Source organism: Gossypium hirsutum, chromosome A11 (assembly GCF_007990345.1).
Source record: "Gossypium hirsutum isolate 1008001.06 chromosome A11, Gossypium_hirsutum_v2.1, whole genome shotgun sequence".
Taxonomy (NCBI): Eukaryota; Viridiplantae; Streptophyta; class Magnoliopsida; order Malvales; family Malvaceae; genus Gossypium; species Gossypium hirsutum.
The window spans coordinates 20,234,236-20,378,414 of NC_053434.1; the positions used below are offsets into that span (position 1 = coordinate 20,234,236).

The window sequence follows — 144,179 nt, forward strand, 5'->3', positions numbered from 1 at the left end:
CACACGGGCATGTGACCTTTATAACTTTGAAAAATGTTTAAGTTTCGAAAAAAATTTGTATGAGCTAGGTTTAGTCTCGACCCTTTTCTAAAGCATGTTTAAGGTCTCGTTGACCTTCATAAGGGACTCTATATTGATGTGTGACTTTGATGCTATGACGTTGTGAAATGAATGCGAAATGTTTAGAAGTGTCCGGTAATGCCTCTTTACCCTAATCCGGCAACGGATACTAGTTAGGGGTGTTACAAAAACTCTTCTTGATCAACCTTCATACAAAACCCGAAACCAAAATGCAAATTGTACTTACCCTTTTCCTTTGGTCCCTGAATTACACGATATTAGACATCGGACCATACGTATTGAGGGATAGGTAGAGACATAATGGTGGTGTTGAAAAATCAGAGCGAAATAGGAAAAAAATAGTGTGATCTAGTGATATAGGTTAACTTAAAAATGTGCAAACAAAAGAAAAATTTAGAAAAAGTGAAAATGAGTGGAAAAAGTACTAAAAAAATGAAAAAGCATTGTGAGTGAAAAAGTATTGAAAAAGTCAAAAGTGACCCAAAAATGAGGTCGCAAAACTAGAAAACTCAGACATTAGTGCATAAAAACTCATAAGCTAACCATAGTTACTAATATTACATTGTGACTTCCTAGATGGAGAAATAAGAAAGGTGAGAGATGGAGAGATAAGGCGGTGAGCGGGAAAGGGTTATTAAAGGGGGTGAATAGGGACAATACGATGTGCTAAACTAATTTTGTGCTTAAAACTGTTTTGATGCTCCTTGTTCTTGAATTCCATACCAACCTTAAGCCTCAAAACATTACAAGTCGAAAAGTCCTATGTGACCTCAGTAAATCTATTTATGAATAGACATTGTATTGAGTGATTGCAATAATAATTGTTTGTATTATGCTAGGATAATCAAATTACCTGTATAATTTCTTGAAGGATAAATATATTTAAGGACTTATTACTTATATAATTTGTAATATACTGAACTTAAGTGTTTGAAGTTGAGAGGGGTAAGTCGTTTACATATCATGCCAGAATTATGTGTACTTAAGATCCCTCCAAAACTCATATTTGTATCATACTTGCTCAAGGATTGTCTTTTATATTTTCCATTTTTATGTTTTCTTGCTTGAAGACAAACAATGACTTAAGTATGGGGGAGTTTGATCAGCCGCAATTTGTTGTAGCAGATTAAACCATTTTTTGTACTTAATGAGCTCGTATAAAAGTAATTTAGCTATGTTTTTATTTAGTTTTCATTATTAGCTCATAGATAATAAAAAGTGTAATGTAAGCCATTTATATGACCTTAAGGGCCGAAATAGACCTAAAGGTAGGCTAACATATTTAGTGAGTATGCAGGACACTATTTAGAGGCATAGGAACACGAGACTGGCTACAATGTTGCAACACGGAATTTCGATGTCACAACATAGTGAACAAAGCACTCAAAAGGAGCAAACGGCCTTTAGTGTTGTAACACAGCCCTATAATCCAACCTTAGCTTGTAAACTGCCATTAGTTTCGTGACACAGGCCAGAGGGTATCACAACACCGACGTGATGAGGAGAAATAATGAACCAAAGGCACTTTTGTAACACCCCTTACCCGAGACCGTCACCGGAGTCGAGTACGAGGCGTTACCAGACTTAACTTACTAATTCGGGGCATAAAAATTTGCTTTTAAATTTAATATAGTTTCATTCATTCATTATGTCCCTCGAGACCCTAAAACATGAAATTAAAACGGTTCGAGAACAAACCAAAATCAATAAAAAAATTTTGATCACTTAAACAAATCAAAACAATTTATTTCATCTTTCATAAATAAACTTTCCATCTGCGTCATAGTCACTAAATAAATCATAACTCGAGTCACGAAACTCTAAATTAAAATCTGTAAATTTATCTGAAACTAGACTCGTATATCTTCTTAATAATTTTTTTCAATTTTTTTTTGTCTAGCCAATTAGTACAGTTTATTAGTTAAAGTTTCCCCTATTTCAGTGTTCGGCTTGACCTCTGTTCACTACGAATTAATCTTCTCCCTATACAGAATTAAAATAACCATGCCATTTATTTCTCTTAAAAGTATACTCAATAAGGAATCTATACATATAAATTATAACTCCTAATTATTTTTGTACAATTTTTAGTGAATTTATAAAGTCAGAACAGGGGATTCAGAAATCACTCTGACCCTATCTCACCAAAATTTAAATATATCATAAAATAGAACTCCTTTATTTACTCTGTTTCTTTCATATGAAAATTGACTCAATAAGCTTTAATTCTATATCTCATTCACTATCTAAATGCATTTCTACTATTTTTAGTGATTTTTCAAGGTCACGTCACTGCTGCTATTTCAATACTGTTTTAATGCTAATTTCACTTTTTCATGATTTCTTTGTACTAACTACCATTTAGGCATACATAACACCAAAACATGTTCTTCATTAGCCATTTTAATAGCTAATCATTATCAAATATTTACATACCATTATTTAGCCATATCATAAGGACATACACACAAAATGGCTAAGTCCCTATACATGTCATAAAGTGTCACAAGCATAATTGAAAACTCATCAATTATTTAATACTTGATAATCTCAATTACTTACAATCTCAATATTAAATAAGCCTTAAATGCATACTTGTGCTCTTTCTTCATGTTCTCACCTTGTCGTTTCTTCGACTTACTCTTTGGATTACTTGGGAACCTTTTCCTTTCTGAACTTACCATTGCCATGTCTTGACATGGTCTTATGTGGTATCCTTGCCTTATGAACTCACCAATGCCATGCCTTGGCATGGTCTTACATGGGACCTTTCCCTTATAGTAACTCATCAATGCCATGTCTTGACATGTTCTTACATGATTTCCTTGCCTTATAGAACTTATCAATGCCATGCCTTGGCATGGTCTTACATGATATCCTTATCTTACCAAATGCCATGTTCCAAACATGGTCTTACATGGTATCCTTGTCTTAGTGCCAATGCCACATCTTGATATGGTCTTACATGGAGTCCTTAATCAATGCCGATGACATGTCTTGAATGGTCTTACACGGGATCCTTGCCTTACCAATGCCATGTCTTGACATGGTCTTACATGGTATCCTTAACAGTCAATTCCTCTTTAAATGCCATGTTATGAACATGGACTTTTCCATCAATTCTTCCTTAATTGTCATGGTACAACCATGGACTTTGAGATATCAATGCCTTGTCAAGTCATAGCGGAAACATACTTGCTCAAATTCTCAAGGTTAGTCGCATAACTCAATAATAACAATACTAATAACAATAATTGCATAATAATAAAATGCTATTCAACTTACATACTTACATTCTCAATCTCATCATATCATCAACTTAACTTATTCTCATCAAAATATGCAAGTCAATACTTTCTTATTATCATACAAAGCCATAATACAAAATATGGTCTTACATATAAATTATACAAGTTCTCTTTCCAATATCGAATTATTATCGAACATTAATCATTATATCTGAAACTCAATACTAAAGTATTTATGGCCAAAATATCAATTTATCATTCAAATATGCATAATTAAATGCTTATTAAACATATGAACTTATCTCGATACCAAAACGACCATTTTACTAACTTTCTCGATTTTCAGTTTTTTTCTCGTTCTAGGTCCAAATCTCACTTTTCGGGATTATTGAGCTTGGAAAGCTTGGGAACCCTAACCATGGCTTCCCCCATGCTATATTCGGCCTCCATGAAGAAGATGGACCAATTTTGGCTTTATTTTCCCTTTTTAATTCTTTTAATTACTAAATGACCAAAATACCCTTAAAAGCTTTTCTTTCAAATTTGCCCTATTCTTGCCCATTTTTGTCTAAACTTAAATATAATGGTCTAATTGCTAAATAAAGACCTCCACTTTAAGAACCCATTTCAATTAAATCCCTTTATCATCTAGAACACACATTTTCCTAATTTTACAATTTAGTCCTAATTATCAAATTAGGCACTTATACATAAAATTTCTTCACGAAATTTTCACAAAATTATTCAATCAATGAATAAACCTTAAAACTTAATCGAAATAAATTTTTTTGACCTCGAATTCATGGTTTCGCAACCACTATTCTGTTTAGGCCCTATTTCGGGATGTTACAGCTTTGGTCCACACAACAAACTTTAATGCAAAAATGTCACCCAAATTAGGTCATTGGATGACAGTCAACCCTAAGCTTATAAATAGACAGGTAAAAACATGTCATAAATAGTTTTCATTCAAGTTTTAGTTTACAACTTTCATTTAGTTTTTATTTCCGATTTCTCTTTAGTTTGCTTTGTACTTAGGTTTCATTTCTTATTGTAATTTTACTTTCATGGAACAATCAACTCTTTGTGGATTGTTGTTCGTGCTATTATCAATGTATCAATATTCTTCCTAAACTCTTTGCTTGATATATTACTTTTGTTTTGTTTTTTTAATCAAGTTTATGATGTTTATAAGATCCATGGGGTACTAATCCATTAATGGGAGATTAACAAGTGAACGTGGGAGTAATTAACTTCTATGTAGGGTTTCTTAGTGGATCATCTCGTTAGGATAGAAAGAACTTAAAATCTTAGGCATGACAACTCTAGGAAGTCATATAAGCAGGAATGAACCCAAAATTGGTATTGTCTGTCTGTGAACACCTTACCCCAATCTGGTCTGGACTATGAGGTTGAGAGATAAGTAGTTCTTATCAACTTATTAATTTAGTGGAAGATCAAGAGATCCTGCTAGGTTAATGACTAGTTGATTGGTTAGAACACGAAATATGATTTAGTTATGACCACCAAAGCGAGTTAGTCTTCTATCATTAGAATTAATAAAGTCTGTAAATTGTTTTCCCTTCTTTATTTTTATGATTTTTAATTATTTTATAAAATATGATTTTTTGTCACTTTATGATTCGTCATAACATTGTTTAATTAAATTACTAATTAGATCAATTAACGCAGAAATTAGAATTAGTTTTGTCTCGCCTCCCTTGGGTATGATCCTCGGAGTATACTTTGTTGTATAAATCTATATTACAACCTTACCCGTATACTTGCAGAAACCACCTAACAATTATATTTGGTTGTAGGATTTACACTCTAGACGTTGGTACATCCGGAGGCGGTCATCTCGCCAATTACTCAAGCCCAATTTGTGTATCAACACTTATTTTCTTTATTAAATTATGAAAAAGTAAATTCTAATATTAATAACTATAATTATAAAAAAGAGTTTAAAGTAAATAATTAAATTACTAATTAATTTAAATATTTTAAAGTAGTTGTTTTTATTGACTAATGAATCGAAATTCTGTAGGTTTTGAATACATAAAAATATGAAGATAATATATTCCAGTCTTATTTTAAAGAGAAATAAAGAATATTTATTTATTATATAATTATATAATAAATAAATATAATATAAAATTTGAAATGAATTTTTTTCTGTACATTGGAACGTCGATAATGGCAATATAGAATGATCACAAAGTAATAAGAAAGAAAAATAAAACACACAGATTTTACGTAGAAACCCTTTCGAGAAAAAACCACGGGCAGAAGAGAAGAAAATTCACTAGTGTTGAAAATTGAATGGTACAAGAGGAGTTTTGATTACATCTATTTAAAAGTTGAAAAATATTATTCTAATCAAAGTCAAATAGAAGCAGTGTAGTAAGGTTGAAACACCTTATTCTAATCAATATCAAATCGATCTCATATTTTAATTATCTTTTTGTCATAAGTATATAGGATTTTCCAATATCTTATGATTTAATTATAAAATAATAATTATTAAAAGTGTTAGAGATGTGAACCAAATTCATGATAAAATAAAATTACTAGTAGTAAAATACAAGTGTGCAAGAGAAACTCTAATAGAAGTATACTTCCTCTGTTTATTGTTGATTTGAATAAGTTGTTTTAACCTTACTACATTACTTCTATTTTATTTTGATTAGAATATGGTTTTACAAACCTATAAGTATACATAGTCTACTCCTATTGTAATCATTCGAATTCAATATAGTGAATTATCTTTTCCTCTGCCCATGTTTTTCCCAAAAGAGTTTCCACGTAAAAATCTGTGTGTTCTTTATTTTTTCTTTGCAATGCGTTATCATTATCAACATTCTACTTTTCACAAATTGGTATCAGAGCTTTCCGGGTTGTTTATCTTGATCATGGTAATGGCATCGCTGAAGTATGAAATTTCACTATTGGATCGCAACACCAGATTCGCATTGTGGCAAATTAAGATGCAGGCAATTCTTGCGTAGATGGATCTAGAGGATGCCCTATTAAGGATAAACAAGATGCATTCGACATTGACGAATGAAGAGAAGAAGCATAAGGATTGAAATGCTTTAATTCAATTACATCGACATTTGTCTAACGAAATTTTGCAGGATGTAATGAAGTAGAAAACTGTCGTTGCATTATGGAAGACGATAGAGCAGCTATGTATGTTGAAAAATCTAACCAGAAAGCTGCATATGAAGCAGCGTTTTTATGCTCATCATTTTGAGCAAGGTATGTCTGTGCTCGAACACTTTACAGTGTTTAAAGAAATTCTCTCAAACCTTGAGGCCATAGAGGTTTAGTATGATAAAGAAGATCTAAGGTTGATTTTGCTTTGTTCGTTGCCCCTGTCTTATTCAACCTTTAGAGGCATGATTTTGTATAACCGTGAGTCTCTCACAGTTGATGAGGTTTATGATTCTTTGACCTCGTATGATAAGATGAAGCATCTTGTAGTTAAGCCCGACTCTCAGGGAGAGGGTTTCATTGTTCGTCGAAGATAAGATCAGAATGTTAATGATGATCGTAGAGGGACACAATAAAGGAATCCTCACGGTATATCTAAAGAAAGATCGAAGTCTTCAAACAGAGGTAAAACTTGTAACTTCTGTAAGAAGAAGAGGCACATTAAATCTGAGTGTTTTAAGTTGCAAAACAAGATAAAAAAAAGAGGCTATGAATCAAAAGAGCAAACAATCAGAAAAATCCTGTGAAGCTGATGTTGTAGAAAACTACAACGACGGTGAACTTCTAGTCACTTCTGTCAACAATTCTAAAGTAAGCAAGGAATGGATCCTTGATTCGAGCTGCACCTTCCACACAAGTCTTAATTGGGATTGGTTTACAACTTACGAAACAGTGTCTGAAGGTGTTGTTTTGATAGGAAATAATGCTTCGAGTAAAATCGCAGGTGTTGGAACAATTAAAGTTAAGATGTTTGACGGAGTTGTCAGAACACTTAAGGCTAGTTTAGCATTGCTTTTGAGAAGTTCTATGGAAAAGTGATTTTGAGAAGTACTTTTGAAAAGTTTGGTTTAAGATTCAACTGTTTAGTATTGCTGTCAAAAAGTGTTTTTGATAAATAAAATGTTCATTTTAGACATTGTGTTATAAAGTAATAAATATACATTTAAATAATGTTTAAATTAGTTAATATTATAATATCTTAGTAAGAATATAAAAAATAATTTATTATAATTTTTTTAATACTTCAATATATGAAATATAAATTTTAAATTTTTTTAAGCAATTAATATTAATTATTTATAAAATTTAATTCAAATATATAAACTATATTTTAAATAATAAAATATGACCAATAAAAATTTAAATATATAATATTATATATATAATAAGTTTTAATAAGAAAATAATTACATACACCATATAAATATTATATAAAATACATTATAAGGGTTAAAATTGACATTTATTCCTAAAAGCACTTTTGCCAAAAGCAAAAGCTAAAGCTAAAAAAATTGGTTTTACTTTTGGGTTGAAAAGTACTTTTTAAAAGCACTTTTGACTTAAAAATTAGTGACGTACGACATGTTTTAGAATTGAAGATAAATTTGATTTCGTTGAGTACTTTTGATTCAAAATGGTACAAATACACAGCTGAAAGTGGGGTTTTGAAGATTTCTAAAGGTTCCCTCGTTATGATAAAAGGGTAGAGAAAGACTGCCAAGTTATATGTTTTGCAAGGTTTTACGGTTACTAGGGATACAGTTATCGCTTCCTCTTCCTTGTCAGATGATGATATTACTAGACTTTGGCATATAATCTTAGGGCATATGACTGAGAATGGCATGGCAGTATTGAGCAAAAGAAGACTTCTTGATGGGCAAGGAATTTGCAAACTGAAGTTCTGTGAGCACTGCGTTTTGGGGAAGCAAAAGAGAGTTCGATTCACTAAAGGAATCCATAACATGAAGGGAACATTGGAGTACATTTATTCTAACCTGTGGACACCATCCAAAGTGCCTTCGAGAGGTGGATCTAATTATATGCTAACACTTATTAATGATTTTTTTAAAAAAGTTTGGGGATTTTTCCTGAAACAAAAAAATGATGTGTTTTCCACATTTAAGTCCTGGAAAAGTATATTGAAAAACAGAAAGAAAAAAAATAAAATACCTCTGCACAGACAATAGCTTAGAGTTCTGTTCTAATGATTTTAATGAACTATCTAAGTTAGAAGGGATAATGAGACACTTGACAGTTCGTCACGCTCCATAGCACAACGGTGTTGCAGAACGAATTAACAGAACGATCATGGAGAAGGTTCGATGTATGTTGTTGAATGCCAACTTATCAAAGTCGTTTTGGGCTGAAGCAGCCTTTACTGCATGTTTTTTGATCAACTGATCTCCACCCGTTGCCATTGAGAAAAAGACTTCACAAGAGGTATGGTCTGGTAATCCTACTAATTATTCTAATTTAAAGATCTTTAGGTGTTCTGCATATGCTCATGTTGATAATGGAAAATTGGAACCGAGATTCATTAAATGTGTTTTATTTGGTTATATAGCTGGTGTAAAAAGGTATAAGTTGTGGTGTCTTGAAAATATAAAATTTGTGATTAACAAAGATGTTTTTTATGAAATTGCTATGCTACCTAACTTATCTCTTAAAGACTCTTCCAATAAAGAACAGCAAAAGTAGGTGGAGCATTAGATTAATTCAAAATCCACAACAAAGTCGACTCCTTAAACCAGCACAAATATTCAGAATAGAGTTGCTTCTTCACTACAATACTCTATCACCAAAAACAAAACTAGAAGAGAAATTAAACCTCCAAAGAGGTATGCCGAGGTTGATCTAGTTGATTATGCTTTAAATATGGCTAAAGATATAGATGCAAACCAAGAGCCATCTACTTATTCAGAGACAGTTAGCTGTGAAGACTCAGAAAAGTGGATGTTTGTTATGCAAGAGTAGATGAAATCACTCCACAAAAATAGAACATGGGATCTTGTGAAACTTCCTAAAGTCAAAAAGACTGTTCGTTGTAAATGGGTGTTTAAAAAGAAAGAAGGGACTCTAGGAGTTGAATGACTCATATATAAAGCAAGGCTTATTGCAAAGAGTTACAGTCAAATTCCAAGAGTGGACTTTATAGATGTTTTATCCCTAATTGTGAAGCATGGTTCGATTTGAGCTTTTCTTAGTATTGTGACTATGCATGATTTGAAGCTTAAGTTGTTAGATGTAAAAACTGCATTTTTGCATAGAGAACTTGAGGAGGATATTTACATGCGACAACCAAAGGGTTTTACAGTCTCAAAAAAAGAGAACTATGTTTGCTTACTGAAAAAGTCTCTTTACGATTTGAAACAGTCACCAAGTCAATGGTACGAGAGGTTTGATTCCTTTATGACTTATCATGATTTCAAAAGAAGTAGCTTTGATAGTTGTGTTTACTTTAAGAAACACAGTGATAGTTCTTTTGTGTATCTACTCCTCTATGTTAATGACATGTTGATAGTAGCGAAAGATAAATGAGAGATAAGAAAGGTCAAAACACAGCTTAGTGAAGAATTTGAGATGAAAGATTTGGGACCAACAAAGAAGATATTTGGTATGGAGATTCTTAGAGATAGAAAAGCAAGTAAATTGTATCTAAGTTAATAGGGGTACATTGAGAAAGTTCTTTACAGTTTCAATATGCAGAATGTTAAGCCTATTAGTACTTATTTAGCAGCCCATTTCAAACTTTCATTGTTTTGTCTCCACAATCAAATGATGAAATTAAGTACATTTCACATGTTCCATATTCGAGTGCAGTGGGATCTCTCATGTACGCTATGGTTTGTTCACGTCCAGATTTATCATATGCAGTTACTGCAGTTAGCAGATACATGGTGAATCCTGGTTAAGAACTTTGGAAAGCAGTTCAGTGGATTTTAAGATACTTATTAGGTACTATTGATGTTTGCTTACAGTTTAGAAATACTAGAGATGGAGTCATTGGGTATGTTGATGCTGATTTTGCTAGAGACCTTGATAAAAGAAAATCTCTCATAGGTTATGTTTTTACAATCGAAAGTTGTACAATCAGTTGGAAAGCCACTTTGTAAACTACAATTGCTTTGTCTACCACTGAAGCTGAGTACATGGCGATTACTAAGGCTTTAAAGAAGCCATTTAGTTGAAGGGACTCTTTAGTGAACTCAATAAAGACCTTCAAATCAGTACAGTATTTTGTGACAGTCAAAGTGCCATCTTCCTTACAAAAGATCAAATGTTTCAAGAGAGAACAAAGCACATTGATGTTCGGTATCATTTTGTTCGTGATATTATTGCTCGTGGTGATATTGTTGTGAGCAAAATTAATACTTATGAAAATCCTGCAAATATAATGACTAAGTCACTTCCCATAAACAAGTTTGAGCACTACTTAGACTTGGTTGGTGTTCATTGTTAAAGTTAAAACCTTAAGGGGTTTTATGGAAGAGGTGGAGTACTTCTTCGTTGAGAGTTCGCGATGAATAATTTGTTTGTTGAAGAATTCGTGTCAAGGTGGAGATTGTTAGAGATGTGACCCAAATTCATAATAAAATAAAATTCAAGTGGTAAAATACAAGTGTGCAAGAGAAGTTCCTATAGAAGTATACTTCCTCTATTTAATGTTGGTTTGAATAAGGTGTTTTAACCTTACTACATTACTTCTATTTTATATTGATTAGAATATGGTTTTATATACATAGTCTACTCCTATTGTAATCATTTGAATTCAACATAGTGAATTATCTTTTTCTCTGCCCGTGGTTTTTTCCCGAAAGAGTTTCCACGTAAAAATTTGTGTGTTCTTTATTCTTTCTTTCTTTTTCTTTGCGATACATTGACATTATCAACGTTCTATTTTTCACTAAAAGAATTATAAAACGCAAACCTTTAAGTTTGATATTGTTGGGAGGAACAATGTCGAACCCCAAAAATGCACCATGAAATGAACAAGAAAGAAAAATACAATCTATCATTTAAGTGCAAAGCTAGTAATGAAATTAGAACAAATTTATTGACTAGATTTTTTAATATAACACCCCTAAAAAAACCTTATTTATCAACATGTTAAAATATGCCATAAGTCTCTGTACTCTTCACAAATTTAGAATTTAGTCATTATACTTTTATTTCTATGAATTTAGTCTCTACTTTTCAGATTTCAATTGTATTAATTGTTGGACCTGAATTTTGAAATCTGAAAAGTAAAAACTAAATTCATAAAAATAGAAGTATAGAGACTAAATTCTAAATTTGTGAAGAGTACAAAAACTTATGACATATTTTAAAATGTTGATAAATAAGATTTTTTTAGGAGGTGTTATATTAAAAAATCAAGTCAATGTAATTGTACTAATTTCTTGACCAGCTTTGCACTTAAAATTAGATGATAGATTGTATTTTTTTTGTTCTTCATGTTCATTTTATTATCTATTTTTGGGATTCGTAATTGTTCCTCCTAACTATATCAATTTAAAGGTTAGAGTTGACAACTAAACCTAAATTTTGAAATTTGAAAAGTAGAGACTAGATTCATAAAATAAGTATAGGGACTAAATTTCAAATTTGTGAAGGGTACAAAAATTTATGGCATATTTTAGCAAGTTGATAAATAAGGTTTTTATTTTTTTATTTTTTAAAGGGTGTTATTTTAAAAAATCACTATTCTAATTTCATGACCAGTTTTGCACTTAATATTAGATGATAGATTGTATTTTTTTTTTTATTCTTCAACTTAAAGGTTAGAGTTAACAAATGGACTTAGATTTTGAAATCTGAAAAGTAAAAACTAAATTCATAAAAATAAAAATATAGAAACTAAATTCTAAATTTACGAATAGCCTAAATTAGAATTGTATTTTTTTAATGGAGTGGCATGATTTCTTAAATATAATTTAATATAATTTTAATAGTAAAAAGGTTATTAATATGTATAATAATTTTAAAAAAGAAACAATTATATTAATTTAAAAAATAAAAAAGCAATACTTCCAAATATCTTGGAAGTGATAAATAATATAACGATATAAACTAGATGTAGTTAGGCATTGTTACAGTAGTGGTGCTTTGGTGGCATAATACTAGTATTTGGTCGTCTTTTCAAGGGTGGAACTCCCTTTTCTATTGCCGGGTCCGTTGCACCGTTCAAAGACTTCTCTCTCTCTTGATTTATGGCCAAACCCCAGTGGATTCTCCATTGATTTAGATCCCCTCCTTCACGATCCATCTGTCCCCATTGCTTTCCTGACTCAATCTCAACTCACTACTAAACCCCACCACAACTGCGCCCTTTTTCTTGTTAATGCCATGGATGTTACAACTCCGCCTACCATTCAGTTCCCTGTTAACTTCAACTGTTGCCATGATCAAGACCCTTCCTTTTTACAATCTGATGATGATGTTGTTGTCGGTAATGATGATGATAAACGGAAGGTCGTCGGTGAAATGGATTTTTTCGCTCAAAGGAGTAATAAGCTTGTTGATGATATCGATGATGAGGAGGTGGAGGAGGAGGACGACGACGACGACGACGATGATGGTAATCTCATCCACACCTCCGATTCCGACATCAAAGACTCTGCCGATCGGACTAAGCTTCAGCTTAACGTCAACGTCAGTCAACCCTTCCATTCCATTTCTTTGTTGCTAGCGCTGCAGCTTTGTTTTTATTGATGAAATGATGAATTACAAATAAATTGGTTCTTGATTTTCAGACTGGTTTAAATCTGTTAACTACGAATACTAGTAGCGATATATCCAATGATGGTATACATTGTAACACGGAGGATAAACGAGCAAAAGACGAGGTGAGTCAAGTGATGATTTATTTTAAGGATAGGGAAATTTTGTTCTGTTAAAAGAAACATTATTGGGGGTTTTGTTTAGGTAGCTGTTTTACAAGCTGAAGTGGAACGAATGAACACCGAGAACCAAAGGTTACGCGAGATGTTGAGCCAGGTAACAAGCAATTACAACACGGTGCAGATGCATCTGGTCACCCTCATGCAACAACCACCCGATGCAAAAGCCGAAGAACAAGATCAAATAAAACAAATTAAGAAATCAAATGGAGGATTGATGGTGCCAAGCCCAAGACAATTTATGGACCTTCGTCTACCCGCAGTCGATATCGACGAACCTTCGTTGTCTTCGTCAGACCATTCGGGATCGGATTTAGCCTCCAAGGGATTTGGACTGAGAAAGCGTGACAGTAGCGAAGACAGCCCGGATCAAGGGTCCCAAGGCCAAGGTTGGGTTGCTAATAAGGTCCCCAGGTTTAATTCTTCCAAAAACGTTGATCAAACTGAGGCTACCATGAGAAAAGCAAGAGTTTCAGTTAGAGCTAGATCGGAGGCAACCATGGTACGTATGTGGCTCCAAATTCATGATTTTGGTTTTATATATGTAATGTATGGTGTTAGAGTTGGATTTTTATGTATTTATTGAAATCTATAAAAGATCACGGATGGATGTCAGTGGAGAAAGTATGGACAGAAAATGGCCAAAGGAAATCCATGTCCTCGAGCATATTACCGCTGTACCATGGCCGCTGGTTGTCCCGTTAGAAAACAGGTATAGTTTTGAAGAACAATGATGGCGATGGGGAATAATATATAATTAATGAATGAATGTTGAATATTGTGGACAGGTTCAGAGATGCGCAGAAGATCGAACAATCCTTATTACAACATATGAAGGAAATCACAACCACCCTTTGCCTCCAGCTGCAATGGCGATGGCTTCCACGACTTCATCCGCGGCACGAATGCTGCTATCGGGTTCGATGTCGAGTGCCGATGGACTAATGAACTCCAATGTTCTTACAAGAACTATCCTGCCTTGTTCCTCCAGCATGGCTACTATATCAGCTTCAGCCCCATTCCCCACTGTTACCTTGGACCTAACCCAGACCCCAAACCCTTTTCAGTCCCCCAGGCTGACCCCAGGCCGGTTCCAGGTCCCATTTCCCAATCCACCCCAAAATCTTGCCAATTCCCCTGCAGCTGCGTTACTGCCACAAATTTTTGGTCAAGCACTTCACACCCAATCCAAGTTCTCCGGTCTGCAAATGTCTGGAGTTGTGGGTCATCAGCAACTGCAAATTTCACTTGCTGAAACTGTAAACGCTGCCACTGCTGCCATTGCGGCGGATCCTAACTTCACCGCTGCGTTAGCCGCAGCTATCACTTCTATTATTGGGAGTTCTCAACCCAACAACGCCGCCATCCCTAATGACAATGCTGCCACTGCCAACCTCACGTCTGTCACTAACAGCAGAGCCAACAATGCCACTACTACCAGCAACAGCAACAATAAAATCACCAATAATTCCAGTTTCACTGCAAATTAGAAGAAACCAAGATGATCATCTTCCATTCTTTTATATATTTATATATGTTTATTTAGAAAGAAGGGCATGCCCTTTAGTTTTTTTTTTTTTTCCCTTTCCTTTCGTTAAAGAACAAACTTCAAAAATCAAATTATACGTATCTCTAGCCAGTTTGCTTTTTCCTTCGATTGCTATAAACATTAGAGTAAATTGCACCTGTACCCACCCAAATTTGTCCAATGTTTCGTTTTGGTTAGTTAACTAGGGTTACAATTTCATCGTTAACGTCATTAAAATTGTTTTTTAAGTGTGTGACACTAGTATAATAATAAATTGATTAATATATGTAAAAAGTTGTTGTATTTTTTAAGATTTTAAAATTTAATCATTATACTTTAATTTTTATTAATTGAATTCATTTACTTTTCAGATTTTAAAATTTAAGTTCAACTACTAATATTGTTAAATTTGTTGGTATGATATTTTGAAGTATAAAATACTCACTTAATAACTATGTAATTAAAAAAATAATTTAATGAACTTGAACTTAATAAAAAAAATTAACCATATTAACAATTAATCCTAAATTTTGAAATTTGAAAACTAAAAGAATTAAATTCTTAAAAATGAAAGTACAAAGACTAAATTTCAATCTCCAAGTTTTTGGACGAAGTTCGAATCCTAAAATCATTATTATTGGGAAGATTTTACTTGAATATCATCTTAGTCTGAATAGGATTTGACTCAAACTATAAAACGGACGATGACACAAAAAAATATTTTAACTTAATATATCTAGTTCTTGAACTTTTATACTTTCTACCAATTTTGACGATGATTGTATATAAAAAATGATAAAAATCATAAATCATTTAAAAGAAATTAAATTCTTAAAACTACATAGAAAATTATAAAAAGAAGATATAAGTAGATATATCAAAATATACATGAGTTAATTTAATTGCTTAAACAAACCCCATTTATCTCCAAAACTTAGAAGTACCTCAGCTGTTGTGGCTGTTACATACAACTTGCGTCCAGCGAAGATCAAACTCAACTCCCACTCCCTCGTGTTATTGCTGTAACTTGGGAGCTATTATAGGTTGGGTTGGGGTAAGGGATGGGAGGATTGGAGTTCGGGTAATGGGGATTGTGGTGAGACAATGGTTTTGTGAAGTCGAAATTGACGAGATTTCGCTCATTGCCAACAACCTCCGCACCCACTGCCGCCTCTTCCTCTCCCCATTTCTCCATCTCCTCAACCGGTCATGCCTTCTGTGTGTGCGTGTGTGTTTTTTTAATGTTATTTATATTTATAAAACAAAAGAAATTATCTCAATTTATGTATTTATGTTTATATATTAATTTTTTGTGTATTTTAATTTCTTATGTATATTTGGAAAAAAATCCTACATATATATTAAAGTTTCTTTATATTTTTAAAAATATATAATTTTCTATATCTTTTAGAATTTTTATTTTTTTAAAATAATTTTGATTTCTAATAATGATTATATAAAATAATACTAAATTGAAAGAAAGTATAAAAATTGAAGACTATCTTTATTATTAAAAAAGTGTAACTTGATGTTTTCATTAGTCAATTAATGGTTTAAGTGACAAAAAAAACAATTTAAAAAGTTAAACGATTAAAACAAAATTTTATACATAATTCGGTAAATGTTGATATAATTTACCTTAAACCAAAAAAAAATATATATATATATATATTAACATCAAAAATTAAAATTTTCATAATTTCTTTATATGAAAAGATTGAAAAGGAAATTTTTAATTCAAACCTTTTTTTTTTGTCGATAAAGTGGCTTAAGAGAGGCTAGACTATAGGACCACACTATCATTCACTATAAGATGGGATATCAAATTTTCTTTATCCAGCTAAACAAAATTAGTAGCCAAAGTAAGAGGACTATCGAAGAGGATCAAATCCAGTCTCAGCGATCTCCTTGTTTTCACCATAGAATCAAAAACTCGATTATGTTGTTGATTTGCATGACAAAAAAAACTAGTTGCCATGAATATGTAGCCAGCTCCCGAATGTGTCTACACCGTTGCTGGCCGCATGCTCACTGAAGACAACTTCGATCAGCAAAGCATTATAGCTTTCAACTTCAACCATTCTAAAACCTTTCGCCCAAGCTACTTGAAGTCCTTCCAAAAGAGCCTTCGCTTCCGCTTCAAAAACTGAAGTAACATCGAGTTTCTTAGCATATCCTAGTATCCAATCATAGTTAGCATCCCTCAGCACCCCTCAAATGGCTGAGATACCGAAATTTATATTTGCTGCCCCCATCAGAGTTGAGTTTAACCCATCCCGCTCTAGGTTACCGCCACTGGCACGCTAAACCCGAGATAGCAACACCATGATAATGGATGGCATGCATTCGAAAGAGCCAAACACTTTAACTAGGACAAAGCTCGTCATAATCACTTCTTTACAACTGATGTTTGAATCTTAAAACACAAACGCATTGCAACATTTCCAAATGAACCAACATATAATGGGAAAGAGAGTGTACCGACCTTTCTAGTGTGGTGAGGATTATTTTAATAATTTGTTCGACAGAGGGGTTGAAAACTATGTGCTGGTTAGTAGAAGCTAGGGTCACAAAAGCGCATAATAATATTGTGATGGCACCCTTTGTGGCAGATGAACTTAGACAAGCCATATTTTTTATGCCTTCAATGGTCCGGATGGTCTGAATCCTACTTTTTCCCTGAAAATTGAAATTTAATTGGTGACGATGTTGTAGCTGCTTGCACAGGAAGGTTGCAATCAAGTAAATTTCCTACGTCAGTAACAAACACTCTTATGGTCCTTATTCCTAACGTAAGCAAGCTGAATTCTCTCAAATACCTTAGACCAATATCTCTCTATGACATGATGTATAAACTTGTGGCAAAGGTGCTGGCTAACTAGTGAAGATCTTGCTATCTACTATTTTTTAGAATCAATCTATGTCAGTTCCAGGAATATTTATAACTATAGCACCCCTATCCTGTTTCAGTCACCGGATTAGGGTTATGAAACATTATCGGACAAATCAGAACAATTAATTTCAAAACAAATTAATAGTCATTTAATATTAATTACCAAAAGCTCATTACAAACCTAGCAAACATATCCATTTGGGCTTTAAATCGAGCCTTCGAGACCCTAGAAATAGTTCGAGAACAATTCGAGACTAATATAAAACAAATCAGAAAATTTAGGAAAAAGTTGAAAATTTTAGAAACTAGGGTCACACGGCTGTCTGGCCAGGCCATGTAACATAGTCTAGACCGTGTTGACATTCGAAGTAGGGCCACATGGCCGTGTCCCAGTATGTGTGTCCGCCTGTGTGTGTATTCAAAATAGGGTCACACGGCCATGTCGCAGCCCATGTGTGTATCCGATGTTGGGTCACACGACCGTAGGCCGTGTGCTAGACCGTGCTTAAAACTGTTTTGGGAGACGCAGCTATATGGTAGACTGTGTCTTAGACCATGTATAAATTGCACCTAAAAACTTTAAGACATACGGCCGTGTGTGGCACATGGTCGTGTGACAGCTCGTGTGTTCCATAATTAACCCTTAAAACAAGACATTACAAAGCCAAACCTTGCCCAACAAGCTACTCTATTTGTACATACAATCAATGGACCTAAACACCTTCAAACATTCATAAACATACCAATTCAATCAACCTAAATCTTCTAACCAATATGCCATTCAGAGGCACCTTATTTCATACCAAAATAAAATCAATTAAGAACAAAGTTATAATACTATTTCTTAATTACAAAACTTAGATAAAATAGCTACTTAATGTCAACCATTATCAACTCATTTCACAATTACCAAAATGACCATTTTCATATAGTTTTTATCATGTACAAACCAACCATACCATATATGCATATAACCATTCACAAAAGTAACCAAAACGCAACAAAAGTATAAATGACATTAAACCCTATACATACCATTTATAACCATAGTTCAAATTAACCAAAACTACCAAAGTGTTCACGGGATAGTATGATAGGTCTCTGACTAAATTCCAACCGTTCGAGCTTCCTATGATCTATAAAATAAAGAAAAATAACTACATAAGCAACGAATGTTTAGTAAGTTCGTATAAACTTAAACATAAACTTACCTTTTTAAACTCAATTTATAAATTATGCATAACATCATTAACATACTAATAAGCTTAATGAACTCCTATTACACCACCAAACTCACAAGTTAGTAAGTTCATACATAATTCTTATAACTTCAACCATATCATAGAACATATCGTGAATGAATTTCCATATACATACTATTCATCACATATTTATTTAGTTCCCTTTTCAATCTATTTATATTCACCAAATTTACCTTTTCATAAGACTATAAACAATCATCAATTTGTATACATGCCTTTCTATTAACCTTTACTTACCCGTTGAACCATCTAGAATTTCATCGGATACTCGGGAATGCTCACAGATAGTGTGTCTTTTCATTTAATTATAACATTTCCTTTTCATTAATGCTCACAGGAGCTATGAATTAGACCTACTCACACGAGCTATGGATTGGAATGTTAGCTACACAAAAAGCTTTGTCTTACTTAATTTTGTCCAATATAAAGGAATTTTACATTTCCGACCATACAAGGCTTCATACGGTGCCATTTTAATACTCAAATGGTAACTATTGTTATATGCAAATTCAACTAACGAAAGAAATTTTTCCCAGCTACCTTTAAACTCTAAAATGCAACAGCAGAGTATATCCTCGAGTATTTGAATTACATACTCAGATTGACCATCTGTTTATGGATGAAATGCAATACTAAAATGTAGTCGAGTACCCAAAGCTTCGTGAAATTTACTCCAAAATCTAGAAGTAAACCATGAATTTCCATCGGAGATAATAGACTCTAGCACACCATGCAGTTTAAAAATTCTCATAAACATATAATTCTGCCAACTTTTCAAGTGAGTAATCTTTACGTACTGGAATGAAATAAGCGGACCTAGTCAGACGATCAATAATAACCCATATAGCATCATTCTTCCACAGAGACAATGGTAACCCTGACACAAAATCTATAGTAACTCGTTTTCATTTCCATTTTGGAATCATAATAGGTTGTAGCAGTCCAGAAGGCACTTGATACTCAACTTTGACTTGCTGGCAAATCAAACAATAGACACAAATTCTGAAATATCATGTTTCATACCTGGCCACCAATACATTTGTTTCAAATTACCGTACATTTTGTTACTACAAGGGTGTATCGAGTAATTATTGCTGTGAACTTTTTGTAAAATGTTCTGTTTAATATCATAATTTCTCGGAACACAAATTTTGTTTCAGAAATATAAATTACCATCATAACTAATACGAAATTATGAATCAGATGTCTTTTCAATTTGTTCCCATTTAACAATCAACTCGAGATCTTTTTTTTGAACTTCATAAATCTGCTATAAAAATGTCGATTTAGCTTTTGATTAAGTTAAAATAGAACTGTTAGAATTAAGTGACCCGAATCCTTATTTAAATAAAATACAGTAGTAAAATAAAATAAAAGAAGAATCCATATAGAATTAAACTTCTTTTATTTTATTTTAGAATAAGGTTTTTTAAACCTTATTAAATTCTATCTATTTGATATTGATTAGAATAAGGTGTTTAGTCTTACTATAATATGGCTTTACAAGCCTATAAATAGACATAGTCTATTCCTCTTGTAATTAATTCGAATTCGACATAGTGAATTTTCTTCTTCTCTGCCCGTGGTTATTTCTTGAAAGGGTTTTCACGTAAAAATCTGTGTGTTTTTTTATTTTATTTTTCACAAGAACCATCACCAATTAATGTCAATCGAGTATTCAAAGCTCGCAAAACAAATAAGGATTGTCTACTCAAAGCATCCGCAATAATATTAACTTTACCCGGGTGATAATCAATGGTCAAATCATAATCTTTAAGCAGTTCCACAAATTTATGTTGTCGCAAATTTAATTCTTTTTGGGACATCAGATACTTCAGGCTTTTGTGATATGTGAAAATGTGATATTTTTTCCCGTATAAATAAAGTTGCCAAATCTTTAAAGCAAACACAATAGTTGCAAGCTCTAAATCATGTGTAGAATAATTTTTCTCGTGCAATTTCAACTGCTCATAAGCTACAATTTTACCTTCCTGTATCAAAACGCAACTCAAACCATTAAGTGAAGCATCACTGTAAATCACAATTTTTTTACCAGACTCTGGCTATATCTTTTGACTTAATAATTATATTAATATTGAGTAATTGTTAATAAACATGAATTTATAAAGCATACAAAATTATGCTTTATTACATGATTATTGTGCATAAATTATATTATTTTCATGTTAATTATTAATATGTTAATTATTATTATGTAGTGGGTTCATGAAAGATGATATTATCATAATGTTGCTTGGACATGAACACATCCACCTTTACTTGGACGGCAAAACCATGCAAACTTTGGTCATAAGAATGTTAATTTTACCAGGTGAAGTGTTGTTACAAAGTGGACATGTCTAGTTATTTATTGGATCATGAATGTAACGACCCGATAGTCAAGGGTGTCGGAAAGTATATTTTCGGGACTTCATTTTCGTAAATCAAACTCGTAAATGTTTTTAATAAATATTTACGAAGTTAGTTGTGTAGTTAATTAGGTTTTGGTTAAGTGAATTTGCATGAATTAAGAGTAATTAGGTATAAGGACTATATTGCATATAGGGCGAAAGTTGAATTATAGATTAAAGAATAATTAAAGGGACTAAAGAAGCAATTATGCCATTTTTCTTTAATGAGGGGGCATTAGGTAAGATATTTGTAAATTTAATATATATTATAATATAAAATCTTAAGTATTAAGTATATATATTATATAATTATAATAAAAACAAGTAATAAAAAAAAAGAAAGAAAAAAACGAAACATAAAGAAAGAAAAAGAAAAAAGGGAAAGAAATAAGAAACGTAAGGCTTAGGGGTTTTAAAGTTTCCAAGTTCAATTGGTTAGTCAATTTAGTCCCTTTTTCTTGTAATTTTTATGTTTTTAGAATCCCGGTGTTAAGTAATACCCGACCTATGTCGAAATTTTAGAAATTATTGAGTTTTTAAGTATTGTTAATGTTGAATAATTTTAGTATTAGGGATTAAATTGATAATTTTTTAAGTTAGAAATGAAAAAAGGATTAAATTGTAGAATGAATTGTAAATTTTGAGTAATAGGGACTAAATTGTGAAAAATTCAAAATTTAGGGATTTAAGTGAAAATAGGGAGTTAAATTTAGTTTAAAGTGAAAATTGTATGAAAATATAGAATTAATTGTGAAGAACAAAAATTAGTCTCAGTTTAGGGACTAAATTGGAATTTAGGTAAATATTGAATAAAAATTGAAATATTCAATATGAAATTGAATTATGTAGTATTGATGAATTTTAATTGTTTTAATTCCGTAGCTAACGTCTTTCTAGAATCCTCAACTAAAAAGCAAAAGATAAAGTTGGCGTGGAATAGCTTCGAATTTCTGGTTTGTATTTCTAGAATCCGAAACTAGTTATTAATTATTGTATTTTTTATTTAATGCATATGGTAAGTATTGAGGTGAGTATTTAGCACTTTGACATTGAACTGAATTAAAAGTTGATTAAATTGATATATATATATTATGAATATATTAATTATTTGAATTGAAATGAATATATATGTGCAAATATGATAATTGAATATTTGTTGTATTTTGAAAGTGAAATTAAACCATATTAACTGTATCGGGTTGAGTCGGATATAGATGTCATGCCATAGGATTGGAAGAGTTCAGGAATTTCTTCAACTTTGAGTCGATGAGGCACTAGGTGCTAATTTACTTCGGTTTAACCGATGAGACGCTGGGTGTCAAATTTATATAGCGCTGACTGCAATTATTACTTCGAATTTATTCAATGAGGCACTAGGCACCAAACTGATGTGTTGGTTGGATCCGTGTATCCGTCCGAGTCCGAGTCGTTTTAATAGGGGTAATTAAATAAAATAGCACTATGATTGATATTGGATGATATTGTATGTGAATGAAAATGGGATAGTGAATTGAAACATGAAAATGAGACACATGAATTATGTATTCATGAGTTGGATATGGATTGAATAATATTATTGTTTAAATGATATATCTATTAAATTGTGAAAAGCTATTATATAGCAAGTGATGAGATTTGAGAATGATATGAAATGATGTATTTATGAATTGAATATTGTATGAATAAATGTGGTCTTAAATATTCAAATATGCTTATAATTAAAATATGCATATTGTATTATATTGTCTTTAAATATTCAGATTATAGAAATACCACTGATTTTTACTCAGTGTACGGTTTTGTTTTCCGTTAGCATATCAGGTACTTTAATTTTGATTGCCGATTCAGCATCTAACAACGCTCCCGAAATCAAACGTGGTGATGATTACTCTTTTGTGTCGGCATGAACCTAGGGTGTCTAAATAATAGTTATTTTGTGGATTGAATGTAAATGAGATTATAAGTTTAATACTGGTTGGTTTTATAAATATAAATATGTGTTTGTTTTTTAAGCCATATTATGGCATGGTAAATTGAACTAAATCTAGATCGGTGTATGTGAATTTAATTCTATGTTTAAGTGCTCATGAACTAGGCAAATTGATTTGGATCTGGCATATTTATAATTTGGATTAAAATGATGCTTTGATGACTTGTTTTGATGATATGAAATGTTTGAGAGTTCTGACTGTTTGATTGATAAACTTCGGTAATGCTTCGAAACCTTATTCTGGTGAGGGATTTGGGTTAGTGGTGTTATAATGAAACTGTCCAACAAGGGAAAGTCAAGCCCAAATTCGGCAAAAGCATATAGCTGCCTAAAAATCAACTTTAGGATATTTTATTAGAGGTCCCTAGAGTTGTAATATAATCAAAAAAGAGCCTTGGAAGATTGTCTTTGAAATCGTCCACTCTATGCTTAATTATAGCATGATTTTGTGCTCAAAATAAACAACCAAATCATCTCCCTTTCCACATATTGTGGCCGGCCAAACAATGGAGAAGATGGAGGGATTCTAATCCCTATTTTTAGTAAACTTCACCCTCAACCTCACCTATAAATACCACAGTACTCTCACCTCTCAAAACACCCCTCACATCTCTCATCCTTCATTTTCACAAACATCATTCATTCTCCCATTCCCTATCTTGCTCTCTTCTTCCTATTTATGGCCCTTCCATTTTAGCCAACAAGAGCCTTGAAAAGATCACCTCTTGGCCGACCACCTTGAGGAACTATTAGCAAAAAAGCAATGGGTGGATCAGTGGAACACTTTCAATCCATATCCAAAAGGTTGCTGAATTGAAATAGAGTTTACTCTTTCCTTACTAGTTGTTTAATTTAATTATGTTTGTGATGTGTTTTATGATTTTTTTCAACAACAATGATAGCTTAATTCTGTTTAGGAAGGATGATTGCGTTAATTCAATAATATTTGTTTAAATCATGTTTAAAGTGTTTGTGCCTCAGTTGATTATGTTTTCAATTAAAATCAAGATGTATTTCATGCATATTTGATTGGATGCATTCAGATTAGCTAACCGATCCTAACCAAACGACTGTTAGTAGACGCAATAATTGAAAAGTGCATACTTAATTTACATAATTAAACCCGACTAAATTGAAGGTTCATAATAACTTTAATTAGCTCTATTATCTTGCATAGTTTTTAGGTTTATGTGATTAAACTGTTTCAAACTTAATTTGTCACTGTTACCTCACATAAATACTAAGAAACCCTTAGTTTAATATGGTCAATAAAATGCATATTTCACTAAGTAAAAGATTCTGAAATGACTTAATTTGATTTCCAAACTCATGAAAGATCAAGTTACCGTGGAATGTTTTCCGAACACTGTTAAGAATGATGGAAATGAATTGATTTGATTAATGTAATTATCCTAGCCTATACATGTTATTGATTATTGAAGTTGTGTTTCTATTGCTAAAATTCATTCATACATTTAGATAATTTTGAATACTTAGTTTAAAATTGCATTAGGGATCAATCTTATATTTAGTTAAATTAATCTAGTTTAATCATCATCACTCAAATTATTGTGTTTTTATCACCAAGTTGTTAACTTATAATTTTGGAAATAATTGAGTAATGTACACAGTCCCTGTACAGACGATAACTCGTTTTACTTACTTATTACTTGAATGACTGTGTACGCTTGCACAAAAATCTTGTTACAAGTTTTTGGCGCCGTTGTCGAGGACTATTGCCTTAATCATTCTTTGTGAAATTATTTTTTTGCAGTTTGGTTTTTATTTAATTTCTAACATTACTAATTTATTCTTAATTTGTAATTTATTTATCAGTTGTTTATGAGCAAAAATCGAATCATCGATATATTACCTATAGACCCTGAAATTGAGTGGACATTTAAACAAAGAAGACGTGAGAAAGTAGCTCAAAAACAAACCGAGATGGACCTTGTAAATCAAAATGATGGACAAGGTAATAGAGTCAATCATGTGCACCTTATTGTTGATGATAGTGATCGTGCCAGTAGACAATACGTTGTGCCACTCTTCAATGAGTTAAATCCAGGAATTAAGAGGCCGGATATCGAGGCACCCCAATTTGAATTGAAACCAGTGATGTTTCAAATGCTCCAAATGGTGGGCCAGTTCAGTGGTATGCCCACAGAAAATTCACATATTCACCTTCGATTATTCATGAAAGTGAGTGATTCGTTTAAGATAGTTGGAGTGACTGAAGATGCATTAAGGTTGAAACTGTTTCCACACTCGTTGTTGGATCAAGCACAAGTATGGCTGAATTCATTGCCACCAATTTCAATTTCTACATGGCAAGAATTAGCAGAAAGGTTTTTTTATAAAGGATTTTCCACCAAGCAAGAACGCAAAATTGCAAAATACTTTCCAACAATTGGATGACACGTATTTGTACGAGGCATGGGAAAGATTCAAAGAATTGATTCTCTCCATCGCTTGCTTACCTCAGTAAGGCAATAGGAAAATTTTTGCATACTTAGGTGCTCACGCCACGGGAACAATGTTTGTGTTTCACCACCAGTAGACATAAATCCCATTGAACCTGTAGGAGGACCATGATCAACAATCAAACCAAGAGTATCTCCTATAAGCGGTCTTGGTGGAGGTAGAGATCTAGGAGGAGAACCAGGGGGAGAAGGAACCATAGCAAGGATTGTAACAATATTGGCCATATCACCAGATGTTGCAGCATGATCTTTCCTTTTCTTTCGACAAAGTTCCCTTACAAAGTTATCCTCATATTCGCTGCTTAGAACAATGACATATATACTAAAAATGTAAATGTGTTTTTTTTAAAAAAAACTTATAAAATTTAGTTTATAGAATTTTTTAGGAACGTTTTCAATTTAATGTAATTAATTGTGATTAAAATATGGTAGTATTATCATTAAAAAAGTTCTATAAAGTATGCTAGACACGATACCTTTAAATAACATTCTTTTTGGTTGGTATTGAATTAAATTATTTAAAATTTTTACAATTACAAATGAGTGTAATAACTATAACTTTTAACGTGAATATATACATATCTGGTATATATTAGTATTAATTTATATAGAATTACATTTAAAATCTGATACTTAATTTTTTTTTTGTTAAACTAATATCATACATATAAAAGTTATGATATATGATTTTATAATAAACGAAGACTAAAAAATTAAGCAGTCAAATTTACATAATTTTTATTTTTAATCATTTTATTAGTGAAAGTCGCGAATTTTGAAAATTATTTTTTAATTAATACACATACAAGATAAGAAACTAATTAAAGTATAAAGAAAATAAAAAGATAGTATAAAAACTTAAGTTTAATTGATAATAAAAAAGAATATTCAAATATGGATTTTTTTTGTTAATTTAATAAATTGGTTAATTTTATTAATGGATGATCAAAATAACCGGTTACCCGAATAATTAAATTTCGTTGGCTTAATCTAAATCGATGGTGTTTTCAGCCTAGAAACTTCTACTTTAGAAAATGCTTAGATATTGAATATTTGGACATGCAAGAGTTTTTTGGATTTCTACATGGGGCCCAATGTATGGCACGTCAATATTAACAACTAGGTGAGTCCCTTAAGAATTTGAATTTTACTTTATTAATCTTTTAAATTACTCATAATTGGATTTATTATTACATAAACTTACATTTTTAATTGTTAAAAAATATTTACAAATTTATTACTTAATTTTTAATCATTTTGTATATTGCACAAGTCTAAATATATAGGTATTTTCTTCTTCTTTTCTCAAAAGATACCACAAGAAATGTAAATTTTTTTTATTAATCTTTTTTTTATCTAAATTCATTTTTTAATTTAATATTTTTACTTAAATTTTATAGATCTTCGTGCATGAACAGGCCATGAACATGTATAATTATTGATTATAGATATGCTTTATATTTTATGAATAAATCTAAAAATTATAAATAAATTTTGGTCTAATGAATAATTATATATATGAAGTTTGAATTTATGTAATTTTATATACGAAATTTTGATTTGATTCAATTCTCATAATTTATTGATATAATATTATTTTATGTTTATATATTGTATATAGAAATAATTATATTTATTTAATATAAAATAAATTAATATATTTATTTCAATATATATAAATAAATCAAAGTTAAAATTTGATGTATACATTTAAGACACCACTAAAATTGTTAATGATAATTTTGATATTTATTCCTATATTTTACTATAATAATTAATTAATTAATAATAATAATTAAATCTCGCAAAACGAGATCATATTCCGACTTACAAATAAAACCTACTTTATATTATATTTTAGTTAATTTTTTTGGGCTATGTTATGATAAGTTGCTAGGTCTGCTTCACGTTGATATTGCTTCGCTTGCTTCTGCAAAGGGGATTTTCATCCATTTCCGTATTATATATACACTTGGAAGGGATAAAATTACAGAGCTTTGCTTCGTTTAGACCTATCGAAAGGTAATGATTTCTCTCTAAGCTCTCTCTCGTTTTACATAATCTAATTATTTTCTTTCCTTCTTTCTTTCTTTCTTTTCTTTTAAATCTTCTGTTATAATTAACCTGTAATTTGTTTCAATTCATGGAATAAAAAATTGGGTTTATACTTTTTTCATCCTTGATCTCTTGTCTAAGACATGTCTGACCTTTTCTTCTCGTACCCAACTGTGTCGGATACATTTCTTGGGGTTTCTATAATGTTTTGGGGATATTGGCCCTGTCCATGCTTCGTAGTGAACTAATTTCTTGAAATATTTAGGATGAAATGAAAATGTTAGCTTTTTTTTAGCTACTGCTGGTAGAAAATAGACATGTTTACGCTGTAGATGGAGACGTATGCAGCATATTTATGCATAAGCGTTAAGTTGTCGTTCCTATAATCCTATTGCGAATGGTATATTTAAAATTGGGAACCTGGGTGATCCTTATATTGCTTTAATAATGTGGATTTTGTATTGATGACGTTTTGTGCAAACAGGGTATTCAGTGATGGCCACTGAAATCATGAATAATGAAGTTCGTGTGGGAGAAAATGAGGAGTCGGAGGCTTCAAATGGCATTGAGAAATTAGAGATTTCGAATGGCACTGATGAGGTCTCCGAAAACTCTTCATATATGCAAAAAGATGAAGATGGGGTGACAGGTGATTATTGTTTGGTCAATAGTTCTTTAGATTGTCATATAATTTGCATGCTGCTGCTTGTCCTGTAATCTGCACTTCATAGTTTTGAGATCCCTAGAAGTTTGCAGCAAATGTTTAATAACCAAAGGTGCTTTCAATTTTAAGAAATTGAATCAAAGCAAAAGAATTTGAAGACAATTAAAGGTAGATTATGCCAAGAACCCCTAAACTGCATATTTTTAAGTTCATCAACTATAAATACTTTTTGCTTGCTTATTGTATACTTGATTATTTACCTTAGCACATCATGTCGTTCAGCCGAGTGTCTTACACCTCAAGCATTTTTTTTCCTTGTAGAGGTGGCAAAACTGTATTTGAATATTTTTATCTCACTTGAACCTAAATCCATTTGACTTGAAGCTATAGGACACTAGGCAATGGCCCAGATCTTATCCTAACTAGAAATAACTCAAACTTGAACATGATCATTATTCCCATACAATGTAAAATGTGGCAAAAGTTGACCCGAACCTAGAAACCTGCACAAACCACCCCAATACTCACCCAAATTAACCTAAAATGAAACAAGCGAACCAGAATCCAACCATGAGATGGAGTTGGAATGATTCAAACATGAAAATGACTTGAAAATTAGAAGTCTAAATCTCATCCAAAACTAAAACACCCCAACCTGAATTGGATGCCAAATTGCCGCCTCTAGGTTGAATGCTAAGTAGTTTTTAAGATTCCTATTAGTGTTGGGGTGTTTATATTTATTGTAAGTTTTCTTTTACCTTTTGTCTTGGTGCTTTTGTAGTTACGTTTTTTTCCTTTTATAGTGGATTTTTGTTTACTCTCTTTAATAATCAGTGCCCAACTTTCTCCATCCTTTCTATCATGCATTTTTAACTTTGTGTGTGATATTAGTTTGCCAGTGGTTTTCCTAACCATGCTAAGAGCCTAAGGTTCTTTTTTGCGTTGTAAGTATGATACCTCGTTTTCTTTGTAAATATGCTGCTCCTGTATGTTCTTCCCTAACTTGTACTCATCCTGTTCTCATCTCGTAACAAGTCATTGGTATAGAACTTTTCTTAATCTAATATACAATACTTCTGCAATGTACATTACCAATTGCGCTATCTGCACATGCATTGGACTAGGAGAGTGAGGGAAACTTCTGTCTAATTTTATTTTGCTTGTTAAGAGTGCAAGCTTGAAAGAGGATTGTTTCTATTTTGCAATATAGGTTTGTAGTCTAGGAACTTAGCTTTAATATAGAATACTTCTGCAATGTACATTACCAATTGCGCTATCTGCACATGCATTGGACTAGGAGAGTGAGGGAAACTTCTGTCTAATTTTATTTTGCTTGTTAAGAGTGCAAGCTTGAAAGAGGATTGTTTCTATTTTGCAATATAGGTTTGTAGTCTAGGAACTTAGCTTTAATTACTCTTCTAAATGTTGTTTGTATTTGCCTCACCCAATAGACATATGTAAGTCATTTTGTACATTGTAAGATTATCATGCGGCTGATAATGTTAGATGTCCACTTTGTGGTCGTTGCTTCTATCTCTATCCAACTTTCAACTCCAAATCCGTTTAGTTTTGCTTTGAGATACTGTTTTTCATTAAGATGATAGTGCTCATCTTGAAGGCTTCTTATTTCGATGGTCCTGATTGTGGTCTTGCTAATATATGCACTTTTCTGCATTTTTAAATTGTTTACTAGCAGAAGTTGCCAAAAAGAAAAAGAAGAAAAATAAAAGCAAGTGAGTACTTGTTTCTAGCTTGGTTAGTTGTTTTCTTATTGAAGATGTTTAGTTGAGAGTTTGATGATATCATGTTCTTTAACCACAGAAAAAAGAAGGAGCCCTTGAAGCAGACTGATCCTCCATCTATTCCCGTTGTTGAGCTTTTTCCGTCCAGGGAGTTTCCTGAGGGTGAAATTCAACAGTACAAGGATGAGTGAGTCAGGCCATATTCTTGAAACTATGTTTAGATGCAAGTATATATTTCGTTATTTCCTAAAGCTTATGAGATCTCTTAAGTGCATGTCCTTGTTCTTTTGCAATCAAAATAAAAATAAGAGTGGCTTGTAACAAGATATTCCTGGGAGGTCATTCATGTCTCCCATTGCCTTTGATGATTGCTTTTTGTTGTAGTTTCATTTATGTGTAAAAAATAGAAAATCTCTAAGTTGTCTTAAGTTGTGAAAGTAAAATATGTTGTGATGTATTTTAACTTGGAAGGTAACTATGTCTGGATATTATTGAGAAAGAAAATACTTTTTCTTGCTTTAGAATATAAATAGCACATGAATGTATATAATGTTTCCTTATTTTATGCTACATTGTTTGTCTACATTTTCATTTTATGATTGCCTGTAATAGATTTGTTCCAGTTTGAGGTACATATTCTTATATTTGTCCATGTAAAGCTTGAACCTTTATTGTTTTTATTGCTTTGTAGTAATTTGTGGAGGATTACCTCTGAGGAGAAGAGAGACTTGGAGCGATTTGAAAAGCCAAGATATAATGCAGTGCGACAAGCAGCTGAAGTCCATCGTCAGGTTCGTATTGTCTTGTATCCACATAAGTTGATGCTGTATGGCATAAATATGACTATTATTCAAAATGGTGAGTTTGGCTTTGGGGACTTTTGTTACTGGTTTTCTGTAATCGCTACTATTCATCCTCAGGTTCGGAAATACATCAGAAGTATCTTGAAACCTGGAATGTTAATGACTGATCTATGTGAGACCTTGGAGAACACAGTTCGCAAGCTCATTTCAGAGAATGGTTTGCAAGCAGGGATTGCATTTCCTACTGGATGCTCACTGAATTGGTTAGTTTTTTCTTTGACATTTGATGAATCTACTTATCTGTAATTGATTGTATCCGTGTTCAACCTTTTCCCCTGTTAGGGTCGCTGCTCACTGGACTCCTAATTCTGGAGACAAGACTGTGCTCGAGTATGATGATGTGATGAAGTTAGATTTTGGAACTCATATTGATGGTAATATCATTGTTGCTCTATCTTGTACACTTTTTGGTCCACTCTATTTCGGTATAGATGTATAATTTCAACATGTGTTACGATATAACTAGCTTTTGAGCTGGAGATGTTTTCAAACGTGAGTTCTTGGCTTTGCAGGGAATATAGTTGATTGTGCCTTTACAGTGGCGTTTAATCCTATGTATGATCCACTTCTTGAAGCTTCTCGTGAAGCAACCAATACAGGCATCAAGGTACTGGATCCTATTAAATATGCATATTTGATGAGAGAACAGATTTCCCTTGTCTTTTTTACTTTCTTGCTATTACAGTCTTTATATAAATGTTCTTGTGTGTTTTTCTAGTCATAATGTCCAGACGTGGTTCTGTTAGGGGAGAACCAGTAATAAGGGGAAAGCCATGCTAGAACAATTTTGTGATTTTGTCTGATATAGTCCGGTAGGATTCTAAGAGGACTACAAGGACAAGATTGATGTTGGTGCACTTGAACCTTTCTCTCAAATATGTACATAAAAATATGCCAATTGAAAATGTAGATGAAAGGATCTTCTTGTTATATATGTCACTTGGACTTTAGGTACAGTGCCTGACAAAGGTATGTTCAATATTTTAATAAATCTTTTCTATATATAATATGTAGATTGTTGTTGGAGGGTTATATCCTCGTACTTCTCTCCAAACATGCACCGCATATTTGTGCTAGGCACAGGTACCTAAAGAAAAATGAAGTTGAAGCAACATACCTTGTTGTACTTGGTGCTTTCTTTTCTTCTCTTTCTTGTAGTTAGTGGAAGACAGCCAATTGTGGTGTACCTTTTCCCTCAGACATCTTTCTTTCCTTGGAGTTCATCAATCTCAAAACAAAAGTGTTCTTGTTTGTTTTAGATTCCACATTTAAATTATTATCTACTTTTTGTTCTTGTTGAATTTGTTGGATGGGTATTTAATATGGTTGGAATCTTGTTGCCTTTTGAGGTTCTTCTCTTTAAAATTAGATTCACTAATTTCACTAAAATCTTTATTATATCTTTGATGGTTATTTAATTGTTCAGGAAGCTGGTATCGATGTCCGTCTTTGTGATATTGGTGCTGCAATTCAAGAGGTGATGGAATCATATGAGGTTGAAATAAATGGGAAGGTGTTTCAAGGTAAGAAATTCAGGAGAACATATGTATTTTTAAATAAGAATTATTATGGGAAAAATGCTGCTACAGTGCTAATTGTATTTACTCCTGTGCTTCTGATAACTGACCAGTAAGGTAGTTTATTCTTATTGAAAGAATGTAGGTTTGTTTTATCACCTCTGCAAAAAATTAATTTTTGCGTTTTTGGTTATTTGATATTTATATCTGTCAATTTTAACAAGTGGGCCCCTATTTAGAGCAGTCGTCAAAGCAAATGTCCGCAAGACAAAATTTGCAAAAATTGTAGTTTTCTTGGATATGTAATCTTTTGAGTAAATTTAAAATAATATTTGATATTATTCCTTTTTCATTAAGTTGACATCAAAAGACTTAATGATTATGTATGTGGTGGACATTCATTAACTAGAATCGGTAGTTTCATTTGATTGGTATGATTTGATACAGTTTTCAACAAGCATTTCTTCTTCTGGACTCCCAATGGCAAGTAACAGCATTATTTTTAATCCTTCTCCTCTGAGAACTGCATATAGTTGAAATTGCCGAAATTCTTTCAAAAGATACGGGTCTAATAGAGAAATGAAAATCGTTTACCCATACGCTGTGCAGACAGAAGTCCATATTTAGTCAATAGTATGTCCTTATACGCATCTTTATATGACCTTTTCTTAAGGGATTTTAATGTCTTTGGCAGTGAAAAGTATACGGAACTTGAATGGGCACAGCATTGGGCCCTATCAGATACATGCTGGAAAATCAGTTCCTATTGTGAAAGGAGGGGAACAAACAAAAATGGAAGAGGGTGAATTTTATGCCATTGAAACTTTTGCTTCTACTGGTAATATATCTCATCTTCAACATATAAGAAACTGAACCTTTTTACATATTAGATGGTAGATTGTGTGGATTACCTACATTGATCTAACCAGCCTTTGTTTTTTTGGGTGCAGGGAAAGGGTATGTCAGAGAAGATCTAGAGTGCAGCCATTATATGAAAAACTTTGATGCGGGACACATTCCACTGAGGTTGCCTAGAGCCAAGCAACTACTAGCTACAATAAACAAGAATTTTTCAACATTGGCCTTCTGTAGACGGTATTTAGATCGTTTGGGAGAGACTAAATATCTAATGGCATTGAAGAATTTATGTGATGTTGGCATTGTTCAGGTATCTTCTTGCTATTGTTATCAACTGTGTTTTTTTTTTAAAATAAATTTCTGGTTTTGCACTCTTGTTTCAAGTCCTTACCGAAAACATCTTGATAGAGGCCATGCTAATATGGTAGGCCATTATAAAACTTTCTGAATGTGATTCTGACCTTTTTGAGGCGTTGAATAGCGGTTGTCAGTTAAGCTAATAATAGTAATAGTAATAGTAATTGAATTGGGGTGGACATCTGGTATAAATGGCATAACAAATCAGTCCAAATACATTCCTTTTATATTGGTATATACCCAAAATGTAAAACTTGTAATTTTCTATGAAGATTCAGCCGATATCTATAATCATCCTTTTCTGTTGTTGCAGCCGTATCCTCCTCTCTGCGACATCAAGGGCAGCTATGTTTCTCAGTTTGAACACACCATCCTACTGCGGCCAACCTGCAAAGAAGTTATATCGAGAGGTGATGACTATTAAGGTGGAAGACCAAAAAAGTTTAGTTGGTACTCATCTCCTCAGATATTTTGCGAATAATTTTAGTTGTGTACTTTGTGTTTTTTAACATAAGGAAGGTCCCTAAATAGCGGATGATACCCATGTTTGTCACTTGTTTGTACTTTTGCTTTGCCGTGTTTGATGATAGATGGTGTGATTGAGACTTGAATCAGGCAATACATGGTGATAGGAAGACTAGAATTTTCCATTGCAGTCAAAGTTATGTCTTACAACTACAAAACATGAATGATGTTTTACTTATTTGGGTAAACATTTTAAATGTTAAAGGTGGATAAAGTTTTTTCTTTTTTTAAAAAAATGGTTTTCGAATAAGTATTAGAGTTGGATCGAAATCCTTCTCTAGACAAAGATTCAAACTTAACTAGGTTTGATGAAAATAATTTGGTTGGCATTTACCAATTATCTCAATTTAAATGATTCAAGGCTTAATCGAAAAAGTTAAACGTTTGGGTATATTTATGGTGTTGGAGGAAAAAGGATAGCGAAAATTTGGTGAGGAAGTCAACATCCATAAATCTTGGAGTCAAAACTGATCTATACGAGATTCAAGATATCCATATCAAGGTAATGCCATATCATGTATGTATGATGATATGAATCATGTTACATTATGAATCTATTAATAGAGAAAAAAAGTTAAAACTCTAAGCTCTCCTGAGATTCATCTAAAAGTATTAATGTCCACCCCATCAAAACCATGTAATACTAAAATAGCACTGTTTAAGAATTCATTTTGAAATATCCTTATTTTTTAAAGAAAAAAGCGATAATGGAATGAAAAAAAAATTCATCTCATGTTTGGTTTGTAATAGAATTTTTTTTAATTCGAAATAAATCAAAGAATTCGTATTCCAATTCTTGGATACATGTGTTATCACAGAATTCTATATTTCAAATTTGATGAAGCAATGTAGAGATAGATTTTATGAAATTTAATTCAATGTGAGATAGATTTTATGAATGTTGGGATAGAATTTATGAAATCCAGTCTAATTTGAGAACTTGTAGAACCCATAAAATCCTTAAGGATTGAAAGAACAAAGTGATGGTTTTATCACAAACTTTATACATAAACAAGATATTGTAATATTTTGTTATAGCTGATTCAAAGAAAGGTACACAACCTTTTGTATTAGCTTCCATCTTTTTTTAGAGAACTGTCCCAAAACAAAAGAAAGTTAGCATATGAGAAAGGATTTCTATTCTTTGGTAGTAGGAAGTCTCATGTATGCAATTTTATGCATGCCTCCAAATATTCCCTAGTCTAAAATACCTACAATTTGTTAAGCACATACTCAAATATTTACGGAGAATGAGAGATTATACGTTAATATACTCTGGAGGGGACTTAACTCTCATTGGATATACAAGCTTTGACTTCCAAATGTATCTGGATTCGTGGAAATTGACGTCGTGTTGTGTTTTTGTCGTAGACAATAGATCCATGGCATGACGAAGTGTCGAGCAAAGTTGTATTGTTGGCTCCACTACGGAGGTCAAATATGTGGTTGATTTTGAAGTAACAAAAGAAACAATTTGACTTCGGAAGTTCCTTACGGATCTCGAAGTCATTTCTGGTATGGAGAAAATTATTACATTGTATTGCGATGACAATGTGACAATAACTAATACTAAGAAAATGAGAAATCATAAACGAACAAAACACATTGATCAAAAATAGGAATGGATCCAAGATTTTAGTCCAAGGGGGGTGAAACTTCTAAATTCAAACGACCTTTTTTTTTTAACATAAAAAAAGTCACTAACCTAATATGTCCGGGTATGGGCCAAATTAATTAATTATGTAATTTGGCTTTGAAGTCTATATTAGGCCTCTAAGCTTAGTCTTTCAAGATCCATCATACATTAATATTTTATTACTATTCAAGTTATATAATTAAAAATTGAAAAATACTTTGTTAATATAAAATATAACTTTATGGCTTAAGTAGGGGTGTTCAATCGGTTAACCAACCTTAACTACCATTAACTGAATTAACTGACACTTTTAAATCCTTAACCATTAATCGAACTGAAATTTAAAAAAAAAATTAACTGAACCAAACTATTTCAGTTAATTTAGTCGGTTATCCAAATTAACCGAAATTTATATGTTTTTTTTTGTTTTTTTGGTTAAAACATATAAAAAATTAACCAAATTAACCGAATTTAATATATGTAAAATGTATATAAAAAATATAAATTTTCGGTTAATTAATCGATTTTGAACCAAATTAACCATTAACCGAACTTCTAAAAAATTATTAACCGACCCCAACCGAATTAATTTGGTTAACCAATCAATTAACCAAATTTGGTCAGTTAACCGATGGATTAACCGAATTCGATCTATTAACCAAATTAATTCGGTTTTACACGAAATTTGCACACCCCTAGGCTTAAGGGGGTGAATTATATGCAATACAATTTGGCCAAGGGGGCGAATGTTATACAATGTGAAATTAATTGCTGAATTAATTGCTTATTAAGGTATAAGGACTAAATTGTAAAATTCTTATCGCTATAAGTTTTTAATTAGCCAAAGACTTAGGGAATTAAAGTGAAATTATTCAAAGGTCCAAAATGGTAATTAAACCATTTTTTATCATGAATTAATGCTTGATGATGAATGATTCCACTTATAATTGTTAATGATGGATTAAGTTAATTGAATTAGGTGATTACGATTTTAATTAAAGTATATATAAAAAATTTAAGTGGAGATGTTCATCTTTTTCTTCTCCAACCATCCAACCTAAGAAAATAGACAGGGATAAAAAGAAAATAAAAAGGGACAAAAGGGTTTCAAAGCTTTAAACTTTTGGTCCTCAATTTTAAGGTATTTTCAAGTATTTTTCTTGTAATTTTTATGTTTTTGAGGTCACGGGAGCTTGATTTAGTTAGCTCATGTACCAATTTGCAAAATTTTTAAAGTTTTAATTGTTTATTTCTTGAAGAAATTGGTGTTAAATTGATAGATTTTAAGTTTAGATTATGAAAAATGACTAGATTGTAACATTTACTTGATAGTTTTGTACATAAGGACTAAAGTGAATAAAATCTAAATTTTTTATGAAATTTTGGTATAAATAGATAGTAGAGGGTTTTTAAATGATGTAATTGAAGTTGGTTTTTAAATCGAGACTCAAAATTAAAAGATATGGTTATTTTGATGTCAGAGACTAAATTGAATAAAATGTAAAACTTTAAGGGTATCAAAAATAAGATTATATAGGTTCATACATGTCATTACATAATGTATAAATGTTTCATATTGATAAATTGAATGGAATAATTGTGTAGATCAAGAATTGGATCAAATCGAAGATAATCAAGGAAAAGCTAAAATTGTTGATTAGTCTTTGAAGATTCAACTTGTTTGTTGTTTTGATGAGGTAAGTTCATATGATATTTTTTTATATAGGTTGTTGTATATTTTATTTGTAATTATATATGTGTTTGGTTGTGAATTGGTTCAAAAGGCTAGAATTAAACTAAATTGAAAAGAATTAAAGATGTCCATATGAACTTAGTAAATGTTAGAATACAATTGGCATGCTAAAAGGGTCTTGTGCATGCTTATACGGGATTGATTACAGATATTACTAAGATCCAACATTTGTTGCGGACTTATAAATACATGTGACATAGGTTTAGCTCAGACGAGTAACTTGATGTCGTCTTAAAAGTTTAGGCCGGACGGGTAACCTAACATGTATATATATTTAGATCAGATGAGTAACTGGTGTGGTGTAGATGTAACACCCCTAACCCGTATCCGCTGCCAGAACAGGGTTCCAGAGCATTACTACCATTTGCAGATCACTTAAAAAAAATTCACTTAAATACTTACTGATTCAATGCATCAATAAATATATTACCATTTAATCAATAGCTTGGCACTTGCCTAAGCATCAACAACAACACTTGTTAGTGTACTTACACATAATTCTTATAAATTCTTACTTTCTCAATATGTCATATTTGAATTTAATACTCATCTTAACTTACATATTTTCCTTATATTAACATATAAAAGATAATCTCATATGTACATGTCATGATACATATCATTCTCTTACCGTTTCTTTAATAACATATATCATTCATTTCATTATATCAACATTTCATGTACCATATACTTTCCACACCATGTGTCCATATAATATGTACAAATCATAATATAAATTCAATACAAAGATAAATGATTGATGAGCTCATTAATTCCATAATTTTCATGTTCTTCCATTTCTCATATTTATCTCGTTGAATTTCTCGGAATTTCAATGGATTTTCAGAGGTACACTTTTAGTGTACAATTTCGGGTCCGTCAATTCGTACACATATGGATATAGAGCACACTCCCGCGAACCTCATCCTTACAGTGGGATTATCAGTCCAGACTAAATCCCCTGTAATATAAACTCATAGAGTATTGCCGGGATTACCAGTCCAGGCTAAATCCCCTGCAACGACAATTACTCTAATGAGCTTGGATCTGAATTACCAGTCCAGGCTAAATTCAGACCCTAATTTGGATTTACCCGTCTGGGCTAAATCCATTTTCAACATATTCTTTGGGAGGGCTATATCAGGATAGGATTACCCGTCCAGGCTAGATCATTTTTACCGTCTCGAGCTATTTAACGGGAAGCTCATAAAGAGCAATATTGGGAAGCTAATCCGGGCTATAACGGGAAGCTCAATAGAGCCGAAATCAGGTATTTCACAAAGAACCATATCGGGAAGCTCATGAAGAGCCTATCGGGAAGCTCTGGATAGCCATATATCGGGAAGTTCAAGCGAGCACTATCGGGAGGCTCACAAAGAGCCTATCGGGAAGCTCACAAAGAGCCATATATTGGGACGCTCTTAAAAGCTATGGTGTGTCCACAACACATGCGGATCACAATCTATCGGGACGCTCCGAAGAGCTATAACGGGAAGCTCCAAGAACCATATAACAAGAAGCTCGAGAGGGCTAATATCGGGACTCTCTTTCGAGCTATGGTGTGTCTGCAACATATGCAAAACCGCAACCAATTCGGGAAACTTACATCCATCGATTTTCCTTTGTTCAACGGGATTTATCATTTTATCGGGCATTATCAAATATATCCATATCAATTTTATATGCATGACAAAAATACAATTCACAAGTATAATCATGAATTCCATTCCATTCAACCAGGATTTATTTTCAATTTATATCGAGTATTATCAATATTTCATCAATTATCATGAATTGAACATTCAAATCATATTTTAATCACATAACCACATATTTCAAGTGTTAAAAATACAATTCAAGTTACACAAACTTACCTCATTGATTGTTTGTGTTTATAATTTCATTAATCCGGTATCTTTTCTTTTCCACGATCAAGTCTCGTATTTGTGACGTCCGGATCTTTATAAATAAATTTGATCATCATTTTCATTCATTTCGTATTCTAATGCATTTAATTAATGCTCTAGGTAAAATTACCATTTTGTCCCTAAACTTTTAATTAATGATGATTTCATCCTTAGGGTCAGGAAAATAAAATTCTTGCAATTTAATTCTTATTTCCAGCTATTATTATCATACATATCGATACCAGTCCATGAATTCTATAAAATATCAGAATTTTTCCATAATTTCAACACTTTTCAATTTAATCCCTAAAACATGTTTTCCCCTGATCTTAAACTAAATTAATAATTTCATTAAATTTTGTAATTTAAATAATAAAATAATCCATTTCATGCAATTTGGTCATTTCTGACATTTTTACAAAATTTCCCATAAAGTTTTACTTTTATTCAATTTAGTCCCTGAGTCTAAAATATGCAAATTAGCCATGCTAGATGAATATTCATACATATTTTTCCTCCTCCTCCTCTCCATTCCACATCCTTAATGTAAATAACACACTTGTAAGTAACCTTATCCATAATTTTCACTAATTACTTATGTGAATATTCAAGTTATCCACCCGTATCATAGTCACTAAATTATTTATATATGAAGCTAAGGAACTCCAAATTAAGATCTGCTAATTTTACCTGAAACTAGACTCACATATCTTCTTACCATAAAAATTTTATAACTTTTGGTTGGGCCAATTAATACATTTTATTCGTTGAAGTCTCCCTTGTTCTGCTGTCTGCCAGTTCCGACCCTTCTTCACTAAAAATTAATTATATCCTCGTACAGGATCCAAATGATGGTCTTGTTTGCTTCTCTTGAAAATAGACTCATTCAAAATTATAAACATATAAATTTAAGCCCATAATTATTTTTATCCAATTTTTTATGATTTTACAAAGTTAGAATAGGGGAACCTGAAATCATTCTGACCTTGTCTCACAAAATTCATCATATCTCATGATTTACAATTCCATTGCTTACATCATTTCTTCGAGAAGAAACTAGACTTAATAATATTTAATTTAATATTTTATTCATCCTATAATTATATTTATAGAATTTTTTATGATTTTTCAAATTTAGACTACTGCTGCTGTCCAAAACTATTTTAGTGCAAGATATTAATTACCATGTTATAACATCCTTATTTTCTTTTTCTACACCATTTTTTCATTACTTTCTCTTATTTTCTCTTCACTAACATGAGAAGAACATAAGACCATTTATAAGAAAACTCTATTATAACATTATTTCCATGCTTTGTCAATAATAACAAACTTAAAAACATATTGAAATCTTGATGTACTTACCTTGTTCTATTGATACCAATCTTTAACTTGATTTTCTCTCTCCTCAAGCTTCTATTTCTTGAATCCAACTTGATATTATAACTCCTCATGGTCTTCTTAACATTTTTCTCTCTTAGTAGCTATGGAAATTCTTTTGATTTCTAGGTGAAAATGGTGAATTTTTGGTGGAAGGACCAAATTGTAAAGAAAAAAAAATTTCTTTCTTTTCCTTCTCTTCTAACGTTGGTTGCATGCATGGAAAGAAGATGAAAATTCTTCATCTTTCCTTCCTTTTATACTAAATAATTAATAATAAAATAATAATGAAATAATAATAAAATAATAAAATATCTAATTAAAATAATATATATCTAATTAAATAATCATAAAATATCATCAACATCATCATTACTTTATAGATTTCTCTCTCTTCCAATTGACCATTTTGCCCTTCATTATCTTTTAAAATTCCATCCTTGAGTCATCATTTAATTTGGTAAAATTACAATTTAATCCCTCATAGTTTTTCACCTATTCAATTTGGTCCTAATTCATCCGTTTTCCTTAGTTTCTAGATCATTCCACTCTTAAAAAATATTTACACTTTTGGTCCTTCAACTTTTTCATATTTACACTTTAACCCCTCAAATTTTGAGTATTTATTCTTGTGCAACAAAACTTTTCTCACTTTTACAATTTAGTCCTTTCTTGAATTAATATATCATAATATACTTCTCAATATTGACATAACTCAAAATTTCCCTTTTTGTCACTTTATTTTCTTATTTTACTATATCAATGATAATATCTTACTATAAAAATTTTCGGGGTATTACAATAGATACATGTGTATCCGAGCCCGTTTACTAGAGTTTATCGGGCGAAACAATTAAGGTGGAAATGAGAAATTGAAATGAAATGGAATGAACTTGTTAAAAAGATAAATGTTGAATTGATCATGAAAAATGTAATTGAAATAATGTTTTAGACATGTATGTGATTATATTTAGGGGTGTGCAAAATTCGGGTAAAATTATATTATATTGTCTCTTGATTTAATGCGCTTGAAATTGTTATCTAATGTGTCATGAATTGGCATACTGAACACTTGTGGTTTTATATGTGGATTCATTTTAAACTAATGCTCATCTTGTTGATATTGTGATTTGCCATGTCTAGCCAAACTATGCCGAAATTATGGTAGCTTATTACATTTAATTGAAAGATAAGGTAAGTTTTGTTTAATGCCTATGAACTTACTAAGCATTTTATATGTTTACCTAGTTTGTTTTCCCTTTTTCCTTATATATTGTCACATTGCAGAACATGTCAAGTCGGGTAGTCTCAGAGTTCACACTATTACTGAGTTGGTAGCTATTTCGTCTTTTTGAGTCTGGGATTTTGGCATGTATATATATACATATAATATCTTTATGTTACTCTAATGTATGCAAGTTATGGTGAATTAAAAGGTTTGGGATGATTATGGAAAATGTTGATTTTTGAATGTTAAGCAAAGTATATGAACTAGTAATGCATACCTAAGCAATGTTTGATGTCTTTGGAAATGAGGATCGTGAATTTTTTGAACTTGGTATATTGAAGGTGGTGAAATGAGGTAAGTAGAATAGCTAAAATGATGCTTAGTTGAAATGGTATGTTTGACTGATATGCTTGAGATATGTATTTTTGAATGGTTGATTTGGTTCGTGTTGATAAAATGAACATAAATGTATGAAGATAAGGTGAAATGGTATTTTTCAAATTGGTATGGCATAGGTAAAGTTTGGAATTTGGATATCTTGGTTGATATGTATTCCATGACATTGAATTGTTAAGTTTAATTGATGAATAGGTGTGGAATGTTTGATATGAAGTTGAAATTGTATGTTTGAACTTATTTGGTATGTTTTGATTCAAATGAAATTGGTATGTGGTATATATGTTAAATGGTTGTTGTTGGAAACTTGGAATAGGTACCAAATGGTTCATTTTTACTAAAAACAGAGACCTTGTCCCGACGAGTATCTTTGCTCGTCGCAATGTCAACCGACAATATGTAAGCCGTGACGTCAAGTGGCCTGAGGTTGCGACGTGAAAAATTGTTTGACGACATCACGATGTGGAAGGGATGGCATCACGAAGTCAACACTGAACTTTTAAAACTTTGTAATTTGGTCTTATTTCGAGTTCGGGTTGACAAAAGAGCTTTCGTAAACTCGATTAAGACATAGAATTGATTATTTATTATAAATTGATTGTGATTGATGTTTAACTGCATGTGTGAAATATTATTTACTGTGTTTTTTTATCTAGTTGATTCGAAAACAAATTTAGCATTCCATAACTCGGACCCGACGATAAGGTCGGGTGAGGGGTGTTACAATATATTCATTTACTTCACTAGAGTAAGTGGGAGATCATTGTGATCTAGTGATATTGATACTTGACTCTATACCGCCTACGAACTTACTTTAAACTTTAGGCGAAATACTATACTTTACTATACGATCACTGAAAAAGAAGCATTTTATATAGCTGTGAAATCTTGCAAGTCACTTTCTGCCCAGGACCAAGCGCCCAATTCCACTTTTTGCATCTCATATAGCTGTCAAATCTTACTTTTCTGTTTTCCTTCCTAGCCGATGAATTGAATGAGATTTTTTCATACTTATATAGACGCAAAAGCTTACTTTGCTCCACTGGCACCGAAGCAAGGGAATGGACCTGAAAGCAGTGTCCCTCATTGAACTAATAAAAGGAATAAAACCACCATAGAGAGTTTGCTTAGCTTGTAATAAAGCAAACCTAGTTCCGCTGATGAAAACAAGAGGAAAAGTTCTGGGTAATTAGTCTAAGCCAGGCTAGAATCCATATTCCATTATTTAATTAGCGAGTTCTTTTTGTAGTAAAATCCTTCTATCTGCCTATCTGCCATACTCGATAGGAGCTCCTGTAGTTCACTCTGCTTCCCTAGACAAAGGGAGTAGGTCGAGGTAGAGCAAGCTCTAAGTTTAAGTAAGTTCTTTGACTGCGAGTGCGGGTATGGACCAGGAAATAAGGATGATTTTTCAATCCAGCAGAAGGAAAGAAAGAAGTTTTTCTTCATATGCCCTTGCAATTTTTCGAACAGATTAGTTTAATAAAATTCCAACATTTACATTATTATTGTTTGTATTTGTCCTTAATGGTTTTTACACGCAAAGAAAAATAAACAAGCAAATATTGACTCATTGATTACTTAATGTTTAACTTATATTAAGTTGCATTATGTGGTCGGATCATAATGCGAGAAGACTACTTATATTAGTAGTTAATTTAAATAGTCCATAGTCTAAATAATCGAAATTGAGCACATTGATTCAAAGGTTATTATGTCGTCTGTTAAATTATATTGAGAAGATACATTGTCTTGGGTGTCAAAATGGATGACTCTTAGAAGATAGAGACATAGATGTGATTCTCTGGAGTGACAATACATTAGATAGGACACAAGTTGAATTAAGTCCTAGATTTTTATAGATTTATTCACTTGTGACATTCATAGTGTGGCTTACCCAAATCCTGAGCAAGTGATTGACTATGCGTGCACATACTTGACTCAAATACTTTGATGTACTAAAACCCTGAGTTCAATTGATATTAGAGTTGGAAGTTGGTACGTTGGGTATATGACTTTTACATGGCATAGCTTCATTTACAAGTGGAATTCATAGCACAATAAATGGTAAATGATATCGTGTAACATCCCAATTTTCAGTGGTACTGAAAAAGGCGATTTTGAAACCCTATTTCCGTAAACTAGATCCGTAAATATTAAATAGAAATATTTATAGAGTTAGCATAATAGTTTATTAAAGTTTGGTTCGGTAATTTGTTAAATTAATTGCTTAATTAGGGTACAGGGACTAAATTGTAAAAAACTTATCGCTATAGATTTTTAATTGACCAAAAACTTAGGGATTTAAATTGCAATTAACCAAAGGTTCAAAATGGAAATTAAACCATGTTGAAATATATGTTAGTGCTTGATGATGGAAGATTCCACTTGTATTAAGTTAATGATGGTTTAAGTTAATTAAGTTTACTTAATTTTAATTAAACCAAATTAAGTAATTACTAATTCTAATATGTAAGTTAAAATAATGAAAAGATGTCATCTTGAATATTTTCTTGGAATTTTTTACATTATTACTCGCCGATGAGACACTTAGGTGATGAGTTTATTTTTTTTTCTACCTCAATGAAGATCAAGATTAAGCTCAATATTTGGTTAAGTAATTAGTGCTATTGAATCCGCCTACCATATAGGTTTTTACCATGTGTTTGTTTAATTATATTAGATTCTATATAATTTGTTTGTTTAATTTTATGATTTTTATTTTATTCAATATGATGTATCAAATATGAGAAAATATTGCTAAAAAATAAATTAAAATTATTTATTTACTTTTTTTAAGGAAAATTCAAAAGAAAGTTAATATAGCATTTAAATTACATTACATTTTATAAACACTAAATCATAACATCAACATCCTAATCAATACACAAATCAACTGACTAACACTTTCTATACCATCATTTAGATTAACCCTAAATAGTTTTTTTAATAAAATTGCATTAACCTTATTTACCATTAGTGTAGAGGGTTTTTTTTTTTTAAAATGCTTAAACACTTACAAAAGACAATGCTCACTGAAAGCATCTAAATCAAAAGAGTTAACTTGATTTCGATTAAATTTAGAGTGAAGCCAAAATCTTCAGCTAACAAAGGATTCAAACTTGATGAGGTTTAACGAAATAATTTGATAGGCATTTGAATTTAAAATGTTTAAAATGCATTTATAGAGGAAGGTGTAGCGGAAATCCGACAGTAACCTCCACACTTATAGTGTCGAGGTCAATCTTAAGTCCTATAAAGAAAAAGACATCCACATCCATTAGGCTTGAGATCAAGATAATATCTCAATAGTGGAAATCATGTTACGTCACGAATCTTTCGGAAACAAATATACATTCAATACCTAATGATGTGGGGGTTGAGGCAAAAGTATCCAAATCCTAAGTATTGAGATGGTTTAATATATAAAACACTTAAATTATATATTTTCTTTTTATTTTGGTATCTAATTTTTTTGTCACAAGTAATATCTAACCTATCTTTTTTTTCCAAGTTGCTACTTTGGTGACAAATTGTTTTCTCTTTATTATTATTTTTATTTTCCCTTCTTCTTTTCTTTTATAATGTCTAGCAATATTAACAATACTCAAAATTTACTCTTGACGCTAGCAATTAATTCTGTTGTTGTACTTAATTGTCTACTTGCTCTACTTGATGGGATAGAAAAAGTTAATACCAATGTTTTCAAAACTAGACCTATTGGATCAGGAACTAATGGAGTATTAGTAAGAAGGTGAAGGTTGAATCGATTGACTCGCGAATCGATATATACCGATTGAACCAAGTTAAAAAAACAATTAAAGCAATTTTCTCTATTTTAATATATATATATTTATTTTAAAATTATTTAAGTATGAAAATGAGAAAAAAAAATTTTAAGCACCAATTTATAGGTTAAGACCCTTTTAAAAACTTAACAATTTGACTAAAAATGTAACAATTTGACTAACTGGTGTATTAACTTGAAAAAAAAATAGTTTAAGTACCCGTAATAAAAAAATTACCCAAATAAAAAAATTTTAAATACCAATTTATAGAAAAAAAACAATTGTGAGAATTAAATTTGAAAAACGAAAATGCAATAATAGAATAAAAATAAGTTATTAAACAAAAAAAAAAGGTTTAAAATATAATATAAAATAAATTATTAAGTAAGAAGTTTAGATGGTTATACAAGAAAGAGAGAGATGAGTTAAGCGTTGCCAAATTTGGCGGAAAATGAAATCCAATGGATAGTTTGTTTGTTTGGGGAGGGTGGTGGGTTTTGACTAAATTAGTAGAGTAACTCTAAAATACCAATGGCGGAACCATTCGCACACTGTGGGCCGACTCCTACGCTTTTCCCTTTTCATATGATCTCTCTCTCATTCTAAATCCAACTCATTTTTGTTCCCAATTCATCCTTAAGTGTTCTTTTTTAAGTTTTTGTTTGCGTTTTTGGCGTTTTCATCCTTTGCAATGCCGCCACCTCCCACAGCCGCTCTCTCTTCTTCTTCTTCCCTATGTCTCTTCCCACTTTCTTCTTACTCTTCTCCCAAGAAAACCCAATTAGGCTTCTGCCCGTCCTTCCCCTTCACCAGGCTTACAAATTTCACTCCCGCCCGCAGACTCATGACATGCTCCGCTGTTTCCATCGAGAAAGAAACTCTCATCTCCCACCGACCCCACACTTTCCTCCGTGAAACCGACGGCCTAGATGACGGTTCCGTCAGGTCCCGCTTCCAGCGCATGATAATGGAGGTGCAGGACATCGTCTGCGGCGCCCTCGAGGCTGTCGATGGAGCGGGGAAGTTCAAGGAGGACGCGTGGACGAGGCCCGGAGGCGGTGGAGGAATTAGTCGAGTGTTGCAAGACGGTGACGTTTTCGAAAAGGCTGGTGTCAATATCTCTGTTGTTTACGGAGTTATGCCCCCTGAAGCTTATCGAGCTGCCAAGGCTAATGTCACTGATCAGATGCCCGGTCCCGTTCCCTTTTTCGCTGCTGGGATCAGCTCGGTATTTAGTAACTTTTTGAATTTCTTTTCTTTGCCTCAATGTTTTGGTGCAATTCCATAACAAAAAGAAATTGCTGATAATTATAACATTCTGGTTTTCTCCCCTTTTCAGGTTTTGCATCCCAAGAACCCCTTTGCTCCTACGCTGCATTTTAACTACAGATATTTCGAAACAGATGCTCCCAAAGGTACTTTATCCATAGTTATTGTTAAAGTTGTTGATTTGGGAATGCTAAAATGGTAGTTTAAATGTTGGAAACATGAAAATATCAAAATCTATATAATAAAAATTATTAGCTTGTCAAAAAGTGATATAAATCTAAACTGCTTTGAACATTATGACACTGAGAAAATCTACTAGCATGACACAAATATTTGAATTCTCAACTGATATATTGTATCCTCATTTATCAACAAAGTGATAGGAGGATCTTTATAATGACTTCTCTGAGTTCATCAGAGTTTGGCCAGTTTATGTTGTAATCTGATTCCTGGAAATGGCTCCCAATAATCCCATAAGCTTAGACTTGAGTTACCATCAGCATATTAATCAAGCAAAAATTTTATTCTCTACTTGTTTGCTATTCGGTAGTGATGAATATTTTGCTTTGTGGTTTGGTTTGGTACTTGTTTTCATAAACAAAAATGAGGTAGGTCCCCAATATCCCCTCCCCCCCCCCCCAAAAAAAAAAAAAAGAGTTCCTTGATTAAAAAAATTTCAAATTGCCTTGATTTTCTTTAGTTGCATTCCCGATACGTTGTGATTATTCTCTACATTAGTCTCTTTCGTGCTTCAAAGATAAGTGGTTTAAGTTTAGTCAGTGACTTGAAAATTTGCAGATGCTCCTGGAGCTCCAAGGCAATGGTGGTTTGGGGGTGGAACTGATTTGACTCCATCCTACATCTTTGAGGAGGATGTCAAGCACTTCCATTCAGTGAGTTGAATTGCAATTCTTTATTTCTTATGTCTTTTTCTTTTCAAAAGAAAAAAAAATCATGAGTTTCTTGTTCTCGTGGCAAAAGTTTTCTCTATTTTACCAACCAGTAAAGCTTCAGACTTCTGCATTTGGCACTATTAAGATATGGAGGAGCTCAAGCAATTAAATTAGTTCTAATTCTAGTTGTCTCACTTTGAGAAAGTAAAGTATTGATTTTATTAAAGAAGGGATTTGAGAAGAACCTTCTTATTTCAAGATTTCTCTAAATTTAATATATATGGATTTACCTTAAAGCACATGGATTTGATATATATATATATGGGTTATAGATTGATAGGTAGACCAGAGACAAATGTTTAAAACTGTCAATGCACTACACATGTCGGACTAAAGATAACTACAATGTTCTATAAATACCAGTACATGTGTGTGTTAAAATTAGTTCTATCCTTGTAAAATAGTATTTGAATAAATGAAATATTTTGCGAGTTGTTCTTTTGCTAACGTTGGCCTTCTTTTTCAATAAAAAAAAAAACATTGGCCTTCTTTTGTAGATACAAAAAAAGGCATGTGACAAATTTGATCCATCCTTCTATCCTCGATTCAAAAAATTGTGCGACGACTACTTTTACATTAAGGTATTATCTTGCCAGACCTTTTTGGTGTCATATGCATTTCTCATTTATTTTCTGAGTTTTATAATTATGTGTATAGAATTTGAATATATACGTATGTTTTTCTCTGTGATGATTTTACTTGATGTTTGGGTTGGCAGCAAAGTATTAAGAGTGTGATGAAGCAAATTCTGGAATAAAATTTCAAATTACATATTCAGGCTTGTATATGTATTTAACTTTTTATAAACTAGAGGTTTACTTCACTGGGGTGAGTGCTTCTTTTTTGCCTTACGCACTAGGCAATTTAAGAGTCTAGATTTCAGCTTGTCCTTTCAACAACATCGGTGGTATTTGGTCAGTCTTTAGTCGAAGGATGGATGTGTTCAGGTTCTGTCCAAAAAGAGCTCCTTATGAATAGACCACAATAATGATGGACAATTCTGGTTTATGGCACTCAGGGTACTCATCCATCCAAACCGTAATGTTATGTGCATTTTTTTTACTTGAATTGCCTGTCAATCCAACTTACATAAACTCAAATTTGCCCTGCTTTTACTAACTTATTCATGGGCATAAGAAATATTGTTTTTTATTTTTTAACAAATTGTAGATAGCATAAAGCCCACTTTGAAGTTTGAACTTATAAGTGCATGCATAATACCTACCTTAAGCTGTGCTTGCCACCTTTGAACTAGCAACTATATGTTTCACAGTATGTTCAAAATATTTACTAAAACATTTTGCCTTTATTCGTTCTTGATTTGGTTGGTGTTAATTTTATGTTTACTGAAACGATGTTCTTGAATTCCTCTTCTGTCCCACTAGAGATAATGTTTTCCTTCAATAGATACCTGACGATGAATATTGTTTGCCATGATCTGAGGGTTTTGCTTTCTTTACTTTTATTTTTTTATTTTAAGATTGATATTGTTGATCTTTTTTACTTTTTATTTAATATAAAAGGACATGGAGTCAGATATTATATCATATTTTAAAATTCAGTGCAAAAAGTGTATCAATTTGGATATATCTCTTGTTGAAAACAATCATCTACAGTATGATAGACATTTAACTTTGAGTGATATCAGTAGCCTAGCCTGTGTGGTGATCATATATTTGTTCTGAAAGCTATTATATATAGTCAGTTTTTTTCACATTGACTAATACCATACGTTTACAATTTTCTCCTCCTTGTCATGGATGAAATTGTTAAATCTTTATGTCTGCTTTTGCTCTATGTAGCATCGAGATGAGAGACGAGGGCTTGGGGGAATATTTTTTGATGATCTAAATGACTATGATCAAGAGATGCTTCTTTCATTTGCCACTGGTATACCCAGGAAGGAGATTAATCATTGGGTGCTAGCCACATATAAATAGTGATTCCAATTGGCCTTCAATTTCTCTAATGCTTATCTATTTGCAGAATGTGCGAATTCCGTGGTTCCTGCATACGTACCCATTGTAGAGAAAAGGAAGAATACACCATTCACTGAGAGCCACAAGGCATGGCAACAATTGCGAAGGGGCCGCTACATTGAATTCAACTTGGTATCATATCTAACTAAACTGGAGAGATTTTGACTGTAGACATCTCTTAATCAACTTAATTTGATTTGTTAATAAAAAGGTATATGATCGAGGTACAACATTTGGACTGAAGACTGGAGGTCGAATTGAAAGTATTCTCGTCTCTCTCCCTTTAACAGCACGGTGGGAATACGATCATGTAAGCTTTCTTCCCTCGTTTTCCTTTTTCCCCTCCCTCCAAGGAAAAAAAATTCCCATTATTTGCAAATAATGTTGACTGATTTATGTTAATGAGAAGCCATAACTGTAACTGCCAAATATATAATTTGTGTTGGACATACAGAAACCAGAAGAAGGAAGTGAAGAGTGGAAACTATTAGATGCGTGCATGAATCCCAAGGAATGGATGTGAGACGTAGTGGTTGAATATTTTTTTACTTTTCTTTGAAGGTTGTATTTTCATATTGCATATGTTGTATAAGTTAGGCTTTCATTGTTTTCTGGTGTTAAGGTGATAGGGAACTCACTCGTGTTGTAAAATCATGTGAATGTGGGTGCTTACTTTTTCCTGTAATTTACACATGGTTCAGAGCCTAACGGTAGCTTATTATTAATAATAATATTGTGAATCTGTTAATATGTCTGTGTGTGCGTATCGCTTAGATGAGTCTACTCTTCCCGCATCGCATCTATGTTGAAGCTGTGTTATTCATATGTACTTTGTAATTATATAATTACACGATACATAAGTAATTTACTTGATAAATAAATAAGATTATAATCCATAATTATTTGATTATTGTGTAAAAATAAAATTAATTATTAAATTGCTTATTTAAAATATTCAATTTTATTTAGTTTAAAAGCGCTCAAATCAAAGTAAATTAGGGATAAATCTTAAAACTATATATGAACTATGGTTTAATGTACAATTTTATACACGAATTTTTGATTTGATTCAATTATTGTAAATTATTAACACAATTATTGATATAATATCATTTTATGTGATAAATATAAAAATAAATTGATGTATTTATTTTTTAAAATGTGTATGATTAAATCAAAATTAAAGTTTCAAATATACATTTGAACCACAATTAAAATTCACATGTATAATTGCATCAAATTAAAGTTCATGTATACGATTGCACATTAAATAAAAGTTCATATATAATTTTAAGATTTATCTTTGAAAATTATGAGGAAAGTAAATAACATGACCAAAATCTCCTTTCACTATTCAATATAGTAATCTAATCTTTATTCTATTAAAAAGAATTAAATAAATGATTTGTTTTCATTTATAATTTAACACTAAATAAAATATTTAATTGATAAATGCTTTTGAAATATAATTTTTAAATAATAATGACATTTTTAAATTAATAAATGTTATTTGTATTGAAATTTAACATTATTTGAATTTTTTAATAGATATTAAATTAATACATTTAATAAAAAAAAGAATTAATTTCATCGAAAAAATTATCACGTAGATTCAGTTGAGAATCATAAAGTCTTAATATTGATAATCTAAGTTTTATATCAAAATTTAAAAACATCTGAAATAATTAAAAATTAAAGTATAATATAAAAAAGAGGAAAGTGAGATGTTAATGAAGTTGCTACTTCTAGTTTTACAGCAGCAAACGAGGCCTTAACCAAATTGTATTTGTATAGGCTGCAATGGTTAGGCCCAAGCATTCATAAATTTCTTGAAACCCAACAATGGATTACCAAAATAATTTGAGGATTTCGTATACCACATTTATAATTAAATTTAGTATAGTAAAAATTTAATTTTAAAAGGATTAAATTAAAATTTTATTATTTTTAAGAATTATCAAAATATAATTTTATTTTTATTAATTTAAAATTTTTAAAATTTAAAATGTTAAAATAAAAAAATTTCTATTTCAGAAGTTCCAAACTCTTCCTGCCTCTAAATTTGCCCCTCCAAAAAATTATAATTAATATTCATTCAAAATGGATTTTGGTTTCAAAATATTTACATGTTACAATTCACATTTGAATTTATCTGTCTTACTTATATATAAATAATTAAAATATATTAATCTAAGTTTATTTTCACGTAACATTTAACATATTCAATATTATTCATTCATATTATAATATTCAAAAGTAAATATATTGAGGTTTGAAAGTCAATCCCATCTCGTCTAAGAGTGAGTATTCGATCGAATCAAGTGAAAAATCTTTAAGTTAATCGAGTTGACAAGTCATATTTTATCATTCTAACTTGATTTGAATTTTTTTGAATCAAGTCAAGCAAAATGAAAAATGAGTTGAATCAAATCAAGTGCAATTGTTTGAGTTAAATTAAAAAATTAAACATGTTAAATTAAAATCTTGTTACAGTATAACCAATTTCATATTAGAGTACATAAATTTGAAACCATATATATTTGAAAAATAATTCAAATCAAAATAAAAAAAAATACTTTAGTATAATAAACTTGAATCATTAATTAACGTATTTAGATCCTAAAATTTTTATTTTAATTTTCTTAGAAATTTTAAAAAACATATAATTTTTTTAAATTTAAAAATTATTTTGAATTTTTTAAAATTATTTTAATTTTTTTTGTAATTTTTGTTGAGAAAGATCAATTTGCTCATTTTCAAAATTGAAAAGGATCATTGATTGAGTATTAATGCGATTGCCATGGGCATTGTTGTCAATGAATGAGGTTCTGGATTCGAGCGCGTTAAAACATATTATCTTCAAATTTATGAGCTGGGGATACGCTATAAGTAGTTCTAGATATTGTCTTCAAAAGAGTAGATATAATGAGATTATTTAAAAAAAATTGACAAAGACTAAATAGGTATTTACACCAATTTATTATTCAAATGATTTAAATTTTAAAATTCAACTCAACTATAACTCAAATTACTTATTTAAACTGACTCAAATAACTTGATTCAATTAACTCAAATTTTAAATATTTTTTTAAGAGAATCTAATCTAATTCCTTTTTATCCGGTTATTCTAAATTTATGGATTGGTTTCAAAGTTTTGAGGGTTGGGCCGCTTGTCTCCCTCCCCTTCTCTTATGTCATTTTCCCCTTTTCTCACTAATTACTTTCTCTTCCTTTTCGAATTAACTTATTGTTGGTTTTGGTAAAAGCAGATCATTGGTTCCACACACAATTTTTAATTATATAAAACCTATATTTCTCTTTTACCACTCATTTCTGTTGGTTGTTATTTCAAGTTTTTATTTTCTTTATTTATTTATCAAAGCTTTTAGCTACTATAATTAGAAGGGAAATCAAAGTCAAGTATTTAGGTCTTTTTATTCTTTTAAATAATTAAAACTAACTTTTCCACATTTAATGTAATATATAATATAAAATTTTAAAAAGAATTTTAATTTTTTTAGTGAATTACAATAATAGGATAAAGTTCGAACAATAAATACGACTCGAACTTAAGCCACACATAGGATCAAACTATTATATGGGGATTAAAAATTTTATTTTTATGTTATAACTATAATTGAATTTGGTTACAAATTACATTGCTAAGTTGCAAGAGATGTTAAAAGAGTGGTGAATGATATGGACAGTGCGCAGCACCCACTCACTTTAACCCACATTCACTCATTGGTTTCTAAAACTCCCTCAGACATCCCAAATAAGTGACCACCTGCATAATCCTTCTTGATTAATCATAGCAACCTAATTTATTAAATTTTCGTATGAAATCAAATATCAAATTACAAAGTAAATATTTTAAAAACTATGAATTATTAACAAGTCAAGTCAAAATTTATAATAATAATAAAAAAGTAACCCAAATAAAATACGATTACATTGAGGGGTGGGGAGGGATTAAGTATAAGAGAAGCAGGGCTACTAATAAAACCTTTGTTTTTCACTGTTTATATAACTCATCCTTAAAACAAATTATATAAATTTAAAAAAAAAAAAAACTATGTAGTAGTAATATAAGTTACACACTCTAATATTGCTTCTAGTAATGTGAAACGTATAACCATATCCACCTTATCCTGATGTCAGTTGGTGAAGCCACGATGGGTGAATACGGAACATTGCAATTGCGGCCTGGAGGGGTGGCTTCCGGCACTGGCCGGGCAGGCTGATATCTCAACGGGCGGCACCATGCAATTGTAGGACAAGCACAAGGAGACGGTATCAGGCAGAGTGGAACCTTGAGGTAATGGGAATCTGGATAGATAGTTATGCTGCAAATACAAAGTTTTGGTGGTGCCGTCGTACACGCTTTTCACGTACTCCTCAGGTACAGACCCAGTGAAATGGTTATTGTTCAAGAAGAGAGTCTCCACCCCAGCCAAGAAGGGGGTTATATCCCCCGTGATGAAGTTATGGCTCAAGTCCACGATGGATCCCTGGCCGCCGTAGGATTGGAAGGTGGGGTCCATCTTGATTGATGATGGGAGGCCACCCGATAAATTGTTCCGTTGCAAAAACAGTGAAGTGAGGGAGGGGTTTAAGAAGAGTGAAGCCGGGATGGGCCCACTGAATTGGTTCATGCTAACGTCCAGGTACACTAACTTGGATAGCGATTCCAGGGCCTTGAGTGGGCCCCACATCCAGTTCTCCGACACTGACAAGTAACGGACAGTTGACGGTAACCTTGGCAACGGTCCGCTGATCTTGTTCTTCTTCAAATCCAAGTGTAATAACTGCGCCGACACTGTTCTGGGTAACTCCCCTGTTAACTCGTTCCAGCTCAACACCATAACTTTTAAAGATGGAAGCTTCATGAGGCCTTGCGGGATGGACCCGGTGAGCCGGTTTGAACTCAGATCCAGAGTGTGCAAGAAGGGGAGAGTAGAAAAGGAGGGTGGTATGGGTCCTGTTAAACGGTTGTTGGTCAAGGAAATGACTCGAAAACTAGTGAGTTGACCCAGTTGGGGAGGGATGGGACCGGTGACGAGACCAGGGAAGAGGATGAGTTGGGTTAGCTGGGTAAGGTTGGAAAGAGCAGGGGAGAGGGAGCCAGCGAGGCCAGGCGAGTCGGAAAGGCCAGTGCCGAGCGACAGAATGGTGACTCGGTCGTTGAAACCGCAGGTGACGCCGGTGAATGAGGAGCAAGGATCTGGTGCGGTGAAGTCCCAAGTGGAGAAGAATCTTGAGCCTGGAATGTCTGTCAGACAGTCTTTGATGGCTGACAGCGCCGCCAGATCAACGGCACTGATCTTGGATCGTTTCTGAAATGCTAGAACAGACGCATTGACAGAAAACAGCAGAAAAAGGAGGAGGAAAAAACATGGCTGGTACTGGTAAGCCATTGCTGAATCAAACATAAAAAAGAAAATACCCTGAAAAACAAGCTCATAAGTCTTTAAGAGAGAATAGAGGGAAGGAGGGACAAACGGTGGACGTACGTGAATTTATTAATTATGCATTTAGAAGAATTTATATTTTAAAGCTGAATGAATGAGATCCAAGAGAGGCCAATGCCCAATATATAATAGTTTAGCTCAACAAATGGAAATGGCGACAACAAATCGAAAAGACATTAAACCAGGACCATGTAATAATAATTAAAATAAGTGATAGTAGCGTAGAGAAAGAAAATGACAGGGGTGAAGGAGAGGGAGGCAACGGAGGTCGGAAGAAGTCAGAATGGGGTCAACTTGTATGTGTTTTTTGTTCCAAAATTAGTGGTCGGAATTGGGAAGGGGACGTACGGACCAAAGTCTTTTGTTATGCCTTAAAATTTAAATGTAACAAAATATTGTTTTAATTAACTGTAATGAATATTAATAATAAATATGGAAACAACAAAATTGCAAATAAATCTTAAAATTACATTAAATTTTGATTTGATGTTGAATGTTATTATTTTGGTGCAATTGTATAAATATAAATTTAATTTTGATTCAATATATAGATGAAAATTTGATTTTAGTTCAATTGTTTAGATACACCTACAAAGCATCAACATAATAATATGATCAAAGATTGTAAAAAATAGAACGTCGGTAATGGCAATATATCACAAAAAAAAGAGAAATAAAAATAAAGAACACACAGATTTTACGTAAAAACCTTTTCGGGAAAAAAAACCATGGGCAGAGGAGAAGAAAATTTACTATGTCGAGTTTGAATAATTACAAGAGTAATAAACTATGTCTATTTATAGGTTTGTAAAAACATATTCTAATAGAAGTGTAGTAAGATTGAAACACCTTATTCTAATCAATATCAAATAGATGGAGTTTAATAAGGTTTAAAAAACCTTATTCTAAAATAAAATAAAAGAAGTATAGTTCTGGGTTTTACTTTTATTTTATTTTACCACTGTATTTTTTTTAAATAAGGATTCGGATCACTTAATTCTAACAATGATTTTGAAGATGAAGAATTTTTGCAATTTGCTCTAGACTATTTTCAAAATTTGTTCAGCTCACAAGGATAGTCTAATTCTACATAAGTTCTAGATGGGGTATCAAGCAAAGTAATCGAAGAAATGGATAACTACTTGACTTCATCCTTTTAAGAAGACGAGGCGGTGGCTACCTTAAAAATATGCATCCCACCAAAACCTCTTGGACTCGACAGTATGCCTACTACGCTTTTTTAGAACTATTGACATTTAGTTGAAAGTAGGGTTATAAATTTTCGCTTGGGGGTGTTTAATGAAGGGAGGGATTTGCCTTATATTTACTCTATAAATATTGTTCTTATTCCTAAGGTCAAGAATCCTAAGTTTATTAGCCAATTTCATCTTATAAGTCTTTATAATGTTTTATAAAAAATAATTTCAAAGGTTTTGGTTAATAGACTAAGGCATGCCATCTGTGATTGTTTTATCTAGGCCTAAAGTGCTTTTATGTCATGACAACTAATCTTTGATAATGTGCTAATAGCTTTTGAAATGATGCATCCTATGAAAAACAAAGAAAGGGGGATGGTTTATTTGCGCTAACCTAGTAGAATGGGGATTTTTGGATAGTATAACATGCACAAAATGGTTTTGCAAACAACTAGGTTAGATTCACTATGAGATGTGTCACCTTAGTATCTTAACTGTGGTGGTTAATGGATATCATACCAATAGCTTTCAGTTAGGGAAAGGTCTTCACCAAGGAGATCTGCTTTCATCGTTTCTATTTTTATTTTGTAGTGAAGATTTTTTTTGCATTATTAGAAAAAGCGATAGGGATAAAAAAAATTTAAGGTTTACAAGTAAGCAAGAATGGACTGTGCGACACATCTAGTTTTTTTTGCTAATGATAGTGTTATCTTCGAAGAAGTTACTTTAGTAAGAGCAACAAGAATTAAAAGGATTATTTAGTCTTATACAACTTGTTTAGATCAACAAGTTGATTTTGATAAATCCGAGGTCTTTTTTAGTTCTAATACAACACTAGGGCTGAAGTTAATGTCAAAAGGAAACTAGAGGTTCAACAAACTAGTGCCCTTAGGAGATGCTTAGGTTTACCAATCATAGTAGAAAGGAACACAAGAAGAACTTTTCATATACTATTGTATAAGCTGAGAGCTAAAATCATAACTTGGAGCATTAGAAGGCCATCTAGTAGGGGTAAGGAAGTCTTTATTAAGGCAATTTCACAAGTCATCCCTACTTATTACTATGGATTATTTTCAATTACTCAGGTCTTTTACAGTTGAGACTACCAAGATTATTAATAGCTACTGGTGGAGACATAGCAAAATCAGAAGGGGCACTAGTTGGCTACAATGCTAAGAGGTGTGTACAGTTGAAGGAGCTAAGCAAACATGGGTGGAGGATTCTTACTCTACTTGCCTCAAACTTTCAAGAAGCATATTTAGGCAAGAATCCTTTTTTTACTTGAAAGGGTGGTTGGGACACCAAAGTTGATTATAAATTGGGTGGGTTGGAAACTAGGTATTGGAAATTCTAGTAGAATATAAAAAGACTCACAGTTACTTAACTTTACTAGGGAAAACCACTACCACCACAGATCCCTGGGCATAAATGAGGATGGTAAGTGATCTCATGGCCCTATTAGTGCCAATTACATGGGCCAGATATAACTTTAGTTGAAACTTAGCTTGCATTTGGTAGACCAATGTAACTTTCCATGTAACACCCCTCACTTGTATTCAACGCCGAAATAAGGTTACAGAGCATTAACGAACTTAATTTGCAAATAACCATACATTTCACATGCATATTCAAATTTCAAATAAACATCATTCAAAATCATTCCCATTGTCCCTAATACGAGCCTACAAGGCCCAAAACATCTATTTGGGGTAATTTGGGACTAAATCGGTAAATTATGAAATTTCTAAAAAACTTAAAAAAATTTACAAAATACAAGGGACACACGCCCATGTGGCCCGACCGTATGGACATTCGAAATGGGTTCACATGGCCGTGTCCCAGCCTGTGTCCGACCCCATGTAACTTTCTGACTTGGGTCACACGGCCAACCACACGCCCGTGTGACAGGCCGTATGCTAGGCCGTGCCAAACCTGTAGGGTATACTGACTTATGCCACACGGCCAAGTCACACGCCCGTGTACTAGGCCGTGTGGAGCATACTGACTTGATTTTTAATTCAACATCAGAGGACACACGGCCGTGTAATCTGACCTTGTGTCACACATGGCTGAGACATACACCCGTGTTTCTGCTCATGTGGACAAAAATAGGTTATTTACCGAGCCAACTTGCCACCCAAATTTGCATACACCTACACCAAACCAAATGGAACCAAACAAGACATAAATATGCATTCAAATCAATCTCAACTAAGCTTAATTCATGCCAATTCTATACTATCATCCAAAAGTCACACAAGTATCATTATTTGTCATTCAATTTCATATCAAGTGCATATTCACAAAACATCCATATGGTCACTTTCAAACATATATTACTTGGTAATTACCACAAATATGCCATATCTCACAATTCAACCTTTCACCACAAGCATTTATATAACAAATACCAATCGCATAACCAAGGCCATTAGCGCATATATATACATCACCAAGCATGACAAAATAAGCCAATTCGCATGGTTATAAACAAAACCAAATACATATCATTTACAATCCAATTCAAATAGCTAAATTCATTACCAAAATATATACCAAAATGACTAAACCTCCTATACATGCCATATATCCCAAAAACATAGATTTACAAGTACCAAAATGATAGCTTGATAGTGTGATGAGGTCTCCGACGATTCCCGAATCCGAGCTAGCTTTGATTTCATTATAAAACACGAAAAATAAACAGAGTAAGCTATAAAGCTTAGTAAGCTCGTATGAAAATAACTCAACTTACCCAAAATATACAATTCAAACATTTGGTCATATGAATATACAACTTATATAAAAATACAAACCTATCAAACATTCAATCACAAGGTTAGATGTAAACTTCAGAAGTTTCTTTGATTTAAAGCTTATACGGTTCATGTACATACCTGTATTATCTTGTATCAATCTCATACTCATCCATATCTTTCATACACCTATTGAACCATTCGGAATACTATTGGATACCCGGGAAACTCGCACCTTAAGTGCCACATATATAGCCAAAGCTATTTCAATGTCATATCACGTATAATGCTCACTCTTGAGCTATCAACGGGTCTGCTCATACAAGCTGACGGTCATGACGAAGCTACACGGTGCTGCTCACACAAGCTGATGAGTATCTGCAACACATGCCGGATAACTCAGCCACTAGTAGGACGTACAGACCAACACCCAAATCAGCTAATCCCTAACGACATGTCCTTCGTATTTTAATCTATTCCTAAGGTTCAACCGGGATTTCACATTTGTCAAATTGTCGCCGAATAGGTCCGCAAGATCATACTCACAATTTATACAATATTAAAGCATTTAAAACACAAATATAACAACGCTTATTACATACGAGCTTACCTTGACTACAAAGACGGCGAAGTAAGTTAATTAGTCTGATACTTTATTTTTCCCCTTATCTAAATATAAATTTCGCTTTTCTTGATCTAAATGTAATCAAAATTAACTTATTTAATTATCATTATATTCAATTTAGTCCAAAATACACATTAAGACAATTTTACACTTTTGCCCCTAGCATTTTAACATTTTTACAATTTAGTCATTATCTTATAAAAATACAAATTCATGCAGTTCAACCTATACCCATGCTAGCCAAATTTCAATTAAGTCCCCAGCAGCCCATATTTTTCATTTATTTCATAATTTAACCACAAAATTTCAATATTTCTCAATTTAATCCCTAAATGACAATTTTGTCAAAAATCACTTTACAAATGTTGTTTATCTAAAAACAAGCATGCATTTTATATCATAAAAAATCAAAATAAACATAGATTCATCAATAGAAAAACTCTAAACCTTTAACAATTTTGCAAAATAGTCCCTGGGCTAGCTAGATTAAGCTGCAACGACTTAAAAACATAGAAATCATTAAAAACAGGACAAAAATCACTCACCAATTGCACAAATAAGCTTGGTCGAATGTCGAATGTTCAACAATGGAGTTTGACCAATTATTTTCGGTTGGATAAGAAACTAAAAGATGATAAAATGTTTTGGTTTTATTTGTTTTAACATAAATGACTCAATTACTATTATAACATTTAAAAACATTTAAATTTTCACTTATACCAAGCCATGTACATCCAATGTCAACATAAATGGTTTAATTATCACATAAGGACCTCCACTTTAAGGTTCCATAGCTATTAGACACCTTTAGCTATTAGAACACAAGTTTTACACTTTACGTGATTTAGTCCTTTTTTATTAAATTAAGCAGTCAAACAATAAAATTTCTTAACGAAAATTTCACACAATCATATTATCATGCTGTAAACATTAAAATAATAATAAAATTTTAAAATAATTATTTCAACCTCAAATTTGTAGTCTCGAAACCACTGTTCCGATTTGACAAAAAACGGACTGTTACATTCCATGTTTGGTTGACATATTTTGATCAAAAAACCTTGAAAATTCATAAGCAACACCAACATTATCTACTATCAAATAATTATGAACAAACAGACTATGGTTCTTGCTCACACGAACAAGTAAAATAGTCTTCAAATGATTGGTCAAAACTTTGGAGATTATGTTATATATTTGTTAAGGGGGTTGAGTTTTTCGGGAGAAGTTTCCGAAGTGTCGTTCGTTGGGTAGTGGACTAAGCCCTCAAAAATTGAAGGTATTATCCCGGGCATGGTATAGTCTGAGTTTTGTCTCCTGAATCTACTAAAAATCCTAAGGGTTCATACAGTGGAAGCACTTGTCTCCTTGAAAAGGCTACTTATTCATTGGTTGGTGGTTATATTCAATATGCATGCATTCTTCACAATTAATTGTCTACACATCCTTCAGGTACGTACTCTCTCCACTAACCAAGGTGCTCTTATTTTGTAAACCCTCGGGGCTCTCTGCGAAGTTGGGAGACAAAACTTACACCATATTGGGCTTGAGACAATATATTCAATTGTTTAGAGCCTAATCAAATGCCCGATGGACAACACTTTGGAGACTTCTCCTAAAGGAGTTGACCCCCCACAACAATATTATATTGTATAAACTAATCAATCAAAACTAGGATATTTGTTTAGGAATAGGCTTTTAAGAAATGGCTAATATAGGTGTAGTTGCAACTAGCTAAGGAATTTTCTTCGCTGAAACCCCCCAAGCATAAATGAGATCACTTTTAATAATATGCCAATAATGTTGGTATATTAAAGCAGACATATTGCTGGGTTAATGTGACTTATTTGGGTGCATTTGCTTTAGGGATTTAATAATCTCTGTTGGATTTGGTACTCTGAGTGTAGTATATTCATTTGTAAACTTGTAACTTTTTTGAACAGATTGATTAATAAAACAAATTCATTGATTACATTAATATAGTTTGTATGATTATCCTCATGTGGTTTTTGCACACAAAACAAAATAGAAGCAAATGCTGCTCACTAGTTGTCTAATGTTTAAACTAATATTAAGCGGTATTACATTGTCGAATTGTAATGCGGAAAGACAACTTATATTAGTAGACGAACCTAAACATGTCCTTAGTCTAATAAGAAATGAGGAAACAGATTTAAAGACTAATATGTCGTCTATTAAGTCCAATTGGGGAGATGTTTTGCCTTGGGCATCGGAGCAGATGACTCCAAGAAGATAGAGATATAAAGGTGACTGGTTGGACTGGCAATACATCGAACTGGATCCAAGAAGAATAGATCTTGAATCTGTTTATTGTTTTATTCACTTGTGACGTTCATAGTGTGGCATACCTAAATCCTAAGTGGATGACGAACTATGTATGCATGACTCGTATACTTTAACTCATGAACCGATGAATACTATGAAAACTTTCTATTGATATTCAATGGAAATATCGATAACTCTCAAAGGCTAGAAATCTATAAAAAAAAAACTCTTCTTCAAAATTAGAATTTATTTGGAAGAATATATTTTATTGAAATTTGACAGAGTCTTGATGCTTAGTATGGTGCCAGTTTGACCTAGCCAATAGTCTCTATTTATAGAGAAAATCATACTAGGACTATTAGGGGTGAACAACACACACCCCTTTTGGGAATTTTGCGTGCCGCCTATCCTATGTATTCTGGGCTTATTGGATCTTTTATTATATCATGTTCAATTATATATGTTATCTAGTCTTTAAACCAATGTATATAATTTTGCCAACTCAATAACTTGCTTTCTATTCCCAAAATATTATTTATTTAAAATAAATTTAATTAATTCACTCAATTAAATTATTTTCTCAACCTAATTTAAATTCCATTAAAGTCATGACAACTTTATTGTACCAGAACTTGAGTAAATAAATTTAATTTTCTTGTTCAATAAAAATGTGATGACTAATTAATTTAATTTTCACTTTGAATTTTAATTATTTAATTACAATCAATTAAATAATATTTTTTAAAAAATCTAATCTCTAAGCCATCTCTTGCTCACAATGAGAAAATGCATTCATTGATAATAGTGGTATATGCAATATATTCTCTAATTTGTCATTTTCATTTTTTTTATCTTATCAATTTAAATGCAAGCCATCAAAGTTATATCGAGCTAGCAGAGAGTCTGACTGAACATATATAATTAGGGCTCAAATAATTTGTAATTAAGTTTCAACTTTTCGTCTAGTAATTAGAAGATTATTTAGTCATGGAGTCATTACACTAAAGTACCATGACTAAGCTTTCCCTATTATATACCATCACAAAAGCTACTTATCAAGTACTCATCTAATGGCCTTGTTATATATGTATGACCCTAGTAGGATATCCTTAATCTCTTTGGATTAGATTTGTTCACCCAGTCTGATCCTATTTTATCTCATAGTAGCCATTACATTTTCCTTCGTGGAAAAGTCAAATTACTAATATGTAGTAATTAAATCATTCATTCTAGACAAATGAATTATAACCATGTTAATTTTTCATTTGTCATGTAATGCTAATGAGATGATACCATTTACCCTTTACTTGGGCTATGAATTCCACTATCATAAGTGAAGTTATGTCATACGGAAATCGTATATCCAACATACCAGCTATCGGATCTATAACCAATTGAACTTAAGCTTTCAATACATCAAAGTATATGAGTTACGCTCACATAACCTGTCACTTACTCAGTATTAAGGTAAGTTACACTATGAATGTCACAAATGAATAAAATCATAAATGAATCTAAGATTTATTCTGCTTGGGTCCAGTTCGATGTATTGTTAGTCCAAACAATCACATCTATTTCTCTATTTTTTGGAAGTTATCCGCTCCGATACCTAAGACAAGGTATCTCCACTTGGACTTAATAGATGACATAATAGTATTTTAATCAATTTGCTCAATTGTTGTCTTCTTGCATTATGATCTAACCACATAATGTAATTTAATATTAAGTAATCAATGAGCTAATATTAGCTTATTTATTTTGTTTTGTGTGCAAAAAATTGTTAAGGATAAATACAAAAGATATTAATGCGAATGACGAAATTTTATTCGAAAAATTAGCATTACATATGACAAAAAACTACACTAAAACACTAGATTCCAACGTCCATAACAAAGCATAAATCATACAACAAACCCTTTTGATTTGTTTCGTGTCAAACAAATTGACAAAAGCGCTAGTCGAGGCTAAGCGATGACCTCCCACCTCCAAATTCGACTAAAGTTCATAAAAGACCATTAACTTTAAAAACCTGTAAACACCAAGCACAATCCATTTTGTGAAATGGAGAGAGCAATTCACACAAACCAAAACCCCTAAATCAAAATTTTGACAAAACCAAAATATGAAAGAGCTAAAACCAAATCAAGGAGTCTTGAGACCTAATAATTTGTGAAAATTTGAATTGAAAAAAAAACTTAAAATATAAGTTTTATTTATATGGAATCAAAATGATTATCATTTATCTCAATCCAAATTCTAAAATAACAATGATTACATAGCTTCATGTAGTGAAATCAAGATTAGAAGAGGCCAAAAAAAGTAAGGGATAAACTTATAATAAATGAAATTGTATAAAATTAGGATTGTTGGATCATTATCGTACAGATTGCGACACTTAGGATGTTAAAAGAATAACCTGTCCTACCTACAGACTGACCCCATAGTTTTTATTTTATTTTGTTGTTGATTTTGATGTATGTATATTCTCCACTTTTAGCTTTGCCTTTCTCACGCTTCCCATCCTCAGATTCACCTTTTTCAGCCACAACATTTGCTGCACTCTGCAAAAGTATAGCTTCAAAATTACTTACACTACCCCCCTTTTCTTTTTGCTAGCAGAAAATTGAGGAATTAAATAGTATAGTTTACCCATTTTTATATAAAATTTTCAGAAACATTCTACTTTTTACTCATAATTGGATTGGATTGTTAAATGGATCTCTCCTTATACTTTTGAATTCTGCTCCTTTAATCATATTAATCTTCTTGTATCAAAATAAGTTGATAAGTGTTCCAAGTTTGATGTTTACTTTTCCTTTTAACACTTTATTTATTCTTCTCTAAATTAACCTTAAACCCTAGCTACCCTAACCCTTTTAACTTTAATCTCTTTTGGCCCAACTATTTCAGTCTCTCCTGTTGATGGTTTTTTATTTTAAATCTCATTAATTTATAAATAATAGTTCTACTTGTCAAATTTAATTCTTAAATTTTTTTATTAATTTGATTTTTTTAGTTAAATTTTACTCTCAATTTTTTAAAAAGGTTTAAATTTGACTATCAATTTTTTTAAAAAAAGAGTGAAAATGATATTTTCTTAATGAGAATACTAATTAAAATATTATTTTTTTTAATGTGACAACTTACATGACAATCCATATTAACTTTATGTTATTATTCCAAAAGTTTATATTTTTAATTTTTATAATTTTTGTATTATTTGTTAATGTGACATATACGATAAATGAATTATGTTAGCATGATGTGCATATGAACTGCCATATGAATTGCCACATAAACAACGTTAAAAATTAAAAATTTTAGTCAATATTTTTATTTAAAAAATATTTTTTTTTTTAGAAAAGGAAAGCAATCTGTGGGTTCAATTTAAAATTTTGTAACTGGAATTCTTAGATAATATTGGGAGCAAATAAACTTGATTTGGATATATTTTTTTTATAGAATGCTTTGAAGGTACTATTAATATATTAAACACATTGAAGAAAGAGGGATGCACATGGGGCATGTAGCACACATCCTTATGTTTAAATTGAGTGGGGAAAGCATTTGATTGGAAACAGATGATTCATTTTCTTACTGGGTTTGCCAAAAGCATGCATCCCACTCCTACATTACATACATTACAATATAACACCTCACCATTTATCAATTAATTATGTACAACTTTCTTTTCTCGCATGTCTCTTTATTCGTCAATGCCTGCGACTGCGAGTTGTGACCCACTCTTTTCATGGGTAACAAAACTATATATTCAAATCTTCATAAAATTGTTAGGTTTCTTTTTCTTTTTTTAACATTATCATTTTGTCGTAAGCATATGTGCATCCAAGGACCACCCTATATCATGTTTAATATTGCTTTCAAACTTGTTCATACAATGTCATAACCTCATTTTCTTTTAATCATGCTTGTTATTGTTGCACTGAAAATTAATTTATATTGACCCGAATAAATAATGAAATGGAAAATTAGAGAAGATTGAATACATAAATATTTACGTGAAAAATTCTTCCGAAAAAGATAAAAAAACACGGACAAAGAAAATTTCACTAGTCAATAAACTAATGAAGAGTACAAGATGGAGAAAATAACACCAAAGAGAAATATATTTATTAATTTAAAAAAATTGAAACAACATGAAATAAAAATTACATATGTGTTAAGAAGGGAAGTAGAACCTGGGACTTAGGAATGAAATCATTCTTATTCATCCATTTAACTAAATGAGCAAATATGTTAAAAACATTAATTAAAAATAATAAAAAACTTAAAACAACATGAAATAAAAAATACAAATATGAGTGAAAGAGGAATCGAATCTAGGACTGAAGGACAAAACCACTCACATTTAACCATCCAACCAAAGAAACTAAGTGTGGGCTTGGATAGGTGATGCGTTTACCTGCGGTCAGTGTAAAAATAACGATGACGGTAAGATTAAATACTGTAGCAATACTATAGTATGAGACAAAAAAAAAACTAAATACACCGCACCGCACTGCCCATCCAAAGAGGTACTAATTATATTTAAAAAGTCAGAATATGCAACTTAAAGGAAAAACATGTACAATTGAACATGCATTTCTGTCAACTATGCACAAAACACATCCAACTAAATGTACTTTCACACACTCTTTCTAAAATCAATCTATTTTACCAAATAATTTTTTTTCTACATATATACCTAATTGGGACTTTACTGATTAGTACATAAGGACAGGAGAAAAATTGGTAAGCAGCTAAGTGCAGAATTTTGCGTTAACTACACCATACTATATGTTGAGCAAAGTTTGAGATCAGCTGTTAGGATTCATTATAATACTTCCAGTGTTGGTTTAGCATAGAATTACACTCACATATTTGTTTTTCGATTTTTTAATATATGTGGTTGCAAGTTTTTTAATTACATCAAATAAAATAATTGAATTGTGTATGAAGAAATGGTCCAAAAAGACAGGAAATGACAGTGGACAGCGCAAGAGAGGATGGAGAGAGAAGATCCATCCATGGCCATGGCCATCAGGTTATTATGAGTAGTAGTTTGCTTTGGGGTTCATCAATATTTATGATGTACATTTCGTCACGCAACCGTTGCAATATTCTCCCTCTTTTTTATATTTCGTCTTTAATATTCCCATTCCCCCCTTTTTTCTTTTCTAAATACAAATTATTTCTACAATAAGCCTAATAAATTAATACATTAATGTTTAATGTGTATGATGAAATGAAAATGGATGCAAAATTAACATTTATATGCAATTATAATAAACTCAAACACATAATCCCAACATTTATATGAAAACTTTTCGACTATATATATATATATATATATTTTTGTTTAAGGAAGAAAATTACAAATTAGTTCTTGTTAGTTTTTGGGCTCTATTTGTACCAATATACATTTCCTCGTTTCGGCATTGGAGGAAATGGGTTGGTTTATACCGGCTGGCTTTACTCGGCCCGCAATCTTTTATAGACCAAAACATTGACATGTATATTTGAAGGGAAAAAGCGATCATAGTTTGAGAGTAGAAAAAAGATTGCAAATATAGAAATTTAAAATTTAAGCTTATTTAACATGGAGTTTTAATAAAAATGGGAACAAACTAATGGATTGCAAAACTAAAGTTGGCTGCCTGGGAAAATGCCCCTACCACTGTGGAATATTAACAAGCTAAGCTCAATCAACTAAATTACATTTTATCCAGCATATAGATGGGCGACCTGCAGCACCAAAGTACACCTTATCTTTTAGTTCGCCCTCATTCTCATTTTGTTCTTCATTGTTTCGTTTGACTTTAGTGTATTTTTTTTTAATGTTTATTAATATTATATTTTAAAAGTAATTAAAAGAAATTTTTTTTTTGGATAAATATACAACATTTACCGGAGCAAATCACCATCACTATCACTATTAACAAGTGGTTCTTACAATTCAATCTCACAAAGTGGATATGGAGCGAACAATTTTGGTGAATTAACTAAAAGTTGGGATTCAATTAAATGAAATAATCGAATTAAAATGGTTTTGAGTGATTAGGTTTTAAGCGATGGATTGCTAATACCACTCTCAATTGTTCACGCTTTATCTTTTAAATTTTAATATTCATAATTTGGCCTTTCGCTAGTTGTTTTATTTTTTAGAATACAACTCCAAATAAAAAATGGGTAAAATTTAAATTATTACTTGATTTATAAAAAAGATAAAAAGATAATCTTAAATTAATGATAATATATTATTGGATATGATATAAATAAGTGAAGAGATTTGAATAAGGGATAGGATTAATTATATGTCCCCAAATTATAGTCTAGATCTTAAATTAATCCTTAAGCTTATAAAGCGTTTTAATTGAGTTGTTTGAGTATTAATATTGCATCAATCATGTTTTTAATTCAGCCTAGTCATCATTTTTTAGTATTAAATGTTAGTTTGAATATGATGTAAACCATATTTAAAACACTTGGATCAAATTTTAAACATGTTTATACATATGACATGAATTACTTGGATCTAGAGTGTTAAAAATTTAATCCACGTGTTTTAAACATGCTACATGTCAGATCCAAGTTGGCATTTAATGGTTAAGCAAACATTAGGTTGATGGAAGAACCCATTGATACAATATTGAAATTTTGAGGACTTAATCAAAGCATTTTTAAAATTTAGGGGACTACTTTAAAATTTTAACTATAATTTGAGTATGTTTAATATAATTAACCCTAAGGATATATATAATATACTCCTATTATATATTTATGTCTTATTAATATATTAGGTTATAATATCTTATTAAAATTTTAAAAAAATAAGTTTTACTTTATACAATTAAAAAAAAAAAGGTTATATAAATGCTAGTTACTATATTTTGTTGTTGTTAACATCTTGGTTGAAGGCTTGTAGAACTTATGCTCTAGGATGCTCTAATGCTAATCTCAAAATACGATAAATAATAGAGTAATCGCGATGTCTTTGGTGCTTTGATTGTTTTTAGATATGTGGGGATTAACACATGATTAGTCGGGGCATTTGTCCTTGATCCGTCAAGATTGTGCCTTCAACCTCTTTGTTTAGTCTGTTAACTGACTATCCTCAAGTGTCATTGCTAGGTTTTAACAACTTCTTGTTATCTACTCATATTTATTTGTGGGATTTGGGCCTTCTAACCTGTTGATTGTCTTGGGCTTTGAGCGTGAGCTCTTGATTGATGTAACAATGTCAGGTAGGTTAAAAAGAGGACTTGCTGCAAATTATGAATTGACCCTGTCTTGTTTGAACAAAATTCTTCTGCTCTTTTTGTCCCTCAAAAAAAAAATTCTTCTGCTCTTTTTGGTGTCCCTCCAACCATTTTCTGCCACGTGGATTATAACTTTTAGACTTTAACTTAAAAGATATAAAATATTCTTTTTTTTTTTAAATACACCGAACTTCTTATTAAATAGGCAAGATTTATTTTAGGTCAAGTTATGGTTATAGTCTTTTTGTTCTATTTAAATTTAAATTTTCGAATTTATACTTTAATTTGATTCATGTATTTTTATAATATCATTAGTTAGTTAAAATAGTTGACATACTTAATTTTTTTAGTAAAGATGTTGAGGTCGAATTTCTCTTAAAAATACACATCCCAATTTATCATGCCAAAAATAGGTTTTTTGTGTGTAAGTATGCTAGAAATGTGTTAAAAATTCATATCATTTTAACCAACAAGACATTAACTATTTGGACTAACTAATATCATTGCAAATGTAAAAGATCATAATATGTTAAATTAAAAGATAAGTTCTAAATCCCAAATGTGAACATAGTAAAAGGATAAAAAACTGAAATTTTACCATCATGAGTTGCGACGCGCGTAAGTGAAAGAAGCCCTTCGAGCACTTACAGTAATGAGCCCTTAGGACATTTACATATGAAATTTAATTTTAAACATGAGATTTTATAGAATACCTATTTTTGGACACTTTATTGTATCATTGAAATAACATTGAAAGAAAAAACAGCACCACAAATCTAGGTGGTGATTAAATCAAATTAAAAACATAATAGAAAACTTAGAAGCACAAATCCTCCCTAGGAACTTGGAACACTACTTACTAAGAAATACATTAGCACATCTTGCCATGCCTCAATATATCTTTACGGGGAAACTCGAAATTTTCGACAATTATAACTTCTTGTCATGAGATGAACATGATGTTATTGTCCAAAAAGGGGTACTATCCTTATGCTGGACACTGGAATCCTGGAGGTGGAGTCTTGCCACAGTCGATGAGGACCTGAAGGCCAATTGGTATTATGATATTGATGTTTAAAAGCTTGGCCTTGATTGTGGTACAAAGACAGATAGCAGCATCCAAGTCTAGCAACCCTTGAAGCACTGGGCAACATGTATCCTTGGCGCTGCTGCCGATACCAATGTGCACTAAGCCACCTAACACATCAACACATGCGCCTAGCTTGAGAGTGTCAATCGGGCATGTTTGCTGTGCCGGGGGTGGTGGATATAGCAGAGGTGGTGGTGGTGGACAAGGGGTCTCCACTGGAGGTGGCTTCACAACTGGAGGACTTGGGTATACAGGAGGCGTTGGCGTTGGCGTTGCGGCTTCACAATGGGAGGACTTGGGTATACAGGAGGGGTTGGTGTTGGCGGCTTCACAATGGGAGGACTTGGGTATACAGGAGGCTTTGGAACTGGCGGCTTCGCAATGGGAGGACTTGGGTATACAGGAGGCTTTGGAAGTGGCGGCTTCACAATGGGAGGACTGGGGTAGACGGGAGGCTTTGGCGCTAGCGGCTTTACAATAGGAGAACTGGGGTAGACGGGAGGCTTTGGTGGTGGTGAAATGACTGGGGGTTTAGGATAGTGAGGTGGTGGGGGATTAACGACAGGAGGTTTGGGTACATGAGGAGGCTTTACGACGGGAGGCTTGGGAGGATGATGAGGCGGATATTTTGGTGGTTTGGGGTGAAATGGGGGCTTCACAATGGGAGGATGTTTGGGTGGGAAAGTTGGAGGACAGTTGGGCGGAGGAGTTGGACGGGGACATTCAGGACAAGCAAAAGAAGCAAGCAAAGCTCCCAAGTTCAGAAGCAGGACAACAAGATTGGGTAAACTATAGTTCCCCATCACTGAACTTGCTACTTTCCTCCCTGCTTAAAAGAGAGCTTAGTTCATTTTCCCAGCTTCATCCAAATGATTCATTTATAGATCCATCATGCAATGTGCAGACAAAAGGACGGCGAGGTGTATCCTGTCGAAAGGTCAACAAAGGTAGGAAGCAACTTGTTAAAAAGGTTGAGCAAGTTGCACCGAATGTTGAAAAGTTGAATGGGATAATTGCAATTTTGGTCCCTAATTTTTTAGGCCATTTGCAAGTTAGTCCCTGAACTTCAACTATAAATAGGCTTTTTCATTTTTCATTTCAACCATCCCAACCAATCTTTCTCTCTTAGTTTTCTCTCTTCTCCCATTTGAGAATTCTTAAGGAATTCTATTTGTTTGTAATACTTTGAAGATAGTAAAGTTATCATCTGGTGTTAGTGCCCGAGGACGTAGGTATAATTTACCGAACCTCGTTAAAACTCTTGTGTTCTTTCTTGTCCTATTTTTCTTTCAATATTTGAGGGTATAATAGTAGTATTTAATTGTGCTATTAAATTACTATAGAAGGGATATTCTGTCTAAGGAAAGACTTGGTATTTAAGAGATCCATGTGATCCACCTCTCTTTCCTGGGAATTGAACTTTGTGTGATTTTTTAGTACAATAATTTACACGCTTCCGACTCTATTGGAACAACAAGTGGTATCAAGAGCCGAAGGTTAATCGTAGTATGCTCTGTAGTTGCAGTTTAAACTGATCTTCCACATCAGAAAAGATTTCCTTAGGTATATTGAAAGATTATGGAGAAAACGGTCGGTGTAGGAGCTTCAACATCGTCCATGTGGACAAGACCGACAATTGCAAATGCAAGATTGGCCGTGGAGATCTTTGATGGCACGGGCCATTTTGGTATGTGGCAAAGTGAGGTTCTAGATGCCCTTTTTCAGCAGGGTCTAGACATTGCCATTGATGAAGAGAAACCAGATGATGTACAGGAGAAAGATTGGAAGGCGATCAATCGGTTGGCATGTGGCACAATTCGATCATGCCTTTCTCTAGAGCAGAGGTATACTTTTTCAAATGAGACTTCTGCAAATAAGTTGTGGGTGGCACTTGAAGAAAATTTTTTGAAGAAAAACAGTCAAAATAAGCTCCACTTGAAGAAAAGACTGTTTCGCTTCACATACGTCCCAAGTACCACAATGAATGATCACATCACCAAATTTAATCAGTTAGTCACTGATTTGCTGAATATGGATGAGACATTCAAAGATGAAGATTTGGCTTTGATGCTGTTGGGGTCACTTCTTGAGGAGTTTGAGTTCCTAGAAACTACTCTACTTCATGGCAGGAGTGATATATCTCTGAGCGAAGTCTGTGCGGCCTTATACAGTTATGAACAGAGAAAGAAGGACAAACAGAAAAACTCAAAAGGGGAGATCAAAGTCAAAGTCCAGACTCGGGAAAGATGAATGTGCTTTTTGTCATGAGAAAGGCCACTGGAAGAAAAATTGTCCAAAGCTGAAGAATAAGGGAAAAGCTGCTGTAGATGCTTGTGTTGCTAAGCATGATACTAGTGACTCTGAACTATCACTGGTTGCATCATCATCGTCGTTCCATTCAGATGAGTGGATATTGGATTCGGGTTGTACCTATCATATGTCCCCTAACCGGGAGTGGTTCTCTGATTTAGTAGAACTAAATGGAGGAGTTGTTTATATGGGCAATGACAATGCCTGTAAAACTGTTGGGATAGGTTCAATCCAATTAAAGAATCAAGATGGATCAACCAGAGTTCTGACTGATGTTCGGTACGTGCCCAGTTTGAAGAAAAATCTCATCTCATTGGGAGCCTTGGAATCCAATGGTTCAGTTGTTACTATGAGAGATGGGATTTTGAAAGTGACATCTGGCGCACTTGTGATATTGAAGGGCATCAGGAAAAATAACTTGTATTACTACCAAGGTAGTACAGTTATTGGAGCAGTCGCTACAGCTTCCGGTAACAAAGAATTGGACTCAATACAGTTGTGGAATATGAAGTTGGGACATGCCAGCGAAAAATCCTTGCAAATTCTGGCAAAGCAAGGATTGTTGAAAGGTGCAAAGGCTTACAAATTAAAATTTTGCGAGCATTGTGTTCTGGGAAAGCAAAAGAGAGTGAAATTCGGTACTGCTATCCATAATACAAAAGGTATTTTGGAATATGTTCACTCAGATGTGTGGGGGCCTTCCAAGACACCTTCATTGGGAGGAAAACACTACTTTGTTACTTTTGTTGATGACTTTTCCAGAAGAGTTTGGGTGTATACCATGAGAACTAAGGATGAAGTGCTTAGAGTTTTTCTTAAATGGAAAACTATGATCAAAAACCAGACTGGCAAGAAAATCAAGCGGCTTAGGACGGACAATGGAAGGGGAATATAAAAGTGATCCGTTCTTCGATGTGTGCCAAGAGTATGGTATTGTTCGACACTTCACAATTAGGGATACACCACAGCAGAATGGATTGGCAGAGCGTATGAATCGAACATTGCTGGAGAAAGTTCGATGTATGTTGTCCAATGTTGGGTTGGGCAAGCAATTTTGGGCTGAGGCTGTGACATACGCTGGCCATCTTGTTAATCGTTTGCCATCATCTGCATTAGAAAGAAAAACTCCTATGGAGGTATGGTCTAGAAAACCGGCTACAGATTATGATTCCTTACATGTGTTTGGATCCACTGTATATTACCATGTGAAGGAGTCAAAGTTAGATCCGAGGGCAAAGAAAGCTCTCTTTATGGGAATCACTTCTGGAGTGAAGGGATTTCGTCTTTGGTACTTAAGCACAAAGAAAATGATCTGTAGCAGAGATGTTACCTTTGATGAATCTGCCACATTGAAAAATGTAGCAGATAAAGATATTCAGACGAGCAATACTCCACAGCAGGTGGAGTGTACTCCAAAACAGGTGGAGTTTGAGCAGATGGGGATTTGCCCAGTTAATAAGTCTAATTCTCCAGCCACAATGGAGGAATTAGAGGTTGAAGAGGTTCTAACCCAAGAACCACTAAGTACACCAGAACCAGTTGCAGTTGCAAGGCCACGGAGAGAAATTTGTAAACCTGCTCGATTTACTGATATGGTGGCCTACGCCCTTCCCGTAGTTGATGATATTCCTATCACTTATCAAGAAGCAATGCAAAGCTTAGAAAGTGATAAATGGAAAAGCGCCATGGATGAAGAAATGCAGTCTCTCTTGAAGAATAATACTTGGGAATTGGCGCAATTACCGAAAGGTAAAAGGGCAATTGGATGCAAGTGGGTATTCGCAAAGAAAGATGGATCTCCTAGCAAGAAGGATATTCGCTACAAGGCAAGATTGGTAGCTAAAGGCTACGCTCAGAAGGAGGGAATTGACTACAATGATGTATTTTCCCCTGTTGTGAAGCATTCCTCCATTAGAATTTTGTTGGCCTTGGTAGCACAGTTGAATTTGGAGCTAGCTCAACTTGATGTTAAGACGACTTTCTTGCATGGTGAGTTAGAAGAGGAGATCTATATGACTCAGCCCGAAGGATACACAGATGCTGGTGGTAGAAATTGGGTTTGTAAGCTGAACAAATCGCTATATGGATTGAAGCAATCCCCGAGGCAGTGGTACAAGCGATTTGATAGCTTTATGAGAAGGCAGAAGTACACAAGAAGTAAATATGACAATTGTGTATATTTGCAGAAGCTGCATGACGGATCTTTCATTTATCTACTCTTGTATGTTGATGATATGTTAATCGCTTCGAAGAGCCAAAATGAGATAGATAAGCTGAAGGCTCAGTTGAATCAAGAGTTCGAGATGAAAGATCTAGGTGAGGCCAAGAAGATTCTCGGCATGGAGATAAGTAGAGATAGACCGAGAGGCAAGCTCTGTTTAAATCAGAAGCAATATCTGAAAAAGGTATTACAATGTTTTGGTGTAAATGAAAACACAAAACATGTAAGTACCCCACTTGCTTCTCATTTGAAACTTAGTGCTCAATTATCTTCGAAGACTGAAGATGAAAGAGAATATATGGCGAAAGTCCCATATGCTAATGCAGTTGGGAGTTTGATGTATGCGATGGTGTGTACGAGGCCTGACATTTCACAAGCTGTTGGAGTTGTGAGCAGGTATATGCATGATCCTGGAAAAGGACATTGGCAAGCTGTGAAATGGATTCTACGGTATCTTCGAAAAACCGTAGATGTTGGTTTAATTTTTGAACAGGATGAAGCACTTGGTCAGTTTGTAGTTGGATATGTTGATTCCGACTTTGCTGGTGATTTAGATAAATGTCGTTCAACTACGGGGTATCTGTTTACTCTTGCGAAAGCCCCAGTGAGTTGGAAGTCTACCTTACAGTCTACAGTAGCTGTGTCTACTACAGAGGCAGAATATATGGCAGTTACAGAAGCTGTTTAGGAGGCTATTTGGCTTAATGGATTATTGAAAGACTTGGGAGTTGTTCAAAGTCACATTAGTCTATATTGTGACAGTCAGAGTGCTATTCATTTAGCGAAAAATCAAGTCTATCATTCAAGAACCAAGCATATCGACGTAAGATATCACTTTGTGCGGGAAGTCTTTGAAAAAGGAAAAATTCTACTTCAGAAGATTCCGACAGCAGATAATCCCGCAGATATGATGACCAAAGTGGTAACAACAATCAAGTTTAATCATTGTTTGAACTTGATTAACATCCTGAGAATTTGAGCACCTACAGGTGTATGGCGCTCGAGAGCGCATTTAGAGGCACTACAAAAGATAACTTTATCGAATTTGGGGAGTTGAAGGAAGTGTGTGAAGATGTGATTATCCTAATCAAATCTTCAAGGTGGAGATTGTTGAAAGGTCAACAAAGGTAGGAAGCAACTTGTTAAAAAGGTTGAGCAAGTTGCACCGAATGTTGAAAAGTTGAATGGGATAATTGCAATTTTGGTCCCTAATTTTTTAGGCCATTTGCAAGTTAGTCCCTGAACTTCAACTATAAATAGGCCTTTTCATTTTTCATTTCAACCATCCCAACCAATCTTTCTCTCTTAGTTTTCTCTCTTCTCCCATTTGAGAATTCTTAAAGAATTCTATTTGTTTGTAATACTTTAAAGATAGTAAAGTTATCATCTGGTGTTAGTGCCCGAGGACGTAGGTATAATTTACCGAACCTCGTTAAAACTCTTGTGTTCTTTCTTGTCCTATTTTTCTTTCAATATTTGAGGGTATAATAGTAGTTTTTAATTGTGCTATTAAATTACTATAGAAGGGATATTCTGTCTAAGGAAAGACTTGGTATTTAAGAGATCCATGTGATCCACCTCTCTTTCCTGAGAATTGAACTTTGTGTGATTTTTTAGTACAATAATTTACACGCTTCCGACCCTATTGGAACAACATATCCATCATGCAAATTAGCATATTTCCTGATAATTTATTAGAGCCTTGACTTTGATGAAGTGAGATTACTCACAACTTCCAACTTTGCAAAATCTAGACCCAACTTTTATGCTGATTTCATTACCAACAAGGGATAATATTCCGATTTATATATTTTATGGCACGAATTTTGAAGGAAAAGGGAATGGAGAAACCACATGCTTGATTGAGGACATTTTTTAACTCCTAGTACCCAGTTGGAGTGTCGGACCCGTGATTTGCTACTTGCATTTGATTTTTCTTTTCCTCAAAAAAAAAAAAAATCTCATTTTGCATAAGACTACAAACAATCGATTTCACATTGGCAACCACATGTCCACTCCTCAATGTCACCCGCAATATATTCCCTTCTTTTTTTCATTCACATAACTAATACGTACGAGAGCGGGAGCCCTTGCCTGATTAGGCCACTGAGCCATGTTCCATTGTCGCCCAAACAAGTACAAACAAACAGTCCAGTGCACTACGTAAGGGATCTATAAATTAGACTATTGTTTTTAAAATACCTATAACAAAAATATTGTGATACATAAGCAACTTCAATGAACAGCATCAGATTAAAAACATTGTGAGTGTTGTAACTTAAACCCAACATCCATCAAGCATTTCCACCAGAGTAACTCTTTTTCATATCCTGGAGGGGACATATTTTATCATTGGCTATCCAAAACCGGAATGAAAAAGAAATATTCTCAATATTTCATTCATTGATTTTCCAGCTGCTGTTAATAAATATCAATGGAGAGCCAATAAGTGGAGTAGGTTTTAAGTCAAGATATTGATGATGAATTTTGGGGGTAAAATCAAGAATGGGGCACATGTAATGTAAGGGACCATCAGACTAAAGTCCAAAATCCGATGTTCATAATTTTGGCTCTGTATCTCATTGTCAAAATCAGGTGCAACGTATTGCTGACTGAATCTCAAATTTTCCTTTTATATAAATGACGTAGTCAAAGCGTATAATTTTGAAGCAGATCATATTATTATTATTTGTTAAGAGTTTAAAACGAGTCATGGTTAAATGTACCCAATAAAGAAAGTAGTGCTTAAAACTTTTTTATTCGTAAATCATGAATTAAAGTTAAAATTTTGTTATTATCATTCTCTTTTTCCATTTATAAATTATAACATGTACTCAAAAAACCATATTATTTTATTAAAACTAAAATTATTTATATTTATATTCTTATTAAAGTCGTTTACCATTAGGTTAAAAATTAGGAATAACAACGGGTCGAATATCTGTTATTTTTGGATTAATTAAATCTATAAATATATTTAAAAACTCGAATTAGCAAAGCATGCGAGTATTACTATCCAAATCCAAATTAAATATCACTATCTTTCGGATTTTCAAATCTACCAAAATTTGAATTCAAATATGCAAAATAATATAAATTCAAACAAAAAAATTTAATTTTAAATCAAATTTATTTATAAATAACAATATATAATTGTAAATTAACAAAAGTAATTAAATAAAAAATCCAAGCAAATTAAACTCAATAATTTTATTACAATTTAAATATACCTAATAACTTGAACATAATTTATGAATTCTTCGATACAATGCCAATATGTGAAATTATCTATATTTTTCTCTAGTTTATACTCTATATTGGTACGACTAATTACATGTATAGTAAACTAGACCAAATATATTAATTAGTTGGCATGATCTGTTAAACCATCCTAATCAATAATGATGCAACAAATAAAAATTTACATAGATATTTATTAAAGAATCTAGAGGTTCTTCATTTTAAAGATTTCTCAGGTGTTCTTTGTTTCCAAAGAAGATTATTATAGAACCTCACTAGCAAAAGTTGAGATTGAATATTTTCCATTTTTCAAAGAAATATGGATCCATTTATCCAACAAGTGGATGTTATGATATGATTTTGTTAGATGCATCTACAAGATAATCACATGTGAGTTATTAAATCGCAATCTGTCGCTTGTGAGGTTAGTTTAAGAACAAAATTTTTAGATTATACAATCGAGACAATTTTTACTAATGTTTGTCAATTTATTACTCAGGCTTTCAATTATTACTTTATGCTAGATATTCGGTACAAGTATTGCAAAGTCTGATGTTTATGTGTATAAAATGGTTTAGTAGAATTAATAATTCAATGCCTTTAGCTAGTAGCTAAACCATATCTTTTGAGAACAAAACCTTTTTGTATATATGTATAAGGATATGATATTTTACATGAATCGCCATTTGTTTGCATCATGTCAATAAATTATGATAAATGCTTCTTATTAAAATTGACTTTTGGTCAGGAGCCAAATAAAACCTATTTTAAACAGTTTAGAATGTGTGATGTATGTTCAACTTGCTCCACCACAATGCACAAAATGGACATTCAAAGAAAGTTGGGACATATTAATTATTAGTCTCCTTTTGTTATTATATGTTCTGATCGAATTGGAAATTCAATTATGACATGATTTGGTGATCACAACTTTAATTTTGATAGTTTTCTCAATATTAGGGGGAGAGAAATAATGGTTAAATGAAGTGAATTAAGAAATAATAAAATTTTCACTAAGTTCTGGTATTGATTTTGAAAAAAAATGTTCTTTTGTGGTGGATGCAAAAACTTTTATATATATCTCATTTGTTTGACAGTGCATGAAAATTTGACAAGCATCTAATGATAATCCTTGAAGGATTTAGAATGCTGAAAACATATAGATATTCTTGGGAAATTGTTCTATATGTTTGAGTAATTATTTATAAAAATTAAAATGATTTGAACATATGTGGTAAATTTGACTCAATGAATAATTATTGAAAGAAGATTGTATAATGATGTAACATGCTCATGTATAAAAGGATAATGGTTAAAGTTTACTATGATATTGTTGAAACTCCTGAAGAGATCAAAATATATTTACCCAAAATTATGTCTCACTCATAACTTTCAAAAAAATGATAATATAAACATTTATCAAATTCATTCAAGTAATAATTTGAAAAGCTAATATTGAATATTGAATACGTAGAATATGAGATATTATGTAGTGTTGTCACTTTTTCCATTAGGCTTTGTCCAATTGGATTTTTCTAGTAAAGTTCATATTATGTGTATTATAGATATGTGTATTATTTTTCATTCCTAAGATTTATTTTTCTCATGAAATTTTTATTTTAGTAAGGTCTTAACGATACACATTATCTATTAATGAACATCCAAAGGAGAGTGTTATAAATATTTTACTATTATAGAAGTGGATGTCTATTAAGATAAAAAGAGTTTGACATAAATTAGAACTCCAATGTTTAACGAGATAAAATTGTATATAATTTATACTTCTTATATTTATAAATATAGATTTGGAAAAATATAATAGAGTTGTCTTTGTTGTCAGATTTCTCTTATACTCTACCTTATTTGTTTTAAAAAATTATGATTAATTTAAAAAAAATTAGTTAGGGTGAGAAAATTTTGAAAAATATATTGTTAAAAAGAGAGATAAATTTGTTAATAATTGGTACGTAAGCCGTATGGAGGACAGAGGTTGCAGCAGCCCATACCCCACCCACGGACAGGTAACATCTCATCTAGTCTTAGGGTTTGAACACTAAACAATGGGCATTGTAATTGTCTTCGTAAATCCCAACCTTCTTCCTATTAAAACCAAAATACGAAAAAGGTAGTCGGTGATTGGTCAAAATAAAAATTAGAAAATCTTCTTTTGTAATTATTTAACATTATTTCATATATTTTACTTTAATATTTTACTACCTCTTTTTATACAATCTTAGCTGATTGTTATGTAACAGTTAAGTATAATAAAAGTTTAGAATAAAAAATTAAAAATATAAATTACGTCAAAGGTTGAATCTAAAAGAACAAATAGAGTGTATATATAAATTATTGATCTAGATTTTAGGTGGTAAAAATTACCCATTTATATTTCTGTATGAGTGTATATAATCAATAAATTATATTAAAAGTAAATAAAAAAGCTATATTTTGACCAAATGGTGTCTTATAGTTTAACCACTATATTACAGGTGTATTAAATATAGATTTTTGCTGCTACCAAGTTGGGATTGCGGCGATGGTTTAATTAGTGAGTGGAGTTAAGAGCTAGGGAAGAAGAAGAAAGACTTTCATAGGTGAGAAAGCTGGTGAGAATGAGAGGAAAAGAGAAATATTTCGATTCTTAAAGTAAGTCAATCTATTGACGGTTTTTACACCTAAATATAAATTATGTTGTTAGAACAATAGATAAATGGATGTAGGAATGATAAGTATTGTGTCATTGTTAAGAGTGTGGTTATTATAACATGTGTTACAATGTTTGCCTTACTATTAATCCACAACGTTAAGGATTGACGAAATTTGGGTTGATAAGATCTTACTCTTGTAAGTAATTTAAGCTCACAAAGCATCTCGTAGATCGTGAGGCGAGTATGCATATAACAATCATATAAACGAACTTCTAAATTGAAAAGCTACCGACCTCAGGTTGAGGTCTATTTCTCTTCATTTCTAGCTTCAGCACTTAGCATAACCTGTCACGTTTTAATTACAAAATTCTTTGCATGCGGTAGACATTATGAAGTGGAACCAAATATGACTCGAAAAGTACAGATTTGTGAGTTACTAGAGCCGACAGTAACAAGCATAGCTCGCGATAAGAGGTGCTATTGGCAAGATTCAACTTAGAATTAAGCATGTTGTAAATAGATTTTATGTTTTTTCAAACTCGACTTGATTTAAAATATGTATTTAAAATTTTGTCTAAATTTATCTTAATTCTATTTTATTTTATTTTTTAAAAAAAGTTATTTTATATTTAATCTAATATTTAGTATGTTATGTATTTTTCATTCATTAAAATTTTATATAGTCATTTTATTTTTTTTAATGCTTACATTATAGTATCATATATTACCATAAATCTTATTGGCAAAATTTTGCTATCTGTCCTGTGTTATAAATTTACATATTTGTCCATTTTGTGAACAACAGTAGTATTTGCTCATGTATTAAAGGATTGCTCGCAGCAGTGGTGGTCAACAGGTTGGCCTACGAACTTAACTACTCCATCGAATCATCTCAAATTTAAGGAATGGATGGCGTGGAACTTAGCTCCAAAACCCTGGCATCATGCTCACAAAGTGCCATGGAAAGTCTTTTTCTCCTATATTATTTGGCAGATCTTGCTTGCCTTAAAATGCAAGAATCTTCAAAAACCAAAATGACCACAGTCGAGTAGTCCAGCCAACTACGAGCAAGGCTGTGGAATTTTTGCCATGTCTGGACCCTCTCAGGTTATTATCAGATTACGTGGCAACCGCCACCCGAGGTAGTTAAAACCTAATATTGATGGCTCTGCCATCACTAATCCTGGCTAAGCTAGAGCCGGTATGAAAATAAGAGAGAGTGATGGTGATTGGGTTATTGAGGCTTATGGGCACAATCCCTATGCAACGTGCACAATCTGAACTTAGGGTGCTTTAGTATCACCTTAAACTTGCTAAGGAGGCCAATATCTCTAGCTTAATTATAGAGATCAATGCTACGAGTGTCATTAGTCTAAATCAAAATTGACGTCTCTAACCCATTATTATATACCTTGGTTTATGAATGCAGGACTCTGCTTAATCAGCTCCAGCATTATCAGTTAAAACACACGTTTAAGGTGGATAATCATTGTACAGATGCAGTGGGGACATTAGGAAGCAACTTTCCAAATCCCTCAAAATCATATTTTACATTTTCTACTAGCTATTTTGTTATTTATCAGCAGCCTCCGGGCTGTTTAATCGCCGCGGGGGAGTGATATCTCGTGACATTTTTGTTATTTAATTCCGACTTAAGAATGACAGGAACGCATAATTTCAAATTGACTTTGACCAATTGGTTAATGCAATCACCTTTTCCGCATAACGGCAATAAAACAATAAACATTAAACAGCTTGCCATCATTTTTAGTTTCATAACGCCGATACCATGTTAAGGAGTTGGAAGAAACTTCTCAATAAAAAAAAATGGCTCAAAAACAGGATTTTGAACAAAATATGAAAAGATAACTAAAGCTGGCTTTAAACTCACCTGACAATCCAAAAACAAAAACTAATGTCTTTAACAAGTCAAATACCAAAACATAGTCCTCAAAGAAAGCAACCTTACTTCTTGTCTTCCTTCTCAGCCTCAGCAGCTTTCTTCAATCGGGCACCAATGTGTCGTTCATTTGTACGTTCCACACGAAGCTTGTTATAGGCCTTGAATGACTTCATCTCCTCTGTGACCTTCACAAGCTCCACGGAAGGCTTCTCACGAGAAATAGGCATGTATGATCCCTGGACTTGGGTTGCAGTTGCAAGCTCCTCAGCAATTGAATCACCAGCCTATACCATCACACAGAACAAACAACATTTAGAAGAAACAACAGCAAGGATTTAACAATTTCTCACAGCCAATAGGAAACTCAAAATTCACCTTAAACTTGCGAGCTCGTCTTGGGAAGACAACAAGTTTGGCCTTGTAAGTTTTAAGCCTCTGAACATTGGCTTGAAGACCTTCAAGGGACTTGTTCTTACGACGGTGATCGACTGCAATACCAATGGTAGGTGCAAGTTTCTTTGAAATACCAGCAGCCTGAATAGATACAAGAACATACAAAGTAAATCAACATTATCTGATGAAATCAACTATAAGAAAACATCTAGACATTCATAAAAGCCCCAAAAGAAATCTATGCCCTTTTTTTCTCATTTTGATTCTTAAGCAATCACAGGCAGAGTACCAAAGCATTCAATCGATATAACATTAAAACCAAATTCATTAAGAGTCTAATCCACAAATCCATGCGTTTATATAAGAATAAAAATAGAAAACCTGAAACCCTGATAGATCAATTTTGGTACTAGAAAAAGACATCTAAAAAATAAGCCCCAAAAAGTGTATGAAAGAAATTGAGAAAATAGAACGTCATACCTTAAGCTCTTCAAGAGTGAAACCCTTGCCAGCTCTCAACTTCATGTTGTACTTCAAAGTTTGGCCATGGACGATTGGGCGAAGAGGTCCAGAAGTTGGTCTTGGAAAGATCCTTACCGCCTTCTTTTGCCTTGCTGGAAACGTCCCCAAAACCCTCAATTACACAAATTTAAGCCACTCACACAAACATCATCGCTCTTAAGAAAGGCAACCCAGAAAATAATACTCACCAATCCTTCTTCTAGCCTTTCTTGCTGGCTGATTGAACCAGGTTTTCACATAGTTCTGCCAGTGCTTTTTGAAGTGCCCATTTGGCACAACGTTGTTATGCTTAACCATGACTTACCTGTCATATCAATGCAAAAAACAGAACAAAAATTATCAAATTATTATAAGAAACCTAAAAGACAGATGGGAAGAAGAAACGAAAATAGAAGAGGCGGAGGAGCACCTCCGGCTGAAGACGGGAAGGGATGTTTTATGAATTTAGACTGCCCTCTTTCTAGGGTTTTCTTAATCTTGGGCTATATATAAAACCCTAACTATTAGGCGTCCTTAGTCAAATCACTAAAAATTAATGGGGAAATTCACCTAATTAAAAAAATTATAATTATTAAATCTTTTGTAATTATTTGTTGGTGTGGCATTTTTTAATTGATATAATAATATTATTATTCTTTAATTTTTATAATTTTTTATCAATTTAACTCTAATTCTATATAAAAATTATAAAAAATTTAAAATAATTTTTAAAATAAAAAAATCTAGAAAAAGTTCTAGAAAAAAAAATCTTAAAAATGTTGTTGAAGAACTAGTATGTATGAGAAATAAAGAAATTATCATTTAATACAATCCAATAATAAATTAAAAATAGAACAAATCTTTTATAAAAAAAAGTTAAGATCATTACATGCTTCATCAATATTTCTCGAAACTAAATTAATAATATCTTCAAATTTTATGTCTCTAAAAAACTTCTAAAACGAATATTATAGACTTAAAAATAATTCAATTATCATTACATGCTCTTGCAATCTCAAAACTTAACGGTTAAATAACCTAATATGCACATTTTAATGCTTTCAAACCATAGCGAAAACATCCGTAACTTAATCAAACTTATACCACACACAATTACAGCAATATATCACATGATAGCCTATTCAATCATTACTCAAACATAGCATTTCATGCACTACAACATAACAAGGCAAGTTGCATCATTAAACACCTATAATCATGCATCATTTTCCACTAACCAGGCATTAAAATGCATCACTTAAATACTATGAGTCATGTTACCAAAACCAACAAAATTAGTATTAAACCATAAGACTCTTTCTAGGTACATGTTATTTACTATAGACATACAAAATACGTAAAACTTTGTTCGAGCTAAATCGTTAAGTCTTAGATACTTTCAATTTTATCTATTAAGCTTTGTTGAAATATGAGCACATAAATAACAAACCGTGCATTGAGTAATGTATACTCAGTGGTGCTAACATAAATTGATAACAATGCATGATCAAATATCGCTTATAAACTAATTATAATTCATATATAAACATGCTTATAAGGAGCATCTTTGTCCCGAATTCACCATGTAATGCTTGCCTATGGAATTTCGTATTCGATTTAAACCATGCACACTGTCATCTCTATGTGCTGTTAAAGTTGTACACCACCATATCTAACATCTCACTAAAATGCAATAATCATCACAGTTTCATTTCTATATTGCCTACAACATTTTATAATAACATTATATAAATATATATCCATTTGTTTTCATAGCATCATCAGCCTTAGGTTCATAATTCACAATTCCCATGACATCACTCATCACTTTAACATATGTATTCAATTTTAAAATACGGCGTAAATCAAATAACCAATTGAAAATTTTCATACTTGTGGCATTGTATTACCTAATTTCTAGTCACGATTAGATACAAGGATCATTATATCAGTATACACTCATGGACCCCCAAGACTCTGAAGCTAGCGTTAGTTTCCATAGACACCTAGTGCTCTAGAGCTAATTATACATTCTCACGAACAATTAATGCTTTCGAGAACTATCAATACATTCCCCCGAACACCCAATGCTCTAGGGAAACTATTTAATAATTTATATCCAATGCTAAAGTGCTACGTTCTTAAGGGAAACTATTTGATGATTTACACCCAACATTAAAGTGCTACGTTCTCAGTGGTAATAACATTTATGCATATATCTTTCATTACATCTCCATTTCCAATTCATATCTCAAACATGCAAATATGTACTTAACTTGTTTTAATAACATGTTCAAAGTCACTAGCATATAATAATATAAATAAATTCCATTATCAATATCATTTAAATTCCACTTCAACACGGCATGACACATTTATGCTCACCTTAATTATAAACCATTCAATGAGCTTAGTTGTTACTATTCACTTGCTATTTAAACAGGACAATATATATACACACATTTACATACCTTTCATTATTAATCATTCATTAAATCTACTTACTTAATGAAGTCAAATAATAGAATTAAATTAAGTTAGCACAACCTGAAAAATCTAATTGTTCGTCGCTTTCTCTTTTCTTTCGTCTTCGAGATTTTAGTGCCATCTTTAACTATGTAGGATAAATCCAATCATAGAAACGACATTAATTTACAATTAACAAAAACATAGACATCAATTCAATTATGAATACATATTTTACAATTTGATCCATTAAAATCTTAATATCTGAATTGCTTATATCTCACAATTTACCAGAACAATTCTAAATCCCATTTTATAATTATAGTATGAGATCTCAAGTTACAATTATTTAATATCAAACATCAAAATTTAATCCTAAACACATAAATTATCAAATAATTCAAACTTAACTCACTATCACCCACCACATTTTTAAAATGCTCTTCCTTAAATTTGACCAAGAACTTAATCTATTCACATCAAAGGTCTAAAACCTTCCTAACAATGAAAACTCAACTTAAAACCTATTAATTCATGGATTCATTATATGGACTTTTTATTATCTATCAATAATGCAACTAAAATTGAAAATACAACTCACCAAATTTTTCCAATTGAAGAAGGAAATTTGTTTCTTTCTTTTCTTGGTAGACGGTGAAAGAGAATGGAGAAAGATATAATCTTCTCTCTCCCATTTACTTTACACACACATATTGAGAGGTAATTAGATAATTAATTAATTACTACTCAAATGGCTTAATAAGATTAACATTAATTAGTGGAGAATGATGACACCATTAGTAATTAATCATGCCTCATAAATTATATATGGTTTAATGGTTAGTATATATGAACTTAGTTTAATTTCACATTTTAATCACTAACCAATTTAGTATTTTTATTATTTTTATTAACCCATTTAATTAAATAACACTTAATAATTTAACCTCTCCATTTTGAACTCGACATATAATTATTCTATTTTAATTTTCTATTGAACTCAATTCCATATATTTAGTCCAAAATTTAATTTTTTAACACTATTGAAAACCGAATTATCACATCTTTATTTACCAACTCTGATAGTCAAGATAAGCTATCTCCCAACTGAACTTATAAACAACATAATTGTCTCCTAAAATTTGAATCATTTGCTCAATACGATTTTACGAACTACAGACAAATTAGATTACCTACTAATATAATTTATTTTCTCACATTATAATTCATCCATATAATACATCTTATTATTGGTTAAACCTGAGATAATTAATTAATTAATTTTTGCTTATACATTTTGCTTCTAATACAAAAACCATCGAGGACATTCATATAAAAAATTAGTTAAATGAGCATGTGGTAGTTTTTTTATTCAATCATTTCGAATAAATTACAAGTATAGTCATAATGAAATCACTACATTAAGGGCACAAATCTTAACATTTAGGCTTCAATATTCAAATATCAAATTCAACCCAACCCATTTTCAATTTTATAATATGTTATTTTATATCATACAAAATTTAAATATATTATATTATAATATAATATAAAATTAAGTTATTTATGTTTAGAAATATATAAAGAAAAACCACATAACAGTACTAAAAGATATATATTTACTAAAAATTAAAATTCTTTAAAAAAAAAGAAAAAGAAAAAGAAAAACTTGAGTTAGGACAAAAAGAAAGTATTAGCCAAACAATAAAATTTGTGATTGGTCAAAAAAATAAGATGAACAGATACAATCCTGCTAAACCAAAGATACTAACTCAAACCAATCAAAGAGCTCCCAACATAAATATTGAGGTAAGCCTATCCCCATTAATATATTTATTACTGGTATTGAAACAATCGGTTTGGTTAATATTCGAATCGAATTATTCGAAATGTAAAAATTTTTAATTTTAATTGAATTGAATTTTTTTTTAAATACATTAATTGAATTGAAATATTTTGGTTAATTCAGTCAAAAATTTATATATTTTTTGTCTTTTGATTAAAATAAATATAAAACGTATAGAAAAAATACATTACTAACGTTCATTTTCTTAAATAGTTCAAAAAACTTTAAATGAAGGTGAAAACAACAAATAAGATATTAAAAGTGCTACATAAATCTTTTTTTTTGTAAGGTCAATTAATTCATTCAATGAATGGAACCATACAATTCAAAGAAAAATAATAATAAACACTTGTCATAGATGGTGAAGGAGAAGCTCCATCAATATAACAAATGCTTTAGTCTTAACATCAATAGAAGATTATAAGACGTTGACAATTGGCTTTATCACAGCTGAAGTACGATATATCTAGAGTGATTGTAAGCACTTAATACAATAGGAAAATCAACCCTAGATGGTCCAAAGCAGTGAGAAAAAATCGACAAAAGAATCGAGCATTCACCAAACTAGAGAGGATAACAATAAAATCATCCCAAAAAGCACTTGTAAAACTACTATTACATGCATAAGCAAGTCTAAAAAACATGCTACAAGAGCAGACAAAAACTTCTAAAACTAAATACTTATTAAACATTGGAAAAACAAACAAAAAAATATAAAACTTAAGATAATACGGGTCTAAATCGACATATGAAATAATTTATTATTCTAAAATACTCTCAAAACAAAAACAGATTAAAAAGTTGACAAAAAGTCATCGACTTTCCAAGAAAAACTACTGGTGGCCCGTGGAGTTTTAGCGAACGACAGACATCGTCATTTATCCATCATAACTTATGAAGACAACAAAAATACTCACAAAATAGATTTGCAAACTAAAAATAAAGAAGACATGTGTAGTGAATAAGAAAAATAAAGAAATAAATGGTTTATGGGAGAAGAAAAAGGCGGGCAATAACTAGCCTGAAGGCTGATATCGTCACTGAGCAAAACAAAATATAATAAGCAAATGACTTGGAGAAAAAATTTAGGGTTTTTCTTAACTATTATTAACAGAAACACTACATAAATCTTGAAAATTAACAATTATATATAATATATATTACTTATTTCAATTAATTGGTTAATTCAATTAATTACCAGATTATAAATCAAATTAATCGATAAAAAAATTTAAAAAATTATTAACTGACCTTGGACCAAACTAAATTCTATCACCATTAATTAATCAAATTAAATCAATTAATTTAATTTTTTATCAAATTATAAATACCCCTACACTAAACCCCTCCATTATTTCATTGAAATACCTCTTACCACTCGTCGCTGAATACCTCAAAACACATACCTCTAATTTTGCGGGCCATAAATGTTTGTAACCTGGACCAACCGCCACGTTAACATATGTATATGTAAAAAGACTAGGTACACCTCCTTCAACCTTCATTAATGGCTACCCTTTGTTTGCCCAAACCAATTTAAGTTCTCTATATTATTATATGAAAATAATTATTATTTTATTGTAAGTCATCTCTATTATTCAACGTCCATATTTATCACGTATATTGCATAGGAGTGGTAAAACAAATTTAAGAAATCATCATTTTGTTCCTCTATTAAATTTTATATATTAAATGATGATATGGGAAGTTAATTTAAATGATTAATTATTATTTTGATCCCTAAATTGTAATTAAAATATCGTTTTAATTTTTTAAAATTTTTCTTAACAATAATTTAAAAAAATAAAAAATAAATATTATTAAAAATATTAACAATTAGGTTAAAATATTTTAAAAATAAAAATTATAAATAAAATTTTAAAAAATTCAAAATATATATGTACAAAATGTAAAAAAAATTTTTAAAAAGTCTTATTTTTTTTTTATCAAACTTTCAACTTGAAGCCCAAAAACTACATTTTTTTTATAAGTCTTTCTTCTCTATTATACAAAACTCAGAAAAATTAAAAAGATTTCACACGCTTTATCGAAACTATAAATAAATAAAAACTTGACTGAAGAAAAAAATAAATTAACTAAAAGTTTTGATTACTCACTTTCAAATTTCTAATGCTTTTGTTAATGTTCAGTTTCATTTTCATCGCTTATGCTTTCAATTAAAAGGTACATAAAAAAATATTTAATATTTACTTTTTTCTACTTTAGTTAATATTCATTTTCACATCTTCTATACTTTTGTATCTCTTGATGGTGTGTAATTATTGTTATAAGATTTTGATTACTCATTTTTGCATCCCCTTAGCTATTACAAACTTTTCTATTTTGAAGATTTTATTGTTTAATACCCTAAAAAGCTTTAATATTTAAGTTACTAGGTTTAACAATTTCTAAGTTTTAAATTTTTAATATAAATTTCTTGGTTCTAAACAAGGACTTCACGGGTTTTAAAATTTTAGAAAATAATGTTTTCAGTTTATGAGAAGAAATAAAAGATAAAAAAATGGAATTTTCGTGAGCTCCTTGTCTTCATCTTCTTCATCGCCAAAAAGAGATGCAAAATTAAAAGATTTTGTTTATTATAAATGTGTTGTTTATTTGGTTTGATTGTATTTTAACGGTAACAAAATTATGATTTTATCGGAATGGGTACATTTAAAATCTTTTAAAATTATTCTTAAATTTTTTTTAAAAAATTTAATAATATTTTAACTATAATTTATTGATCTAATTACGTTCCACCTAATCACTTATTAGATAAATTTTAATAGAGAAAATAATTTTCATATTTTAAAATGTATAAGAATTAATTTTTGTTTTCAGTTAAAAAACCGAAATACAATATAAGGAAACCTCCATCCAAAAACTAAAAAGAAAGCAACATCGAGGGTAGAACGGGAAAGAGGATAAAATGACAGGGATAATTGAGGCATACCATTGTAAAAATAAGAGGGGCTAAAATGTTTAGTGGGGACAATCGGACAAAAGTCCTTGCAACGGTTACTTTTTTGAGCTTTTTTTAATGTCTTCTTCCTGCTTCTTCTGCTTCATATGCTCTGAAGTACCAGAAAATAAAAACACGACATTCCTTTTAAAAAAGAAGCTGTAAATGCAAAATCCAACCATGAATGAGAAAGAGGAGCAAGAGAGTTTGATCATGGCTTCAGCCAAAGTGGTGGAGTATTTGGAGCCGTTGATGTCAAGGGAGCTTCTTTGCAAGTTCCCAGACAACTCTGCTTTCGATTTCGACTACACCCAAAGCACGCTTTGGTCTCCTTTGGTCCCCCGCCCTTACAGCCCTGCAGATATGGAGTTTGGTCCCATCATCACACCTCGTAACCTCGCTTCCGATGATGAGTTCGGGTTTGGGTTTGGATTGAAAATGGAGAAAAGCAATTGCAGTGCCAAACAGCTCAGACCCAACCACATCAAGAAGAAGATAGCCAGCGCTGCTTTCAACATTAGTCTCAATCTTTTGAGAAACAAAAACAAGAAAAGGAAGAACATGGCTTCTGAGTTTTCTCCAACTCCTGTCAAGGGCAGCTGTGCCCCCATTTTTACCATGGTAAACTGCTATTTGTTTTTTCATCCTTCATTGTTATAATGGAAATGACAGCGAAAAACAGAGTAAGATGCTGTTTTTTTTTTTGCTCTGATGATTTTGTGGTGTGTACCATATACAGGGGTGGAGCAAGATGCTGAAAGCTGCATCGAAGCATTTCAAGAGGAAGAAGAAAGAGTCGACGGTCCACATGAAGATCCCAAACTATTTGAGAGATTCACATATATGAATTATTGTTCATTGTTTTTAGAGTTTAAAAGATAAAGGCATGCAATATTCCTCCAGCATGTATGTATTCTTATTCGACACATTCATTTCAACTCTAAACAAATCTAGCATTTTGGTGACATGAGAATATCAACTGCAGCTTCCACTCTTTTCCTTAAACTTGCTTTCATTTCCACAGCATTTTGATTTCTTTACTGAATTAAGTTGTTTGATTGTAATTTTTTCTATGGGGTAAACTTTACCCTATGTAACTAACCTTTTGTTGAATTTACGTTTTGATCAATCAACTTTAAAAAGTTATAAAATAATCATTAAATTATTCGAAAATTTTTATTTAAGTCACTGAGTTGTTAAATAAAAAAAAAAGTTTGGCTAGCAAGCTTTAAGCGACAAATTGATAATTGGTATGGTGGATCACCCATTGATAAGTAGATAAACATAACTTAGATCCAAGTCAATCTGATGGTCAATGTCAAAGATCAGAGAAAAAAACTATTTGGATTTTGGTCTATAGATTCTTGACATTTAAAAATATTTCATGAAAAAAATTGAATTATAGAAAAGAGGAGGAACAATAACTTTCGATTGGTATAAGTAATGCTGATAGAGAAGGCCCTACAACCATTCCTATTTTAATAGGAATGGGACTCCTACTTTTTCCGATGACAACAAAAAATCTTCATCATATGTGGGCTTTTCTCAATATTTTAGTGTCAAGTATAGTTATAATTTTTTCGATCCATCTGTCTATTCAGCAAATCAATGGAAGTCCTATTTATCAATATGTATGGTCTTGGACCATAAATAATGATTTTTCTTTCGAGTTTGGCTACTTTATTGATTCACTTAGCTCTATTATGTCAATATTAATCACTACTGTTGGAATTTTTGTTTTTATTTATAATGACAATTATATGTCTCATGATGAAAGATATTTGAGACTTTTTGCTTATATGAGTTTGCTCAATATTTCAATGTTGGGATTAATTACTAGTTCTGTTAAAATCAATTTTAACAGCCTAGTTTGGACTAGCTTATAATGTTGTAAAAGTAAGATGAAATTATGTAGAATTAAAGTATATTAACTTACATATATATACATATGGATTAATTTGTCAAAATATAGGTTGTTTATGAAATAGGTTAATATGTAGTTTGTTCTTTGAATTTGTCCAAAAATATATAGTTGGTACTTGAACTTGTATTCCATTACTTGGGATGGTAACACCATTAGTTTGTGTTGACATGGCATGATTGCTAATCTTAAAGTGGCATGTGATAGCTTCTTAGTATGACATGTGACAAACATAAATTAAAAAATTAAAAATATTTTAAAAGTATAAATTTATTTTTAAAAAAGTAACATATTTTGGACAAATTTAAGTATCAACTAGATACTTTTTGGATAAGTTCATATACCAACTAGGTAATTTTAAATAAATCTAGAGGACAAACTACATATTAACCCTTAAAAAATTAATGTTTTTGATAAATTGAATTAATGTGTGTGATAGGTATAGAGAAAAATAATTTTGTTTAATATATATAGAAATTTGTAACTGTTTTTGATGTAAATGAGATTGAATGGTGTAGTCAATTTTGTAATCATTTAAATTAATGTGATATAAGATTGAAGTTAGTGATTATATTTGATTTGATTAATGAATTTTTATTTTAATTAATTTGACAATCCCAAAAAGTAAGTTATATTCACAACACGTTGTTAAAGTGTGGGTACTCAGTACTTCAATCATATCTTATGTTTAATCCACTCAAATTAAAGTTTTTTAATGCTTATGTATTTATTTGAAGTGTCAAATTCTAAAATATATGTTCTCATTTTTATGCAAAAAAACATTCACAGTCATATATTGGATTGATAATATGATTGTGATAGTCATTGGATACCTACACAAATTTATAGGATACTGCATTCTTTTATGAAGGTATAACTTTATTGTGTATGTACTATGTACTCATGGTTGAATTTTTTTATCTTCATGGTATGAGGTAATTCTATTCACTTGGATCTTAATATATCCCTTTTTATTTTATGTGATTATTTTTTCGAATTACATTTCATTAATATATGAGTATAATTTTATTTTAATTTAAAAATTTTGAATGACCTAAATGAAAAAATTTTAATTTTAGGGGGGTCTGCCCCTACCACCATTAATTTTGCTTTTGCTAAATGCTTACAGCTTTTAAAGGCTGTTAATATCAATTTTATTTTATTTCTTTTAGCATCATGATTCTTAGTCTTTTTTTTTTATACAATACTCAAAATTACCCATAGCCCTTCCCCAACCGTTAAATAAGATAATAATACGTTTTAATCCACTTGAACCCATGTCCTCTTACACTGACAATAATACCGATACCAACTAAACTAAAACTCAATCAACAATTTTAACTTTTAAACCTTATATATTTTATCTAAATCGAACTTAAACATAGTATAAATATAAGGCAAAAAATCTAAAAAGTGAAAACCTAACATGCACTTGACATTATTTAACAAACAATATGACCTTCCCTAATCAAATACATGGTTAAGGATTATCTTCATTTTAAATTTTGGTTTATTAACTTATAGTTTCTTTTAGAAAATATTACGTAATTAAATTATTATCTGAAGTTTTTGGAGTAAAAATTATATACATACATATAAAAAAATTGAGAAATATCATTTGAATATTAACAATAATATAAATAACAAAAAATCATAAATATGTAACTATAAATAATATTATCGTATGAGTCTTAATTTGGTTGGTTTCGACTTTGATACCAATGCAAAATGATGTAAACTTGAGCACGTGGGAGTGTATTTATTCTTTTATTTAAATGTTGAAGAGGAATTGTAGATAGTGCTACATATTGTATAAAAAAAATTATAAATAAGTACTATTATTTAATTATATATGAATACCCATAATACATATAGTGAAATAATAAATATTTAATTATATAATAGTTTTAAATTTATATAGATATTTAAATATAAAAAGGAAAAATAAAAGAAGTGAAGTACATTTATTTTTTAGCAAGAAAAGATAGATAAAATTGGATTTTAATTAAGATAACATTACCCTTACTTTGGTTTGTAGGTATTAATTCTTGGCTTTTCATGCAAAAATCTAAAGGATCAAAATATATACTTCCTCCTCCCACTCTTCAAATTGCATAAATGTATGTATGTATGTATGTATGTGTGAATGGTTATATTTAAAACATGTACATTTATATGTTACTTGAAAGAAAAATGAAATATTAATTACTCTATTTAATTGTAGAAGAATGAAACATATTTGTGTCGATAAAAATTATAACTTAAAATGATCATTTTTAAAATTTATTAATTTATATTTTTTATTTTTACACATTTAACGCCAACCTATCTTAATAATATATTCTTTTCATCACTAAGGATAATCTTGTAAATTATTATCTCTTTCTCAAATATTTGTTTAGTAAATCAATTGAAAAATTAAATATTAAAAATTTAAGTAATAAATTTACTTAATATATTACTTAAAATTAATTATAAAATATAATTAGATTGTTTAATAAATATTAATTTTAAATTATAAATATATATATTTTACATCTTATCCTTAAATTTTAAATATTTCACTTTATTCTAAAAAAAATCAAATTTTAAATATAAAGTTTTTATAAAATAATATATAATATTAAAATAAATAAATTTAATTAATTAAAAATATTCTCTACACTTTTTTTATAGAGAAAAAATCTATCAAATTGTTTTATTTTAAATTATCAAATATATATATATAAATTAAATCATTAAAAATATTAATTTTCAGTTGATTTAAATTTTTAAAATTTATATCAATTTATGATATTTTAATCATATATATCAAATATTATAAAATAATTTTCATATAGTTAACATCCTCATCGCATCCCAATTACAACTATAATTTATAATACCAAAAAAACACACTCAAACAATAAATAATCAAGATTTTAATTAAAAACAAAACCCTTATAGTTTTTAACTTCATCAAAGAAACTCCAAATAATATATCTTTAACCAATATATATTATATTAGGGATATTATAATTTTTTGCCCTTAAACTTGGTAATTAGGTCTATTTTGGTCCTTAAGATTATATTAAGATTTGATTATATGACCAATGTTCTGGAAATAGGAATGGATTGGTTAGTCGGACTAATTGGATCGAGAACCAATAGGTATATTGGTCCAAACAAAGAGGTTGAACCAATTGAATTAGAAACTACACGAAACTAGGACAAAAATCAATTGTTTAAACAAGTTGAATCGGTTTAATAAAAAAATTGTTTTTTATTATTTATTTAATTATATTTGGTCTAGTAGTTGAAACCGATCAAACCGATTGAATCTGAAACTAGTGATATGATCGGTTATCAAAATACTGTATGTGATACTTTAAGATTGTATCGCGTCATCATCGCGGATTTTTTATAATTTTTTAATTCTCAAGTGATGATGTGGCATAATTTTAGAGTGCCAAGTCATCAAACATTTATACTTTTCAAGTCTAGAGACAAAAATAGATCTAATTACCAAGATTAGATAGTAAAAAAAGAGAGAGTAAAGATACCAAAATGAATCTAATCACCAAGTTTAGGGTCCAAAAATTATGTTATCCCATTGTATTAAGTATGAGCCAAACATAATTTATGGAAAAAGAATACTAATATATTTATGAAGGCAAGTGTGTAAACTAGCGCAGACACGCCTTCTCCTTCTTTGCAGGCACATCATCGCGCACATATCGTTTGGTTCTCCAAGAAAAGCTCCGCTGCGCTTACTTGCTGAACGCTGTTTTCTTTACTCTTTGGCTCACCTTTTTCTATCAATTTTCGCCTCAATCATCTTTTCAACAGGTAGTTCTCCAATCTTTGATACTATGAACTCATTGCTTGTACTCTGTTTGTCTCTACAAAAATCGCAATCTGGGTTTTGTCCAAATCCTGCTCCACTGCTTCTCCCTCGACCCTGCTTTATTTACTACCAGCCCCATCCTTTCTTTCTAACTCCATCACTCTAGATCTGGAAACCAATAATTTTTTTACTTTAATTATGTGATGATGTAGTTCTTCTTGCGGAAGCATATTATGTGATGCAAATTAGTTTGGAAAATTACGAGGAAGTTGTTTAACACCAATCACTTAAAAATATGAGCATCGAGCCATTTAACAGGTTTGCCTTTTCTTTTACCTTAAATCAGGGCCGTAGAGGGTTTCTCAAACTGGGTTTTGTAAATTTTGCCTATGTAATTATTTATTGATATCGTAATGGGAAATCAGGTTGGTTAAACTTGCTGCTCGGGGGTTTTATGATGACGTGACAACAAAAGGAGACAATCAGCCAAAGACGGGTCGAGGGGATAATAGAGGGATTGCTGTTGTAGTTCTTGATGCTCTTACAAGGTACTGATTCTTTATCCTTTATTCATGGAAGAATTAAAAATTGTTTTGCATTTGATAGCGTGTAAATGAGAACTGGTTTTGTTTGCTGGAGAAATGGGAGTATTGGAGCTATTTTGTAATTGGTATAATATGTTGAAACTGAGTTGACTACTTTGGCAAGTGGTTTTTTCCCACTTCAATAAGACGTCTTTCAATAGGATGGCAAATATGTTTATTTCCAAGAACTTATTATGCCTGCTTGCAAATGTGTTCTGGTTGCATGCAATAATCATGCTGGCTTCAGGCTTACAATATCTGAGGCACATTCTCTTTTTTGCTTGCTTTCATTTCCAGGAGACAATGGGTTAGGGAAGAAGATTTGGCAAAGGAGTTGAAACTCCATTCAAAGCAACTTCGGCGGATTTTACGGCTATTTGAGGAAGAAAAATTAGTTACCCGTGATCATAGAAGAGAGGTCAGACTGCTATAGCTCTTTTTCTTTTCTCTTCCTTTGGAATAATGTTTTTTTAGTTGTCACTCTTTGTGGTTTTGTCCGTAAGTATTCCTTCTGTATCTGTTAGTTAATCATTGTTTTCCTATTCTCTATTAATTTAGAACAAATACTACAATCCTCTATTCTCTATTAATCTAGAACAATTACTGTGCATATCAAATGATTGAAGCTCTCTTTCTTTTCCTTTGTTTTCTATCTTCAATTGTTTCTTATTTTCACATAGAATTGAGGCATAGTGATGGTGTTAGTGACCAAAAAGTCTGGTTTCCATTTGCATTTTATATGTTTCATGAATTGTTGGAACAGTTTTTGGATGTGATTATTAAACCTTTTTGTTTTTGCTTGCATACTTATGTTCTATTTGGTCACAGACGGCTAAAGGGGCAAAGATTTATAGTGCTGCAGTTGCTGCGACGGCTGATACTCAAATGGGTGGGAAAGAGGGAGAGGAGAAGATTAAATTGCACACTCACTCTTACTGTTGTCTAGATTATGCACAGGTTACTACTTTTATTTATTCCATTCTATATTTCTCCAATTCTAATATGCATAGATTGATTTGTTAATAATGGACTAGATAGAAAAGGCACAAGCCCTAGAGCTATTCATATGGTACTTAACTGGTATCGGTGGTTTCGGTTAGTACTGACCTGATTTGGAGAAAGTTTGCTATTTTACCAGCAATGTACTCTTTTAGTTTTTTGTACAAGTCTTTACAGCTCTGTATCGGTCTGTTCCAGCTGTATGACCCCATACTAGAAAATATGTTCATTCAATCATGCTATTGAACTTGATTAGTAACGATTTACCTTCTTTTTATATTTATTTTATGTTTAGAATTTTTGCATACTAAATATTTATGATTTTAAAATTTTATATTTGAATTTCTCTGCACAGAGGTATGAAGTGGAAGTGTATTTTCATGTTTAATTAGAGCATTAAATAATGAGCTATATATATGTGAAAAATATTTAAAAGTACAGATAAAAGGTAGCCAAAACACACTGTTATTGGTACGTAGCAATACAAAACAAAAACTATATGCCTATGCCATATGGTTATGACTGCCTTCATATAATCTCTTTTGCCTTTTTTTCAATCCGTTTTATTATGTCCAGAGCTGATTCTGACTAAGCAATGTGTCTTTTTAGATATATGATGTTGTTAGGTATAGAATGCATCGTATGAAGAAAAAAATAAAGGATGAACTTGAGGACAAGAATACTGTTCAGGAGTATGTCTGCCCTGGCTGTGGGAAAAGGTTTCTGCCATTGCTTCTCTCTTTTGTCCTCCTCCTCTTTTTTCTTTCCTTGGGTTGTTTGAAAAGTATATTTGTCTAGTGAATTAGTAGCAATGAAAAATTGAAGGTGTCCTGTTACCATGTTTTCAGATACAATGCTTTGGATGCATTGAGATTAGTTTCTTTGGAGGATGAATATTTTCACTGTGAAAGATGTAATGGAGAATTGGTGGCAGAGAGTGACAAGTTAGCCGCGCAAGATGTAGGAGATGGAGATGACAATGCACGACGACGGCGGCGTGAAAAGTTGAAGGACATGCTTCAGAAAATGGAGGTAATTTTTCTCTTTAAAGTTCCTATTTATTGCCTTATAAAGCATATTCATTTGTGCTTGATCTAGAATGTGAATCTATTGAAATTAGAAAGTTAATCCCTTTTATCATAAATTAACAAAATAGTATAGTATGTTTACAACATTTTTCAAGACATATTATAAAAAGGATGTAATTTAAGTAAGATCCTTTTTTACCAGCCCTAAATTCTTTGGATGTCATTGGGACTTGATTAGAGGTTGAAATATTAACATTGGGCAAATCAGTGAGGTCCATTCTAATTCGGCTTAGTACCTTGCCCTTGGCTTCTGATTATGAAGGGATGTGTTTTTCTTGAATTCTTCTTAAAAGGAAAAAAGAAACATAGTTATCAAAATAATAATTCTTCTCAATGAAGCCCATAAAGATGATAGGCTGTTATGTCTATATAGTATAGGAAACGCGTTATTTTATCAATTTTCTGGGGGATAGAGGAACAGTTTTGCTTTGCCTATCATGAAATGTTCTGTTCTAGTTTTTACTGCTTGATTCTGCCACATCAGATGGCAGTGATCATTTACGCCCCCATTTTTTTAATGCATTTTTAAAGCTACTAAAGCTTTAAGCTAATAAGTGAACATAAATCTAGAAGCGTAGCTTTTGTATTTCCTTGAAAGCTAGTTGCTCAAAGTGGTGGACCAAAGGCCGCAAGCATCAAGCTTTGCTTTGTATGCAAAGCAAATGATTCTAGTTTCTGCTAATTAATCTTTCCTATTAAAACTTTGTTGATTCTTTTTTTCATTGTGTTTATGCTATCTAAGTTTTGTATTTTATCACTTCCTTTACGCCCAATTGATTTGCATATGAGCATAATTCAATAGCAAATTGTCTGGTTGACCTGTGATTGTGGCTTTACATGGTTTGGACTTTGTCAACTGTAACTGAGATTTCTGTAATATTGAAATGCTTATTCCCTTTGTGCTAATGATTTAAACTTAATGTTGTAGTCGGGTGCTTCACCATGTAGTCGGAAAACTTTATGTCTGCACTTCTTAATGATGTTTATGTAATATTCTTGACTTTATATTTGATATAAAGAAATAGATGATCATTGCCGTACCTTAATAGACACTAACTAAAGAGCAGAACTTTGAAGTTTCCATATCTTCCACCTGAATAAATCAGTGAATTCACCTTTCACTTCAATCCTCCCCCTACATTTTCCACTCCAAATATCTTCCAAACAAAAGCCTTTCCTCTGTGATAAACTTCAGAAGATGTTTCCTGCAAAAGCTTCTTATCAAGTTTTAATTGCCTGCTTCTATGCTACCTAGCATTTGGAACAATGGTGACGTACTACTGCTCCTGCAATTCTCACTTTCTGGATAACATGCCTTCACTGTCTTACATCATTCTCATTCTCAGCTGATCGGGTGATATTTAAACTCATTGTTTGTACCTCATCAAATGATATTTTTCCCTAAGTTCGTGCTTTCAAGTACTTCATTAACTTCTGACGGCATCACTCATTGGCCCCTAGATTGTTATTCCCTTCATGCAACAAGTTACTTTTTCAATCTCTTATTAATAGCATCTTGAGCCATACGAGTTGTAGTGAGAAAAATCCTGAAGGAGGTTTGCAAATTGCCCTAGTCACTAGAACTAGAACTATCCTCAACACCTTTGTGCTGATAGAAGTTCAAACACACCAGATAAAGCCCTGTTGGAAAGATATGAATTAAGGAATGCAACCTTCTCCCCTTTCTAATGTTGCACACTTTTGTAGAGGTTAGACTGCTAGTCTATTGGGGGAGTTAATGACCTAGCATTAGAAGTCCCAATGGGAGTTGGTAGACCTGAACGGCATTATATTCAAAGCTGAATGAAGTCGCAAATGTGATTTTGTTCTTGTTTCTGTTTGAAAGATGGCTAGAGTACTGGCAGCTATGCATTTTGAAGACAAGAGTGACTACCTAACCTGAAACTAAACACTGATGACTTCAGAAAAAAGTAGTTTGAAGATTACTGTGTTAAATGTCATTCCATAAGCCTCAGTTCAGTGCTAGCATGCACTTCATTTCTTTCTGTCAATGTTGATCTTACTATCAAACAGCTAGAGACGGTTAAGCTTAAACCGTGAAAAATTTTAAATATAGATAAAATATTGACGTGGTTATTGACTACCTCCTGGGGGGATGAGGGAGATGGGCTTGCACAACTGTCTTGTCCTTAGATTGTTGATCTCTTTCACTGTACCAAAATTTACTTGCAAATAGCTGTAATAGCCAATTTTGATCATCATATCAGTCCTTCAAACTCCATTTCGTTTTAACTTATTTCCCTATATATTTGTTTTGTGGTATATGTTTATAGAAATATCCAAGCCCTTTTGACTTCATTCTTTCCATTGTGTAAATTTAGCATGCCGTTTTTTGAAATTGACATTTGACACAATGAAATGACTGCAGGTACAGCTTAAACCATTAATGGAACAACTCAACAGAGTAAAAGATATGCCTATTCCAGAATTTGGAAGTCTCCAAGCGTGGGAAGCTCGAGCAAGTGCTGCTGGGCGTGCTGTAAATGGTGATTCTGGTTCTAATGATCCTTCCAAAAATTCTCAGGGTTATGGTGGCACACCTATGCCATTTCTTGGGGAGACAAAGGTAAGAGTTTACTTAAACTGTATTTCTCTTTGTTCTTTGTTCTAATGAGGTGGGTTTCAAGTAGCGATGGCATCATAGAAGAGTGGTTGCTATTTTGCGGTGGCGGCACCATCTGCCACCGATAAAAGCTCAAATAGCGGTGTGAATATTTTCACAGCAAAAACAGCCAATCACGGCCGTGAAAAGCAGCCTAACGGAAAATTGCGGCTTTAATAGCCGTTATTCCCACTATCTTGGTACTTTTAGAAAGAACTCTTCTCTTGAACAATGAGATTGGGATGAGACGAGGTGAGAAGGGAAGAGCAGGCTAGTGACTAAATCTGCACAACAAAGGAAAGGAAAAAAGTTAAGAAAAGATAAAGGAACTGCAGAAATGCGACAGAACGTAGCAAACCTCTGATTTTTCTCCTCTCTCTACATTTCCAACTTCCCTCTTGTTTAACAATAAGAGTCTTTGATCATCCTGGCTTGAAACTACATCTACTTTTCTTCTAATCTTATCTAGGTTTAGTCAAATAGCTTCGTTTCTTATTTTCTTGATTTGTTTGTGAATATTTTTAACATATAAATAAAATACTATAAAATGTTATAAGCACTTTAAAAATAATTAACAATAAAGTTTCATGCTTAGAACTATTTTTATGTTTTATAAGAAATTGTGTAAATTTGAAAAAAATTCATGACTGCAATGATGTTAATGACCGCGATAATATCTATTACGTCCGCAATCACGACAACAGCAGCATGACCGAAAACACGATTTTGACACTGCCACTTAAGTCCCTGTTACTAATAGTCATGGAATATTGATGCTAGACTTGGGCATATTTCTTCAGCCTGAATTATTGTAGTTTAATTTCCTGGATCTCTTTTCATTTGAATGGGTATTTGCAGTCACGCATCCACAATTCTTGGAGGTTCAAAATATCCCAAAATCTTAAATGAAATATTCATGAATTTTCATGCAACACTCTAACTTAACTATTGCACCTGGTGCCTTTATGAAAGCTAGTAAGCCCTTGCTGCTTATATAGCCAACCATTTATGCTGAAACAGATTTCCACTTAGACCACCACTATACTGAATAGTCAGTTGAGTTTTATTACTGTCATAAGTCATTGTTCTTAAACCAAACAATCCATTTATTTTTAATGCTCAGTGGTTAGTATTGTTTCTTGAAGTGTGGATTTTATATTCTTTTTACTTTTACTGGAGATTCTCCTCTACAGTGTTCGCCATGCATTTCTTAATTTCAAATGTTGGATATCTTACCATCCACGATTGTTTTTAAAGCTTTTTGGGCTTGCCTGGCAGGTTGAAGTTGCCTTTTCTGGTCTTGATGGCAAGGAAGATGTCAAGTCTGAAAGTGCTAGCACATCCCTGAAAGTTTTGCCACCTTGGATGATAAAGCAAGGTATGAACCTGACGAAGGAACAACGTGGAGAGGTCAAGCAAGAGTCAAAGCCAGATGGCAGCTCAGCACAACCAGAATTTTCAGATGACAAAAAGTCCACTGTTGAAAATGATGATAAGAAGAAGATACAGGTATGTATAATGAGATGTATTATTATTCTTTCCTTCTTTCTGTCCATGCCATCCAGTTTAACTTACAAGAATTTCTTTCCTGTTGTATTACAGGACGAGTATCTTAAAGCTTATTATGCTGCTTTGTATAAGAAACAACAAGAACTAGAAGAAGCTGCTAAGAAACAACAAGAATTATCAGACATTCCTCTAGCCACTGGTCTTTCTGACTCTTCCAATCGTCAAGTTGGTATGAAAGCTAAACGTGATGACAATGAGGGAGAAGATGATATTGATTGGGAAGAAGCTCCTGTTGCTGGTAAGTGCCACTTTTTCTTATGTATTCGGAATATAACTTGGTTTCTCTTTGATGACTATGAAAACTGTTCAGAATTAATTGTCCAAATTACTTAAACTTGTAGTCATGCTTATCCGTTCTTATGCAACATTTAAAAGAATATTTAACATGCAAAAAGATATTAAAACCTTGCCAGAGAACTTACTGTGCTGAATATAGAATGCATTCAGCCATTTCCAAAGTTTTACAAGCCATCAATATAATTTAATTCCCTTTTCCTGTGTTCCATTGTAATTCATATTTTTGTATACCTATTCTCATATTTTATAAACAAATCAGAGTATCATATGTATAGAGTGGAAACGTAATCTACTATTTATTTAAACTTCAGTGTTTATTGTTCTCTAAGATTTTTAATTAAATTCAATTCTTAAATATCAACAACATACATACCAAGATATGGTACCCTAATCTATAATAAATACTGTAGTACTTTTTGTTTCAAGTTGCATGTTTGCCTTTCTCCTGTGTTGCCTTTCATTGAAATACAATTTTGGGTGAGCCAGTATCCAGCTTTTGAGTTACTTTATGGTTAAAACTGGGGAAGCAAGGAACAAAATACATAAATGTGGACATCCGATAAGAATGAGGGAGTAGTACTTATTGTGGGTGCAAATTCTCAGTTTAATTGGTGGCATCATATTTTGATTGCACTAGAATTGCTGCTTGCTAATAATCATACTAATCAATATCTAAAACATAAAGGATTCGTATTGTGGGAATATCTGTGACATGCCAAGTGTAGAATGACCTGATAACATCATTATTTTTCTAACTCTAAGAAAGTTTTGCATTCTTCTGGCCACAAAAGTCTCATATTTGTGCTATTTAAGGTGTGCATAATTACTTGGATAGTTATTTTCGTAGTTGGTTCACTGCCTATTACGGTGTAATCCCCAATCAGTTCTATATCCATAGATACATATTACAATAGGATTATGCATTATGCCTACTGGTGGGGGAAAGTTTGTCAGCTACCACCCTGTTGAAACATTTAATCCATCTCCATGTGCATTTTTTACGAGTTTTATTGCCATTCAAAGTGTGTCAAGCAATGATAGAAATAACTTGCAATAGTTCAACTTGAATTTTCCTATTACCTTTCGATATTAGTTATATATGCAAGTTGATACAAGTTCAATCCTAATGCTCCATGTATTATTTTTAATACAAAATGTGTTCAACTAGTTATAAGTTCATCATGATGAAGATGTTGGTGTGTTTCAGGCAATACAATTGAGAGTTATAAGGTCAATGATTTGAATGTGGAAGCAGAAGAATCTGGAGATGATGAGGATGATGTAGATTGGGAGGAAGGCTGAATTAATGGTTCAGCTTCCTGTGATGTGTATGGCATTGACAAAGGGTAATGGGTGGTTTATATGTCACACTTGTTCTCCTATAATCATGTGCTCTTTCAAAGATATGAAGCCCCTTCTAAGTGTTCGTTAGTAACAATCAGTTTCATCTATCATTTTTCTGACATTGTGCCAACAGTTGCTGAGGGAAGTCCAAAAGATGATTTTTATTTGGTCTTAATAAATGGATTTGGCGAAGTTGTTGTGAACTATGGACAAAGCAAGCGGTAGTGTTACAAAAGCGTTTTTATCTTAACTTGCAAGCCTGTTTTTCAGTTGTACTTTCTAGTTTGTGGTTTTTTTTTTTTTGGTTTTTACCAAAGGAACCTGAAGTGTTAATTTGAACACTGTATCTATGTAGAAAAAACAAACATTGGTAAGAAGACAATTATCTTCGTTGCCATGTCGTTTCTATGCTTAGCAACATATTGCAGAGATTCAAATTCAAAACTCAAAACTTGTTGGATGCTCATCTTTTAAAACTGTGACTGTAGGAATACCTGAGTTTAATTTTTAGTTCCATTGTTGTGAAATATCAATGTCGCGAATAAACTGTTGGGGTTAAGCAAAACTCAGAGATTGGAATTATTTTGTACTAAGATTATAGAAAGACAAACCTTTTAATCTAAAAGTTTGATATCCATATTTATATTAAGGGTAAATTTTACTACTAAATTATTAGTAAGTTTACGTTTTACTCACTCAACTTTAAAAAATTATGAAATGGTCATTGAATTATTTTAAGATTTTAATTTAGTTACTAAACTATTAAGAAATTTTTATTTAACTCACAGGGTTGTTAGGCATTTTTCTTTTAAAAGTTCGTTTAGTGAGCTCTAAGTAACGATTCGATGATTGATATAGTGTATTAGTACTATTCAATGAGTGGAAGAACATATCTTAGATCCAAGTTGATTCGATTAGACAACAAAGTTATTTAGATTTTTGTTTGCAGATTCATGACGTTTAACGTTGCAAATAGAGAAGACTATATAATAAAGATTTAACAGTCCACTGACTTATATTAAAACTTCCAAATAGTTTAATAACTAAAATATAATCTTATTAATAGATTAGTGACCTTACATGTAGAAGTGTGCTTTATATATATTGTTTGAATAGAAAATATATATTATTTAATGGCTGATACAAAATTGGAAGACAATGCAACCATCATCCATGTGAAGCATTGAATTTGCAAGCTTCCTCGAAAAGATGATATATTTTTGTTTCAAAAGTGATGAGAAGCTACCTGGTAGTTGCATTGCAATAACTTTTAAAATTTTCAAGCAATGACTTTTTTTTATTTCATAGATCCTCAGAACTAAATCTCATCAATGCTCTTAAAGGGCTCCAATTACATGTCTCAAAAAGCACTACCCTTCGTCATGATTTATTTTCTAGTCTGTAGTTGCATAAAATTGGATTGAAAATTAAGCAGTAGTCAAACTCTTCCAATATTAATTTTATATTCTCAATGATTTAAGAGAAATCGAATTTTGTGATATTTCACAATTCAAAGTAACTAACAGCTTTAGTGCAATCCAGAAATTGAGATGTCCTGTGCCAATGGTCTCAAATTATTGTTCATAAAATAATAGAAATTTTTTAAGAATATCTTTCAAAGAAAAAAAAATGAAAAGTGGACTGGAAATGAATGGTTTGACAATGACCTGTTTTCCCTTCCCGGACCAGAATGAATGTTTAATTCCGTCTGAAAACACACACAAAAGGGTTTGGCATTAGATTGGGGATTATCCTAAATGTTAAGACACAAAACATGGGCTTAGCAAATTAGCATCCACCCTCATACAACTTATCAAAGGTCAGTGCACTTTCACATGCTCCCAGATATCTCTCTTCTTTCTCAAGTTTATCACCCATGGAAATTCAATCCCGCATACACATACATGTAAACTAAACATATTTCTACTTTAAGCTTTAATATATCATTTAACATTCTTTTTTCTAATATCGTATTTGTATAAATTTTAAACTAACATGTTCGCTACATGACATGCAGTACTAGATTAAGGGTTATATATATATACAAGAATACCTTGGGGATTCTGCTATTTGGTTAGCGCATGAGAAGCTAATATTGCCAAAGTACAAAAATATTAAAATACTAAAAATAGAAAAATTTGTGATAAATAGAGCTTAATTCCTTGCTTTCATATAGTCTAATCCTTTAATTGGAACTTCGTTTTTCTTGGAAACTTTTTTTAAGCCCAAATAGCCGAGAGAGACTAAGACCAAGCCCAATGGAAGGGAAACACTGGCTCCAACTTGAAGTATTCCATTGTTTTGTAACTTTGGATTCATGAAATCAGCTGCTGGAAGATCCACCAACGCCATGTATATTAAGATCCCAGATGATGCCGCGTTCAATAATCCTTCCACAATCAGTGCAGTTGGGCTGTTCTCATCGTATGCATTTGTTATTGCTATTCCTACAGCAGTTCCTGCTGGTGTTGTCAGGAGTATGAACATGCAGATGATTTTCGGTTTGCTCTGTTTTCTCTTCATCACCCTCGTGGCTCTCTTGGGTTTTGTGACGGTGAGATTTGGTGTAATGAGATGTAGCAAACACATCAACCGTGCCAATGGCAGCCGTCACAGCCATCAGCAGGGATTTAAATTGTGGTTGCGGCTGCGTTTTTGGTCACGTTGCGTTTATCGCGGTTGCGAACATAACGGATGTTATTGCGGTCACTGTGGATATCGTGGTCGTGAATTTTTTTTAATATTCGCACGACTTATTATAAAACATAATAATTATAATTATAATTATAAAAAGTCACTTTTAATGGTTTTTAGGGTATTTTCTAACACTTATGAACTTTTGTTAATATGAGAATACAATTTTTACAATCTTTGATTATTCACATATTTATTTACAAATTTTCTAAGAATATTATATTAACTAATAACAAAGTAAAAAAATAGGACATATTAAAAACACTTATCATATTTAATAAGTTTAAAAGTTTTTATAGATAAAATAATTGAAAATTCATACATGAGAGAGGTCTTCAATATTTATTGACAGCTTTGAAGATGGTAAATATATCAAAACATCCAATGCTACAAAAGGAAAAAAGGAATAGATAAATTTATAGATTCTTATTAATTATTCCGATTTCCAACCATTTATTCTCACTCTCATTCTACTTTCATATATAGTTTAACATGCTTCAATTTTTAATTATCTTTTCATAAAATATACTCCGTTCATTTATCTAAAGATATATTTTAAATGTTTTAATATCATTAAAATTAAAAAAATTAACAAAAGTTTTCTTTAAAAAAAACATACCTTACAAATAGTGATAGTGGTACGATTTAGTTTTCACCAATTAGTGAAATGAGGAGGAAGATCAAATCCTTCACCTTTACTTTGAGAGTGTTCTTGACTTGATTCTCTTGGTCTTTCTCCAAAAATATATAATAAAAAAAGTAACATTTTCACCTTGGTTATCATATAATTGATATGGAGGATATATTTGAGGAGGAGGATACATGAGAGGTGGAGGTGGGTGATATATTAGTGGTGGAGGATGCATTTGAGGCTAATATGACACATCACAATTAGGAAATTGTGGATAATAACTATATGGTTGTGGATAACCATGTGAAGGTTGAAAATATAAAAGTTGTTCTGGCGGATAAAAATCTTGAGTGCTAGTAGATGAATCACTATACCCAAGGTTATTAGAACTCGATCCTCGACCAGATGAAGAACCTGCAGAAGTATGCTTATTGCCTTTTCCTTTTAATGGAGCTCTAGGTTCACTTCTATCTCTTCTAGGTTTAGGAAACATGTTTCCATCAAATTCTGATCTATCACGGAAATGTCCACTAGTGGTACCAACCCCATATTATCCTCCATATCGACTAGAAGACCTAATTTCACCTCTATCACCACTATGCCCATCATCGTCATCAATTGGACTTAAACCATTACCATCGGGTCCATCGCCACTCAGACTTGGCATTGCACTAGAACTTGAATGAGAGAAATTTTGTTGTTGAGATTGATCAACATTCATTTCATCATCAGAGGTATCCACAAGCAACACACCAACATTTTCACCATCTACAAGGATTCTCTTTCTCTTGAAACCATTCTGATAGTTGATCAACATCTTCAAAGATAAGATCAATGCTGATAGGACTGAAACTAGCATTTATATAATCAATGCTCATTCGTTTTTATGCCTTATCTGAAACCTCATATTATAGTAGATAAACACTAGTTTCTCAAGTTTTTTATACTTCAACCTATTTCTTGCCTTGGTGTGAATATAACTAAATGTGCTCCAATTTCGTTCCCAATTTGATGTAGAAGTTGTTTGACTAAGCACTTTAATTGCTAATTTTTGTAACTTAGGAACAATGTGCCATATATTATCCACCACTCAGTTGCATAATATTATTTAAATTTTAAAATAATTTCAAAATGTACAATATGATTGAATAATATAAATTAAATTAAATAATTTAATTAACTATTTATCCGAATTCATTTGCTTCCAAGCTTTTTGTGCTTGTGGAGTACCGAATATTTCATGTTTATCTCTAAATATTAACAATTGCTTAAATAAAAGATAGAGTAAAAATGAAAAAAATAATTCCATTTCAAATTATGTAATTATGTTGCAAATACTAGTACTTGAATCTAACCTGATTAACCATTTTGACTTGAGTATCAAGAGAAGGTTCTAATATTTCAATTACTAATTTTGTACCTTCTGATGTTTCTATTAGTACATTATCAGACTGTTCCACCTCAAATTGAAATTGAAGATTGAGAAAATAACCTAAGTATAATTTATAAGAATACCATCAAATAACAATAATCTAAAGCTTAAAATAATAAAATATAAAAATAGTTTTTAATTATATGAAACATTTTATCTTACCAGCTGAATGCAAGTCCGAAAGCATAAAATTCCATCTATTGTCAAATAATCTTTTCATACTCGGTGAATTATTGACAATCTTGTTGAATTGCTCGTTTAGCTCTATCAACAGCCTCATAAATAAAGCTCATTGTTAGTTTTTTGTTACCATCCACAAGTCTCAATACTTTTACTAGGGGCTCGTAAACTTGTATAAGGTCTTGGCTTTTTTCCAAAATCTTTTCCCAAAACAAGTTTTTTGACTTCATAAGCAGACCCTGACTTCTGCTGTCCCTATTTTGATTCTTTAAATTCCTATATATTCATAAGAAAAATTTTAAAATAATATAATTTAAATCATTTGGAACTAATAAAATCATTAAAGGTTGCTATATTTAAGTAATTATATTAACTAATTATAAAATACTGACATTTGAATTAAACATTTCTCTCAGACCTTGCTTTTGCCTTATTATCTCTTCAAATTGAATGAAATGAGTTGCAAATCGAGTAAGAGCGGGTCAAAGTATTTGTTTCCCTTATGTATATTTCTTCATCAAATCAACAGTCCAAATGTGATTGTATATAAAGCGAGTCACTTTCTTTGCCTCATCTAACACTTTTGCTACACTAAGCTTTTTCCCAATATCTTCAAGGCATAAATCTAAACAGTGAGCTGCACATGAGGTCCATATAGATGCTTTCTTCTCAACATTAATTTTTTTCCAGTGGGTTTCATTGCTGCCTCATTATTGGTTACTATTTGGACAATGTAACTTTCTCCAATTTCTTCTACAACTGAATCTAATAAATTGTAGTAGAATTCAACATCTCTACTACGAACATTCGAGACATCCACAAATTTCTAAAAAATGGTTCCTTTACTACAATAAACAAAGAAATTAATGATGTGCATTTGATTCAAATTGTTGGTCCAGCCATCACACATTAGAGTTGCACCCAATTCTTTCCAATGAGTCTTTAGCAATTTACCCAATCACGAACCCGTTGATGCTCTGACTCCAAATACATATCTGAAACCTTATAAGGTGTTGGGAGCTTTACACCTTGTCCAACTTCTATTGACACTTGAATTAAGTTATACAACCATGGAGAGCTTGCTAATTGAAAAAGAAGTCGTTCATATATTAAAAATTTAGATATCGCTTCACTTATCTTCCTGCGTAAAGTCTTTAAAAAAGAGTCACTGATCTTTGGTTGCTTTTGCTTCTAGCCAATTCATGTATAGCTCCCCTTAAGGTAAACTCAGACTCACTTGGGATGAATTTACTTGTTCTTTCTCCATGATATTCTCCAGTTGATCCATGAGAAGATTGCCCTTCTTCATAAATGTTACTCCAACCACTAGTACTTCGTTTGAATTCTTCCCTTCTATGCCATTCGTGTTGTAATTGCATACTTTCTCAAGTTGCTTGCCTTATAGCAGAAACCTTATCAATGAATTCCTCGTGTTCATCCTCCTCTACTCTTAATTGAGATAAGAATTCATCTGTTATCCTTTTTTTGTCTATTTTCTTTGTGTTGCTTTCTTTCAATATATTCATCATACTTTCTCTAATGACACCTGTTAATATAATTCACACTTTATATTATTATCAATTATGTATAATATTTATTGATAAATTTACAATAACATTTAAAAAAAAATAAAGTATCACATACCAGTAACATTAGGGCATGGTGCAACATTGCTGGTTTTATAAGCAACGTGCTCTTTAAATCGTGCTATTCCTCATTTCACAACTTTACCACAAAGTTTACATTCAACATTTCCTTTTGTATTTGACACTAGAGTTCCAAAGTGCCAACCTGTATCATTACTTGGTGCACCCTCCAATCCTTTAGTCGAGAACTTTTCACGTGCTTTATTTTTATTTATATACAAGAAACATAAAATTATATTTAGAAATATAAACAATTCATTACTTATATTATCAACAATATAATACAAAAAAATGTAAACGTCACTAACATTGAAAAATTAAACTTATTGCATAATACATAAACTTTTTTTAAAAAAATAACAACACACCATAACCCATTATTACCTGCTCACCCAAAACCCAAAAATTAAAATTAAAATAAAAAGTTCCCCAAATCCCCTCAAGCCCCAGTCCCTTCCTTTGTTTTTTTCTTTAAATATAGCTAAAACTTTTTATTAGAGAAAAGAAACCTTAAAAACAATTACAAAGCAATACAATCTAGCCTAAGCTAAATTACCATCTAACAACTTAGCTCACCAACTAACTCTAACTAACTACTCCATAGTAGACTAAGCTACTGTATAAACTGTAATATTTGTGATTGGGGCAAAAGAAATCACTATACGCGTTTTATAGGTTTTTTTAAACGCAAAGCTTCAGTGTTAATATTTGTTATAATTTTTTGCTAAAAATAGTTTAGGGTTGGATAAATTGCAATCTTTTGAATGAATATACTATATAGTGAGGAAAAAGGTGCATACTGCCGTATTGTTATTGAAGTATGTATTTTAGTTGTAGGATGGTTTGAGGGGTTTTTAGAAGTTAGTTGTTGAATATAGAGAATAGGCAGCAGTGAGAATTCTAGAGGCCAAGAAACAAAAATTAAAATAGACCCCAAACCCAACAAAAACCAAATAGGAATCCACAAGTCCAAAATGGGCTGTAAGGAAAAAAAAATCCTATATTATGAAAAACAAATAGTAGAAAAAACTCAAAAGCTTTAGCCCTCAACAGTCATCAGTAAATGCATAATCTCCTGAACAAAAATAGCAAAAACGTTGGGAACCTCAAAGATATTTTCAAAATTCATTCAAAGCACTAATCCAGATTCTTCCAAAACTGTTCCCCTTCTCCAAAACGATTTCTCATCTCTAACCCAAAGAACATCTCTGCAGATTCAAGACACTAATACCCTTCCTTTGCTCTTATCTCTATCAATTGCTTCTCGGGCACTCTCCATGTTACAACAATATTTGCATGTTACAACAAAAAGAAACAAGAATCAAGACAAAAAAAATTCAGGTACTTACTTGAAAATTATGAATTTCTGAGAGTGCATGTGAGATTTTATTTAGAGATTTTTGTGATTGTGTTGTGATTTTGTTTGATTTGGAGTTTGGAGAGTGAAATATGAGAATTTCATATTTTTCTATTGCTTTTGGACTTTTTTTTTTCTGTTGATGTTGGATTGCTTTTCTTTTTTTGATTGAAAATTATCTGATTTTGCAGGTGAATATTCTTTTTCGTCTCATTATATTTCTTTTGATTTTTTTTAAATTGAATTTTTTTTTAAAATTTTACTGTAACGGATCAACAACGAAAATAGTAGCCTGTTATTACCACAATTGGCCGTTACTTGTTAAATTGCGGCCGCGATCCACCGCTATTGGTGTGATTCTACTTCACATTGCTATTTTCAGCAATAGCTATTTCGGACGGTGCCACTACCACTATATAGTGATCGTTATTTCGCTACCCGACCGCTATTTAAATCCCTGGCCAACCGTCCGACGAACGTAAACTTTCCTTAAGGATTCTTATTGAGATAAGGAGATTTTAAGCTTTCAGTGGCATCCGGAAGAACATGGATGAACCTGGTGGACAACATCACACCGGCAACGAAAGCTTTGATTAAGAAATTTATCTGGACGTAAAGCCTCGATGACTTTCCCGAGCAGAGGGAAGCAAACACCGATGGCTCCCGCAACGAGGATGGAGGTTATAACATCTATCTTATATTTAAGCGCTAGAGACTTATTGCGATATATTCATCTTCTGGTTCACAGGTACATTCCCCTTGTACTAGGGAAGGAATCAGGATTAAAAAGCAGCAAAAAAAAAAAAGTCAAAACCGGAGGTTGTTTGAAGTTGATCATAGCTGCAACTGAAAATAGAGCCCAACCCAATTGAGAGACTCAGTGAAAAGTTTCAAAGTTTGAATATTGAAGATGGGAGAGGGAGTGAATATATATATAAATATATATGACAAGTGGAGATGATAGAGATTGTTTAGAGATGGAAGCCATAAAGATGTGATACAAGTGAAGGGAAAGAAAACATGAAATCCGAAATCATTAACGGCACAGCATGTTTGGTTCATGTACACTTTTGGTTCATTGAAATAAATAATTTAATATGATCATTATTAACTATAATTTAATAAAAAATAATAATTTAATTATATTTTAACACAATTATTATTAAATATAATTTAATAACATTCTTAATATAATTATTTTTATATTAAAATATTTTATTTTAAATTATATTTTGAAATAAAATATTTTACATTGAGTTAATTTAATATTAAATTATATTCAAATATTTTATTTTTACATTTTTTGAATCCAAAATTTAAAAGATTAATCTCGAAATTAATTTTATTTTGTTATTTAAGGTTGGATACCAAAAAATAACTATTACGAGAAATTAAAAAATAAAAAAAGAATAAATATTTCATTAAATAAGTATGACGTTCAATTAAATCAAGAAATAATTTACCATTCAATAAATAAGAGGAACGTACATTCACTCCAACCAATTTGGTTTGGCTACATAAAAATCTGATTTGGAAAAGTCAACTAAAGAAATAAATATATATGCAATATTGCAACTAAAAACTAATATATATATAAAGAAATGGTGCTATTTTATATATGTTTTTATTATGGGGTTTCTCTAGTAAGGAAAGGAAGGTGATGAAAATGATATTAGGCCCTTTTTATGTTCTTGAACACAACCGTAACGTAATCCTAAACTACTCTAGTTTGATTTCCTACATCTCTTTTAATTTGAATGGGTATTTGTAATCATGCATCCAAAATTCCTGGATGTTCAAAAGTTCATAATATCTATCAAAATATATACACTATTAATACCTGAAAATTTAGACATAGAAAATAGATTTGCATGAGAGTCACATTTGTAAGCTAAAATCCAAACCAAAATAACAAGAATATAGAATAGAAATAAAGAGATTATCTTGATATGAAGCTCTTCATTAAGAGGCTTCTGAATGCTACAGCTGAGAACAAGGGGCATGCTAATAAACAATCAAATTCAGTACAAGAATTGCATGAACCAACTAAAACCAAACCTTATTTGCATTGCATTGCATCAATTAACTAATTTCAGTTCTTTCAATTCATACGAGTGTTTTAAAATCCATTTTAAGAGATAAATTTACTATATCTCCGCTTTGCCAAAAAATGACTAGGTTAACCGTAAAAAATAGATGAGATAAAATCGAACCCAATCTTGAGAGACAATTTAGATTTCACTTACTAGTATCAATTTCTGCACGAATAATATAACCTAACAATTTCATACAAAGAACAAAGAGATAGGGCGATAGTGGATAACCATGTCTGATCCCTCTAACTGGCTTAAACTTCTGAGTGGAAACACCATTTTATAGGATCTGCATAGAAAAAGAAGAAGATATGGCTACCATGATCATAGTTCTAAGGAACTCGGGAATCCCGACAGCTAGCAGAGACACAGCAATGGTGGAGGAGTTTGTGAGCCACCCTACCACCCTGTTGAAACATTTCCATGTGCATTCTTTTTTTCTTGCCACTCAAAAGTGTGTTGAGCAATAATAGAAATAACTTGCAATAGTTCAACTTTGAATTTTCCTATTAGCTTACGATATCTGTTACATGTGCAAGTTGAATTAATCCACTAGCTCCATGTACTATTTTTAATAATAAAAAAAAGTGTGCAACTAGTTATAAGTTGATCATGATGAAGATGGTGGTGTGTTTAGAGTTATAAGTTGAATGACTTGAATGTGGAAGCAATAGTGTAACAAAAGCGTTTTGATCATAATTTGCAAGCCTGTCTTTCACTTGTACTTTCTAATTTCGACTCTGTATGTATGTAGAAAAAAACAAACATGGGTAAGAAAACACTTATCTTCAGTGCTGTCTTTTCTATGCTTTACAACATATAATTGCATATGTTGAAATTCCAAACTCAAACTGGGTGGATACTCGTCTTTAAAAGAAAAAAACAAGAAACAGTTACGATTGAGGCCGATGATTAAGCGATTTCAACATCTCTTGCTAGCAATACAAAGCCAACAAGTGGAGTTGGAGCATATTTGGACTGTTACTAAAGCATCAATGATAAATATTACTTGCCACAAATAATAAAATCAACATGATATGAATGATATAATGATACCAATTCGTTAATATTTTAGAGTTTATATAAATATACTTATTAAATAAAAATACATAGGTACACGAATTCTTAAATGAAATAAACTTTGATTTTGTTTGAAATAAAATGAATTATTTAAATGTAAACTAAAATATCTTATATTTATCAAATAATTTAATTATATTTCGTAACTATCTTAAATTTTCATCATATTTCTCGAATAATTATTCTTTTTAATTTATTAAACAATATCTAACTTTTTCAAATAATTTAATTTTACTCTTAGATGCTCATGTTTTGCTGCATTTTCTTTCCCGAAAAAACTAAACAATTGGAACTATTTTTACACGAGTAAAAATAAAATCGCACCTTTTAATCTACAAGTTTCACATTTATATTCAGGGAATATATTATATTAAGATCATCTTAAAAAATATAGTTTTTAGGCGCTAAAAAAATAATGCCATGTTATTAAATTTTAAAGATAAAATATTATTATACAATCATATGTATCTAATGTCTTCTCTAACTTAATTTAACTTTAATTAAATTATTTAAAATAATTAATTTTTTAAATTATAAATAAATCTTTTCTTCTTTTACAAATTTTAATCATTTTATTTTTTTCCATAAGTTAATATTTTTTATTTTTGTGCAATTTTTTTCATATCATTGACACATAATTTAGGCAATTGTTTTACCTTGAACCTTAAACATTAAATCCCGAGATTTAGGGTTTGGATTTGAGCTTGAACCTTAAACATTAAACCCCGAGATTTAGGGTTTAGATTTGAGATTTAAGGATTAAGGTTTAAGATTTAGGGTTTAGGGTTTAGGGTTTAGATTTGAGATTTAAGGATTAAGGTTTAAGATTTAGGATTTAGGGCTCATGAATTTGGAGTTTAGGGTTCAAGTTTATGGTTTAAGAGTTTAGGGTTTGAGTTCAAGGTTCAAGGGTTTTGGATTATGAGTTCGACGTTTAGGTTTAGGGTTTTATATTTTTGATTCAAGGTTCGAGATTATCAAAATCAAGTGTCAATGACATGAAAAAAATTGGTTAAATGTAATTAAATAATTAGAAATGGACCATAAATAATGGGGTGAGAAGGGTCCATAAAATAATTTCTCTATAGATGAATGTATAATAATAATTTCATGCTTTTAAAATTTGATGATATGGAAAAATTTTATTAGTGCCTAAAAACCTTAATTTTTAGGATCATCCTTATGTAAGTTATTCCCTTATATTTATTGTTTAGATAGAAAATATATATTATTTAATGATTTATATATACACATCTGTATATATATTTATTTTTTCATATAATCCTTACTTTTACTTATAACCCTCAATTCTCATATTGAAGGAATACATGTTTAAATATATTTAAATTCGCATTCTCTTTATTGTTATTGATAAAGTCAAGAAGATAGATAAAGTATTTACCCCTTAATTAAATGAAAACTTTTTTATTTAACTCCTCTCTAAATATAAAAAAAAAAGTAATATGTAATTTTAACATTTTAACACAAAAATAATAACTTTTAACCCTTCCAAAATTGTATAATTTTATCTGTCCTCGTAAATAAAATTTCTAAATTCATTTTTGCAATAATAAAAAATTATTAACAAAAATAATTGGAGAACAAGCCATCATCCATTTCAGGAATATGCATCTCTGCATCTGTCTACTTTCTCAGGTTTTCAAACTTGTCTTTCTCTGCTCTCCTCCACCTTTCATTTCACTATAATTTATAATTTTTTACAATAGTTTTCAATGAAATTCCAATTTTTCTTTTTTAAATAAACAATGAAATTGCGCTGACAAACTCAGAGACGCCACTTTTTGACATTGTACACTGCACACTGCTCATGGATCCTCAGAAATAAGAGGAAAGCCATCAATGCTTTTAAAGGGTTACAGTTACAAGTTTATAACACTCCACAAGCACTACCCATCTTCATGATTTTTAAGAGAGACCTATACGAAAGAAAAGTGGACTGGAAATGAATGGTTTGACAGTTACCTGTTTTCCCTTCCCGGACCAGAATGAATGTTAATTCCGTCTGAAAACACACTTACAAAAATGGGATTGGCATTAGATTGGGGATTCCTTATCCTAAATTTTAGACACAAAACATGGGCTTAGCAAATTAGCATCCACTCTCGTACAACTTGTCTAAGGTCCCTTGGACTTTCACATGCTCCCAAATATCTCTATTCTTTCTAAAGTTTATCTTCCGTCTTATCTATTTGGAAACTGAATCCCACAAACTCAACATATTTTTACTTTAAATTTAAATGCTTTTAAGGTTTAATATATCATTTACTACTTTTAAGTTTGACATCTTTTTCTAATATCGTATTTGTTTCATTTTTTTGGTTTAATATGATATTTATATTTGATAAATATTATATATTTTTGTATTCAAAGGTATTCGTGTTAATGTTTTAGTGTTTAGTTCAGATTTTAAGGTTGATTTTGAAGAAAATTAATTGCCAACATTATTAGGTTTGAATTTTTCATCATTTTTATTAATAGAATAAATTTAGTGTTAATTGTAAATTCGTTTAATTTTACATTTATTTTGTCAAATAATAGTCCGGTCAATGTAATTTAATTCGGGTTTTATGCTTGATTTGATAAAAGTTAATTGTTAATATTGTTAGCTAATAATGATTTTTTATCAAATCAACTCTAGAACTTGAATTAACTACTAAAAAATTAACATTGTTACTTTTAAATATCAAAATGTATAAATTTTATCAAATACAAGTACCACATTAAAAAAAAAGTTAAGTCACTTATAGGTGCTAATCTTAAATTTAATTTCAAGTGGGAGTACATGTGGAATTGAATGTATAACCCAATCTACGGGGCAATGTGATTAAAGAGATTTTTAATAGGGATAAATTTTAAAATTAATCATAAATTTTAATTTAATGTGCAATTGTATATATAAATTTTAATTTGGTGTAATTATAAACGTGAAATTCTAATTATGGTTCAATTATATACTTGAAACTTTAATTTTGGTTTAATCATTATACATTTTAAAAAAAATAAATATATCAATTTATTTTTATATTAGATAAATATAATTAATAAAATGATGTTATAACAATAATTGTGTTAATAATTTATCAAAATTGAATCAAATCAAAATTTTATGAAAAAAATTGTATAAAATCAAAATTTATATATACAATTATATATTAAACCATAATTCATACATAGTTTTGAAATTTATCCCGACTAACTAATTACAAATATATATATTTTTAATATGAAAGGATACCTGAATTTCTTTATAAGGATTTAAAACCATAATTTTCCCTTTTTTTTTAATGTATGAAACCAATGAAAGAATGTAAACATATACAAATTAAGAAAAAGAGGCTGAAAGGCTTTCGTCTTCTCCACGACTAGCTTAAATAGGGAATTCCTATTATTAATGATATATAGATGCTATTTCTTTTTATTTTACTATAAATTCAAATGTTGACTTTCATAATTTATTTTATGTAAATAATAAATAAAATAATTATTTATTATGACACTCATATAATAAATATTAAGGTCCCACCTGATGTGGCGTAGAGCTAGGACGTGTCTGACAGTTATTTATTCTTTAGTAAATATATTATTATAAGGATATTTATTTTCTATAAAATTACCAAAAATTTATTATTTTTAAAGTAAAAAAAATATTATTATAAGGGTGTTTATTTATTTTTATATTATTATACAAAATTTAAAAAATTAGAGGCAACATAGATTAAACTTAAAACAATATGATTTAATATTTTAACTAAAGCCTCACTCCTTTTTTTTCTTTATTCAATTATTTTATAAATATTTTTATTATATAAATTTTTTTCACTCACATCGTTAACGTATAATAATTTAGTAATTAAAGAAAAATAATGTAAATTTTTTTGGTAAAATAAAAATTCAAACTTACACTAATCTTAAAGAAGGTGATCATCGGCTAATAGATCACAACTTGAGATTAAAGAAGGTGATCATCGGCTAATAGATCACAACTTGAGTTTTATACAAAAAATATCTAACTTTAAACTTAACAAAAAGATATTCGTCATTCACCTACTAATTTTGTTTATTAACAATAACATGTGGACTAAAGTGAAAAAAAGATTGTGTTGAAATCTTTTCAACTAATTTTAATTACTCCCAAATAATCAGATAACTTTTTTAAAATTACAATATTATTATACAAAGAAGAATGAAGGTTGAGATAAATAAAAAGAAGAAACTAAAATTGGATTGGGTATTAACTTGATGGATGAATCTAAATATGATAATGGAAATGTACCAAGTTTCTAACTGTATAAGGCAGCAGAATTTTTTATTTGGATTTTAGAAATTGACGTTCTTATAATTTTCTGTGCGGAGACTTTTAGTTAACGAGGACATAGAAAATTACATCATGCCTCTTGGGATGCCCCAACTCGCCCTAACAAACACGTTTCAAAATTCCTGGTATTTGGTTAGTGCATACGAAGCTAATATTGCAATTAAAAATAGAAAAGCTTGTGATTCTATTAACATACATATAAACTTCTTGCTTTCATATACTCAAACTTTTTAATCAATACTATGTTTTTATGTAAAAGCAACCAAAAAAAAAAAAACCCCCGAATTTAAGCCCAAATAGCCAAGAGAGACATAAGACCAGCCCCAAGGAGAAGAGAAACACTGGCTCCAACTTGAAGTATTCCATTGCTTTGTAACTTTGGGTTCATGAAATCAGCGGCTAGAAGATCCACCAACGCCATGTATATTAAGATCCCAGATGATGCCGCGTTCAATAACCCTTCCACAATCAGTGCCGTTGGGCTGTTCTCATCGTATGCATTTGTTATTACTATTCCTATAGCGATTCCTACTGGTGTTGTCAGCGAGAAAAACAGTGACATGATTGCAACCGATCGACCCTTGAATTTAGCCTTTAAAAAACCATTCAATGCTAATGAATACAACAAACTCCTGACGAAGAGTAGGTCTTAAGCATGGGTTTGAATTTACCTGAGAAATGCATCCACCAAGTCCCATGCCTTCGAAGAACTGATGAAAGGTGAGTGCTGCCACCAAAGGTTTTATAGTCTTTGGACTTTCTGAAGCACCCAATGATATCCCTATGATCACAGAGTGCACCACTATGCCCAATTCCAATACCTTTGAACATCAATCAGACAAACAGTTACAGAAAATATAGAAAAAAATAACAAAAACCAAAATCACGATTGATGAAATAAAATTTACCTGAGAGACTACTCGATGCCGAAGGAGCTGAGCTGAATCTGCACGCTCAAGCATAGAAACAGAACCATGAGAATGGCCATGGGTGGCATGAGTATGAACATGCAGATGATTTTCGGTTTGCTCTGTTTTCTCTTCATCACCCTCGTGGTTCTGTTGGGTTTTGTGAAGGTGAGATTTGGTGTAATGAGATGTAGCAAACACATCAACCATCAATGTGCCAATGGCCGCCGTCATAGCCAACAGTCCGGCGAACGGAAACTTTCCCCAAGGATTCTCATTGAGGCAAGGAGATGTTAAGCTTTCAGTGGCATCCGGAAGAACATGGATGAAGCCGGTGGACAAGATCACACCGGCGGCGAAAGCTTTGATTAAGAAAAAAAGATTTTTATCGGGACGTAAAGCCTCGATGACATTCCCTAGCAGAGGGAAGCAAACACCGATGGCTCCCGCAACGAGGATGGAGGCTATGGCAGCTATCTTATATTTAAGCGCTAGAGACTTATTGCGATCTTCATCTTCTGGTTCACAGGTACATTCCCCTTGTACTAGGGAAGGAATCAGGATTAAAAAGCAGCAAAAAAAGGTCATAAGCTGAGGTTGTTTGAAGTTGATCATGGCTGCAGCTGAAAACAGAGCCCAACTCAATTCAGAAGCTCAGTGAAGAGTTTCAAAATTTGAATATTGAAGATGGGAGAGGGAGTGAATATATTTATATATCTGATAATGGAGAGGATAGAGATTGTTTAGAGATGGAAGCCGAAACCTGTAAAGATTTGATACCTAGTTTAGGGAAAGAAAACATGAAATCTGAAATCATTAAGGCCCCATGATATGGACTTCCAAACAGCAGGTTTTGGTTTGGCTACATAAAAGTCTGATTTGGAAAAGTCAACTAAAGAAATATAAATGCAATATTACAACTAAAAACTCTTTTTTTTTTCTTTCTTAAATAAACGCTAAAAGATAAATAGTAAAAAACAGAATAAAAGATTATTTTCTTAATTTGAAGAAACAATTAATTGCAAATTTGAAGGTAATAGTTGATGGTAGGATGAGAGCAGAAATGAAGATTAAATTTATGATGGCAATGAAATCGTAAATCAAGGACTTAATATTCAATAATTAAAAAAAAAAGAAAAGGGTTTCCTAATAAAAAGGGTGAAATGAGAGATTACGGTGAAGACTTGGAGATGCTGAGAGATGTCGAAATAGTGTCGACATAGAAAGAGTTAAATAAGAAGATTGAAAGCATTCCCACTGTCCAAGTCATGCTTTAATGGAGTCAATTAAATTAGAATGTCGATATATATTACATGTGCGTGGCTTGTTCTCAAGAAAGGTAATATTGACATAAAGTTTAAGAACATAAAAGATGCCTAATATCATTTTCATCACCCCATAATCATCATCAAAATATATACACTATTAATACCTGAAACTTTAGACATATTGGTTTGTTTGGAAGAAAGTAGCATGAGAATCACATTTGTAAGCTAAAATCCAAACCAAAATAACAAGAATATAGACTAGGAATAAAGAGATTATCTTGATATGAAGCACTTCATTAAGAGGCTTATGAATGCTACAGCTGAGAACAGGGGGCATGCTAATAAACAATCGAATTGCATGAACCAAACCTTAATTTCATGCACCAACCAACTAAAACCAAACCAACCTTAATTCTGTATAAATTTCTAAAACTTCTTTTTTCAATTTTCAGAAATTATATATGTAAACTTATTCTCCATCATATATATATGTTTTGGGTTTATCCGGGGGAAAAAAAGGGTATTGATTGTTTTAGTGGTTGTGAAGAAAAGAGAATCTGAGATGAGGTAGTTCAAATCATTAGTCAATTCTATTTTTTAATGTTCCAACTTGTTTACTTTGAAACACAAACCAAAAGTATTATATTCTAATATGTAAATTTTGGAACCCTAATACATTCTTACAAATTTTTATTTTCATTAAAATATATAACAGTGATTGTGAAGTAGAGAGGGCCAATTCCCTTGGGAAAAAAAACAAACTAGAGAGGACCAAGCTTAGCTTTAGCTTAAACAATGCTATCTTGAGGACCTACTTGTTTCTTAAGGCCGTTTTTCCTTTTATATTTCACTTTTTTTAGTGTAACATTTTATTTAAATTTTCTATTAATGTGGACTTTTGTAAACCATAATTGTAGCTGATATTCTCAGTTCACTATTATATCATTTTGTTTGTATATGATATGTTATAAAAAAAATCAGATTTTTCCTTTTAATTTTCAACATTTTTAGTTAGATTTAAATCTATTCAGAAAGCAAAAGCTGAAAATTAAGAAAAAAAATATGATTTGTCATTCCTTATAAAGTTATTGATCAATTTAGCAAAAGTATCCCAAAACTTTCGATTACAAATCATATAATTTCTTTAATTATTATCATGTAATTTTTATTCTTAATTAAAAATCAATAATTTATCTTAACTTTTTTATCCTTAATTAATAATTTAATATATTTTTTAAACATATATATACTTTATATAATGTCTATCCTTATTTTTTATACTTTCTTAATACATCTTAATAAATATATCTAATTTTTATCTTTAATTAATAATTTAATATGTATAATTTAATATATATGTAATATAAAGTAACAAGCATGAGTATTTTAATAAATTTTGAGTTTTAGGTTAGTTTTTTTAGTTTCAAAATACTTCTTTATATTATGAATATCTTATTAAGTGGATGTCCATCATGATTAAGATAAAGTTTTAATGTACTTTAAATTTTAATAGTTATTAGAATTAGATCTATACTTCTTTTATATTTCTTATACTTATAAATAGAGACTCTGATGAAGTATTATAATCATCCTTTTTGATCAATAAAGTACATTCTCTATTGCTTTCATATTTTCTTTATTCTTTATTTTCTCCATCTCTTTTTATTTTATAACACGTTATCAGCACGATTTTGCTCAAAGTGATAGTTTCTTTTATCGACGATCAAAATTATCCTCCATGATTTTCAATTTCTTTGACGGTAAGATGCAAAGTTTTTACAGGAAGTTTATTTTATTTAATATTTCATATTTGATTATTATTTTTCATTATTAACTTATTTTACTTTTTGTTCTTAAGGATGGTGAAAGATTTGATACCGTTATCTATATGAAATCAAGAATATTTTCAAACTATCTCATACCTTCTAGTGATGACGATGATGTTAAAGATCTTCAGGTATATTTTACTATATTGTATTTATTGTTTACTATAATTGGAGACTAATCATGACAACATGCATAGATCGATTTTGATTTGAAATCTCACGTATGTTTGCGATGGTGATTATGAAATAAAGAATCTATTGAGATGTTTATAAGTCCGTCCTACTAGATTGGTTGCATTCCTCGAAGTGAATGTAAACATAAAGAAAATAAAAGATATACTCATGGACCACTAAAAGTGGGAACATAATAATAAATAAGATAACAATGAGAGTTCTCAAGATAACTTTTCAAAGGGTAAAGATAACTTATGTTATCAATGTGATATGAAATATTATTGACCACATATGTGGCGTATGCCCAAATATTTTCACTACAAGAAAATAGATTTTTAAAAAGCGCAGCAACAAATGCCGTTATAGGTAACGCCACAAAAATTTGTGGCGTTTATTGAAAAAAACGCCGCTAAAAGTGCTGGCTTTTAGCGGCGTTTGTTTAAAAAGCGCCGCTAAAAGTTCTGGCTTTTAGCGGCGCTTTTCCCACAAACACCGCTAAATTTGGAAGACTTGCAATATTTTTTTTCACCAATATCTAGCCCTTCCTGCATTAAAATCTAACCAAATACAATAAATATAGTATAAAATACAACCAAAAACAGCAAATTTAGCATAAAAAATACAACCAAAAACATTAATTCTAAATGAAACTTCAAATTTAACTAAAGATATATGATATAATTAATAAATAAAGTATAATTTTAAATATTCTTACAATAATGTTAAACGTGACAAAGTTAAAAACATTCTTACAATGAGAAAACTAATGTCTAAGATGGTGGCTTTTGCGATTGCTGAAACATCTGCATCATCTGCTGAAGCTGTAGTTGGAGGTCATAGTACTTTTTGCTATACTCTTCTACCATCGCTCGTGCCTCTGCCTCTCTCGCTGCTGCTGCTGCCTCCCTCTCTGCTGCCTCCGCTCTAAGTTGTTGCTGGAGTTCTTCATATTTTCGTTGAACCTCGGCAATTTGCTCAACCGTGTTCGCTTGCATCTGAGCTATCTGGTCTCCTAACCTCTGAACTTCAGCTTGAGCTTGACTTCCGGAAGGCATGTATTGTTGGGAGCCGGATCCAAAATATTGGGTCGGGGTAACACCAGATCCTTGAAATCGAACACGACCGTACCTTTTAGGACCCAAAACTTCAATGATAATTCTGTTATCAATGTTCTCAAGATTAACAGAACTATCAGACTAAGCAATCGTTTCATATTCCGCCTTCTTCTCCTTTAGTTTCTCCTAAAAAATCAATTAAAGAGTTAGAAACGAAATATATAATAAAAAGGAATGCAACATAACTTAACACTATTTAAAACTACTAATGATGAATTGAATTAAACAATTATAATTAAAGATTATAATTATTTAGAATAAATCAAATATTATTAAGTAAATATACCATAATTTCTCCAGCTTCGGATGTCATAGGAGATCCATCTTTCTTCCTATGCGTAATCTCAAAAAGCTGAAGGCGTCCAACTTTTTGTCCGGATTTGACCTCCTACAATATAGTAGTAAAAATATTATTTAATAATAGAAAGTTATTAATATTTGAAAGAATTAGTAAATTCATAATACCTCGGCCTTAACTACAGAAGCAAAACTTCTCGACCCTGCCGTGTGCATGAATTTTTGTTTTTGCCTGCTGCTTGTTCCAACTCGCTCACGGTCCTACATAATAAAATTATTATTACGTATATAGTAAAAACTATATATAAGAGTTTGGAAATACGCAATACCTCTCCTTTATTTGAATTCCAAAATCTAACCGCATCTTCCCATTGATACCTCAGCATTCCCGGCGGGACATTTCTCAATTTTTCCTCGAGGCTTATGTCTTTCTTAAAATATTGTTTCTTTAAAGTGCTTTTATTGTCTCTCCATCTTTTACCCAATGCCTTCTTGATATAATCATCGGAGACTTCTAAAGCAAATCTCTCCTAAAAAAACACAAGTTTAGAATGTAAATATAAATAAAACTTAAACCAAAGTATTATAAATTACATTCCCATTTTGTTACCTTAATATTAGCGAGAGCCTGATTTTTGTTGCTATCAGCCATGTAATGCCATGATTCCTAGTTGATGGGCAACATATTTGCATTTCGTGCTAAAATGCACCAATAGCCTGCTAAAAGTCGAGCTTCAGATCCAACAGGCTGACCATGAGTATTTCTACTTACTTTAACACGCTCGACAGGATCTAAGTCGTATAAATCTCTAAGCAATGTACGTCCTCGAACTCTGCGCGTCCCACCACTTTCAGCTAAAAAATGATATACTATTATTATATTAAAATTGACAAATAATTCAATAATAAAAGTCAACACATGTAAAATGAACATAACATTACTTTGAAATTCTTCAGGCTCATCAAGTGTCTCCGGCACATTCGAAGATCCAACAACTGTCTGCTGTTCACTATTTCCTTCTTCCGAATTTGGAGTATTCTGGATAATACTTAAATATCGTAATCTTCTTCTACGCATTTTTCCTGCAATACACATAAAATAGTTAAAGTTTTAGTAACAAATTACAACAATAGTAGTACATATAAAATAGTTAAATTATATAACATGACAAAGATTAAAATCATAATATTACATATAATTAAAAAATTATAAAATCTTACTACATCATTATTCGTAAATATCTTCATCTACATCATGTCGAACCCATTGATGTTGTGTACTAGTACTAGGGATATTTTCATCTAAGTTTTGTTCTGGAAAAGGTAATGTTTCTGATCTTTTGACGATGTCATCTCTACTTCCATTACCCATGTCAAACAAGTCTCTAGGGGTGTTCCGAAGTACAACATACCAACCCTCATCAGTTGGATCTTTCGAATAAAAAACTTGTTTCACTTGAGAGGAAAATACATATGGCTCGTCCATCAATTGTTGTCCAGTGTGAATCAAGTGAGAGAAATTCAACATTGTAAAACCAAATTGATCTTCTTTAATTCCTCGAGCAGTATTAACATCAGCCCAATTACACCGAAATAAGGCAACTTTCCATCTGCCATAGTAATCCAACTCAATAATGTCAGTAAGAAGTCCATAATACTCCACATTACCCTCAACCGGATTACTGTCCCTAGCACTAGCATAACTTGTAATTGAAGAATTAACAACAACTCCACAATTTTCAGTTCTCCTCATTCTCTCACGATACTTTGTATAAAATCTGTATCCATTGATGAGGAAGGCACTATATCTTTTTATTACTCTGTTTGGACCTTGGGAAAGCCGTTTAACTTCGTCATTAACGTCCTTTCCACTCCAAACCTATTGAATCGGAAGTAAATTGAATAATTAACTAAATTTCGCAATTATATGTAACTTATTAACTTTAGTTACATACCGTTTGACTTAACCATTCATGAAAAGGTTCCGTGAATAACTTATTAATCTCTCGATGTTGCAATCTTCGAGAGCGTACACGAGATCTCAAAATTTGTTTGTACTCACTATGTTAAAAACAATTGTAATTGGTTAGAAGATGAACAAATCAAAACGACGAATATGTGAGGAAATTTTAGAACTTACTTGCGTAACGGTTCAACTAAATCGTGGTGAAAAAGTACATATCGATGTGCTTGTATCCACGATATATCATCTAATTCTGCAATTTCAACTTTGCTGATTGGTTCTCCATAACTTTAGAATAAATAAGTTTCGGCCAAGTTATGATCATTGAGCCCAGCATTTCTATTTGGTCCATTCAATCGTGTTTCAACATCTTCTAAATATCTAGAACAGAATGTCATGCACTCCTCTGCCAAGTAGCCTTCAGCAATTGATCCTTCTGGATAATGCTTATTGCGACAATAATATTTCAATTTTCTCAGGAACCTAAACACGATATACAATATTTATCAAAAGTTGTAACTAAATGTATAGACGCGAATAAATAAATACTTGACAAATAAATTAGCACCTTTCTATAGGATACATCCATCGATAAAAAATCGGTCCACCAAGTATTGCTTCGTGAGGGAGATGGATTACCAAGTGCACCATAATAGTGAAGAAGGAAGGTGGAAAGATCTTCTCCAAATTGCATAAAGTCAAAGCAGCTCGATCCTGTACTTTCTTAAGTTCTTCAACATCTAAAACTTTGCTACAAATAGTTTTCATTATATTGGATAGTTCAATTATACAGGACGTCATATTTTTTGACATGCAACACCGTAAAGCAACTGGGAGTAAATCTTGCATCAAGATGTGATAATCATGTGATTTTAATTAATATAATCTTCGATCTTTAAGACTCACACATTGAGATATATTTGACGCATATGCATCTGAGACCTTTATATCCTTCAACACCATACAAAACACCTCTTTCTCTTCCATTGACATTGAAAAAATAGAAGGCGGCAACAGGTATTTCCCATTCGGAAGTACTTGAGGATGAAGATCACGCCGAATTCTCATGTCAACTTAATCAATTCGACTCTGAAGATTGTCTTTTGATTTTCCATCGACATTCAAAATTGTCCCAATTATGTTCTCGCAGACATTCTTCTCAATATACATGACATCAAGATTGTGGCGTAAAATGTTATGCTCCCAATAAGGCAACTCAAAAAAAAATACTTCTTTTTTTCCACAAGTCTGCCTTATTAGGATCATCCTCTTCGTCAGATTCATCATTAGATTCATCCCTCGATCTTCTCTTTGATTGCGTGTTAGGTGGTTGATTCATCTTCCCATAACTGAAGTTGATATCTTTTAACATAAACAAGATTTCAGATCTAACGGTCTACTCAGGAGCTCCTCTGTACTCTTCAGTACTGTCAAATAGAGTCCTCTAAAATCTAGATTTATGATTTCCATCTAACCACCGACGATGACCCATGTAAGAGAACTTCTTCCCATTGTACAACCACTTCGAACAAGTTTGCGCAGCACAACAAGGACAATCATAACGTCCTTTAGTACTCCAACACGATAAATTAGCATAAGCCGAGAAATCATTAATTGTCCACAATAAAGTTGCACATAAATAAAAGTTCTCATTTCTGAATACTTCATATGTCTCAACACCCAACCATAATTGTTTTAACTCTTCAATAAGTGGCTGCAAATAGATGTCAATATCATTTCCGGGACCTTTCTCTCCAGGAATAATCATTGATAAAATAAACGAAGATTGCTTCATGCAAATCTATGGAGGCAAATTGTAAGGAACAAGCACCACAGGCCAAGTACTGTACGAAGTACTCATGATTTTAAATAGATTAAAGCCGTCAGCTGCTATCCCAAGCCTCACATTTCGAGGATCGCTTGCAAAGCTTGGAAATTTCATGTCAAATGATTTCCAAGCTAAAGAATCCGCAGGATGTCTTAATAATCCATCATCGGTCCGTTGATCATTATGCCACCTTATAGTTTCGACCGTCTTTGACGACATGAAAAGCCTTTGAAGTCTTGATATTAGGGGAAAGTATCGCAAAACCTTGACTGGCTTCTTTCTTAACTGTGCCTCACCTTCATCCGCATTCACATCTTCTGTATTCCCATTCATCCAACTAGACTTGCCGCAAACATTACAACACTGTTGGTTCTTCTAATCACCCCAGTACAACATGCAGTCATTTGGGCAACTATGAATTTTATCGTACCCAAGGCCTAAATCTTTTATTAGTCTCTTCATATCTTGACAATATTGAGGGATTTTTGCAAATGGAAACATCTCTTTCAGAAACTCTAGCAGCATTGTAAAAGAGTTTCCAGTCCACCCTCCCAAACATTTTAAGTGAAATAGACGAATGCAGAAGGACAATTTCGAATATTTTGATCCCTCGTAAAGTTGTTCATTCATTTCATTAAGAAAACTGTAGAACTTTGCCGCTTCTTCATTTGGCTCCTCATAAGGTGCACTTGTTCCCGTTTCGCCAAAAACATTCCCACCAATATTACAGTCATCGGATGCAATAAAGTCAGGTGGAAACGATTGCTCACCATGATTGTGCATATTAAATGCATCCCGCAACATACCTTCCATGTCATCTTGTCTAACATTCTGATGGTAAGCAGTATCAGGATAAGTCGGATTAATCGTTGAAGAAGTTCCACTAGATGTACACCCTCCATGAAAAATCCATTTTTTATACCCCCGAATAAAGCCATCAACAATTAGATTTTCGTAGACAACTTCACGAAAATGCCAATTGATGTTGCCGCACTTCTTACGCGGGCAAAGAATCATATTCTCTTGGCTTGCATTTTGAAATGCAAAATTTAGAAAAGTTTGTACTCCATTTCGATAGGCATTACTTACCCTTGACAAATTCATCCAACTCCTATCCATTTCGTAGTTCTTGAATTCTAAAGTTAACAATCAATTACGGTTACTAAAATAGATAATACATATCAAGTATCAAGTATCTAATGGATGTAAACTACTTCAGGTAAGTTGCGGGATTTTCAAGTGCATATTTATGTATTACGTAAGTTAAGTAAGTTTTGTATGTTATGCAAGTTATGATATGATATAAATTTATATAAGGTATGTATTATGTAAGTTTTGTAAGTTATTGTATGATATATATTATTTATGTATTATGTAAGTCTTGTAAGTTATTATATGATATATATTTATGTATTATGTAAATTTTGTAAGTTATGTAAGTTATTATATGATATATATATTTATGTATTATGTAAATTTTGTAAATTATTATATGATATATATTTATGTATTATGTTAGTTTTGTAAATTATTATATGATATATATTTAACATTAAGATAAATATTATTTCCCTTTAAAAAATTATTTTAATTAAATAATATTTAAATAAATTAATCCAAATTATTTGTGATAATTTTTAATTGAATATAAAAAACAAATTAAATATTATTATTTAATATAAATAAACTAAAACAGTAGACATATATGAAAGTGTAAGAAGGAATGGAATGCGTTGCAATTTGGCAGTGGTTTGAGGGATGGGAGAAAAGAAATAGCATTTTATAATTCAGAATATAAATAAATTATATTTAGAGTGGAATAACTTAGGAGGTATTCAATTTTCTTTGTTTCTTTAATTTAAATTAGTTTTTCATAAAACAGTTTGATTTGTAATAGATAACAAAAGAAATAGCATTTTATTATTCAAGGCAAAATAATATTATTTCATTAATTTGTAATAGATAACACAAGAAAGAGTTAATTTGATGGAAAAAAAACTGCTATCAAATTGATTACTGAAGCATTAATTAACAAAGGCATATATTAAATGATTTCATTTTTGGGGTCTTAGAAAATTGTTTCTTTTTACCAGTTAATACGTATTTTGGAAGATACAGGCAAAATTTCTACTATTTAATCGAAAATATTCTTTATTTAATATTTGTTATATTCAATACTCATTTAATATTAAAATTATTTATTTTATATTTAAATTATTATTAACACAACCAATCGATTAAAGCTCACCAATTTAATGTCCGGTCCAATTACTAAAACATTACAATGTAACTAATCCGCTTTTAAACCTTTTATTAATTTTTATTAAAGTTATCAATATAATTGTATTTAGTTTATATTTCTATCATAATGACCTAAAATATTATATTTTTTTTACCATCAAAATGTTATCTATATTAATATGAATTGAAAGATTGAAAGTTAATTTACAGAAAACAAATATTTAAAACAGCTGTCTTAATTCCAACTTTTACATGCATTATATAAAAGAATGAAATATAAAAGATCTATCGATGTAAAAGAAATATTTTCATAATTATTTATTTAGCTAAATAAATATAAAAACAAAAACAAAAAATCAAATTCTGCATAAAATGCTCTGTAATTCAAAGCCCATAGAGGCAAAACTCAGTTATGAAAATGATCAAGGGTAGGGAAGCAAATATATGAGAAGTCCAAAGTCGGGTCGATTGAAACAGATAGAACAACGGAAGAAAGAAATATATATAAATATATATAAATCGTAATCAATATAATAAAGAAAAAATAATAATCTGAGATCGTGCTCTCTGAAGTTCTTGTTCAAGTTGAGTTACCTTTATTCTACTCGACTATAGCTGTTGAACATATGCCTGTTACAGAATCACATACCAGAGGTAACTGTTAGACAAACATTTGATAAAGTAAGCACCGCAACAAGAAAAACAACTTTGTTAGATTGATAAATAAGAGAATTAAAAATTATAAATAACCAAAACATATTCATAAATTTGGATTTTACAAACTGAACAAAACTCAAAAATAAAAAAATGTCAACCAAAATAAAAAAATGTCAACCATAATAAAATCTTAAAGAAATCTACACATTAAACTACATCTAGTGATATCAAAATCAACCTTACCCATATTCCATGTTAAATTCTGTTTACTGAAAACCAAAAATATGTATTGGAGAGCAGTGTATTCTTCTTATCACACAAGTCACTAGCAGAATATCCCTTCGGACCTTTCTTTCTAGAATCATTAAAGAATATGATCTAAGTACTACCTTTTTTACTTTTATATAATGAAACTTTCATGTTAAGGTTCAACTCTCAAAAAATGTATTTACTATAAAACTTAAAAGTCATGGAGGAAAACCAACATAAACCAATCCCCTATGTGTTATAACTAGCTGGTTTAACTTGATCGGGATTGATTCTTCCTCTCAAAGTTGTTATGGAACAGGCACTCTATCATGCCATACTCCACCCCATTATTTCTCCAAAAGAATGCAACTAAAGTAATCCTAGTAAATACATTTCAAACATAAAGTGGGTAGTTTCAGGTTATTTATCTTTGAGAAAAAATAAAAAAAATAAAAAAAAGAACACACAAATTTTACGTGGAAACCCTTTCGGGAAAAAACCACGGGCAGAGGAGAAGAAAATTCACTATGTCGAAAAATTTGAATCAAATACAAGAGGAATAGACTATGTCTATTTATAGGCTTGCAAAGCCATATTCTAGTAGGATTGAAACACCTTATCCTAATCAATATAAAATAGATGGAGTTTAATAAGGTTTAAAAACCTTATTCTAAAATAAAATAAAAGAAGTCTAGTTCTATATGGATTTTACTTTTATTTTATTTTCCATCGTATTTTATTTAAATAAGAATTTGGGTCACTTAATTCTAACAATCTCCACATTGACACAAATTCTCAATGAACAAGTTCTTCATCGCAAACTTTCAATAAACAAGTTCTCCACTCTTCCATAAAACCTCTTAAGGGTTTAACTTCAACAATGAACACCAACAAGTCTAAGCAATGCTCAAACTTGGTTATAGGAAGTGACTGAGTCATCATATTTGCAGGATTTTCATGAGTACTAATTTTGCTCACAACAATATCACCACGAGCAATAATATCACGAACAAAATGATACCGAATATCAATGTGTTTTGTTCTCTCATGAAACATTTGATCTTTTGTAAGAAAGATGGCACTCTGACTGTCATAAAATATTGTGCTGATTTGAAGGTCTTCATTGAGTTCACTAAATAGTCCCTACAACCAAATAGCTTCTTTACAAGCCTCAGTAATCGCCATGTACTCTTCAGTGGTAGACAAAGCGACTGTAGTTTGCAAAGTGGCTTTCCAACTAATTGCACAACCTCCGATTGTAAAGACGTAACCTGTGAGAGATCTTCTTCTATCAAGGTCTCTAGCAAAATCAGCATCGACATACCCTATAACTCCATCTTTAGTTCTTCCAAACTGTAAGCAAACATCAGTAGTGCCTCGTAAGTATCTTAAGATCCACTGAACTGCTTTCCAATGTTTTTTACCGGGATTTGCCATATATCTGCTAACTGCACTGACTGCATGTGATAAATCTGGACGTGAACAAACCATAGCATACATGAGAGATCCTACTGCACTAGAGTATAAAACATGTGACATGTACTCAATCTCATCATCTAATTGAGGAGAAAAGGCCGATAAAATTCTGAAATGGGCTGCTAAAGGCGTACTAACAGGCTTAGCACTCTGCATATTGAACCTGCAAAGAACTTTCTCAATGTACCCCTTCTGACTTAGGTACAATTTACTTACTTTTCTATATCTGAGAATCTCCATACCAAGTATCTTCTTTGCTAGTCCTAAATCTTTCATCTCAAATTCTTCACTTAGTCTTAGTTGGGCTTTAACCTTTCTTATCTCTCCTTTATCTTTTGCTGCTATCAACATGTCATCAACATAAAGAAGTAGATACACAAAAGAACCATCACTGTTTTTCTTAAAGTAAACACAATTGTCTAAACTACTTCTTTTGAAATCATGAGAAGTCATAAAGGAATCAAACCTCTTGTACCACTGTCTTGGTGACTGTTTCAAACTGTAAAGGGACTTTCTCAGCAAGCAAACATAGTCCTCTTTTTTTGAGACTATAAAACCCTCTGGTTGTTGCATGTAAATATCTTCCTCAAGTTCTCCATGCAAAAATGCAGTTTTTACATCTAACTGCTCAAGCTCCAAATCATGCATGGCCACAATACCAAGCAAAGCCCGAATCGAACTATACTTAACAACTGGAGAGAACACATCTGTGAAGTCCACTCCTGGAATTTGACTGTAACCCTTTGCAACAAGCCTTACTTTATATCTGGATTCTTCAACTCCTAGAGTCCCTTCTTTCTTTTTAAACACCCATTTACAATGAACAGCCTTTTTACCTTTAGGAAGTTTCACAAGGTCCCATGTTCTATTTTTGTGGAGTGATTCCATCTCTTCTTGCATAGCAAACATCCACTTTTCTGTGTCTTTACAGCTAACCGCCTCAGAATAATTAGATGGCTCTTGATTCGCATCTATATCTTCAGCCACATTTAAAACATAAGCAACTAGATCAACCTCGGCATTCTTCTTTGGAGGTTTAATTTCTCTTCTAGTTCTGTTTTTGGCGATAGAATATTATGGTGAAGAAGCAACTCTATTCTCAATTTTTATTCTGGCTTGAGGAGTTGACTCTGTACTAATCTGATGCTCCACCTGCTTTTGATTTTATTTATTGGAAGAGTCTTTAAGAGATAAGTTAGGTAGCATAGCAGTTTCATCAAAAACAACATCTCTGCTAATCACAACTTTTCTATTTTCAAGACACCATAACTTATACCCTTTTACACTAGCTTTATAACCAAGAAAAATGCATTTAATAGATCTCGGTTCCAATTTTCCATTATCAACACGAGCATACGCAGGACACCTAAAAATCTTTAAATCAGAATAATTAGCAGGATTACCAGACCATATCTCTTGTGGAGTCTTTTTCTCAATGGCAACGGATGGAGATCGGTTGATCAAAAAACATGCAGTAGAGGCCGCTTCTGCCCAAAATGCCTTCGGTAAGTTGGCATTTGACAACATACATCGAACCTTCTCTATGATCGTTCTGTTCATTCGTTCTGCAACGCCGTTTTGCTGTGGAGTATGGCAAATTGTCAAGTGTCTCATGATCCCTTTTGACTTGCACAATCTATTAAACTCATCAGAACAAAACACTAAGCCATTGTCTGTGCAGAGGTATTTTATCTGTTTTCCCTTCTGTTTTTCAATCATAATTTTCCAAGATTTAAATGTGGAAAACACATCACTTTTCTACTTCAGGAAAAACGCCCAAACTTTTCTAAAAAAATCATCAATAAAGGTTAGCATATAATTAGCTCCACCTCTCGAAGGTACTCTGGATGACCCCCATAGATCAGAATGAATATACTCCAATGTTCTCTTCGTGTTATGGATTCCTATAGTGAATCGAACTCTCTTTTGCTTCCCAAAAATACAGTGCTCACAGAAATTTAGTTTGCAAATTCCTTGCCCATTAAGAAGTCCTCTTTTGCTTAATTCTGCCATGCCATTCTCACTCATATGCCCTAGGCGCATATGCCAAAGTTTAGTAATATCATCATCTGACAAGGAAGAGGAAGCGACAGTTGCATCACCAGTAACAGTAGAACCTGTAAAACATATAACTTGGCAATCTTTCTCTGCCCTTTCATCACAACAAGGGACCCTTTGGAAATATTTAAAACCCCACTTTCAGCTGTGTATCTGTACCCTTTTGAATCAAGAGTACTCAACGAAATTAAATTTCTTTTCAATTCTGGAACATGCTGCACGTCACTAAGTATTCTGACAACTCCATCAAACATCTTAACTTTAATTGTTCCAACACCTGCGATTTTACACGAAGCATTATTTCCCATCAAAACAACACCTTCAGATACTGTTTCGTAAGTTGTAAACCAATCCCGATTGGGACTCATGTGGAAAGTGCAACCTGAATCAAGTATCCACTCCTCACTTACTTTAGAATCATTGACAGAAGCGACTAGAAGTTCACCATCGCTGTAGTCTTCTACAACATCAGCTTCACCAGAATTTTCTGGTTGTTTTTCCTTTTGATTCGCAGCCTCCCTTTTAATCTTATTTTGTAGCTTATAGCACTCAGATTTAATGTGCCCCTTTTTTCTTGCAGAAGTTACAAGTTTTACCTCTGTTTGAAGACTTCGATCTACCCTTAGATTTACCATGAGGATTCCGTTCCTGTGTCCTACCACGATCATCATCAGCATTCCGATCTTGTCTCCCACGAACAATGAAACCCTCTCCCTGAGAGTCGGATTTAACCACAAGATGCTTCATCTTATCATACGAGGTTAAAGAATCATAAACCTCATCAACTGTGAGAGACTCGCGGCTATATAAAATCGTGTCTCTAAAGGTTGAATAAGACGGGGGCAACGAACAAAGTAGAATCAACCCTAGATCTTCCTTATCATACTGAACCTCCATGGCCTCCAAGTTTGAGAGAATTTCTTTAAACACTGTTAAGTGTTTGTGTACAGACGCACCTTCCTCCGAATGATGAGCATAAAGACGTTGCTTCATATGCAACTTGCTTGTTAGAGTTTTCGACATACATATTTGTTCTAGCCTCTTTCATAATGCAGCGACAGTTTTCTCTTTCATCACATCCTGTAAAATTTCGTTGGACAAATGCAGATGTAATTGTGTTAATGCCTTTATCCTTACGCTTCTTCTCTTCGTCTGTTAATGTCGAAGGCATCTTATCTATCCCTAGCAGGGCATCCTGCAAATCCATCTGTGCAAGAACTGCTTGTATCTTAATTTACCACAACGCAAATCTGGTGTTGCGATCCAACAGCGGAATTTTATACTTCAAAGACGCCATTACCGTGATCGAGATGAATAACCTGGAAGCTCGGATACCAATTTGAGAAAAAATAAAATAAAGAATAAACAAATTTTACGTGGAAACCCTTTCGGGAAAAAACCACGGGCAGAGGAGAAGAAAATTCACTATGTCGAAAAATTTGAATCAAATACAATAGGAATAGACTATGTCTATTTATAGGCTTGCAAAGCCATATTCTAGTAGGATTGAAACACCTTATCCTAATCAATATAAAATAGATGAAGTTTAATAAGGTTTAAAAACCTTATTCTAAAATAAAATAAAAGAAGTCTAGTTCTATATGGATTTTACTTTTATTTTATTTTCCATCGTATTTTATTTAAATAAGAATTTGGGTCACTTAATTCTAACAATCTTATTGGACCAGGTACTGCATGCCTAAAATAACACTACTAAAATATTTTACAATAGTACAGAGTAGCCAAAAAGCTATAGCATCGAACATAATTTATCAACATGCATATGAATATGTTAAAATTATATCTATTTAAACAGAATGGTTAATTCCCAAGATTAATTCCACCAATTATTACCAAAGGTTAATTTCATGTCTCGAACTACAAACAACAAAAAATTGAAGCTTACCGTCGTCCAATAGTAATGGAATTCTGTCTGGATTTTACCCTAACTCTTGCTCTGCAAGACTTTTCTCTGTAAAACGCCAATCAAACCATAAATTAATAGAACCCAATCAAACAGTTATACGCAAATGCAAATTATAGAACCCAATAAAACCACACAATAAATCGAAGCTTACTATCATCCAACAGTAATGGAATTTTATCTGGTTTTTTACCCTAACTCTTGCAACCTCTGCGAGACTTTTCTCTGTAAAAAGACAAAAACAAATTAACAAAGGCAACCAAAAAATAGCTAAATCAACAACAAAAACTAATACTAATACAAAATATCAGTAAATACTTAACTTCAACTGTTTTCTTCAACCCGAAACCCAACTTCTGAAACCCTTGCCCTTTCTTAATTTGATTTTCTATAGATGGGATTATGGGGTATTGACTGGAAGGTCGGTGGGAGGGGCGAATCTTATGGATTTCAAATCGGGGAAAAATCGTTAGGGATTTGGGATGTTGAATTCGGGAATGGGTGATAGAACTGGGGAAAAACGAGGAAAATGATAGATGGGATTACAGGGAATTGACTGGAAGGCCGATGGGATGGGTGAATCTTCGGGATTTAAAATCGGGGAAAATTGGTTAGGGATTTAGGGATTTAGGATGAGGAAGAAGGGGGAAATAGAATTGGGGAAAAATAGGGGAAATGGCTGTAGCCTAAATGACGAAAAAGTAAATAGGGATAAAAGTAATGTGTTAAACGACGAAGTTTTGAACAAAATAATTTAACATTAGCGGCGTTTATAACCTAGTGCCGCTAAAAACCACCTATTGTGGCGTTTAGCCTCAAAACGCCACTAATAATATAATAAAACGACGCCGTTTTTGTTTTAACCGAAATCACCTTAGCGGCGTTTATACCCTAGGGCCGCTAAAACGCACCTATTGCGGCGTTTAGCCCCAAAACGCCACTAATAATATAACAAAACGACGCCATTTTTGTTTTAACCGAAATCACCTTTAGCGGAGTTTATAGACTGGTGCCACTAAAAACGCACCTATTGCGGCGTTTTGCGCAAAACGCCACTAACAAATCCAATAAAACGGTTCCGTTTTGTTTAATACATAATGATATTTTGCGGCATTTTTATAAAAAACGCCGCTATATCAAACCTTTTGTGGCGTTTTCTAAATAAAGGCCGCTAATGCCTTTTAAAATTAATACTATTTAATATATAAATTAAAAACAATATAAATTAAAAAACAATCACTTATATACCCAGAAAAATTTAAAATTATTTTAAATAATAGTATTTTAATTTTTTTATTTAAATAAATAATTTTTTAAAATTTAACTAATATTTCAAAGAATTACATAAAATTTGAAAACTTGAAAATTTTTTAAAATTTTAATTCTTTAAAATTTGAAATTATTTAATATATAGATTAAAAAATAATCAGTTATATACCCAAATAAACTTTAAAATTATTTTAAATAATAGTATTTTAATTTTTTAACATATATTTTTCACACTAATTACCCTAAACCCCTAACCTATGTCCTTTAACCCTAAAACTCCTAACACCTAAATTCTAAACCTTAAACCCCATAACCCATAAATTCATAACTCTTAACCCCTAAACCCTAAGCCATAAAACATAAACCCTAAACTTCTACCCATTAATCTCTTACCATTACCCCCTTATCATCTAAACTTTAAACGATTAAAGTTTAGCATATATTTTTATAATTTTGAAATGATTAAATAAAAAATTTTCCACTATTCAAAGGGATGAAGTTCAATTTTACCTTTAAAAATTTTCAAAATTTCAAAAAATCGAAATGGAAAATTTTTCATTTTTAGAGGAGCAGATACCCTTTCAACCCCCTACTTATGCCCCTAAATATATATTAATTATAAGGTTTAGGATCTAATTAGTGAATATGATTCACTTGAGATTAACATACTATATACCCATGGCTATTAAATCTTAAACCATAAAACCCTAGACCATAGACCTTAAACCCTAAACCCAAAAATAAATGTAATCAATATTAAGTATTGTTTCCATAGTTTATTATGAACATAAACTGGTTTAGGGTTTTAAGGGTAATAGTTTAATGTTTATGGGTTTACTGTTTTAGGGGTTATAGATTAGTGTTTATGATTTTTTGAGGGGTTAGGACTTTAGGGGATCTGTGAGACTTTTAGTGGCGTTTTGACCACAAACGCCACTATTGATCCTGTTTTTAGCGGCGCTTTTGGTAAAGCGCTGCTAATGCTCTGATTTTTAGCAGCGTTTTACCAAAAGCGCCGCTAATGCTCCGTTTTTTAGCGGCGTTTTACCAAAAGCGCCGCTAATGCTCTGTTTTTAGCAGCATTTTTGATAAAACGCCGCTATTGCTCTGTGTTTTACAATTTTTGTAAGCCCTATTTTCTTGTAGTGTTTGTTTCTATTAATATTTTTTCAGAAATGATATGAAAATGTAGTATCTATCATTATAGATAGAAAATATTTATCTTATTTGGTACTGAAACAAACAAATATTATTCTAATATTTGATAATACAAAATCAGTTGAAAGCTCCAGAAGAGTTAATATATCACTATCTAAAAAGCATAAAATTTGTGATGGTTAATGCATTACTTTTAAAAGTTCTTTGCAATGGATCTCATATTGAGATTGTGAATAAGGAAAATATTATATTTCATATGAATAAAATAAGGGGATTGAGTTATTAATTTATAATCTTTATGATATTATTTTAAAAGGTTGAAAACAAAATATTTGACTGTGAAAGATCTACTCATGAGCAATAGAATATGATAATTCTATTTAAAGCTTATTATGGTTGGATGCACCTAAAGTTGCAAGTATTTTTTAAAAACTATGAGTATAACTCTACAGTATTTAGAACAAGTTCTCAATTAAAATTACGTGGTAAAATATTACTGATGAGAACTTATAAGAGAAAAAACTTATGTATAAAAAGTCATTGGTTATGTACCTGTTATACACATGGAAAATAAGATACTCTTTCAAAGTTTGCTATTAATAGATTTTTGTGCATTTGAAGATTTTGGCATATTTCCTGAAGCGAATACTGCATATAATTATTTGGAAATTATATTTATTGACTTGGTGGCATTATAGGCTTCACATTGATTTAGACATTTTCAGTAGTAAATGTCACAACAGTACTTATATGTGGATACAAATTAAAAGGAATGATAATAAAATTATCAGTTTGTTACAATTTAGTACAATTGAAACACATGTTAAAGTAAACCATAAGTTTACTAATATAAATGCGTTTACTACTTGGCGTGACCAGTTCGACTATCCTGGATCGTATATGATGCTAAAATTAATTGAGAAATCATATGGATATCCATTAAAGAGCTAGAAGATTCTTTAATTTAAAGAATTCTCATTTGTTGCTTGTTCTCAATAAAAATTGGTTCTTAGAAACTCACTAACTAAAGTTGAGATTTAATGTCTTGCATTTCTGGAATGAATATGGGCCCATTCATCCACCACATGGATGGTTTTGATATTATATGATATTAGTAGATGCATTTACAAAATAATCACATGCGTTATCAACTCGCAACTTGTCGTTTGCGAGATTGCTTGTTTAAATGATTAATTTTAGATTATACAATTAAAACAATTCAGCTTGCTAATGTTGGTGAGTTTACATCCCAAGTTTTCAATGATTATTGCATGTCAATTAGGATAAAAGTTGAACATCCCGTAACTCATGTTCACACACAAAATGATTTAGCTGAATTGTTTATCAAATGCCTCCAACTAATAGCTAAACCATTACTTATGAGAACAAAACTTTCTATTTCAACATAAGATTCATGCTTGTATAGATTTACATGTTGTACGCATCAAACTAATAAATTATAAATACTCTCCATTACAATTGATTTTTGGTCAAGAGCCAAATATTTTCCCATTTTACATTTTTTGGATGTGATGTTCTAACTGCTCCCACAACACGCAGGTCATAGTAAGAGATTGTGAATGTATATTTATATGAGTCTCCTTATAATATTTTTGAGCAATTAATTCAAGATTTAATTGTGACATGAGTTGTCAATTTTTCCAACATTAGGGGGAGAGAAACAATAACTTGTAATGAGTTAGGGGGAGAGTAATTGAACAAGAAGTTCATTAAGGATAACTCATTATAAGTTAACTGTTAGATGTATCTACAACCTTAATAAGAATAACCAAGTGTTATATACCATCTAATATTTTAATTTGAATCAAAGTCCTAGTAGGACAATCAGTTAGAATAAATAATAGATTGGTCAGTTCCAAAGATGAAAATTATTCTAGATGGTCATATAGTGGAGGCGGGTGCTCCAGAAGAGACCCAAGACATAACTAATAAGTAAAACTTTAGAAGAGATTCAGGAACCTAAAACTGAATTTTAAAATAATGAAAATAAGAGATCTCGATAAGTTTTATCAATTCGAGAAAATGTGGAATCGGATAATAAAAATGGCTGACAATGATTTTGCATGCAATATTATTATTGAAATAATAAAATAAAATGAGGATCTTAAATAAATCTATTGAGAAATATAGATATAGAATAAATTGATCAATATAGAAAGACACAACTCAAGTGAAATTAAATTCGTGGAGTTTTTGGACCAGTAGTCCAAAT

At 31.7% G+C, this 144,179-nt stretch overlaps 9 protein-coding genes, 1 long non-coding RNA gene and 1 pseudogene across 11 annotated transcripts; 5 read left to right on the plus strand and 6 right to left on the minus strand.

The window, feature by feature from the left end:
• Positions 1-12,413: 12,413 nt before the first annotated feature.
• On the plus strand, positions 12,414-14,919 carry LOC107897852 (probable WRKY transcription factor 31). Its single transcript, XM_016823435.2, has 5 exons — positions 12,414-12,977; positions 13,079-13,171; positions 13,251-13,727; positions 13,824-13,937; positions 14,014-14,919. Exons 1-5 carry the CDS (start codon positions 12,672-12,674, stop codon positions 14,713-14,715), a joined length of 1,692 nt encoding a protein of 563 aa, XP_016678924.1. The 5' UTR covers positions 12,414-12,671; the 3' UTR covers positions 14,716-14,919.
• Positions 14,473-15,947, minus strand: LOC121209796 (uncharacterized). The gene is made up of 2 exons (XR_005904913.1): positions 15,698-15,947; positions 14,473-14,704 (listed from the first exon to the last, which is right to left on the minus strand). It is a non-coding gene; the product is annotated as an uncharacterized lncRNA (long non-coding RNA).
• Positions 15,948-27,643: 11,696 nt separating this feature from the next.
• LOC107897851 (methionine aminopeptidase 2B) lies at positions 27,644-34,561 on the plus strand. 2 transcript variants are annotated; one of them, XM_016823433.2, is made up of 12 exons: positions 27,644-27,814; positions 28,332-28,496; positions 30,205-30,244; positions 30,333-30,440; positions 30,945-31,044; positions 31,174-31,319; positions 31,399-31,490; positions 31,629-31,723; positions 32,543-32,639; positions 33,328-33,471; positions 33,584-33,801; positions 34,162-34,561. In XM_016823433.2, the coding sequence occupies exons 2-12, from the start codon at positions 28,343-28,345 to the stop codon at positions 34,270-34,272; spliced, it is 1,305 nt and encodes a 434-aa protein (XP_016678922.2). In that variant the 5' UTR covers positions 27,644-27,814; positions 28,332-28,342; the 3' UTR covers positions 34,273-34,561. The 2 variants fall into 2 exon arrangements, with proteins under 2 accessions (XP_016678922.2, XP_016678923.2); XM_016823434.2 differs by having other exon boundaries at positions 30,208-30,244.
• Positions 34,562-46,864: 12,303 nt separating this feature from the next.
• Positions 46,865-51,410, plus strand: LOC107897850 (coproporphyrinogen-III oxidase 1, chloroplastic). The gene is made up of 8 exons (XM_016823432.2): positions 46,865-47,689; positions 47,801-47,876; positions 48,529-48,623; positions 49,181-49,264; positions 50,486-50,573; positions 50,670-50,794; positions 50,874-50,972; positions 51,117-51,410. Exons 1-8 carry the CDS (start codon positions 47,153-47,155, stop codon positions 51,183-51,185), a joined length of 1,173 nt encoding a protein of 390 aa, XP_016678921.2. The 5' UTR covers positions 46,865-47,152; the 3' UTR covers positions 51,186-51,410.
• Positions 51,411-54,592: 3,182 nt separating this feature from the next.
• LOC107897849 (probable inactive leucine-rich repeat receptor kinase XIAO) lies at positions 54,593-56,551 on the minus strand. Its single transcript, XM_016823431.2, has one exon. The coding sequence runs from the start codon at positions 56,092-56,094 to the stop codon at positions 54,820-54,822; it is 1,275 nt and encodes a 424-aa protein (XP_016678920.2). The 5' UTR covers positions 56,095-56,551; the 3' UTR covers positions 54,593-54,819.
• A 14,564-nt stretch (positions 56,552-71,115) lies between these two features.
• LOC107895878 (36.4 kDa proline-rich protein-like) lies at positions 71,116-72,163 on the minus strand (annotated as a pseudogene).
• An 11,459-nt stretch (positions 72,164-83,622) lies between these two features.
• On the minus strand, positions 83,623-85,125 carry LOC107897848 (60S ribosomal protein L13-1). Its single transcript, XM_016823430.2, has 5 exons — positions 84,992-85,125; positions 84,771-84,886; positions 84,541-84,674; positions 84,043-84,201; positions 83,623-83,951 (listed from the first exon to the last, which is right to left on the minus strand). Exons 2-5 carry the CDS (start codon positions 84,877-84,879, stop codon positions 83,730-83,732), a joined length of 624 nt encoding a protein of 207 aa, XP_016678919.1. The 5' UTR covers positions 84,880-84,886; positions 84,992-85,125; the 3' UTR covers positions 83,623-83,729.
• Positions 85,126-91,875: 6,750 nt separating this feature from the next.
• Positions 91,876-92,800, plus strand: LOC107896192 (uncharacterized). The gene is made up of 2 exons (XM_016821299.2): positions 91,876-92,456; positions 92,575-92,800. The coding sequence occupies exons 1-2, from the start codon at positions 92,001-92,003 to the stop codon at positions 92,680-92,682; spliced, it is 564 nt and encodes a 187-aa protein (XP_016676788.1). The 5' UTR covers positions 91,876-92,000; the 3' UTR covers positions 92,683-92,800.
• A 4,590-nt stretch (positions 92,801-97,390) lies between these two features.
• LOC107897847 (transcription initiation factor IIE subunit alpha) lies at positions 97,391-106,552 on the plus strand. Its single transcript, XM_016823429.2, has 11 exons — positions 97,391-97,584; positions 97,795-97,900; positions 98,008-98,130; positions 98,464-98,584; positions 98,995-99,123; positions 99,775-99,884; positions 100,014-100,197; positions 102,643-102,840; positions 104,155-104,385; positions 104,479-104,683; positions 105,950-106,552. Exons 2-11 carry the CDS (start codon positions 97,878-97,880, stop codon positions 106,042-106,044), a joined length of 1,419 nt encoding a protein of 472 aa, XP_016678918.1. The 5' UTR covers positions 97,391-97,584; positions 97,795-97,877; the 3' UTR covers positions 106,045-106,552.
• Positions 106,553-108,127: 1,575 nt separating this feature from the next.
• On the minus strand, positions 108,128-108,700 carry LOC107896191 (zinc transporter 3-like). Its single transcript, XM_016821298.2, has one exon. The coding sequence runs from the start codon at positions 108,673-108,675 to the stop codon at positions 108,241-108,243; it is 435 nt and encodes a 144-aa protein (XP_016676787.2). The 5' UTR covers positions 108,676-108,700; the 3' UTR covers positions 108,128-108,240.
• A 13,002-nt stretch (positions 108,701-121,702) lies between these two features.
• LOC107897846 (zinc transporter 5) lies at positions 121,703-123,357 on the minus strand. Its single transcript, XM_016823427.2, has 3 exons — positions 122,444-123,357; positions 122,207-122,356; positions 121,703-122,127 (listed from the first exon to the last, which is right to left on the minus strand). Exons 1-3 carry the CDS (start codon positions 123,056-123,058, stop codon positions 121,822-121,824), a joined length of 1,071 nt encoding a protein of 356 aa, XP_016678916.1. The 5' UTR covers positions 123,059-123,357; the 3' UTR covers positions 121,703-121,821.
• Positions 123,358-144,179: the final 20,822 nt, after the last annotated feature.

What these genes read in the sequence shown, in the direction of transcription:
- LOC107897852 (XM_016823435.2), top strand. Translation starts at nt 12,672, where the DNA reads ATGGATGTTACAACTCCGCCTACCATTCAGTTCCCTGTTAACTTCAAC. An exon ending in AGCTTCAGCTTAACGTCAAC is followed by an intron (nt 12,978 to 13,078) that starts GTCAGTCAACCC and finishes CTTGATTTTCAG; the next exon opens with ACTGGTTTAAATCTGTTAAC. An exon ending in CTAGATCGGAGGCAACCATG is followed by an intron (nt 13,728 to 13,823) that starts GTACGTATGTGG and finishes AATCTATAAAAG; the next exon opens with ATCACGGATGGATGTCAGTG.
- LOC107897851 (XM_016823433.2), top strand. Translation starts at nt 28,343, where the DNA reads ATGGCCACTGAAATCATGAATAATGAAGTTCGTGTGGGAGAAAATGAG. An exon ending in AAGAAGAAAAATAAAAGCAA is followed by an intron (nt 30,245 to 30,332) that starts GTGAGTACTTGT and finishes CTTTAACCACAG; the next exon opens with AAAAAAGAAGGAGCCCTTGA. An exon ending in GTGATGTTGGCATTGTTCAG is followed by an intron (nt 33,802 to 34,161) that starts GTATCTTCTTGC and finishes CTGTTGTTGCAG; the next exon opens with CCGTATCCTCCTCTCTGCGA.
- LOC107897850 (XM_016823432.2), top strand. Translation starts at nt 47,153, where the DNA reads ATGCCGCCACCTCCCACAGCCGCTCTCTCTTCTTCTTCTTCCCTATGT. An exon ending in TCGCTGCTGGGATCAGCTCG is followed by an intron (nt 47,690 to 47,800) that starts GTATTTAGTAAC and finishes TCCCCTTTTCAG; the next exon opens with GTTTTGCATCCCAAGAACCC. An exon ending in CACGGTGGGAATACGATCAT is followed by an intron (nt 50,973 to 51,116) that starts GTAAGCTTTCTT and finishes TTGGACATACAG; the next exon opens with AAACCAGAAGAAGGAAGTGA.
- LOC107897849 (XM_016823431.2), bottom strand. Translation starts at nt 56,094, where the DNA reads ATGTTTGATTCAGCAATGGCTTACCAGTACCAGCCATGTTTTTTCCTC.
- LOC107897848 (XM_016823430.2), bottom strand. Translation starts at nt 84,879, where the DNA reads ATGGTTAAGCATAACAACGTTGTGCCAAATGGGCACTTCAAAAAGCAC. An exon ending in AAAGGCTAGAAGAAGGATTG is followed by an intron (nt 84,675 to 84,770) that starts GTGAGTATTATT and finishes GGACGTTTCCAG; the next exon opens with CAAGGCAAAAGAAGGCGGTA. An exon ending in TCACTCTTGAAGAGCTTAAG is followed by an intron (nt 84,202 to 84,540) that starts GTATGACGTTCT and finishes GTATCTATTCAG; the next exon opens with GCTGCTGGTATTTCAAAGAA.
- LOC107896192 (XM_016821299.2), top strand. Translation starts at nt 92,001, where the DNA reads ATGCAAAATCCAACCATGAATGAGAAAGAGGAGCAAGAGAGTTTGATC. An exon ending in GTGCCCCCATTTTTACCATG is followed by an intron (nt 92,457 to 92,574) that starts GTAAACTGCTAT and finishes TACCATATACAG; the next exon opens with GGGTGGAGCAAGATGCTGAA.
- LOC107897847 (XM_016823429.2), top strand. Translation starts at nt 97,878, where the DNA reads ATGAGCATCGAGCCATTTAACAG. An exon ending in AGCATCGAGCCATTTAACAG is followed by an intron (nt 97,901 to 98,007) that starts GTTTGCCTTTTC and finishes ATGGGAAATCAG; the next exon opens with GTTGGTTAAACTTGCTGCTC. An exon ending in GTTGTCTAGATTATGCACAG is followed by an intron (nt 99,124 to 99,774) that starts GTTACTACTTTT and finishes GTGTCTTTTTAG; the next exon opens with ATATATGATGTTGTTAGGTA.
- LOC107896191 (XM_016821298.2), bottom strand. Translation starts at nt 108,675, where the DNA reads ATGTGTTTGCTACATCTCATTACACCAAATCTCACCGTCACAAAACCC.
- LOC107897846 (XM_016823427.2), bottom strand. Translation starts at nt 123,058, where the DNA reads ATGATCAACTTCAAACAACCTCAGCTTATGACCTTTTTTTGCTGCTTT. An exon ending in GGCATCGAGTAGTCTCTCAG is followed by an intron (nt 122,357 to 122,443) that starts GTAAATTTTATT and finishes TGATGTTCAAAG; the next exon opens with GTATTGGAATTGGGCATAGT. An exon ending in TTGGTGGATGCATTTCTCAG is followed by an intron (nt 122,128 to 122,206) that starts GTAAATTCAAAC and finishes GGTTTTTTAAAG; the next exon opens with GCTAAATTCAAGGGTCGATC.